Source organism: Mytilus trossulus, chromosome 7 (assembly GCF_036588685.1).
Source record: "Mytilus trossulus isolate FHL-02 chromosome 7, PNRI_Mtr1.1.1.hap1, whole genome shotgun sequence".
Lineage (NCBI taxonomy): Eukaryota > Metazoa > Mollusca > Bivalvia > Mytilida > Mytilidae > Mytilus > Mytilus trossulus.
This window is the reverse complement of record NC_086379.1, coordinates 37,147,875-37,283,759: the sequence shown is the minus strand read 5'-3', so window position 1 is coordinate 37,283,759 and position 135,885 is coordinate 37,147,875. Positions and strand designations below refer to the sequence as shown.

At 31.6% G+C, this 135,885-nt stretch overlaps 2 protein-coding genes across 4 annotated transcripts; both read left to right on the top strand.

The window, feature by feature from the left end:
• The first annotated feature begins 2,607 nt into the window (after positions 1-2,607).
• Positions 2,608-5,923, top strand: LOC134727001 (uncharacterized). Its single transcript, XM_063591389.1, has 2 exons — positions 2,608-2,719; positions 3,656-5,923. Exons 1-2 carry the CDS (start codon positions 2,717-2,719, stop codon positions 5,360-5,362), a joined length of 1,710 nt encoding a protein of 569 aa, XP_063447459.1. The 5' UTR covers positions 2,608-2,716; the 3' UTR covers positions 5,363-5,923.
• A 16,253-nt stretch (positions 5,924-22,176) lies between these two features.
• LOC134725022 (serine/threonine-protein kinase SBK1-like) lies at positions 22,177-89,934 on the top strand. 3 transcript variants are annotated; one of them, XM_063588505.1, is made up of 3 exons: positions 22,177-22,568; positions 73,498-73,623; positions 88,771-89,934. In XM_063588505.1, the coding sequence occupies exon 3, from the start codon at positions 88,799-88,801 to the stop codon at positions 89,840-89,842; it is 1,044 nt and encodes a 347-aa protein (XP_063444575.1). In that variant the 5' UTR covers positions 22,177-22,568; positions 73,498-73,623; positions 88,771-88,798; the 3' UTR covers positions 89,843-89,934. The 3 variants fall into 3 exon arrangements, with proteins under 3 accessions (XP_063444575.1, XP_063444574.1, XP_063444576.1); XM_063588504.1 differs by lacking the exons at positions 22,177-22,568; positions 73,498-73,623 and adding an exon at positions 85,813-85,970; XM_063588506.1 differs by lacking the exons at positions 22,177-22,568; positions 73,498-73,623 and adding an exon at positions 87,029-87,141.
• Positions 89,935-135,885: the final 45,951 nt, after the last annotated feature.

Genomic DNA, 135,885 nt, shown 5'->3' with positions numbered 1-135,885 from the left:
TGAATGATAGGCGTCAATAGCCAAGAACTGCTTCCTCATGTCAAATATTTTGTTTTAAAATTGAAAAAAAACAAATACGGAATAAAACTATAAGTTTAACATAAGAGAAACGGAATAAATTTACTTAAGTTGTAGTTCTGACAAACTAGCTTCTAAAAATCCATACAGTCATGATGTTTATACCTATATGATAATGAAATGCATAATGAAAATTTTATTAATGCCCAATTATTTCAGATTTTTCTATAATTACGGTTTCTGTTGTCACAACGACTATCCTACCGAAACTATTTTTCCCTTCTATAAAATGGCTTCCGAATACAATCATAACGTAGTACATACGCTGAGAATTACATTGGAAGGGAAAAGGGTTTGGGGAGACAATAATGATCAATGTACCCGCTATTAATCATTTTCTTTTCCCGTTAATAATGTGGAAAAATTCGCTTCACAATAGTTTTAGTTATATTACAATTTATTTATAGAGACAAATATTTCATGGCTTAAATGATAGCCTCGTGCACAGCATCATTCGCTAAGTCTACTTAAGCTTCTTGTCTCCTTGGGTTTTGAGTTGAATCTTAAGTGTAATGTTTCAAGTCGAATGAAAATCAAGGTATGCAGTTGGCATACAAGGAAATATCTACAACTGTTATCTGCGGTATATTTATCTAAGATATGGTTATGCGTAGGCACATATTGATGTATGTTTTAAAATGGAATAAGATCCAAGATAAAGGGTAATATTGACAAATCACAAACAATAAGGTTTTCTTAACACTATAAATAGCTGAAGGTATTCATGTTTATCATAAACGCTCGCACCATTGGATTTCGAACGTATCTGATATGTAGTCAGCACTTCGATGTTGACATGAATATCAATTATATGGTCATTTTTATAAATTTTCTGTTTACAAAACTTTGAATTTTTCGAAAAACTAAGGATTTTCTTACCCCAGGAGTAGATTACCTTAGCCGTATTTGGCACAACGTTTTGGAATGTTGGATCCTCAATGCTCTTCAACTTTGTATTTATTTGGCTTTTTAACTATTTTGATCTGAGCGTCACTGATGAGTCTTATGTAGACGAAACGCGCGTCTGGCGTATAAAATTATAATCCTGGTACTTTTAATAACTATATGGTATTAAACCTGAGGTTGAAAATCCCTCTGGGCAAAATTGACGTTAGACGGAGTATGTTGTTATTATTTAGACTACTAGTAGAATATAATAGGTGATCACCAACATAATATTGAATTTTATGCACGTGAATAAATATACTTACATTTGTCAATGTATATCATCTGGAACGAACTTGAAGATTATATAATTATCGTAAACATATTAGTTACATAGCCGAATTTAATCGTTTTTAACGAATTATTTGTTGTAACAAATAATTGTGAAAATAAGAAATGTCTCAAATTGTCTTTCCACACTTCAAGCATATCAGTTGACTGTATGCACTACAAAAGAATATCATATTGGACTAAACTCCTTGCGTTCAAGGTATAGCTGCTCTCGAAAGACATAAAAAATACACAGTAATATCAAACGTAAAAGTCAAAACCGACTATTGAAAAAATAAATAGAAAATAATAAAAACTGTAATTAAAGAAAACACGAAGCATCACACATTAAGCATGTTAAGTATAACAATTTGAGGCGATATATCAATTCGAAATTACTAGATTGCACAGATATTATCGTAAAAATTCCTTATAGCCTAAGACCACAATTAATTCCTCTATCAGTCATTTATTTTATTTCGTCGAATTAAAAAAAAAATACTTATGTGTGTGTCTGTCCAAAGTCACATAAACATGTAAGTCCTTAGTTATCTTTGGTTTTTATTAGAAATTTCTTGAAATCTTTTGGCTTGCAATAAATAAGGCCGTTAGTTCTGCTTTTCAAATATTTCACTTTTTGTTATGTCGGGAATTTTAAAGCTGACTTTACTGTATTGGTTTTTGAACACATTGAAGGTCATACGGTGACCTATAATTTCCAAAATCCGCGTTATTTAGATTCTGTAGGATAGTTTTTTCATTTACAATCTACATGATTATATTTATTTTAATTAGTCAGCATAAATATGTTCTTGATGAACGCTTTTTTGCTTCATATATATCTTTATACCCAAACTGAATAATCCATCAGAACTGTTAGAATCCTTACAAATGCAACGATGACTAAAATAAACTATGAATTTTGCTATCAGGAAAAGATGTACTTTTAAGAAATAAAAAAAACTTTGTTGCTATAACAATGACAAATTAAAGAATTTGAAAATCGTTCTTCTATTTTTAACTTTCTGTGTTCTATTAAAGATTGAAACAAATCTGATGCAAGGTAGGTGTCGGTTATAAATGCAGAAAAATTGATTTCAAATTTATAAAAGTATACCAACTATAATTATTAACTTTTTTAAACATTGTGTTGCATAAAATGAAATTAATCGGTTGAAAACACTTTTAAATATTATGTAAGTCTATTATAATAAATTAATTGTTCAGTAACTAGTTATTTACAACAAAGATATTCATTCAATACGGTAAAATGTGTTTTTAAAAACTTTGGTAACATTCCAAATATATAATTACGGAAGTTAGACGTTCTAAAACATGAAAATTTAAATGCAAAGTGTATGGGTAAAATGTAAATAGTGGACAGTAACTATACATTCAACGTTTGGAAAATAGACCATTTCAAATGGTAAAGTATACACTTTTTCGTTTATTATTTATTCAGACAATACTTGTATTATGAAAAAATGTTATAATTTTTTTGTACACACTTGCTTCTTGCGACACATAATGTTTTATTCTTCGTCTCGACCACACGTTAGCGGTTGGGTTATAGAACTGTAGAAAACTCCCGTCTGACAATACATTTTGTTCTCAAGACTAACGTCCTTTTTAGCAGTTTATCAAGTATAAATAGACATAATAACCCGATGTTTAGTTTTCTTCTTCTTTGTTTTTACAAAAATCGTCTTGTTTTGTTTCCATAACCAAACGAAACGGGGAAATAGAAATACGGATCGTTGTCTAAAATTTTCTTTGATTTATTTTACTATTTTTGTGTACAATAGCAATACGAGTATTTTGGTCGTCAATAAATCGGGGTCAATCTCAATTATTTTTCAAAGTTATGCCCTTTTGAAGTGTAAATCACGCCTACCGTTTTCATCATCGGCGTCAGATTAAGCCAATAACTTACATCTGCAGTGTTTCAAATGAGTTTGAAATTCAGCTTGGTTCAAATATTTTTTAGAGTGATGTTACCTGGAAATGAAAAATTCGAAAAAATCAACGTAAGCACTTTTCTCGTTAGACTAGAGCTGATGGAAATGTTGACTTCAGAAATATATCAGAAAATTTAAAAATCAGTGATGATTCATTATTTATAAGATAGTTATGCCCCTTTTGAAATATAAATAATTTTGATATGTGAAATTGGATACTTTGTTGAAATCGCATTCCTTGAACTGTATGTTTATAAATCATATTTATTGACAAAACATGTCGTATTAGATTTCAAAAAATTAGTATAAGAAATGTAATTAAGTTGCATATTTTAATAAAATTTCTCGACATAAAATAAAGATCTACAGATTTTGTTAAGGTGCATTTTCTCATTACTTTACAGATTAGAACAATCTTAACTAAAGGTTCAACTATGTCATCTACCAATATCACCTGCGGACACTGTGAAGATGGAACGCGCTCCCTTGTCGTCAAATGGTGTCCAGAATGCGAACATGCATTTTGTGTCATGTGTGAGAAGAAACACGGTCAGTCAGAGACAAGCAAGAACCACACAACCATTGCAATAGAAAATTTTATGAAGTTACCACAATATTTACAGCAATTAAAAGTGACATGTTCAGATCATCATGAAAGACAAACATGTTTCTGTGTCAACCACGAAATCCTCCTGTGTAATACGTGCATACAAGACACACACATAACATGTGACAATATTAAGCCAATCCCGGAAGTAATTAAGAATTCAAAACATTCCGTAGCAATTGAGACTGTTAATCAATGTTTAAATGACTTTATAACAAATTTGCATAATATAAAACGTGTTAGAGAAAACAATATTAAAAAGTTCAGCCAACAGAAGAAAGACATTTTAACAGAGTTTGCGACATTGCGTGAAGAAGTTATTCAAAAATTAAATGATGCGGAAAACAAACTAATCGGAGATATAGATTACCAAGTTGGAGAACAAACAAAAGAAATCAAAACTTTTCTAGCGAAAATAGACGAACAAATCTTAGACATGGAACAAAAGCTTCGCGATATTCATTTGATGACATCGTTTGGGTCCGATTTTCAAACATTTGTGGGAATTAAAGAGGTTGAAAAATATGTTCACAAGGAGGAGTTGGAGTTACAATCTTTATTTGATAATAATCAACTTGATGAGATCTGTATGAAGTTTAAAGTCAATAAACAGTTGCAATCTTACTTGACAGACATTACACAAGTCAGTGAAATTTTCTTGCAGACTATTCCCACAAAAGTGAGAATTTTTAGAAAAGACAAAAGACAAATGCAAACACCTATTAGTAGCAAAGAGTCACATCTGGGGTTGGCTCAAAAATTTGACATTGAAGAGGGATCCTGCAATCGTAGTATTAGAGGTTGCACGTTTATGCCGAATGGAAAAATTGTTTTCACTGACCGTAACAGCCAAGCGGTAATCGTACATAATAGCGATGGTTCCTTCCAATGTAGCATTGATGGTCATGGACGCGTATTTGATGTCGCTGCAATCGATAACACATATGTTGCTGTAACCTCAGGCTCTGAAGCTGTTATTTATTTATATAACATTGAAAGCCAGGAAGTGGTGAAAACAACGAAAACAAATGGTCCGTGTTATGGTATCACCTACAAAAGTGGTGCACTCTTCTATTGTGTCGAGGGAAAAGGAATAGAAACGATGGCGCTTTCCGATAATACAATTTCAGAATTTTACAAAGAAGCCCTGCCATGGGGAACGTACATTACAACAGTGGATGACAAAATTTGCTTTGTCAATCACGAAATCGATATAATTAAGCTACTGGACTCTTCTTCAAACGTCTGCCGGACATTTAATTACAAACACTTTCTGCGCAATCCACGAGGTGTGACGTCAGATAACCTTGGTGTAATTTACCTAATTGGTCACACTACAAACAATGTCGTGTCAATTTCCACCATTGATAATATGGAATGCAAGCAAGTTCTATCTATGGAAGATGGTCTTCTTAATCCAACAGCCATCGATTTTGATTGGAGGAGAAATAGTCTCATGGTTGTCAGTTGGGATGGAAGTGTCCTTGTTTATAACTGTAACTAAAAAGTCATGATTTTTACCGGCTGCTTCTGATCTGTCATATCAATGCCAAATTCAATTATCAATTTCATACATTTTATGAATGTATACTAACAAAAATTCATATATCACTAGTCAAGAAGCAATTATCAAACAAAAGTAAATGCTAAAATAAATCACAATGAGACCATATACTACGTTAACTGCTATTCTTATGAAATATCTTCAGTGCAGTATAAAAACAAGAGGATCTAATATAATAAACAATGCAATATTTACCAATGTTCAAATAGATTGGATGTAGGATATTATAGACAACTGCATGGCCATCAACAACGAGAAAACCGAATATAGTATTATCGGATCTCTCATAAGGAATAAAAATCCTTAACTGTAGATCATAATGAACACAAATGGTTAAAGGGAAATGAGCAGTTTTGCCATCTTGCATACGAATTTTCATAAAGAAATTCTTCTCTTATGTGTGAGTTTGCATAAATTTCAAACAATAGTATGCAAAAAAATATTACATCTTTAAACAACATATTTATTTTTTACTTTAACAGAACCTGAACAATGTCTTGTTATATATTGGTCAATAAACGTTTCAAACTAACTTAAAGAATCAATAGGCATAAACAGAATTCATTTCATTCTGTTAAGTTTGTAACCCGGATTTGTTTTTTTCTCAATTGATTTATGAATTTTTAACAGCGGTATACTACTGTTGCCTTTATTTGTTTATCTAAAGGTTCATTTGTGATTGAAAACCAGCGTTCAACATCTCGCCTGTAGTCATCAGTTTTGTTTTTATTTTCACATCCATATTTTAATTTACCAAACTCCCTGCAACTACCTTTGTCGCATGTCTTGAAACCTCTAATGAGCAACTTATAATAGATGACAGCCTCGATCATTTACTGAATGTCACTACCTACGCCCGTCTGGACTTCTCATTTCTTCGAAATAGAACTACACACTTAACCTATATGTCAAAATAGCATTATTGATGGTTCAATAATTAAACACACTAAATTAGAAAATATTTCTAAGAAACATTGAACGATGTTCCGTCGAGTAAGTTATTTACGACCGATGTTATTGCAAGCTTTTTTTGATGTGCAGCTTTGATTGAAATGGCAGTAAGCTGTTTATCGCCAATCTACCATTTATTTTCAGACACCAAATATAATAGTATCACAAATGACGTCACATTTAATTCTGTCATTAAGTTACATAACACGTAAGCTGACAGGCAATATACAATGACATTTTTAACTTGACATTATTATTTCTATTTGTTTAGTTTATTAAATGTAAAGTCTTCATCTGACCGTCTACGTGGGTTGCTATCTTAAATAGTTGTATGGATGTTATATGTATCCCCTAATCAATAGACGGGAATAAAGAGAAGACTCTCGGCATAAAAAGTCTTATCGAAATCAACATTCATTTAAATGCCGTATGTTTGTTATTTCGTGCAGAAATGTATCGATTCTTTTTTGGGATTTAGTTAATCTAACACATGTACATGTATAACCCAATATCTTACGTTTTCAAATATCCAAATGTTGTAAACCATAAAATCGATTGTTAACTCTATCCTAAGTCTAATGTCTACCATATACATAAATATTTGCCCCTAAACAAAACTTAAATTGCATGTAATTAGAATTTTATGTTTCAATACATTTTAGCCATGATATTAAATGATATATGCATTTACACAACGTAAAAAAACAACAACTAGTTGAATGTTGCAACACTTGAAGCCGCGGCCAATTAAATCTACCTTACGAACGATAGTCAAAATTATGGTCGGTCAAAAATTGGCATTCAGTTAAGAAATACGAATGATAAACTGTTGTTTAACAGTTTCTAAATTACACTATGTTAATCTAAATCTTTATCGAGATGTTATGTTTTTTTTGTATGTATCCTTCTTTAACACCATCTAAAGTGTGTAAGTCTTCGTTTTTGAAAGGCAGCCTTTAATAGTATTCAGAATCATATATTTGTAGTTTTATATCAAATTTATCCTAAATTCCTATTGCGTAGACGTATATATTTTCTGTCAATAATGGCCATACTTATGTCTTCAATGTCACGATTGTTTTCTTCGATTGGTGATAGTTGACGTCTCGAAATAAACAATTTCGACCATTTCTCTCAAGGTAAAATTCCCGAGAGAACTACAATTATCATCTTAACGTTGACTAATACAAATAATAAATAATCTCGACCAAATTGATGCATTGAAACTTTACAAGACATGATTCGGAGTCAATTAATCCATCTTAAACTATTAGAAAGATTGATTGGCTTAAAAGTATGGAAAACCCGAAAAAGCAGATATAAACAAACCTATAAATACAATCAAAATGATAAACTAACTGGCCGAAAAGAAATAATGATTTTTTTGTTTGTTTGATCTTTTACAAAAATGAAACATAATAAAGATGAAAAGAATACAAATCTAGAAGCGTGCTGTAAACAGAACCATTACTTTTATCATCCGATTGTCAACAAAACTGATTGTATTCGATTTCCCGAGAATGATGTTGGTTGACTTTAGCTATGCAAGCTTGTCATCTGCCAAACTGCGTTTAAGTTTGGAAGCGTTCGTACACATCTGCATCAGTAGGTCTAGCAGTTCCTGAAACACGGGCTTAACAAAGTTAAGGTAAGGCTGATGTAATGAGTTAAACAATAGTCCAACATAACTTTCCCAAAAAGATCACGGATTGATCGCTGGAAAAAAACAATGATAAAAGTCAGTCCAGTGTAATAAAATTAACGGTACCAATTTTCTTGCACCAGATGCGCATTTCGACAAAACATGTCTCTTCAGTGGTGCTCGTGGCCAAAATAGTTGATATCCAAAGCTTATTTAAAAGATGAAGAGCTAAAATCCAAAATGTTCTAAAAGTATAGCCAAATCCCTGAAAGGAACCAGAGCTTTGCATGAGGGAGATACATTCCTTAATTTATAATAATTTTTAATATTTTGTAACAGCAAATTTTAATAACACAAAAAATCCGTATTTTCATGCCAGTACCGAAGTACTGGCTACTGGGCTGGTGATACCTGCGGGGACTAATAGTCCACCAGCAGAGGCATCGACCCAGTGGTAGTAATAAGATTAACGGTACCAATTTTCTTGCACCAGATGCGCATTTCGACAAAACATGTCTCTTCAGTGGTGCTCGTGGCCAAAATAGTTGAAATCCAAAGCTTATTTAAAAGATGAAGAGCTAAAATCCAAAATGTTCTATAAGTATATCCAAATCCCTGAAAGGAATCAGAGCTTTGCATGAGGGAGATACATTCCTTAATTTATAATAATTTTTAATATTTTGTAACATAGATACTAGGATTAAAATTTTGTATTTGCGCCAGGCGCGTGTTACTTCTACAAAAGACTCACCAGTCACACCCGAAAAAACAAAAAGGTAAAAAAGGTCAAACAAAGAACCGAGCTGCCAAACATTCCCAAAAGTTTGCCAAAATACAGCTATAATAATCTTTTCCTGGGGTAGAACAGCTTTAGTTTTTTCAAACAATCTAAGTTTTGTAAACAGTTAATGTAAATTTATGATCATATCAATGATAATTAATTTCAACACATAAGGGCTGGTAATACAACAAGCGATAACAGTACATATCCACAACTATTCAACATACATGCATATTCCAATAACGTTGATCATTGCTTACTTATGAAAAGAACACACATATAGATTAGTTGCGTCAAAAGTGTTATTCTGGATGTACCTTTAGAGTCGCTCGAAGCCAAAATTTGAACCCAATGATGTAAAGGAACTGAGTCTCTTTAAAATTTTGCTCGACACTTTAAAATTTTGCTCAAAGTACTCATTTGTCTTTCATATTAAAAATGCCTTTTCACACATTTATATTGTCCACTGTATAATAAAAGTAAATTTGATACAGAGGCAAGATATTGGAGAAAAACAAATATTTCACTCATTAAAAATCGATTTTTGTTTAAAACTTAAAATTAGAAATGAAACATATAATTACGTGTAATTGTGTATTGATTTCAGTATCGAGGAATGCATGCATTTTATCGGGATTAAATGACAACACTTTGATGTATACTTAATCACTTTTCGAAGTAATAGTTACGTTGCATCCGCTACGCAAAAGTATTGGTTTCATCAATTCAAAATAAATGTATTGACATGCACTTTACAGCAGACGACAGTTTAAGATTTATTTTTAGACTATTGAATTTTAAAATGATGGTATCTACTCGGAGTATTGCCTTTCACTTGAGCAGACATGACACCAATGACGTTGACCAGATATCTTATCTTATTTTTTATTAAATATAAGCTACATTACATTAGATCTAAAAGTTAACAAATTAAGATATTCTCATTGGAGTACATGTATAAAGATATTTTATACACGATTGAAATGTCTTACCTCAGTCATTTTTTATAGTACAGATAAAGAAATGTTGGAGAATTTTTTTCTTATTATATTTCAATACCAGTATGTTATTAAGCTACAGGATTAACAAATGTGTCCCCAATTTGTTAAGCTAGCAGCAATCAATCAAACTAATTCATGCAAAGAAAATGGTTCATATTCGGGAAACTTTTCGAAGGTAAAATATGTGCACTTTTGTATAAAAAAAGAGTTGGTTTTCATATTGTCGTTTCACACTCCTTTATAGTAATTGTCTGACTAAATGCGCTACTAATGATTTTTTTTTTTATTTGTGTACAAAAAAAAATCAAAATTATAATATGATTATATGTTTTAAATTTATGCCTTTTTTTTTTTATTATAGCAGTGACCAATAATTACAGAAAAAAAATCTGAATGACATTTTTTGCACTATAAGGTCTTTAATCAAGTTAGAATATAAAAAAAACCATCAAAAATTGCAATTGCTTAGAGAATATTTTTTCTTACTGTTATTTTTTCTCGATAATATTGGCGGAAATGACGTAATGTCTGCATCTTCAAGTAATAAATTGGTGTTTTATTTGATTTATATCACAGTTACTGTCAGGTGAGGATTCTAACTGTAAAGAAATACAGAAATAACCATATCATTGATTTTATTTTCAGCGGTCTGATCCAAAATGAAATTGTCAAGTAGTACAATGAACTGGTAAAGTACTAGAAATAGCACATTTATACGCTTTTATCTCTATTTTGTTTACATAAAGTGACATTTAATGCACTGAAATGACAAAACACAGCAGCACTTTATACTTTTAAGGTTTATTTGTAAAAGTCAATCAATTTTGAAACCAGACAGGCTAGGTTCTGTTTTATACGCCATTTTCATAATATCCTATTTAGATATGAAATCTTATGAATGACTTATTTGATTGGTTACTTGAATGATACTCGTTGTATATTTTCATTCGATCGTTGTGTCATGAACCATTCTGTAAAAAAAACCACGTCCACAATATCAAAAGACCCAATGAAACACATGCGCATTTCATCGTTCTCGGCTGATATCATTCGTGTCTGTTTTTAGTACATTTTCAAATATGAAAATAAGGAGATGTGGTATTAAAGATTGCCATTGAGACAACGTTCCACCAGAGACGACCAAACGATATAAAATTCAAATTTAACAACGATGGGGACAGTACGGTCTTCAACAGCTAGATATTATGTAATGCACCAGTAGTATTAAATAGTCGCGGACAGTGCATTGAAAGAAACCACTTTAATGACTGTCAAGTATGTTTATGTGTGTGTCATTTAAAAAAAAACCACACACTCGGTCTGTTTGAGGAGTCAAAATGCATTGACTGTTAAATTAATGTCGTATAAAGTCACTGGCCCTATAATGCATTTTACTACGCCTTCGACTTTAAAGTTCGTAATGCACACTTTCACGATGCGGTGACATATATAAAATATACCTGATCTTCATATTTCTCCTTAATACTAAATATTGAACAAAATTTTATTTAGAAGGTCTCCTCCCCTTTTCCCTGCCTCTGATTGACGGAAACACATGGTTATTAGTTATTTAATGTTTAAAGAAGTTTAAAAATTATCAAAATACAAAAAAAGAAGATGTGGTATGATTGCCAATGAGACAACTATCCACAAAAGACCAAAATGACACAAACATTAACAACTATAGGTCACCGTACGGCCTTCAACAATGAGCAAAGCCCATACCGCATAGTCAGCTTTAAAAGGCCCCGATAAGACAATGTAAAACAATGTAAAACAATTCAAACGAGAAAACTAACGGCCTTATTTATGTAAAAAAAATAACGAAAAACAAATATGTAACACCTAAACAAACGACAACCACTGAATTACAGGCTCCTGACTTGGGACAGGCACATACATCAATAATGTGGCGGGGTTAAACATGTTAGTGGGATCCCAACCCTCCCCTAACTTGGGACAGTGGTATAACAGTACAACATAAGAAACGAACTATAAAAATCAGTTGAAAAAGGCTTAACTCATCAGATAGACAAAAACTAAAAGTGGACGTGGCCGGGTACTTATACATCCCGACACAAAAAGACACCATGAACAGATCTGAGAGAACTTGCAGTTATCTGACAGAAAAAAAGCAAAAACAAAATAATTACACAAAGGTTACTTTATTTATTGTATACAAGGTTGCAGTTTAAATATATCAATAGTTTCATGATTGACTTGACATAGTAACGCACGATACTAATAGGTTTTTAGCACGAAATTATAGAAAACAATGCTTGGTAAAGCCCCGGATTTTTCCTCGTTTCAAAGCTTTAACAGTAAAATAATTTGTACGTAAACTCCATGCAAATTTTTTTTCTAAATATTCAGAGAAGGTTGTCTATTCTTAAGTGTTGAAAGATTTGATGCATTTATTATCTTAACAGGTTAGATAGAGCATGATGGTAATACTCCATCAAAGTCACCAAATGATATAAAGGATGATTACAATTGTTAGTGTGGCTTGGTTTTGTAGATTTATTTCACTGAAGCCTGAAACCCCTCTCCTTACACACACACTGATTGCATGGTTATGATACATGCATCGGGTGATCGCATTGTATAAAAAGTAGGATTTAAGTTATCTCCCTTTGCATGAATGCTTACAGAATTTAATTCAACTTATTCTAAGACTGCTCCTAAAACATATACTAAGTATGCTTGATATTATAAAACATTGATCAATTTTTTATGATTGTTAAGGACAACCTCGCATTGCATAAAGTAAGACAACGTCAAGCAAAACGCGCGAAAATTAAACGTGCAAGTGCATTTGATTAGGTTATTTTAGTTGCAAAGATGCTGTCTCATTGACGTACGTATATCTCACATTTTCTCTCAGATGAACACACATATACTTCCAAATATAGTAACGTTTTATTACATGTTCGAAAAAGTTGAAAATAAAATATCAAGTGAAGTATATATTTTTGGAGATATTGTGGGACTATATGGTCTGATGACACAGTTATCTGCCTTCATTGTTCGGTGTAAATAATCGAGTTCTCTTTGTTCTTTGGGGGAATTTTTCGCTATCTATTTATATTTAGATGAAAAATAAGGCTTCAAATATATTGACATTAAATTTGATTTTTTTTTAAATTTTCAGTAGGAAACAGTGATTTTTTCAGGTAATTAAAGGTCTGGAGTAATTTCCTCTTCTCGGAAGCTGTATGACATTATTGCTAGTTAAGTGGGAGTAACCGGAGAGAATAGCAACCTTTGACATGAACACTGGCAACCAAGCTTTTTCGTCGAAGAGCGTTACTAGCAATACGAAATCACACTACATTGATAAATTGATACATGCAACTACTACAGTTGGTGTCATGATGTATTAGATGATTACACTGTTATTACAAAAAACACTGATCATACATTAAACATAAACAATGTGAAGTTGAAGAAGCACATATACAAATGTGCTTTTGTTCCCATGTCTGTCATATTAATAAACCAAAACATGCATCACGATGTATTACAAGAGAGCAGGAGGATGTGCACGATTTACTAGATACAAAACATTTCATATATCATACATTCCAGTGTGTACGATCTTATACAGAAGGTCTACTTTTCTGTCAGTATTAATTTACGCTAGTAATTGAAAACAAATAACGTTAGAAGAATAGCTTACAAGTCCTTCCTGTTAATTTACTGGTAAAAGTTTCTTGCATGTTACATACATGATGTGAAGTTGAAGAAGCACAGTCATATAAAAAGTGCCTTTGTTCATACAACTGTCTTATAAATTAACCAACTACATGTATCATTGTGTATTACAAGAATGCGGGAGGATGTGCACGATTAAATAGATGCAAAACATGCATTAAAAAGTTTAATCTCTCTGCAAATATTTGCACCTGTCCTAAGTCAGGAATCTGATGTACAGTAGTTGTCATTTGTTTGACGTGTAATTTATCCGTGTTTCTCGTTTTTTATATAGATTATACCGTTGGTTTTTCCGTTTGAATGGTTTTACACTAGTTATTTTGGGGCCCTTTTAAGCTTGTTGTTCGGTGTGAACCAAGGCTCCGTGTTGAAGGCCGTATATTGACCTATAATGGTTTACTTTTTTAAATTGTTATTTGGATGGAGAGTTGTCTCATTGGCACTCACACCACATCTTCCTATATCAATTGATCATACATTCTAACATGACCTACTAGTATATGGTCAAAGAAGGTCTACATTTTTGTCAATATAAATTTGTACTATACTAATGGAGAAAAATAATTGTATTTTCTGTTGCTATAATGTTAAAAGTTTCTTCCGTGTTACATGTACATGTATGATGTGAAGTAAAGTTGAAGAAGCACCGTTGCTCGTAGTTGAAGAATAACATATAAAAAAGTGGTTTGGTCCTACATCTGTCATATTAACTAACCAATTATACATGTATCACGGTATATTGCAAGACTGAGGGAGGATATGCACTGTTTGCTAGATGCAAAATAATGAAGAATATGTTGTCCTTTCTGTTGGTATAATGTCAAAAGTTTCTTTCATGTTATATGTATGATGTATAGTTGAAGAAGTACATAGTACATAAAAAGTGGTTTTGTTTTTACATCTGCAATTATAATTAGCAACAACATGTATCACGATGTATTACAAGAATGAAGGAGGATGTGCACAATTTACTGGATACACAACATTTGATATATCATAATTCTATAATGTAAGATCTGATATAGGAAGGTTTTCATGTCTGTCAGTACATTTTACACGAAATAGCGAAAAAAATATTGTACAAAGACTTTCCTTTTCTGTTGCTAAATTGTTATTGTTACCTTCCATCACGTTTGATCTCAAGATCTATTCAATTCCTTGTCTTTTAAAAAGATGATGAGAGTTTCTTGGAAAGTAAAAATATATTATCAGAAGAATAATATTTCTCGCCACTTCTTTGGCAACAGAAAGTATGCGGTAAGTGCCCTCATGAAACAAGATAACGGCTGACCACTCTGATTAACACTTACTTACGACACAAACACAGTAATAGAGAAGAACAACACCAAGATGTACTTACTTCTCGTATTGAAAGTATTTTTGCCAAGAATGTTCAACTATCTCCTTATATTCATTTTTTTTCCTTTTTACATCAGAGGCCCCTGAGGGGCCTCGGGTGTATTGCCATCGCCTACTTTTCAAAGATTTTCAAAGATCAAAGAAATGCATATATAATTCGTGTTGGGAAATTAACCGTATGAACCCGCGGACATTATAGTGCAGAACAAAATTCCTTGTCGCTTCTTTAAAATTCATGTTTTCAATGGATACTAAGATTTTTTTGATTTTTTTAAATGCAAATTAATAATATGAAAATGTTTTGTCGTTAGAAATATTCGTATATTAATCAAACGATCTTCAATATCAATGATATACCGAAAAATTGTTGTTGCGGATGAATACCACGAATGCATATTCATCAAGTGAGCAAGAGCGAGCGAGAGAAAATCAATTCACGCAATTACACACAGAAAGGTAATAAAATTTCAATTATTTGATTTAGAGTAACATCTTTAAACCGTTTGTAGCATATTTGTCTATAATATTAACGTAGCAAAATCAGGAATATTTAATCCGACACAATATTAAAATCATTTTCAGGCCGCGTCCCCCGCAGCCATTTTAAAAATACCAGCAGATTGGGTAGGAGTAACAAGAACCTGCAAGGCCTTTAAAGATAAGGTTACTTTCTCTGTATTCTTAAATGCAACAATTTGTGTTTTTTTTTAAAGATCTCAACAATTTTTTAAGTTAAATTTCTTTTCTTCGTAAATAACAAGTAGATTGATCACTTGGACACACTTGGAACTATTTTCTGTTTTTTAAGGTACTGTTTCGGATTTTCGCTCCTTCTCCGACTTGCTTACTTGCATTAGTATATTTGAAAAATTACGTCCCTTGACTAGAAAAAAAGCAGATTTTGTTAATGAATTTGTAAGTAATTCTTATATATAATTATTGGTTGAAATAATTGTATTTTACATGTATGTAGTATTCAGAGTATTCTTCCAATAGAGATGGACTATTTTTGGAATCCGGGTCCGTACGCCCTAATTCACGTTCGCCCTAGTACCTGTTCGCCCTGATACCTGTTCGCCCAGGGTCCATTCGCCCTGATTTTTATTTATTACTAATGGTTGTCTAGTGGCATAATTTTAAGTATTTGAATAAAATATGTTGAAGTTTGTTGAAAATTTCACCGAATATTGATATTGCCGCAATCAATTTCATCATTTTCCCGTTGATTGCAGTAGAATACTGGAATACAATTTATTTATCTTTGTTGATATTTGTTAACAAAATAATTGTATTCAGTCATTCACTAATGTTTGCAGTATACTAATAGCTTAGACTAGTCTCAGAGTATTTTAATGAATGAACTTGTAAATCCGTTTTACAGTTCGTACATTTTTTTTAAATAATTTCAAGCTGAATATATTATCAAAACAAATTTGTTTTTTATATTATAAATCCATCAAAAGACAGGTTTCACAATAAGCAGTACTAGTGATCCGAATTATTTTGTCATAAAACAATAAATTAATGATCCTTAACAAGCCATAAACTTTTAGATATTTCCATGTTTCCGTAAATTTCAAGAACATATACCATAGAAATATATCTGATTAAGTTTATTCAACTTCAATGCCCTGAATATTAATATTTTTTTAGTAGGGCGAACGGACTCTAAGGGCGAACGAACTCAGGGCAAACGGACCCAGGGCGAACATGTTACTAGGGCGAACGGTCCCGATACCCTATTTTTGAGTGTGAATTTTGACTCTTGCTCGTTAAAGCAAGAGTCTTATTTTACACTGAAAGTCAGAATTTGGGTAAATCACATTTACTGAATTACAATAAGTGGCGTTGTCCGTACCATTTACTAGCCTCTAGATATATTTGAAGAATCCTTACAATTTTAGAGGTATAAATATAGATTAACTGTTGTAGTATTGTATAATTTTGGACCATGCCATACATGTCACATGTACATGTATTGCCAAAATTATTAAGTTGTGTAATCCATGTAAAATTTTAGGTATTTGAATTAGACATATGTTCACGCATACATGAGTACTTGAGCAAATACAATCAGTTTCCAATCACTACGAGCACCCATGAGATCTTAAATTGAGCAAATATGATCACTTACATTTATGGGTAAAATTTGAGCTAGATCTACTCAATTGAGTTAGATATATCAATTTTGAGACTAATTCAAATGGTTATTTGAGCAAAGGGTTAGTGTATTATTTTATTTTATCAAAATGTTAAAATTGAGAATGGAAATGGGGAATGTGTCAGAGAGACAACAACCTGACCAAAGAAAAAAAAACAACAGCAGAAGGTCACCAACAGGTCTTCAAAGTAGCGAGAAATTCACGCAACCGGAGGCGTCCTTCAGTTAGCCCCTAATCAAATATATAATAGTTCAGTGATAATGATCGCCATACTAATTTCCAAATTGTACACAAGAAACCAAAATTAAAATAATACAAGACTAACAAAGGCCAGAGGCTCCTGACTTGGGACAGGCGCAAAAATCCGGCGGGGTTATGTTAGTGAGATCTCAACCCTCTCCCTATACCTCTAGCCAATTTTGAAAAGTAAACGCATAACAATACGCACATTAAAATTCAGTTCAAGAGAAGTCTGAGTCTGATGTCAGAAGATGTAACCATAGAAAATAAACAAAATGACAATAATACATAAAAAAACAAAAGACTACTAGCAGTTAACTGACATGCCAGCTCCAGACTTCAATAAAACTGACTGAAAGATTAAGATTTCATCATATGAATATCAAGCACAATCCTTCCTGTTAGGGGTTTAGTATCATACCATCATAACATATATATGAGAAGAACATAACCAGTGTCATGCCAACAACTGTTTTTTTAATAAATGTGTTAAGTTCCAATGCAAAGACCCTATAAGTGAATCGATATTAACGCCAAAATATGCAATCTTTAATGACCTGATAACAGTATCGTTACTATATCCCTTGTTAAAAAGTCTATTCAAAGGTTTGTTAGTTTCTGAGGTGAATACTGACACCTGTGTGCTTTATAAAGAATATTTCCATAATAAATTGGATGTGAAATACCTGAATGTTTAAGAAGTCTGCATGTTGAGCTATATTGGATAAATAATGTCCTTATACTGCTGATAAAATTGAGTAAATGTAATGACTAGGTTGTGATATGGAAAACCCTGGTGTAATATTTTTTCAGTAATACATAAATTTCTCTCGTTAAAATCTAAAACATTGTTACATTGTGTACATACACGAGAGAATCATACAAGTTGAGATATATAAACACTGTGTAAGTAGGTGACAAGGGAACTTCACGATCTAATAATGGATTGTTATCTCTTTTATCATAAATTTTAGTATGTTAAATGTTTTATCATAAATTTTAGTATGTTAATTGTTTAATGTTTTTTATTATTCTGTGGAAATTTAAATCTCGAGAATCTTTCTGTGAGTTTGCATGAATAATTCCATGTTCTAATTTGTACCAGAGGCCAGAGTCATGCATAAGTTAACATGGATTTAAAATGTCCACGATTAAAACCACATGTACATATAAAAAAGAAGATGTGGTATGATTGCCAATGAGACAACTATCCACAAAAGACCAAAATGATATGTATATTCTAGATAATTCAAACAAAATGTTCAGCAACATTTAACATGTTTAAAGCAACCTTTCTATTTTATTCCCAAACATAATTTTTATTACCTAAACAACCTTGTTTCAAAGCAGTTTAGATTTCTATCAAATTGGATGAGAATCCAGGAGTTTTAAAGGGGGAGGGGTCTAGCAAGTCAACACTTTGGGTAAAACTATATAAAAAAAGGACTATGCATTTACCATACATGGAGCTCCTCGAAAAAGCATGCCTTTAGCTCCTTCCTCCCCCCCAAAAGTCTGCCTTAGCAATTTTAAACACTCTTACATGTACGCTGTACATTGGAGCCTATGAGATTACAATCTGAGTAGCCATCTGAATCACTGAAAATCAACCTATAAACATGATAAATATTTTCATGTATAAATTGATAATTAAATTTTAACCAATTTATACATTTTTTTAAATTTATTATTGATAATTTTTTGTTCATTTAAAAATATAGGGACAACAGAGTTGGTGTATGTGGGTTCGATTCCCACCCTAGGCATTCATTTATATTGGCTGGTGCAAAGCGGGCAGTTAAGCTTAGTGGCCCCACACTGACTCTGTTGTTCATATGTCACTTTAAAGAATCAGGCGGCCTTCTTCAGGTCTTGCCATCTCTATTTTTCTATTTGTAAATCATACACAACAAAACTATTGAATAATTGTGAAAATTATACCACAGATAACTATGGTAAAACTTTAATTCTTGTTGGCATAATTAAACTTGGCAGCTATGGCTGCCATCCAAGACCCAAAAAGTTTTATATTGATGAATTATATATTTCAGATTTGGATTCTTTTGGTCACAAAACATTTTGGATGGTAGGTTGCTCAGTCTTTAGTTTTCTATGTTGTTTTTAGAAAAGTGTACTTTTTTTTTGTCTGCATGTCTTTTTTAGTTTTAGTCATGGAATTGTAAGTTTATTTTCGGTTTATGAGTTTGCTGTTCATCTGGTATCTTTAGCTCCAATATTACAATTTGTCTGTTTTAATATGATTGTCTTAAACCTCTTTATCATAGTTCAGTGAGCATTGGTGAGTGACTATATAGCTACTCGAAGAATTGGTTGCTATGTTGATTCTCTATTATAAGTTATATTTTTGTATGTGTGCAACTATATAGTCATAATGCCAATCTAACAGTTCTCATTTGACCACATAATCATTGATAATTCACAAAGTTAAGTATCCTAGTACAAGTCAGTATCTCAGATATGATATATATTTATAGCATAGCAAATAATGTTATATGTACTATATTGTAAGGTGAACATATCTGTCCAGCAAGTATAATATAAACACCTGTCATTTATCAATAATTCAACACAACTTGAGGTCCTCTGATGTTCAGTACTTCAGTACTTTGATTATTGTTTTATAATATCTAAAATAGCAGTATATAAATAATTTTCTTACTGACGCAGCGTAAAGCAATCACCAATCCATCACTGTTCATATCCTAAATATTATCGTGCATCTTAGAGGCTTACCCTTCCGGAATACATGAGATAATCACTGGTTTTGGTGGACTTCGTACTGTTTAAACTTTAGTTTACTATGAAGTTTTTGAAGACAAGTCTTTTCTTTGTTTTTTTTTTTTTACAATATTTCTATCTGTTTCTCTTTGACTTATGGTTTTGGATTGTTCAGGTGGTATTTCCCGCCTTATTTTATGTTACTTATATCATTAAAAATCTAATAAAAATAATTGTCTTTTGCTTTATTAAAAAAAAACAATCTTAAAGCTTCATTCCATGAAGTGTAGATGTTTCAATAATTGATACATAACAACTTGTACTGTTTAATCAATAACATAGGAAGTACACCAATACACTCAGTTCTGTTATTTTACTTGCTTTGTTTAATTAGTGATGTAGCTATTCTAGTGTTATTGCGCAACAAAAAAGTTACCATACTTTTTTAATTGATTGTCTATTTTAACGTCTTTCATCATCTGTTTAATATATATATTGTATAATCATTGTATCTAGCAGGTTTTTTTAAAACGCAAACAGACGTTTTATTCCAAGATAGTACTTGTCTACCAATTTGCTTTACAAGTCGTCAAGGGAACAGGCTCAGGATAACTGTTTAGAAGAACAAAATAATCTATCCTGGGTTACCAGTTACTCAACCTTCTAGATATTTCAGATGTCAACTCCTGTCTTGGTTTAAGTTTGCTAAGTCCATAACTGACGACGGAAGTTGGTCTCAAACCCACATACTGTAGGACTCCGAATGCAATGCATGAAATGATAAAGTTCGATAAGCCCGAAGGTTTTCCCAGTTGTTGACAGCCAATAAAATTAAAACAAAGGGACATCTATAGAACTTACCGGACTTCATTACGTCACGCACTGTATTACGAATCATATAGTGCTTGTAAACTAGTATCTGTAATCATAGATAGTCGGCATCCACAAAATGAAAAAAAAAAAACATGAATGATCGAGTGATATGTTTGCATTTATCATGAAAATACAAAAGAAAGGCGGTCAAACCTTCAATTGCCATTTGCGTAGATGATGACATATTGGTCAAAAGGTTGCTGTGTAGATATTCAGTTAAATTGGCGGACAATTCGTCCTATTTTTCTTATTATGGCATTGTTCTAGCTCCTTGACTTGTGGTGTTTTACATTTTCATTTATTTATATATTTAAAAATTAATATCTTAATGCGTAACTTCTTGATAGAAATATATGAAACCGACTTATTGATACCTCTAAATTTTTAAGTCTCTTAAAATTAAATAGAATATAAATTATTTTTGTTTGTCCCTGCAAACAAGTTGTCGCTGCCATATAGTTTTACCTTTGTCTGTCACCCGTCAATCCGTCATTCCGCAACAAACCATTATACGGACTTTTACTTAACGCCTTCAGATATTGGGCTGATTTCGGTATGTGAGTTAATCATAATGAGTTACAGATCAAGTTTAAGTTTCGTTCCGCTCCGCTAAATTTTGCCTAAGTTGCGGGCTATGAACTTTGATAAATTATTGTTGAAAATTACGTTTTTTTTTCTAAACGCCATCAGATATTGGGGTGATTTTTGGTTTGTGTCCACATGTGTTGTTGAAATTGCAGATTTTTCAACTTTTTGAGACGGGGCCATTCGTGTCATTTCGACACATCCAGTTGTAATATATGTTCATGTATGGAGTGGCACTGCTTTATTTCAAAATCTACTGCGTTATAGTGACAAGAATAGATTTACACTTCTTCCTCTAATTTTAGCTCTCGTGTATTTACAGTAACAGATACTAATAATGGAGAAACTAACCGTTTCTGTGGTGAAGCAATCTGTTTCAATTTCCTTAATTGGCAATTTTTATTTTCAGCGTAAGAAAAGTGATAAGAATTAAAACGAATGACATTTACCCCATACAGAGAATTTCTTGATAGCAAAGTTAATTTTAAATCGATAGAGACTTCCTATTCTCATAAAGAGGTAATTTACTGGCTATTTTTGTCTCTTTTCTTATTCTCTAGAATATTCAACAATAACATAATCATATGTCCTGTCGATATTTTCGTACTTCTTGCTTGTTATATAACACTCCATGATTCTGCATCCTGTGTTGTCAGCAATTAATTTTAAGATCTAAAAACGGCTCCGGTTATCCGGAAACTACACCTTTTTGAACGAAGATTTTCGATACAAAAACAACAGCGATCTAAATGTAGAAACTGATAGAAGAAGATTGTAGTCTAAATTAGTTGATGCTAAGAATTCCTCAATAAAATATAATTTAAGTTAAGAAAGATATCGATTTTTGCAACCTCTTGTTGCACAGACGGAAAATTACGATAACATTTATCCAGCAAGAGGAAAATCTGAAGATCTGAAGATCTGAAATGGAATTCTTGTTCTAAGCTGCTTTGCTCGAGGGTATGTGTACATATCTTACGTATCGAAAAGCTACAATGCAGAAATAAATAAAAACAATCAGTGTACATCAGTAAGAAGTTGAAATTGTGTTGCTGTTATCTCTTCGTACCTTCACGTGGATACATCATAACGACCATAGGTAAGTCTATTTTAATACTTGTGTAATAATTAGCATTGTAGAAAAGATTTGATTGATTTTTATCCCTGATGAATGAATGTATCAAATTAATTGATGATATTAGTATTGCTAGAAATATATCTATATGTATAGATATACATATTTCTAATCATTGGAAATCCAATGAAAGATGTATTATAATTTGCAGTTGTCACTACGTGACATAGGTTAATAGATTAGTATATAAAATGAATAGGGCACACTAAACAGGCATATATTTTTCGGAAGCAGCGACCAACCGATCGAAATGTATTGAATATTGTATTTGATTGGAATTCTAATGACATTTACATGTGCTAAGCGGCAAGACGATATGCTTTCCAATTTTTCAAACCAGCTCAACCATAATCATAAAGAATCGTTCTAAATCTTAAATGAAGATTGCAGATCCAGCCATTTTCAAAGGGAAATTCCCAACCCAGGATAAGGTTTCAACTATATGTTCCCCTTTAAATGCATTGATCGTCAAAAAATGGCGGGGGGGGGGGGGGTCCAACCCCATAGACCCCCTATCCACCTGGATCCGCGACTGAATTAAACATACAACAGTTCTATCGTGAAATAAATCAGAAAACATTTAAAATGCAAGGTATAAAACACAAGTTCAAATAAAATAATTACATTTCAATCAAACATTACGATTTTTGAAATGGTTTGTAGATATACACATTGTATCAGATAATAGCTTGCAATTTCTTGAGTTAAAAAATGACACAGGTACATTTATATCAACATTTAAAATTCAGAATAAAGAGGAAATAAAGCTTTGAATTGTTCAGTGAAATGTTTCATGTAAGAAGAAATACGCCCGTCTCAGTATATGCACCATAGTTACCTCACAATTCTAGATGTCCAATTCATGTAAATCATTTGGTGTTTACTACGCACATCAAATTCTTGTCTCCGTTTTTATAAAGGCATGGAACTTTTAGTGAGCGAACGAATAAAGTATTATAAAGTGTTGAGAATGGTTTTTATTTATAAATGTCAATAAAACCATATATAGGCAGAACGTTGCAGTTCCTCTCATTTTGAAAAAGGGGGATTCCAACCCGCGAAACACCATAAAACGTCAACATTATAATTCTTTTAAAAGTATAAAAAAAGGGTAACCAGAAGGGAATGTAACTCGATCAAATACCCAAAACAAGAAGAATTACTGAAATTGTTGACGTGTTTGTCTCCCTACCGCCCAATTCCCTAACTTTATATGCCATTTCGAAACCGTTAATCAAATTTTAATTTAAAAGGTACTTTGTGTTAATAGCACTGAACATCGTCGAATTTTAGAAACTACATCTTAAGATTTTTTGGCAAAACAGAAAACAATTAATAAATCAATCAATCAAAAGATCAATCAAGGAGCTAAAAGGAAGAAAATCTTATCACTTCATTTAAAATCTCCGGAGTACTGACAACGCGTACTTACATAAGATTCTCAAAAGATTAAATTCTTCATAGAAAGATATCAAGTAATGAGATCTACAATTGAAGGTTAAGGACAAATTTATGTCTATACTTATTCTCCATTAAATCGATTCTGAAATGTGTATTTTGTTAGAGTTTACAATTATCCGAAAATAAATCTGAGTTTTGCAGATAATTAAATAATTTCTCAATGTCTTCTTGTCCGTCTTCATATCTTTAATCAATCTAATTTTTACCATCAAGTCATTAGTTTTTTCACTTTGAATTTTATTTATTTTCTACAAATTCGTTGCGATTCCCTAATCTACAGGTTATTTTATAATATTTGAAACTGAAAATTATAGATGGAAATTTTATATGTTAATTTAAGATCCACTTTAAAATATAATAAAAATATTATATTAAATAATAATAAATGTAAAAACTCTTGAAATGTTGTTGTTTTTAATTTTTCAAATATTTTGGATTAAAACATAAATAAATGAAAATATTTTTTTGGTCGAAATATGCATCTGATGTTTGTAAGTGTAATTACATACAATGACTGTCTTGGCAGGAAGACGTTGAATGTTTTATTTCCCATGTTGCAAGAGTGATATTCCCTCAGCAAATTCAACTCATTGGTAGGTCATTAGGACATTTTCAAAGAAAAATACTTTTTACCAGGCTGACTGAAAGTCAACTTTTCCATAACACTTCCCATTGGCGGATCCAGATGAGACGGGGGTTCGGGGGTTGGAACCCCCTTTTTTTGGCCGATCAATGCATTTGAATGGGGACATATACTTGGAAACCCACCCCCTTTGTCCTGGGTTGGGACCCCCTTTTTATTAATGGATGGAAACGCCCCTGCTTCCCATTTATTTGCAGAATCTTATTATTATATATATATATATATATATATCATTTCATTTGTTCATGTCCTGTATATAGATATAGGAAGATATGGGACAACTCTCAATCCAAATAACAATTTATAAAAGTAAACAGTTATAGGTCAATGTAAGCCCTTTAACACGGAGCCTTGGCTCACACCAAACAAAAAAACTATAAAGGGCCCAAAATTACTAGTGTAAAACTATTCAAACGGGAAAATCAACGGTCTTATCTATATAAAAAACGAGAAACGAGAAATACGTATAAATTACATAAACAAACGACAACTACTGTACATCAGATTCCTGCATGAAATATTTGCCGCTGGATAAACGGTCGAAAACATACCAAGCAATCATATATAAGCGTACGTGATGATATTTATTCGTTTGCATGGAAACAGCTCTTATTTTAAATGCGATTGATATATAGATATTTCATCTAAATTGAAAAATTCTGTTTAACATAATAATTAGTGTTTACTTAATATTATGTATTATGTAATTTTTCATTGATTTTAAACTATCTTTTTTTACACTAGAAGCAAATCCGATGACATAAGAGCTATATACTTCAACGCTGCATGCATTGGGTATAATAAATCAGAATGCAACATCGAAATTAAACATAAACATATTGACAATAATGGAAAAACGCAACATGTTCTTACAATAAAGCTTCTTGTACTGATAGTTTTTACTGTTATTAGATTAAAAGGTCATAATATACTAAAGACTTGGCAAAGAATACGACAAAAAAAATGAAGTTTTGTTTACGTTCACAGAAACTCAGGTAGCAATCCTAGTAAATGATGTACTGTTCCGCCTCTGTAATTATTTTAGAATCTCTTCGTCTGTCTTAATCAGGTGTTGCTGCCTTAATGATACTGCATAACTTTATAATGAGTCACTTATTTCACCTGTATCTGCAAATGTCAGACAACACATCGGTTTTAATTGTTTTGGCGGGAAACGTAAAGCAATTTTCGGTAGTATCTTTACTATTGTAACTCAACCACACCTTTTGAACGCATCCCTGCTGGGATTTTTTTGGTCGAAAGATTTCGAACTCAGTATAACTGTTCATCATCATGTGTATTTTTTATTTAACATTTTTTGCTGGAGTTATCGGATTAACCCGCACATAGTGAAACACACTCCAATCTATTGTCTGTATTCCACAGTACATACAGGAGAGGAATATTCGCTATAGAATACCAATCTGGTATAATTTTTGGAAAAGCCTCAGCTTGTGATGCAAAATATGTGAATATTTATATTGTATTTTTTTATTCTTAAAATGCATTAAAATAACTGCGCTGAATTATTCAATTGAGATGCTTTTGTGATAATGATTAATCAAACACACAGGGTTTTTTCTATTCTGCATGGACAATTTTCCTTTTAAAAATGGCTATTGTTTATTTGAAGTATTCACTTCTTGTGTCCTTTTTCCAGTTCCTTAATAAGCGATAGTATATTAATGAAGATGGTGATACACATTGATAAATCTTTGACATGAATTTCATATGACAGGTGATAACTTTATCAATTTTTTTTCGTGGACTGTGTTATTTTGAAAGTGGGTATCTTGCTCAATATGTCCGTCCGTCTGTAACAAATAGTGTCCGCTCTTTATCTAGAAAACCGTAAGACTTCAAAGTTAATACTTGACATGTATTTCAACCAACACCATAGTACGGGACGCCGAATGGGACTCTTGTGGTTTTGTACAAAATTCAATTTTGTCATAACAAAATCATTTTTGTCTTACAAAACTATGTGCTACAGACTTGTTTTGTGAGAACTTCAATTTTGTGATTACAAAATTCATTTGTGTAGACAAAATTCATTTTTGTCATGACAAAATTCATTTTTGTAGACAAAATTCATATTTGTCATGACAAAAGTCAATTTTGTCTTAAAGGTATGCAAATATAAACATATTTGCATACAAAATTGACTTTTGTTACCTGATATGGAAATTAAATCACAAAAGTCAATTGTGTACGGTAAGATTCAATTTTGTGAGACAAAATTGACTTTTGTGAGACAAAATTGACTTTTGTGAGACAAAATTGACTTTTGTGAGACAAAATTAACTTTTGTGAGACAAAATTGACTTTTGTGAGACAAAATTGACTTTTGTGAGACAAAATTGACTTTTGTGAGACAAAATTGACTTTTGTGAGACAAAATTCAATTTTGTCATTTTTGTTGAGACAAAATTCAATTTTGTCATTTTTGTTGAGACAAAATTTAATTTTGTCATTTTGGTTGAGACAAAAGTCAATTTTGTTAATTTTGTTGAGACAAAAGTCAATTTTGTAAATTTTGTTGAGACAAAAGTCAATTTTGTTAATTTTGTTGAGACAAAAGTCAATTTTGTCAATTTTGTTGAGACAAAAGTCAATTTTGTGACGACAAAATTCATTTTTGTGATGACAAAATTCAATTTTGTAACAACAAAATTGACTTTTATGAGACAAAATTGACTTTCGTGAGACAAAATTGACTTTCGTGAGACAAAAATCAATTTTGTTGAGACAAAATTCAATTTTGTTAATTTTGTTGAGACAAAATTCAATTTTGTTAATTTTGTTGAGACAAAATCCAATTTTGTCAATTTTGTTGAGACAAAATTCAATTTTGTCAATTTTGTTAAGACAAAATTCAATTTTGTTAATTTTGTTGAGATAAAATTCAATTTTGTCAATTTTGTTGAGACAAAATTCAATTTTGTCAATTTTGTTGAGACAAAATTCAATTTTGTCAATTTTGTTGAGACAAAAGTCAATTTTGTCTCACAAAAGTCAATTTTGTGTAACAAAAGTCAATTTTGTGTAACAAAAGTAATTTTTGTGTAACAAAAGTCAATGTTGTGTAACAAAAGTCGATTGTGTATGCAAATTAGTTCACAGAAACCAAACTAAACTAATTTAAATACAAAATTGACTTTTGTCGCTCAATTTTCAAATTAGGTAACAAAAGTCAAGTCTGTGTAACAAAAATGAATTTTGTCATGACAAAAGTGACTTTTGTCCGCTGATAGATAATTTTGTATGACAAAATTTCAAATTTGTAGTATGATACAAATTTTGTTAAACTGAACTCATTTTTGTTGAACAAAAGTCACTTTTGTCCGTACAAAATTGAATTTTGAGTACAAAACCACAAGAGTCCCATTCGGCGCCCCGTACATAGAGTGTGTCATATAAATGTATGTGCAACTACAAATGTACCTAGGACAAGGTCAAGGTACAACACTTAAGTTTCAGTTGACAACCCGATGGCCTATGGTAAAGATCCTGTCCGCTCTTTATCTTTAGAACTGTTTTGATTTCAAAGTTTATACTTGACATGTATATAAACAAACATCAGAGAGCGTGTCATAATTTATGAACAACTTCCTTGGTCAAAGGTCAAGTTCAGAAACTTTGGCTTAAGTTGACCACCCCATGTCCAATGAAAAAGATAGCAATTATTGACAACACGTTATTTACAACGGGGCCCACGGAGATGGCTGCCATCTCAATGATGTCTAATTGTTTCAACTATCCACTGCCTTTTGTATATCGGGTAAGGACAAAATATACCCTGTAGCTTCAGCATCAGCCTACAACGAACTTGATAAAAACTAAATTGAATGATACTGTAGGGTTTTTCTTGGTGCCTGGGGGGATGGCACATCCCTGATAATGATCAATGTATCATGTCACTTCCAGATCGTTTCATAAATTTATTATAATGTATTCTAGTCAAACCAAAACTGCAGTTGAGGTACACAAAAAAACAGGATCTTGTTTAAATTTTTTAAGTAGAAAGTAGTTATAAAAACGCAATTGAACGATCAAAAATAAAGCCAATTATTCAAATTAGATTATCGATGACAGAATTGTATTTCAAGTGCCACTTAGAATAAAAAATAACAAAAGCAAATCCATCGTTTTTCTAAACTGGCATTATTTGGCCTGCCCACTCCCTTATGTTTTGATGTATTATGTCATATAATGAGCTTAACAACTTCTCATTTTCTACTAATTCATTATTTCTATTTTTACGTCATTCAATGAAGAACATGATGCGAGAACTAATCTGAAGATTATACCAAATTAGACCTGCAACTGTTCATAAATCCATCAGTGAACTGATTGTGTTTTGTACAGTGATGTTTTATTAGCACCGGTGATGCGTTATTGATTACGAAATCCAGACATCACTTGGTAACATAATGCGAAAATTCATTCGTCTAAAACTTCTTGGAGATGTATTTTCTGTACCCGATTATTTATCTTCTTATATTCACATTGAGATTAATTCTATATATCAGCAACGTGTGCCAAATGTTTTATCTGTATTATTCGAAACACATGATTAAAATTAGTAGTGATTCTTACATACAAACAAATGTGTGAATTTGACTTCAATTGCGATGTAGGTGACAAAAATCCCCTTCCTACAAATATACGAGAGCACATAGGGAGAATGCCATATACCGTTTACATTCTGTATATGAAAATAATAAGATGTGGTATTTTTGCAATTGAGACAACTCTCCAAAAGGGACCAAAATGACACAGAAGTTTAAAACAACTAGTTTGTGTTTTTTACACACTTTATGAGTGAAGACATCTACAAAATGATTATTAATAATGTTTAAGTAGATTGAATACATAATGAGTCCTTGCATCTTTCCTCGGCCGCTGACGAGGACTTGGATACACGAGAGAACTCTAACGTATACATGTACTCATTGCAAGACAATTTTTAAATAATGAACTGTTCTTTGCAAAGCGTTGAATAATTGGCAGTCATGCATCTCAATTTATTGTTGCACAGATTTGACCAAAATATTTTAGTTATTAGGTCCGATACCACAATTATTTCGAAGTGCATTTCTTTTAGACAATAAATGCAAATTAAAAAAATCCCACCTGCGCTTTCTCAATAAATGTTTTACAGTGTGTTGTACTACTTTTGGGACAAACTTTATACAAATTATGAAAACTTCATCGGCTCTTACTCAAAATTTGGACAATTTTATGTTTAAGGGGTCTTGAAATCTTTTGACAGCTTCCGAAGTGCTGATTTTAACATTTTTCAACTTGACCAAATCACTGCTTTTCTTTAAAATTCATTACCCATTAATTTTTGACGGTGACATTTCATCCCTTGATTTAGTATTTGAGGCATAAAACATGGAGGAATACATTTTGAAGGGGTATAACAAAAATTAGCAAGTAACACATTATCACCACTCGGGACTACATTCGTGGTACGACAATTGTGGTCTCGGACCAAATCCCCCCTTTTTTTATGAAAGACGACTCTTGTTTTGTTAGTCATTATCATAATATTAAGTTATATAACTTGAATAAAAGTCTCTAATTGATGTGGATGATGTTTTTTTTTAAGTATTCGCCATTTATTATTTATATTTTATGTTTGGCGTCATATATTTGTTTAGGGGCCAGCTGAAGGACGCCTTCGGGTGCGGGGATTTCTCGCTACATTGACGACCTGTTGGTGACCTTCTGTTGTTGTTTTTTCTATGGTCGGGTTGTTGTCTCTTTGACACATTCCCCATTTCCATAGTACTCAATTTTATTTTACAAGTGTTCTATTTTCATCTCATTTATAGTTTCTAATGGGTGTTTCAATGACAAGAGTACGAACATCCTTCCATATAATCATAATTTATGTCAAGTCAGCGGATAAACACGAGTACTGCACGAACAGACAAGGATACCATAGAAATGCACTGTCTATTAAATCACTCATACTCTATCAAATGATTTAGTTATTTTCAAGTCGTCGTTTCGCAATTATTGTGAATCACAGTAACATGTCTGAAAATATTAGGTTTTGCTGTAAATTGTTTTCTTATCTAAAGTCTGAGTTTCTAATTATGTGTCACTTTTTATTTCCTTTGACTAATAATAGAAGAAATTGAATAATTTCGAAATGAATTACGTTCAATCGAACTCATAAATCAGCAATCTATTTAATTTTTGTTGCAGTAGTGACTGATACTCAAAGCCTCCCTCGGTTGAACTATGCATACACAACTAGAACCCTTTATGAAGGTTATAGCTCTTGAGGAATGAAAACAATATCTCACTTAGTAAACACAATTTGAAACACTTGAACTGTTTCCTTTGCATGCATCATTATAAATTTTCTTATCACGCCATTATAACGTCAACTATGTTGATGATTATGATTTTGCAAACAAATATTTTGAATATTTGAACTAAAATGTTTAGTATGTTAGACTCGAGCTTGTCAAGTTCTCTTCCGTCTTGCTGGTGAAACAAAGAATACCTTAGTTATATCATGAATTAAACCCAACTGTAATAGAATAAATTATCATGCTGATACTGTTATTATTATATAAGACGTTTCACAATAACAGTAAACACATCATAACAGGCCTAATATTTGGATCGCCAAAAAGACTCCCAGTGACACCATAAACTAAACAATTGAAAGTTTGAACAAAGTACAAAGCCCATATATGAGAGCACTGAGGACAAACATTTCCAAAGACGTATACAAAATATTATAATGGTAAATTTAGAATTTGTAACAGGACGTTTTGTTATTGGGCAACACATGTATGATGTTAAGGAATTTAAGTAGCATTTACGATATTTAAAGTACACGAAAAGTTGTAGATATAAAAAAGAAGATGTAGCATGATTGCCAATGAGACAACTGTCCACAAATGACCAATATGACACAGACACTAACAACTATAGGTCACCGTACGGCCTTCAACAATGAGCAAAGCCCATACCGTATATTCAGCTATAAAAGGCCCCGATATGGTTTACTAAGAAAAAGCTGTTTAACACAATAATGTGCGTGATATTTCGAGACAAACATGTATTGAAGGTTTCCCTATAAATATAAATTTGGCGTATATTAACCCTGTTTGACGACACAATTTCTTGCCTGTTCTTAATATATATATATGTATATCAGTTTTAATATAAAAAGTGAAATGAGAATTATTTTACGCATTAGCCTTCAACCATTACTTAGTTGTACAAAAATGTATCAGATGATCGATAATAGATGGCCACTGTCATGTCTACAATGGCAACCATCTAAAGAGATCTAATAAACTCAGACTGAATGCAATTAACACCTACCAGAAGAAAGTAGTCTGTAAAATCTGTAAAACACATACCAAGTATGCATTTGAGGCGGTTTACAAGAATTCTACTGATACTTAAAGATATATTGCTGTCGTCTGCATGGATTATTGTTTCTGGAACAGGACAGATATATCATTTAATAGATAAATCATTATATAATAGTCTAGGTCATGAAGATAAGAAAACGGTCATTGAGGTTGCCTAGGGAATTACCATGTTAATCGATGAAGTAAAGTATTACATTTGTAGTTCGGCATATAACTTGATCAAACTTCGTTAAGCTAATTTAAAATAAGAAATCATATATATTAAAAAGAGAGGCAAACATATGGTGATAACTATTTTTTTTATAACATTCTTTGTCAAAATGTCATATTTTGTGGCTTTTTAAAGGATGTGAGCGGAATTAGTTGAGAAAAAAAAACATAATTCAAACAGCACAACTGAACAATCACATCTGCTTACTGTGTAACAACTACATTACAAGAAACGAAAAGCTCAACAAAATTGTTTTTCCGTTTTTGTAAAGTACGATAAATATAAATACTGAGATTCAAAATCTATATCCTTATTTTGATATATGTTATGCATTTTCGACATCTAAATTTTGTCAGATCTATGTATTTCATTCAGATTGCGGCTGTTTAAGGCTATATAATAAAAATATACACAAAATGTAACTTTCAAGTAAGAAGAAAGTGAAAGGTTAAATGATACTAATAAAAGTGTTGATTAAAAAAAAATAGGAACCAATATAGCTTATACATGTCTACTCCATTTGACAAACGGATGTAAAAGAAAAAGGTAAATTTCCCGATACTTTTTATTAATAGCTACGCGGTTCTAAATTAGACACCAGTATTAGACAAATCTGACACTTAACAGACAATTTACGTCATTAAGAATTTGATAAATCTGCTGAACTATTCCATTAATGCACTTGAATATAGATGCTGATTGAAGTATAGAAACGACACATTCGTGTTGTAAAAGGAAGTACTTCCCTTTGTAAGCTCATACGAAGGACACGAAAGATTATTACTTATAATTGGAATAATGGACTCTTAAGTTTTGATGATTTCCTAAGCTCCATATTCAGAACAGGTTCAAAACATGCATTTTAATTTATCTGGAGAGGTATAATATCATCAGCATTTATAATAAACTAAGGAATCGTTGATTTGTTTAGGTAAATGACCATGACTTAGGTATTTCTTTTTTGTATGCTCTATTTTGACTTAAAGGGCATTTTTGCAGTCGTGACTATGAACACAGGCAACATGTAGCAAAAGTCAACAGAGTTCATTTCAGTGCTGTCAATTTCAGTTGATATACTGCTGTAGATATTTGCTCTGATTATTAAAATAAATCATTGGGGAAAGTAAGTCTACTTAGACACATAATTCCATGTAAAATTTCGATGAATGGAAGGATGCATTATCAGCAGAATCATACATTTATATACTAGTAACTACTAATATAAACGATGTACCCAGTCATTTTATGGTTGTTAAAGCGTTAGTACCTGATAATCTTTGCGATACATTATTATAATTGAACAATTACACCTAAATAGCAATTTCCGTCCTTGAACAACGGGTGCAATGAACACCAGTACACTCAGAGATTATTCAACTCTGCATTGACGGCATAGGTATATTGTTTAAGCGATAACCGCGTTTTAAAGGTTGTGATGTCGGCTTAAAGACAGCAGTCTAGATGTCGTATGTTTTTTTACGACTTCCCTAGAAACGACTATCACTTCTATACTTTATTTGATGAAGGACGAATGAAAGTTTATTATACATTCGTCCATTTAAGCAATACAACTTATGTTGTTGATTGAACTGACATCACACAATGTGCCTGTAGGGGATGAAAAAAAGTCTCAAGAAAAGTTTGCTTGCACTGCAAAAGAAAAAAGTGTTTTGTGAAGTACATGTAAATGCGTTAGTATCATTTGAATAACCATCGGAAAATTCAAAATCATATGAATTTTGACAGGTTACTTATCTCTGACGCTTTATTTAGCCTGAATATGACACACATTTTGTAATGAATACAAACATGTACAGAGAATGCAGTAACGCCTACGGAATGAGTTGACATTAAGATTTTTTTTTAAAGATTTCAAGACAAAAACTAGTGCTTCCTCTTTATATTATTAGGTACAATACAATACATACATGAATAACTTAATTTTAAACATTTAGATTTTAATGCCCGGTAAGCATGATAAGCTAATCGTATTATTCTATTTTTGATTATTGTAGATATAACATTCTTTAATAAGGCCGTTAGTTTTCTCGTTTGAATTGTTTTACATTGTCTTATCGGGACCTTGTATAGCTGACTCTGCGGTATGGGCTTTGCTCATTGTTGAAGGCCGTACGGTGACCTTTTGTTGTTAATGTTTGGGTCATTTTAGTCTTTTGTTGATAGTTGTGTCATTGACAATCATACCACATCTTCTTTTTTGTATTTAAACCTTGTTTGCACCACGCATCAACAATTATGAAATAAGAGCCGACATCATCAATTAACCTTGCCTGTTGTAAAAATCTTTGTATATCTATATATTTATATTTAGTCATTATCGTCATATGTTACAACTTTTCTATAATCTCTTAGTTTGGAATCGTTGTTCAATTGCAATAATACGAAATTCAATGCACTTCAATATCATGATCAGTTCGTACAGTATTTGGCCTTCTTAACTCTTTTGGATTCGAGCGTCACTGATGAGTCTTTTGTAGACGAAACGCGCGTCTGGCGTATATACAAAATTTAGTCCTGGTATCTATGATGAGTTTATATTCAATATCATGATTAGCCGTTTCCAGTCGACTAACAACCATGAGCAATACATGAGCATACAAGGATAACATATCAATGTCATGTCTATTAAAGTACTTATATTCTGATAGATAATTAAATAATTGCTGTACCGTCGTTTTGATTTATTGGGAATCTCTTTAAAACGTCTAAAAAAATAAGATTTTGTTGTTAATCGCTCCTTATCTAAAGTCTGATTTTCTACTTATATGTTACAATTTATTTCCTTTGTTATGTATACTGACATGATAAAAAGAAATTGAAATTTTTTTTTTTTTTAATTATTCACGTTTTACCTCTTGTATCGAAATCAGACGTCATTAATTCGATCGATTTCAGTTGTAGTATCGCCACCTACAATTGTATTTGAACCATGTGATTTGGGTTGATTTTCAAAATGGGAGAGAATCATATCTATTTAAGAAGACACAGTTTTTGACATCGGAACTATAAATGTCAAACAACTATTGCTCTTCCATTGAGTCGTCATATTTCGTCTTTAGTGACGGCAATATTTAACTGGAACTTCTGTTAAGTCAGGTTAAGGCTGACGAATTTCAATCAGGTGTATGTGGGTACGGACATCATGCTTAACTATCAATATTCCTAGATTGTTAGCCATGCAGAGCTTCGGGTTGTATGTCAAAATTTCTGTTATAACGTTTGTGATTTCGTTTTATCAGTCTCGGCTGACAAACATTTTCAAGTTTTACCCAACATCCATAAGTTTCACTCCAACTTACCAAGTCTTTCCACGGTTTTCTTGAATAAAAAACCCCCAGAAAACACTTGTTTTTATCATGAAGAACACACACATACAATTTGACAAATCGGTTCATATTTTAACTATATCAATACTGAAAAATATTAGATATTAAACCATTTTGTTCAAAACTTTCCTGTTAGTTTTCACTACACATATTTATTTGCGAATATTATAACCCTGTTGATAATATTTTTTCTTAACTTTACTTGGCAAACTAAATCTGTCTTTATGTGATTGGCAGTTGTCTGTTCTTTGTACTGGTTGTTGTCTCTTTGACAACTTCTGCATGTGTACTTCATTTTACAAATGAAAATAAGAAATTAAGAAACTTCCGAATACTACGGGGTTCTAAATTAGACAACCAGTATCAGACAAATATGGCACTTGACAAACAATTAACGTCATTGAAAGTTTATAAATCTGCTGAAATATTCCTTAAATGCACTGGAATATACATGTTAAAAATAGAAACGACAAATACCAGTTGAAAATCCAAAAATGCGAGCTTTGTGGGAGTAAAAGTTATACTCAAACTCGGGACAGATTATTATTTGTTATCTGTTCTGAAATTTAATAATGGACTAACAAACATTTAGATGATTTCATTAGCTCAGTATTGATGTCATTTTTGCAGTTTGTTTGGAGATTCTAATACCGCTTACCATTCATTTACAGATTTTGCAAAATCAAAAATACAATAAATAAAAACATTGATAGTTCTTTACGTACGTGATCGTGACTTAGTTTTTGTTAGGTCTTGCCATCATCAAAGTTATATTTGACTAAACAAGCAATTTCGCTATCACGACTTTGATGAAAAGAAAGAAGGCGGCATGTCGCATTGTCAAAAGGTTCACTTTAGTGCTGTCGATTTCAGTTGATTAATAAGTGTAAAAAATTAGCTATCTGGTTATTGAAATAAATCATAGTGCAAAGTAGTTCTATTTAGAGATATAAATCTGTATAATTTTTTCGTTGAATGAGAGTATGCATGATCAGCAATTTTACACAATTGATATATCTGATAATAAAAATGATGCACAAAGTCAATTGTTTGGTTATTAAAGCTTTAGCACCTAATGATCTAAGCGATAACTTGTTTTTCTGAGAAATAATCAGCTAATCAGCAAGTGCCCATTTTTTTTTATAAAGTGCAATATTCCCTTGTACAACACGAGAGGTAAGTGCTTAATACCTTTAACGGGTATGGATGTCAACTAGATATCTATACTTTCAAACGAGAAAACCTCATTTTGTGTGTCGCTTCTCTTCCTTCCACAATAAATGAACCATCCCGCCTCTGGTCCAATAGATACCACGCATAATCGCATTAGTCATTCATTCTTATGACTATTCAGTTTGGGTTATTTTTGGGTTATTTTGGAAGAAAATAAAAAATAAGGTGTCCGGATATTATTCCGTTATCAGACTGACTTTTAAGTCAGACATGAATACCGGTTTAAACATTTAGATCCAATCGTATGATAGATTACAAAAATGAAAAATAAAAAAAGCCAATCAGAGTGTTGTCTATATCGTGGCTTTTAGATCGTAATAACCACTGGTATTTTACCTCGGTTTCAACTTGCACAAAGTATTCATAAGTACTCGGACGGATACATGACAATAGTTTTCCTGTTAATCTAACTATGATATATATACTACTAAACAATATAGAGACTCTCTATATAACAGCAGTGATCGACATTGAGAAGAAACTTAGAATCAATATATACTTAATAGAAAACTAAATCACTTAAATATTTATAATATAGATACATGTGTGCATGTTCATAGTATACAGAAACGCGAAAATGATAAAATATAACAGAAAACAAAATAATAACGGACTCGAAAAAAAGGAAGAGTGCTTAAAAATATTTTCCTGTCTCAATGTACCTATATGATATTTGATATCATTTCTTTAATTTAACCAAGCTAAGAATGCCAGCGATTTCGCTTTTAAGTAAAACAAGACTTCCGGTTTAAAACTTTATATAAATTTCATAAGAGTACTCGGGGACAGGACACTAATTATTGCATTGATAGAGACTCTCTATAGAAACAAAAGCAGTGATCGCCTAGGAGAAGAAATTTGAAATTGATAACTTATAGCAAATACACTGTATTTGTAGTATACGTATGTTCATAGTAAACAGAAACGCGAAAATAATGGAATTTAACAGAAAAAAATCAATAACAGACTTTGGAAACAAGGGCGCGGGGTTAAACTTTTTCCAAGGTACCTATGCATTTTGATACTTTTTCTGAAATTTCCCAGACATGAAAACTTTTACTGAAATTCTTCAGAAACAAAGTCTACACAAAAATTCTCCCTACAACAGTTAACATATTTTCAACCGAGCTCTAAATGCCCGCGACTTCGCGGGTGTGTTCTAGTTATTTATTATTTTAGATGATGTTTCAAAAATCAAAATTACTTCTATAGTATTATTTGCAATCAAGAAAAGTGAAAGCTTAGCATATTCTCGTCCATTTAAGCAATACAAGTAATGAATGTAATGCACTTCCATTGTCTGTTTGGGATTTAAAGGTCGCAATTCCTGTAACAGTTTAATGGTGCAGAAAAAGTAAAACAGATATTTGCGACAATTTACGTGAGGTAAGTGTGAATGCGTTGAAATCATTATACCTTCTATGAAATTGTCATCGGGATATGAAGAAAGAAGTTACTTTTGTTGCTATAATGGAAAACTATTTTAGATCATCCCTCGATGATTGCTATTTAAATCTCAATATAATGTAATAAATCAATACAATAAATACTAACATCCATAGATTTGGGTTTAGCGGAAATTTAGATTTAATTTTATTTTCAAATCCAATGAGATGATACCAATGGTCAATCAAATATTTCCTTTCATAGCTAGTGAACGAACCACTGGTATAATACACAATCCTATATGCAAACATTTGTCATCTCAAAATGTGTAGGCAAACCAACGGAAACCGGTCAGTCTCAAGGTGCAGTTTTATAACGAATTGGTAATCTCGTTTACAAAACAAGCACCAGCAAATTTAATAAATATCGGATCGTCTTTCCACGCGTGCTTAGATTGCTTTTCCCAAAGGTTAAAGTGAAAAATTATAGATCAAATTTATCATAGAAACGGACTATAATCTAACTGTATGATTGAGTGATCACTTATAAAACTCAGAGAAATCTTTGTTTCATAACATATTGAAAAGGGTCTGACACTGGCTGCCCCCAATCATTTATTGTGCAGAAATACCTGTTAACAGGATTTCATTTCTTTTTATGCGCATTTCTTTTTATAATTTTTTATCATTATGTTTTTCTCAAATTTACAGATTTAACTTTGTTGTGCTGATATTAAGATTAATTAATAATATAAAATCTTCACTAGTGATCTTTCGTAGATCTTTCACTTGTTTCGACGTTTTTGGTCTAATTCCGGACTTTATGACGCTTACTTATTATTCATTTGAATCTTGTTAGTTTTACTAAGTAATAAGATGTTCCTAAGTTGCATTGAAATTATTTAAAAAATGAAATGAGATACTATTGAGACGAAAGTTAGTTCTTGAATAAACAAGTAGACTTAAGACTTATATATTATCAAATAATTCTTTGTTTTTTTGTTTTGTTTGTTTTGAATATTGTAAACGATCTTTTTTTTTTCATTGTTTATGAAGTTGCTATATCAAATCTAATAATGTATTCAGTAACCGACATTAAAAGTGAAGAACAGCATAATGAGTATATATTTATCATTTTTTAGCTAACTTTCAGAAAATGAACAATCAATTTGTTAATACGATAAAATTTGTTATTTTGTAATTGTAATCTCATTTATACCATCATTTAAGATTCAAACGCTTTTTTTGCACCGATTATATTGTATATTCTTTATGTGCATATATCTGTTATATATTTTTCTTGATTGAGTTGATTGAGTTTTAATGACAGTGTTTATTGCTGCTGTTGAATTCATTTGTTATTTAATAGACCCTATGCGATTAAAAGTTTTAATGCCGCAGTTACACTAGACCACGATCGCACCACGCTCACCGCGATCTAAAATAAATTCAGATCGTGGTGAGGTCGCTGTCTGAGCGGCATGAAAATGTAGATTGTTGTTGTTTTCACAATGCTACTACGTATCCTTACCTGCTACAACGATTCGGCTACGCTTATACCACGTTTCCATCACGCTTATTTTGCGAACTTACAACGATTATCACGATCTTACTACGCTCATCAAGTTCTAACTAAAACCATATCACGACACAGGCATACCAGTTTATCTACAAGAATTCGTGTGCGTGCACGTGATGGAAAGGGTAGAGGGAGAGTTAGAGTTGCCTCTGATACGAATCCTTATCCAGATGAGATGTTGGGTCAACCAATCTAACCTGATTAACAACGTATTGCTGGTCCATCAAGATCAGATGATGAACAAAAGAACAGATGTGTCAAGCATGGTTGAGCTGTTTGAAATCAGAGACATAATGTCCAAATTACATACATTCAAACACAATATGGAGAGTTTAATATATTTAACGTGACAATGACAATGATCACGATCATGGCTTGAACTCAAAATGGTTAAAGTATGAACGTAGTCAGGTCGTAAGATGAGCGTAATGAGGAAGGCATGAGCATGCTACACATGTATAATCAAACCGTGGTCTTTAACAGCGTAGTATAAACTAGGTATATAGTCGTAGTAAAATCGTTATTTGGTCACGATGAGAACGTGCGGGTCGTAGTGAGGTCGTAATAACGTCGATGTGAGATCGTAGCGCAGTATCCCCGATCAGAATTGCGTTTTCGATACGCTCTCGCTACTATGTAATAGCGACCTTTGTATCCTACCACGACCTTACTGCGCTCTCGCTACGTTTCTACTGCGATCTGAATCCGTCACGACCGCACCACGACTGTTTTGGCTATGTTCAAAGTTGGCCACGCTCATCACGATTATAAAGACCTCATCACGACCGTATAACGACCACACTGCGGGCTACATGATCAAACTACGATCGACAAAATTTGTTTTTTTTCCAGAGATCGTAGTGCGATCATGGCCTAGTGTGACTGTGGTATAAATGGTGAATAGACTACTGTAATTGGTAAAGATTCTATGCTGACTCAAAGATATTGTTTGGAATTTTATATTCTTTGGGTTATTGTCTTAGTCATGTTAGCTACATGAACCGTATCTCTATTTTTCAAATGATATGAAATGATATGCAGACTTTTGAAACACAAATTTGTAGCTATTCAATATGCAGACTTTATGTGAACAAGTGCTAATTGTAAATAACTTGTTCAAATGCGGATATTGCAATAAATATGAAATTGAAGCTATACGTGATGGAGATACGCTTCTTAATTCCAAATTGTTTCCGATGTTTTATTACAGCAAATTAAATGCTGTCATTGAACAGTTAATTCACGCTTAAATGGATTTTATCTCCGGTTTGGTTTTTTTCTTGGTCTTTTTTAGTTATATCAGTGCTACACCTTTTGAATTTTGAAATACTTTAACGTCAAACAGCAAAAGGCAGAAATAATTTGTCGAAAAACGTATCTGGTCCCCTAACATTGGCGTTGTCTTATTTTGTCGAATTATTTGACAAACTATACAATTTGGTGAACATAGATTATCAGATTAGAGTTGATAAAAGTTTAATTCCATCGCTGTTTAAAATATTTTCATTAGTTCTTTACTTTTTTGCATTTTAAAGTTGTCTGCTTAGTTTATTCACAATAAGTACAAAACAATGATTAAAGGACGTACCTGAATGAAGGGATGCATACTTATAGCAAGTGACTTAAGGGTGGCCTCTATTATTTGACAAACTTGTCTTTTTGGTGTACGTTTGTTTTTGCTGACTCTATAGTTATTTACGTCTTGACATCGTCAATTTTACAATTTGTCATATCTTCAGTTTTATATTATCAACTGACCTACAACATCTTTTATTAAAAGGGGAAATATATAAATTCATATTTACGTTGTGATGATTCTGACACTAAATGCGTCAATCAATAAGTAATCAACCATTTTAACTTAAATATTAAAGACTTCATCTTTTTTACTGGCATTTCATTCGATTATGCAATCGCCTTATTGTTTTTAAAGTTATTGGTGGTTTGATTGAAATGATAATTAGTTTGAAATATGAAATATGAAATCAGATCCGTCCTTGTGTTTATAATTTTCCTTTTGCGAATAACTGTGATTGCTGTTTTGATACTATACAAGAAGCCATGTCCAGTAGACTGACAACCCCGAACACTGCATTGAAAGACAATGATTCAACAAATATGAACTGTCTTTCAAATTACTCAATCCTTATTGAATAATTTAAATTATTAAACGATATTAAATACGTCAAAGCCATCAAACTCTACTAAATAATTGAGTGAATTTGCATATACAATGGGACTGTTATCAACTGTAATGCACAAATGAGGTTTGGCTACAATGTAGCTATAAAACCAGGTTTAACCATTCATTTGTTTTCAAGTCAGGAACATGATTTTCACTTTTTGTTCTTTCTGGTAATTGCTTATGTTTGACTTGGGCATTTTTTTTTTTTAATTTCCCCTTTTGAGTTCGGTAATTTATATTTTTTTTTATTAATTATAACCACTGTTACATGATTGAAAAATATAAAATATTACAAATAATGTGGCGTTCTTCACGGTGTAGAATGCAAAACCGAAGGTAAATGCTGCCTGTGTTAAATCTCATATTCAAATTGGAGACAGATAATGGTTTTTCATTTAATTTACAATGAGCTCTGCTCATTTCGATTATTTCATTAGCTCAGTATTAAGGACCTGTTTGTAACATGGAATTTCTTGAGAGTAATCATATCACTTACCATACATAAATAAACACAACAAAACCAAAACCAATAAAAAAATTGTTATTAACGGACATGATCGTGACTTAGCTTTTGTAAGGTCTTGCAATCCTTTTTTTTTTTATTATTAAAAAGAGCAATTTTGCTATCACGACTTCATTGAAAAGAATGAAGGCGGCATGTCGCATTGTCAAAAGGTTCACTTTAGTGCTGTCAATTTCAGATGATTAACTGCTGCAGAAATTAGCTCTGCTTATTGAAATAAATCAAAGTGAAAAGTGAGTCTATTTATAGATATAAATTCAGATAGTTTTGTCGCTGAAAAATAGTATGCATGATCAGCAACATTACACAATTGGTATATATAGCTGATGATAAAAATAATGCACCAGTCAATTGTATGGTTGTTCAAGATTAAGTACCTAATAATCTAAGCGATAAATTGTAGTCCTGGGAAAATTGTCAGCTAATGAGCAAGTTTTTTATAAATCTAAAATAAAGTGCAATGTACACAAGTAAAAACCGAGAGGAAAACGCGCACTACTTTTAAAGTGTAGGGATGTCAACGATATATATAACTTAATGTTTTGCATGATTTTTCGAAAATCCAAATTACTTCTATACTATTTTCAGTCATGAATAGTGAAAGCTTTGAATATCATATACAAAGGAAATGACAAGTTATATTTAGTAAAACTGTATAATCAAATGATTCTTCAGTTTTTCTTTATTGTTTGTTTTGAATATCGCACACGGTCTTTTTATTGTTTATGTTAAAGGACTTGCCTAAATGAAGGGATAAAATTGAGAATAGAATGCTTACTAATAGGTTGTGACTAAAGGGTGGCCTCTATTATATGACAAACTTGTCTTTTTCGTGTACGTTTGTTTTAGCTGACTGTATAGCTATTTACGTCTTGACATCGTCAATTTTACAATAATTTTAAATTTGCCATATCTTCAGTTTTAAATAAACAACGGACGTTAGGCATCTTTTATTAAAAAGGAGAAATATGTAAATTTATTATTAGAGTGTGTCGATCGTGATACCAAATGCGTCAGAAACATAGATTATTTAAGAATTTATCTAGTTGACTGGCATTTCAATCAAGTTATACGAAGAATTAAAAATTGATTTCAATTTATTTACTGTTTGAAAATTTTTTGGTGGTTTGATTTAAATTAGATATGGTTTGAAACACAAAATATCTGATAATATTAATGTTTGGAAGCGAAAACAGTGACAAACAATAATATTTATATATAAAATCAGATCCGGTCCTAATCTTCACAATTTTCATTTCCTTGCGTATTGTTGGATTGCTGTTCTGTAAATTGTTTTCGTTTTTTTGTATTATGTCGTCATACTTAAAAAGTATTTAAAATTTTAAAATTTCTGTCACACTTGCACAAATACCATTACATTTTTATTCTAAAAAGACGTAATTTCAAGTAGTCTTAAGCTTACAACCATGAGCACTGCAATCACAGACAAGGATATCATAAATATACTCTGCCTTTCAAGTTATTCAACTTCTATTCGAAATTGTAAATTCTTAAACGCTATTAATTAAGTTAAAGCAATCAAACTCTACCAAATAGTTGAACAAATGTGTCAATGTAACTGAAATTTCAATTACCGTCATACAAGTTTGGGGTTTATCCAGATTTTAAACCAGGTTTAAACATTAATTTTTACTTTTCAATTAGGCATTTGACTGTTGTTTTTCGTTCCTTCGGTTGATTGCTTGTGTTTAAATTGGGCAGTTTTATCGACTTTCCTTTTTTAAAATAATGTACGTGCAAGCTCTATAGTCTTAATTTGTTCATTAATCTTAAACAAATCAGTTGTAATATTGACACCCACTTTCTCTCTCATACACCCCAACCATGACCCGGTGATTAGGTTCTGAATATAAAGAAATAAGAATCATATCTGTATCAATAAACTTAATTGTACCACTTGAACTATCTACGTCACACAATCATCCGTTTTCTTTTGAGACGTCAGACAGTTTTTTTATGTTTACATAAAAAAATTTACCAGAACGTCCGTGAAATCAATGCATCCAAACATCAATATTTTAGAATTACACATAAACATCGATATTCTTCAGTTTATCGCAAATACAGTTGTGATAATTCAAAGGCGGCGACGTCACAATGTTTGAACCGCAGCTGATAAGAGATTGACTTAAACTTTGCAAATTATCTTCTGGTTTGCTTGTGAAACAAACAAAAGAACTTGCTTCTATCATAAAGCACAACGAAATACAGTCTGACTATCATATGTTCATCTTTTCAGATATTTCACAGATTTAATTTATGAAAAAACGTAAAATCTTACTTATTAGAAATCTTTTAGATTTGTCGTAAGTATGCAAATAACAACTTTGTGTAGGTTTTTTTTCGAAGAAGTAAAAAAAAATAACAACGCACTACAAATATATGCTAACCATGCTAAATTAGGGTTAAATGGTAGAGCGAGCTATTGTTTCATATGTTTCACATACTTTGGCTTTAAGGAGTTTTAAGAAACTAAATTATAAGAGAGTGTACTTTCATAATTCCACTAAATAAATAAGTGTTGCTTATATTACACGAACTAATAAATACTCTTTCTATGGTTTTATCATCTATAAGAATTATTTTATACATTCGCTTTCAGTCATTTGTATAAATTACAGAATCTACATAATTGCACAATCTAATCATTATAGATGCCGCTGTCTTTTCTGCACAAGCAATCACTCTTTGAGATAAAAAAAGTGAAATTGAATGCAATTTACACTACCAAAAGAAAGTAGTCTGTAAATTGCGTTCCTGACACTTTCGCCCGGTTTACAAATATCAAGCTGGTTCTTAGCTAGAAATGTATTGTCTTCGGCTGAATGGATAATTGTTTTCTGGTATAAGACAGAAAGATTATTACGAAAAATCATGATATACAGTAGGTGTTTAAAAAAGATAGATGTCATACATGTAGTGATAATCTAGCTAAGTACCAGATTGATCAATGAATTGATGAAAAACTTTGTATGTTTAATCTATTTGACCTTTTTGTATTCGAGATTCACCATTGAGTCTTTTGTAGACAAATACGAGCGTCAATACATGTAACTAATGTTATTGCCTTGAAAGTATGGTGAGATTGTACATTAATCGTCAAAACTTTAATTTTAGCCTTACATCAAATTGAAATTAATGTTAAATATTGAGTAAAATATATGGTAAGTATGCTGCCTTTTTAATCGACCATATATGACAATCTTTATTTAAACTAACTGTGTTGCATTTATAGGGTATAATAGCCGAATTAACTGAGAAATTTGTACAAATTAAAGATGCATATAATAATGCAACACCACGTTAAGGAAACCTTAAAGAACTCTATATGTCCATTTTTGAAAAAAATGATACTTAGATTCATGTCATGTTCATTGCTTCGATAATTGTCTAGTTATTTATAATTCAATGAATGGTTTAGATGATTGTGTGTTACCTATCAAAAGAACCAGAATAGAAGTTAAATGTAATAAAATATCTGATGCATTTTTAGACATCTTAGTTTTTTTTTAAATACAATTATATAATTTCAAAATTGTTTCGTCATTATTGTAACTGTCGAACTGTATAATTGATAAATGATTGTTTTCTACCCTATCACCCATTCGATAGTTAACTCTGCGTATACTCTGAAAAAGGATACATATTTTTTTTCAATAAAATAAACAAATACAAATAACTGTTTGTGTATATAAATATCTAATAACAGATGTGTTTGTTTTATTGTATTTATGTTTTAAGCTTTATATGAAGGTAAAATTACAGTAAATCGGTAAATTACAGATTTCCTTCAAAGGAGTTGGTTCAGTAAGACCCCTTTTTGGCCCCAAAATATAGCAGTTTTACAAAATTGTGAAATTGTAATCTTTTAGCTATTTATTTGAAGGTAGAATGCTTCTGCTACATAAATACAGGCTGTTTTTGACAATACAATATACATATATCGGGTACAAGCATCATTAAGTCATGCTAAATTACTGAAATCTTCACAATTTTAGCATTTTAGTTAAATTTTAGACGGTTTCCGTCTGAAATACGTGTTCATTCATTATATTGAACCGTAAGTTGTACTTGATGAAAATACATAACATATATAAAGATTGAGGATGAACACAGATGCGACCACTTTCATTTTTGACAAAAACAACTGAAAAAAGACGTTTTTATGGCATATTTGAGATATTTTTCATATTTAAGCTTGAATCGGAGCGTTTTTAATGACTAAATCAGTTGAAATCTCTCACAAAAACTTATCAAATCAATTGAAATAGACACTTAAGTATTTAAAAAGTGTCCGAAATCTTTCGTTAGATAAACATAAAATTTGTGGCCAAAAACGGACCTTACCGGAGAAACTCCTTTGTCATACAACTTTGAATCGATGATCTTTGACTCAGTCCAATTACTGTTACTTGACCTCAAAATAAAACAAAACATTATGCTTTAGACTTGGTCTCCTACTGAAGCCGATAAGGGCCATTCAAAAAAAATAATTATGTCGTAATTACGACATAGCATGTCGTAGTTTCGACATAACATGTCATTACAACGACATCGCTATGTCGTAATTTCGACATAGCATGTTGTTACAACGACATCGCTATGTCGTAATCTCGACATATCATGTCGTAATAACGACATTGCTATATATCAAAGAATATGTATTCTGATTGCCAAGAGACTAAATGACATAGAAATTAACAACTATAGGTCATCATAATGTCCCCAATAATTAGAAAAGCCCCCGCGTAGTCAGCTATAAAAGAGGGAGGAAAGATACCAGAGGAAGAGTCCCCGAAATGCTGTTTGGCATACAGTGTTATTAATTAATTGTTAGCTCCCTTGGTAAAATTCCAAATTTCAAATTTAATGTATTTCATTGTTAAATAATTTACATGAAGCTTAATAACTATATATTTGTTAATTGCATAACTTTGCTATTTGAATTCATTGGTTTAAGATTTTTATTTGTATTGTAAAGTTTAATATTTGCATCGTCGCAAAATCTTTGGTTACCTTCTTAGGATACCTGCAGTGAGAAACTTATATATTTTATAGATCCCATCTACGTTAAATAAGTCATCGGTCATGGTAAAGCTGGAATTGCATCGTTGCAAAATCTGGGATTACCTTCTTTGGATACCTTCAGTAGTGAGAATCTTATATATTTTATAGATCCCTTCTAAGTATAATAAGATATTGTTCGTAGAAGAACTGTGCAGCCAGAGAAGGTCTTAAAGGAATAAAATGTTTTCCACACGTTACAAAACGGTAGCCAATTTGTCCACACGTTTGAAAACGTCTAAAATCCTAAAGACGCTAATTTCCGACGTTACATGTGCAAAAATTTCAATTAAATGTTCATGATATTTAAAACAAATCGTGTTATGAAATTTGGAAAAAGAGGTTGATGTTTGTTGACGAAAAAAATGAATAGTGCATGTTGCTATAATATCCGCCCGGGAACATAGGTTCAACACAGGTTAAATTTTGCAATTTTTATTAATCGTTTATAACTTTTAACGATTTATTTAAAAGACAAATTGGAGACACCAAGACAGTTTTCTAAATGTAAAATTGAAATTTATGTTACGGAAGTACTCCGAAATAGATCATTTAAGTCGTCACTTCAGTAAGGTGCCATCACCAATGTTAAAAGACTTAATACCAGTTCACGGAATGTTTTACTTCGCGATTTGTACTTCTATTCATGTTATAACTGTCGCAATGAAAGAAATTCCTGTTCTAGCAAAGCCGGAACTTTTCGTCAATATAAACTTGTGCATGAAATGGAGGTAATTGAAAGACGAATCCCAAACAGCGACGAAAACCGTTTCATCGAATTAATAAAAACCCAGGATTATATTTGCCGTTTTCGCGGACGATCCAGGAGTAGATTACTATATTTTAAAGTGTATATCAGAAGTTAAACACTATATATGACTTTGGAAATAATTCACAAACCAAGGTTTAAGTAATTAAAGGGGTGTATTTCGACAACTTATGTGCCAGGGAAAATACAATTATATTCAAATTTAACCAAGGGTAAAAATTTTCGATTTACTTGCAGAGTGGCAGATATATTTGTATTGGAATGGCGTTGAATTAAGATATAGAAATTTTACAATGACAGATGATATGCACCTTGAAAGTTAAACATCCTAGTATGATAAAAAAAATATATGGAAAACCTTATACATGTACTTCCGTCCCATCTTTCCTTTCTACAGTACTTGCGACAGTACTGCATTTTAAGTTGAAATAACTTAAAAGGTAAACATTATTAAATCGATTTCCACAACTCCACGTAATTTTTTGATAAAATGACTGTTCAGGACATCACAAAACGAACAGAACCAGAATCAACTAACAATATAAAAAACCGAATAAAACTTGCAAAACTTAATCGAAGTCAACAACCCTCTTCGACGCTGCATTTTAAGTGTAGCGTCGTGTTGTAGGAACGTTTGAAAGTAGAAATAGAGCAATCAATATTTCAATTCACCCTTATTACAAGAAGCTTTGCAGTTTCCGCTTATATATAGGGAGATGGACAGCTTGGCTTGCCTTAGGAGAATTGATTGTCAATCCTCATATTATTCACATATTATTCTTCCAACAAATAGAAGTTTATTTCGACCTAGTCTGCCTGCACAGTTTTTTTTTTCTTTAAGCACAGTTTTTCCACGGAAGTTAATTTTTTCGACTGGGAAGGGATCTAAAAAATATATAAGTTTCTCACTGAAGGTATTCAAAGAAGGTAACCAAAGATTTTGCGACGATGCAAATATTAAAATTTAGAATATAAATAAATGTCTTTAACCAATGAATTCAAAAAGCAAAAGCTATGCAATTAACAAATATATACTTATTAAGCTTCTACATGTAAATTACTTAACAATGAAATACAATAAATATGAAATTTGGAGTTTTACCAAGGGAGCTAATAATTAATTAATAACACTGTCTGCCACACAGCATTTCGGAGACTCTCCCTCTGGTGTCTTTCTCCCTCTTTTATAGCTGACTATGCGGGGGCTTTTCTAATTATTGGGGGCATTATGATGACCTATAGTTGTTTATGTCTGTGTCATTTAGTCTCTTGCCAATCAGAATACATATTCTTTTGTATATAGCGATGTCGTTATTACGACATAGGTATGTCGTTATAACCACACAGTGATGTCGTTATTACGATATGATATGTCGAAATTACGACATAGTGATGTCGTTATAACGACATGATATGTCGAAATTACGACATAGTGATCATGGTGATGTCGTAAGAACGACATGCTATGTTAAAATTACGACATGCTATGTCGTAATTACGACATAATTTTTTTTTAATGGCCCTTATCGGCTTCCGTAGTCTCCTTATGATTTATAGTCAGATGGTCCAGATCAGAAGATACATCATCATAAGTTATCAATTTCCTTTTCATCAATAAAATAAGCCAAGGGTTTCTTCCAATCAAATGCAAAAAAGTAATGTAACATTTAAAAACGTCAGGCAATTAAAACTATAACCAGAACTCTTCTCTGTGGCTACTGCGTTTAACGAATGGAAGAAAGAAATAAGTAAATTTCCGGATATTTTTTTTATTAATAACTACTCGATTCTAAATTAGACACCACCATTAGACAATCTATCACTTGATTGACAATCTACGTCATTAGCTAGTTTATAAATCTGCAGAAATATTCCATTTATGTACTTTAATTAACATTCTTTTAATAGTTTAGAAACATCACATAACAATTATAAACCCGAAGGTAAGTGCTTCCTTTATGGTAAAGCTCATACTCAAACTTGGGAGAGATTATTTTTTGTAATTGTTCTGATTTTTTTTTATAATGGACTAAAAACATTTCGATGATTTCATTAGCTTAGTATTGATGAAATGTTTGAAACATGCATGTTATCTTGGAGATTTGTTATACCATTTACCATATGAATACATAATTAAAAAAAAAATGATTGTTATTTACGAACTTGATCGTGACAAAGCTATTTGTGTTTTTGTTCGGACTTATAAGCATTTCTGTGTTACACAAAGAGCAATTTCGCTATCACGACTACGATGTAAAGAGAAAAGCGGCATGTCGCATTGTCAAAAAGTTTACTTTAGTGCTGTTAATTTCAGTTCATTAACTTCTGTAGAAATTAGCTCTCGTTGTTAAAAGAAATCGTAGTGAAATGTATGTCTATTTAGACGATTTAGATATTTAAAGTATTCATGATCAGCAATATTACACAATTCATATATATGATAGTACAAATGATGCACAAAGTCAATTGTTTGGTTGTTAACGCTTTAGTACCTAATAATCTCAGCGATAAATGATTCCTGTGAAAATTATCAGCCAATCAGCAATTTTTTTTCTATATCTAAAATAAAGTGCAATGTACACCAATAAAACTTAAATGGAAAGCGGTCACTCCATTTTAAGGGTATGAATGTTAACTACGAATAACTTCTTTTTTTTAATCACAAATATTGTTATTGAATTATGTCCTGATATATGAATATCTAAGTAGCCCAAGTCACATACTTATATGGACCTCTGTATTTTAACAGCCATACTTGACCAGGGAAAATATCAAATGTGTTTAAACACGTTTAACTTCCCATAGATTTTTAGGAATAACTTATTATTTTATATGATTTTTCGAAAAAAAATCGCCATTACTTTTTAACTTCTTTTATTACTCATGAATAGCGAAAGTTTTGCATATCCTCGTCCACTTAAGCAATAAAAGTAGTGGATTTGATGAATTTCCATTGTCTGTTTGAGACTTAAAGGTCGCATTTACTGTAACAGTTTATGGTTCAGCAAAAGCAAAGCAGATATTTTACACCATTTTCTTGAAGTACGTGTGAATACGTTGTAATAATTAACTTTTGTACAACTATATCAGTATTAAGAAAGAAGTTATTTTGTTGCTATAATGGAAACTATTTTAGATCGTCCCTCGATGCATTCTATTTTAATCTGAATATTATATATTACAATAAATACTAGCATCCATAGATTACGGTTGAGTGGAAATTTAGATTTAATTTTCTTTTGAAATCCAATGATAATAAATCAATAGCTAATAAAATATTTCTTTTCATAGTTAGTGAACGAATCACTTGTATAATACAAAATCCTATATGCAAACATTTGTTATCTTGAAATGTGTAGGCATACCTACAGAAGCCGGTAAGTGTCAGGGTGTAATTTTTTTAACGACTTTGCAAGATCATGATTGCAAAACAAGCAACCAGCAAATTTAATAAATATCGGATCGTCTGTGTATGCGTATTAAATTTGCTTTTCCCACTGGATAGTGTAAAATATTATAAAACAAAATAAACTCATCACCAAAAGGGACCTCTACCTGTATGATTAAAGGAGCCCATTTAAAACACAGAGAACCCGTTGTTTCATATCATTTAGAAAAGGGCTGACACGGATTGCCTCGATCAATTCTTGTGCAAAAATATATGTTAAAAGTAGGATTTAATTTTTTTATGCGTTAATTTTTTTTCTTTAAATTTGTAATATGTTTTTGTCGCAAATTTGCAGAATTAACATTTTTGTGTTAATATTCAGAGTAAGTATGCATATAATTTATATTTCAGCCGTGTGTCCGCTTCACTTGGGATCTTTGGTATAGTTCCAACTTGTTAATACGTTTAGACTTTCTTGTTTTTGGTTGTATTCCTGGCTTTATGACGAATACTAATTATTCATATGAGTCTCTTGGTTTTAATTAGGAATTTGATGTCATATGAAACGAGTGAGTGGTGAAAAATAGTGTTTGTCCAATTCTTGAACCAATGCATGTAGACATCATAAACTGTGCACGATTTTATCATTATGTTCGCAAATATATCATATAATCGTCTTTTTTTCTCTCTGTTTGTTATGATTTAAAAAATATGGCAGCTCATTAAATACCGTGTTTTGAAGCCGAGTTTTACCGATTGTCACCTTATAGTAAACCAATCACAAAAAGCATGGGTATTGAGCACGTGTTTAACATGAATAATCAGATATTTGTTTATTTCAATGACAGATCCATGCGTATTGTGGTCTACGGATGTTTACGAGGAGGGTTACGCTCGGGTCACTATGCATACGGAAAATATGTCGGCGAATTGCTTGCTGGAAGCAAGCAAATACAAATAAGTTAACTTCTTTTAAATGTGGACAAATTAAAGAATTTTCCTCAGAAAAAGTATATTTACATAAGTTGTATAATGAAAACTATCCATTTAGTTATAAAAGACATATGCATATTTTTTTTTTAATTTGAGGTTTCTTATGACTTTAAGGTCCATTGGAATTATAAAAAAAAAATTACAAGATAGTTTTGAGATGAAAGTCAGTTCGTGAATTAACGGTTTTACTAAAGTCTTTCTAATAATCAAATGATTCTTTAGTTTTTTTTTGTATTGTTGTTTTGAGTATTGCACACCGTATTCTTTGTTATTTATGAATTACTATCTTAAATCTAACATAACGTTTATTAACCGACATCAAGTGTTGTACGGCCTACTTAATTGTAAAAATGGTATAACATTTGAGTTTGCTTTTTGAATTTACGCGATCATGCTTCAATGCGGTAAAAGTTATTACATTATTGTTCACCCAATTTTACCATTATTCTAGATCTAAACGCTTTCTTGCAATGATTTTTTGTGTGTTCCATGATTTTTGAAACTTTTTTTATAGGTGTATAGACATCCGTATTTATTGAAGATTCTAATGATTTTGTGTTCATTGGGTTGCTGTTTCAGTTACGTAAATCCCTCATCTACGTTTTACATATGAAACGAAAATTAAAAAGCCGACGTCAGAAATATCGTTTTTAACTATTCCATATTGACAGTCTTTATGTGAACAAGTGCTTATTGTAAATTCTGGTTCAAATCCGGATACAGCAATGAATAAAAATTAAATGAATGCGTAATGGAGATACACTCCTTAATTTCACATTGTTTCCTAGGTTTCATAACTGTAAACTAAACGCTGTAATTTAAAGGTTAATTCACGCTTTAATTGATTCTATCTCCATCTTTTGCTCTATTTTTTGTCTTTTTGAGTTAATGCAGTTCTTCAATTTAAGAATTTGTAAAGAGTTTTACGTTCAACAGCAATGAGCAGACATAATTTGTCGAAAATCGTATATTGTGCCCTAACCTTGGTATTGTTTAATTTATTTCGAAAAAATGATTTGACAAAATATAGAATTTGGTGAACAGAATATAAGATGAGAATTAATTGAAGTTTATATTCATCGCAATCTCAAATATTTATATTGGTTCTCTACTAATTATGCATTTTGAAGTTGTCTGCTTAATTCATTCACACTTAGTCTTATACAATGGTCAAAGGAATCCCCTGCATGCAGGAATGAATGCTAATAGCAATTGAATATGATAAACACTATTATATGACAAGCATGGCTTTTTTGGTGTCGTTTGTTTTTACTAACTTTGTACATATTTACATCGTAGATTTGACAATTATAATCAAATTTGTCAAATCTTCGGTTTTATATTTACAAATCGAATTCCCTTTTTTGAAGTAATGTACGTGCAAACTCTATCATTTCAATGATACAAGTGTGCATTATTTTATCAATTTCAGTTGTAATACTAACAACATAATTTCTCTCTCACACGCTTCAACAAGGACCGGTGATAAAGGTTTTAAATTATAAAGAAATATGAATCATATCTGTAATAATTAACTCTATTGCACCACTTGAACTATTTACGTCACACAATAATCCGTTTTCTTATGAGACGTCAGACTTTTGTTCTGTTTACGTAAAACATTTACTAGAACTTCTGTGAAATCAAGTTATTTCAATATCAATATTTTAGAATTACACGTAAACATCGATATTATTCAGTTTTAACACATGTATAGTTGTGATAATTCAAACGCGGCGACGTCACAATGTTTGAACCACATTTAATAAGAGATTGAACCGAACTTTGCAAATTATCTACTGGTTTGCTTGTGAAACGAACAAAAGAACTTGTTTCTATCATAAAGCACAAAGAAATACAGTCTGACTATCATATGTTCATCTTTTCAGATATTTGACAGATTTAATTTATGAAAAAACGTAAAATCATATTTATTGAAAATCTTTAAGATTTTTCGTAAGTACGTGAATAAAAACATTTTTTTAGAATTTATTTCAAAAGAATAGCAAACAAAACGACTCACTACACATTTATGCTAAATAAGGGTGAAATGGTAATGCGAGTTATTGTTTCAGATGTTTTATATACTTTTGCTTAAGGGAGTTTTAAGAAACTAAATTATAAAAGAATGTTCTGTTTTTTTCATTTTACTATATAAGTAAGTGTTGCTTATATAACACGAACTAAATGATATTCTTTGTATGGTTTTATCATCTATAAGAATTATTTCATACATTCGCTCCCAGCCATATGAATAAGTATAAAGTCTACATAGTTGCACAATCTAATTAGTATAGATGCCACTAACGTTTCTAGAAAAAGTAATCACCCTTTGAGATCGTTATAAGTTGAGCTGAATTCAATTTACATTACCAAAAGAAAGACGTCTGTAAAGTGCGTTCCTTGCACTTACCAAAATATGCATTTCGCCTGACATAATTACCATGGACAAGTAACTTTTAAGCCTTGTTACTATAATGAGATTAGTCATAAGTCGCTCAAACAGTTTTAGCCTAATATGAAATGGACAATCATATTAAAAACTGCATCCAATATATGGTGATAATGCTGTGTTTTTAATCGACCATATATGACAACTTTTATTCAAACTAAAAAGTAAAACCACAAAGGTACTGAACTTAGAGGAAAATCTAATCGGAAAGACCATAATCACATGGCAAAATCAAATACCAAAACACATAAAAAACGAATGGACAAGAACTGTCATATGCCTGACTTGGTACCGGCATTTTCAAATGTAGAAAATGGTGGAATAAACCTGGTTTTATAGCGCTAACCCTTTCACCTTGATGACAGTCTCGTCATATTCCGTTATATTAACAATGATGCGTGAACTAAACAGACTTAATGAATAAAAAGTCAAAATATCGGTCCAGCAGTCATCGACGTGTAACATTTTTTAAAGGACCAATTTAACAGAACACAAAAACAACTATCAACAAACACATTCATTAACTGTGTGACATTTAATAGGGTAAAATAGCCGAATTACCTGAGAAATTTGTAAAAATTAAAATTGCATGTAAAACGCAACACAACGTTAAGGAATACCTTAAGGAACTCGATATGTCCTTTGTTGAAAAACATGATACTTAGATTCACGTCATGTTTGCCTAAAGAATCGATACGACTATTTTTATTCTGGTATTTATAATTCAGTTAATGGTTTAGATAAGTGTATGTCACCTATCAATGGAATCCGAATGGAAGCTACATGTGATAAGATATCTAATGCATTTTAGACGTCTTATGTTTTGTCATATACAATCATATAATTTTCAAAGTTGATTCCTCATTGTTGTAACTGTCGAAATGGATAATTGATAATGATAGTGTTCTACCCTGTCATGCATAAGATAGTTAATACATATTGTTTTCAATATAATAAAAAAATAGAAAAAACTGTTTGTGTATATAAATATCTAATAATATATGTATTTATGGTATTGTATATATGTTTTCAGTCTTAAATTTTGGTAAAGTTTGTGTCCAATTGCCAAAAATATAGTTACATTTCTATATCATAAGAATTCATGTCCAGTAAAAGATATTTTACTGTATCAGTTTATACATACCTTATACTAGTAACCGTACACAATACGCGAATAGTAACGTTGTTAATGAAGATTTGAAAGTAGCAGCAAAAAAACCCGACATACTTAAAGTAAATGCAAAATAAAGGTTATTGATAGTGCGAGCCAATGTGCCCTTTTTTTCAAATATTTTCTTCGTCAGGTTTTCAAAATTAAATTATAAAAGAATGTTCCTGTCTGATTCCATTACATACATTTATTTTGCGTATATTGACCGAATTTGATGATAGATTTCTAAAGTTTTTCTTCTATAAATATCGTAAAAATTATTTTATACATTCGCTTTCAACCATTAGTATAATTACATAAGTCTACATAAGTGCACAAGATAATCAATAATAAATTCCGCTGTCTTTTCTGCAATAGTAACTACTCAGTTCAGACAAAATGCAATTGATATATCTACCAGAAGAAAGTAGTCTGTGAAATGTGTTCAGGGCACTTATAAAAATATGCGTTTCAGTCAGGTTTATCAGCTTTCTACTGGTTCATAGAGATAAATTGTCTTTAGCTGCATGGATAAATGTTTTCTGAAATGAGACAGGTATATTATTTAGAAAAATTATCATCTAATTGTCTAGGTCATGAAAATAGAAAAAGGGCCATTTAAGAGGTAATACTTATTTACTCTTCACCTTGAAATGCATATTTCGTTTATTTTTTGGATCCGAGGGTCACTGAAAAGTATTTTATACAGAAGACGCGCGTCAAAAACCAAACGTTTAATTATGATTAGTTTATTCTCATTTTGAGCTCAATAGAAAATGAGAAATAAAAAAAAAACATATCAAAGAAAGAGCCAAATACATTGATTCAATGCTATCGTTTTAATTGATCACACATAAAAATTTTGTTCCATTGATGATTTGTGGCATTTTGAAGTGTAAAAAAGGCGAATTATTTGATTTTTTTAATTGAAAACGCACAAATGAACATGCATATCTGTGTTCTTAACAATACCATTAGGACAAACCCAATATAACACGATTTATACGTTGATGAAAATACCGAAAATATGAAGTCATCGTTTTTGAAAAAGGTCACTTAAAAAATGCGAAAAAGAAAATGAGATATTTTAAAAGCGTTTGATATTTACAAATGGAGCCAAATACTAATGACATGCCTAATTCGGATACAGATGGATATAAGAAATAAGTAAATTTTCCGATATTGTTTCTATTAATAATAATAACGTGGTTCTAAATTAGACACCAGTATTAAACAAATCTGATACTTGAGTGACAATTTACGTCATAAATAAGTTTATAAATCTGCTGAAATATTCCATTAATGCACTTTACTTTATGAATACTAATTGAAGTATAATAACGACACATTCTAATTGTTAAGGTAAGTCCTTCTTTTGGTAAAGCCCCTACTCAACTTAACACATCTTAGATATCTGAAGAAAGAAAAATTCTGAATCATAGTAAGTCATGAATAATTTAGTGTACTAACAATCACTGTAAATTGTAAGTTATTTTGTGAAACCAACTGTAGGATACATAAAGTGTAGGCCAGACGTCAATTTCGTCTAGAAACGACTCATTAAAGATACTCATTTCGAGAATCTTTGTCAAATCAAGCTTATGTTATCTATTCCTCGTGATGTAAATCCCTAGTATTTCGAAAAAAAAACGAAGTTTTGTTAACAGTTTAAACGCAGTAAGAATATTATTTGTAATGCTTTTTTTTTTATTGACTTTGTAGTCTCGAGTTTTCATCAGCCCAGTATTTAGGACAGGTTTTTAAAAAAGCAAAAACAGAAATCAAGGAAAGATCGTTTTGTACGTACTTAGTTTCCGATGATCGTGAACTTTAAAAGTTAAAATTTTAAATTAAAAGGGCAACATTGCATGACTTTGGTATAATAAACGAAGGCGGCATGTCGCAAAGTCAAAAGGTTTTCTTTAGTGATGTTAATTTCAGTTGATTGACTGCTGCAGAAAATAACTGTGATTATTGAAATAAATCCCAGAGAAAAGCAAATCTATTTTCAGATATAAATCCAAGTATTTTTGCCGTTGAATAGTATTATGCACCATCAGCAATACCATACAATTATACGTCTGATAATACAAATGAAGCTCTCATTCAATAATATGGTTATAAAATCTTTAGTACTTAATAAACCAAGCGATAAATTGTTTTCTTGGTACAATTAACATCCAAAGAGCAAGTTGTTTCTATGGAATAAAGTGCAATGAACATCAGTAAGCTCTCGGATATGAGCGAAATCGTTGAAATATATTGACAATCAAACCATACAATGATGACGACGAAAAAAAAGCGGGACCGCATTTTGAGGGTTTTGATGTGTATCTGAAAACAAAAGTTTTTCTTAAAATCACATTCTCTTGACGTATATATACTTCTATTTTTAGTCATGAATATTAAAAGTTTTGAATATCCTTGCCCATTTCAGCAAGAAATGTAGTTGATTACCTGTCATTGCATGTTGGGGACTAAATAGTCTAATACATACCGCAACATATTCGCAACCAATTGTTAATGAGTACTTGTGAATGCGTGGCAGCTATTATTACCACTATAAAATTACTTTCTGATTATGCAGAATAAAATGACTTATTTCGCTATAATGACATAACATAATCCACCGATGCTGTTTAAACGCAATACAGTATAATATGATTAATACTCACATTTATTAAGTTTGCAATTTATATTTGGATTGAATTGAAATAAAGATGTAATTTGTTTTCCTATTCTAATGATACGACTCTCTGGTTTTTTGTTTGGTTCTTGACGTTATGACACATACCGATTATTTCTATTAGTACGTACGTTTTACAAAGGAATTCGATTTCATAATTTAAATTATTCAAAAACGAAATAACAAAATAGTATTGAAAGGAAGAAGACAATTCCTTAATTAATGGTAAGATTAAAATCTTGCAAGCGACTAAATGTTTGTTTAGTTTTTCTGTATTTAATGTTTTGAATAGTACATACGATTACGTCTCCCTTTATTGTTTATGAAGTTGCTATTTTAAACCTTACATCAATTTCAGTAACCGCAATTGAGTGTTGGACGACATGATAATTGATCAAAAGGGTATATAACCCTTGACCTTGCTTTCAGAATCTCTGCAAGCATTCTGTGTAAGGTATTATTTTGTAATTCGATTTTCAAATTGTTTGGTATTTTTATTTCAGCGCTTTATAGCCCCGATTCTATTATATGTTCAATGTATTGTCTTGTTAATTATGATTTTGTCATGCATATGTACCTGTCTGTAATCAGTCCCCTTGCCAGAAATTGACGTATACAAGTATCATATTTAAAAAAGATAAATTTATTCAGCCGATTGCAATCTTATGGCAGCACTTTGATTGTAATCGTTAAATTCTTTCATAAGGTATATAAACTATATGCGCTTTACCACTGCACATACTGCAACTTTAGTAACCTTTCTGTTGTTTAAGATACTATGCTGATCTTAAGATAGTTTAAAGGTTTTTTAGTCGAAGTGTTGATGTCTCATTAAAATGATTTCTACATTTTTCATATAGAATCTTAAACAATGCTTATTTAAATTACTGTTTTAATTCCGGATATTGCACGTAAATCAGAATAAGAAAAGTGATACACTCCTTTAGTTTCAAATAATTTCCGGAGTTTTTATCACTGCAAATTACATACTGTCTTTTAACAATTAAATCATGCATTATTTCATTCCTAATGCGGCATTAGCACTCCCTTTAGTTTTTATTCCGGATATACAAGTTCTTCGGCGTTTGAATTAGATTTTGATTTACTTCGACAATCCTTGGGGGAAAAGCGTATGATTGCAGTAAAATTGGCACGTTTTGATGTCAGTAACTGTCGAAAATTTGATATGAGAATATTTCATGAACATGACGCTGCATTAAATTTAAGAAATATTTGAATCTCGTCTTCAACCTTAATTGTCAGCGATTTTTTGTCAAGATATTTAAAAATACTTGATCTGAAAAAAAGTTTAATCTGAAATGAAAACAGAGGATACATAAATGAATGAATGAATAAAAATATAAACCAAGGGCATCCATCATATACATGATCAAAATAATTTAAAATAGCATGCATTTTTAAGGTTAAGGATTGACCAATTATTTCTTGGAAAACAGATTAGAAACGCTTAATAACCCTTTTTTCATATTAGCTTGTTTTTTCTTTAGAAAAACATATTTTTATTGAAAATGTTTGAAACATGCATAGAAGGTGTCTTTTTTTCTCATTTATACTGTATTCTTTCGCGACTTGTCAACTCCAAGGGTTTAAGGACTTTACACAAGGATGTATATTAATTGTTAGTTATGGTATTACCTCTTTGGTATGGACAATATGTCTATGTTTGGTGTACGTTTGTTTTTGTTGACTTTAATATCCTTTCTACAAACGTCAATCATTTCCACGTCAATACGTCGTCGATTTGATAATTAAAATCAAATTTGTCATATTTTTTGGTTTATTCACGAAAATAACACAAACGGCATTTTTAAAAGGAGAAAACAATTATTTTGGAAAGCGTTGGTCCTATCTATAAAAGCGTCAATAAACACTCATTCAACCATTTAAAACTGTTATATATAAGACTTAATCTATTTGACAGGCATTTCATCCGATTATCTAACAATTGAAAATTGATTTGAATTTCTTTATTGTCTAATAACATTGTTGGTGATTTGATTAAGCATAAAAATAAATTTAAACACGAAATATCAAGTATTTTTGATGTTTTGAAGCGAAAACAGCAATAACATACATATTAGAAAAAAAGATCTAGTACTTGTGTTCTTAATTTTCATTTTCCGTGTCAATTTTCGCGAAAAAGATGCATTTTTATATTAGTTTCTTGTGTACAATTTGGAAATTAGTATGGCGTTCATTATCACTAAACTAGTATATATTTGTTTAGGGGCCAGCTGAAGGACGCCTCCGGGTGCGGGAATTTCTCGCTACATTGAAGACCTGTTGGTGACCTTCTGCTGTTGTTTTTTATTTGGTCGGGTTGTTGTCTCTTTGACACATTCCCCATTTCCATTCTCAATTTTATAAAGATTGCAATCTTATGAAGACATACGTAACTGACGACGTTTATTCTTCTTTAAACAAAATTTAGGACATCATTTGCATGATAGAAAATCTGTGACAGCGATGATTGTTTTGAGCGCAATATACTATGTGCTTTCTTCTTCGTTGAAGACCTACCAAAAGCGCGAATGTCACCATGTTTTGACTTGTCATGCGGAACATAACGTTTCAGACGTAGCTATTTGCGGACTGTTGTAGGTTATGTTTTCTTTGACTACTTGTTGTATATCTTTCTCCCAATATGGATATATGCTATGCGCTGTCATTACATTCCCTTTTTAATTTACGTAACAAATTATCCATGTTGTATAACTTAGGCCATTTTGCATACTTATCTCACCTTTATGTAGGCGTCAGTTATCAGTAAATTTATTCGATTTGTCTTCGTTGACCAGTAATACGTAATTATTCCCTATATATTGTATCAATAATTTATCACGCAGACACCCATCCTTTATCTATTTTGATCAATTTCCGCTTGATTTTTTTCACTCGTTCATTGTTTAAATCTAAAAGTTGTCAAATTTTATTGGATTCAAAATAATTCAGAATCTAAATATATGCTTTGAATATTTCCCCACAATTTATATATCTCCATATATGTCTTGTTCGTTGCAACTTCATTTGCCGATAAAGGCAATTGGATTTAAAATTGCATGCTAACAGTTTTTTGTCAAATTATCCATGAAGAACTAACTAAATGAATTGATTGATAAGGAATATTGGCCATACCACCTTCTTTAATGTAAGTGTATTCCATATTCTAACTTATACACTATTTGAATAAACATAGTGTTTTAACTGAGATTAACAGTTTGTCAGTTTGTTTTAGATTTATGAGTTTGACTGTCCCTTTGGTATCTTTCGTCCCTCTTTTACAACTAAGTAAATATTCGCAAGTAGTTTTATTACACAAGTACGTTTTTCGTCATTTGAGCAGACAATGTTTAAGGCAAAATTCTTATATTTGGACTAAAGGCAAATACGAACTTGACGAATACGTATATAGGATATTTTCATTAGACCCTTATTTGATTGTCGTTCTTGTTCAAAATATTGTCATGAAGCAAATATTAGATAAACAATTGGCAATCTATTTTGTAATGTCTGCGTATAGACTTACAGAGTCATTTCAGTACCTTCATTCAATTTTTACAACTTGCATTAGAGTTATACCCTTTATACATCTTTTCTGAATTGGAACATGTTATACACAGATAGGATGATACTTTACATTATATCATAATTTTCACGATAATTTTTTATTCACATTACCGTTCGAAGAAAAACAATTTTACATTATTTATGCATTTCAACAGAATCTGCTGTTGTAAGTATGGGATTTAACACGTTTTTCCTAGAGATAATTGATGTATTTACTCGGTCAACTATAGCACAAACTGAATAAAAAGAAAGTTAATATAAGTAAGTAGGAATGAAGGAAAAATGTCTTACGAACCAATCTTATCCAAGTATTTATGGCTATGGAAATAACTTAAGAATGTAAACAATTTTTTGAGATTATTGATATTTTATATGGCAGACTATGTTAATTGAAATATATAGAGCCAGCCAACCTTAGTCGGTCAACAAATGAAGAAAACTCTCTCGAGAATTCAAGAATATAGCCTTAAAGGTCCTTTTAATATGACATAAACGCATAAATAATCCTTTTACATCAACCATTGATTACAAATATATTTATAGTGCAAGCGTTCTGGCCATAAAAATTCATTTTTCCATTGTATTACATTAAAATGATTTGGTTTTATGGAAATGTTATATGTCACAAACAGTTTAGGAACACCGGTGCATTTTCTCTATATTATTAAGGGCAATAGAAAAACAGAAATCTGCGCTTACGCGTATTTCTTTCTTCTGTTTTTTAATTAAGCATACTACTATCTTTTTGTTGTATTTTATGATATGTCAAGGTCATAAAAGTAAGTAAAAAATAGATATCACAAAAAAATCATCAAAGAAGAAATCGAACTTAAAGGTAACAATAAGGCGTGCAATACAGCTTAGGCAGTGAATCGTCTACAAACTGTGTCAGTTTGCATCTGTTAACAACTGGCATCCAACCACAACTTTGTCAGCAGTGATAAAAACAATAAGTTTATCAGGAGAGTAGCATTTAGTATGAATTAGTTAAAGAACAATTTGAATCAAATGATAAAAATCCACGATTGATTTAAGGAGATTTTTTACAAAGCTAGTTTGTCGAATTCTACAGCAAAACAATTGCACAGAAAGTAGATAAACGATAACTGATTAACAAAAAACTAAACTTTATCTTAATGAATTAAGTCATATTAGATTGAGACAAATAAATATGTAAGCCAGAAGAAAACGTTTTACACAAACTGAAAAATAATGTTGTTTTGATCTATAATCACGATAATAAAAGGGAAAGAATAATTAAGATTTGCGATACTCTGGGCAATTCCGAAAAAAAACCACGTTTTAAACGAAAATATTATTTTCATCCAGTCTATCATACAAGTAAGATGTGCAATACACCGGACAATTAATAGCCATTGGAAAGCGTCTACTAACATAGTTTTGTGTTGTTTACCAATACTTATGCCTAATTTTAGCAAAAAGTACAACATGAGCACTGAAGCGAATAACATAACCTCATGGGACATTTCAAACCAATCAGCTAGAAATATTTTTACCATACAATATCGCAGTGTTTTGCATTATTGCCATTTGTAAGAAGATGTGTAGTGCATATTGGACTAAACATCTTAATTCAGAATCTGTCGAAAATTATTTTTACGAGTCATTTATTGAACATGTATTCGGCGGGTGAAACTGGTATTTATTTTGAAATTTCTACCAATTTCACATTTGCATAACAGAACGAAGGCGGTTGATTTATATGAAAGAATATGAATTCACATTTCTCAGATTCTTTGTATTTAATCTTCATTTGTGTATTCTAGAAAATTGATGATATTTTGACATTTTTAATATACTGTTGCATCTCATTCTCAAGACCAGTCAGAGTTTCTTTCAGAATCTATACTGGTATTGGCTGATTAGAATTTTATCTCTGAAGACTATCTCATATAATAATTGTATCAACCAAAAAGTTATTACTCTGTTTGGAAATTGATTACACATGGATCAGGTTGTCAACAAGTATACTTTAAATATATTTACTTTAAGTTAAAGACACTACTGAGCTTTTAAAAACTCTTTCAGTTGTTGTCAGTTTACATTAATACTGCATTTATGTTATTATTTATAACAACATGGTTGAGTGCCTTTACTGTACACATTTTTATTATGTTTTATGATATGTTATAGTGCCTAACAAGATTTTGTGAGGTAGACGAAATTGACTTTAAAACGATCGTTTTGACTTTTGATGTGCAGAAAAAGGCAGATCGGTCATGTTTTGACTTTATTTACTTACTTCTTAAGTTTGGGATTAATTGTTATCAACATATTTCAATGAGACTGTAAAATGCTTTTTTTTATTATGATAAATAATAATTTTACCTGCCGTAGTCGTGCGTAAAATATATTTTGGCATTTCTCTTACGAAAATGACTTGTTTAATGGAACAAAACGTATCTTTTGTAAACTTTCTCTTTAATCTTCACAATAGGCTTTTAAAAAATAACCTTTCAATTGTATATTCCGAAATTTTTTGTGAAAATAGAATAAGTGGCAATTCTTACCTTTCACACCTTAACTTTCATTGATAAAACATAATATTGACTCGTCCAGTGTCCAGTTTGAATGTCATTTTTGTTACCGTACACATTCATGCACGTTCTAATTAATCAATAGTCATGTATGAAAAGCATAAACAAGTTTGAAGGTAAACTAATAACAACTTAATCCAATCAAATTGCCTACGATTCAATAACAATGACCAGTCCACATCATAAAAATGTATAGGGGTAAACTGGGTAGGGAGAAAATGTCTATATTTAAGTTCATTATTTTGTCATAACGAATAAAAATTTGTTAACCAATAGATTTGTTATAATTTCATAAACATGTCGTTATGTATTGGTATAGTTTTTGGATCTTGCATTAGCGTTTTTAAGGCCGTAGAAAGTTTGGCCTTCAAAAGTCAACATAAACATTGACTTTATACAGAAAATTCGCCTTTTTAAAACATTGAATGTTTCTAAAATAATACGCGACAATAAAGAAAAATCATTTCTTAAAACACTGCAAAACAAATAATTCTGATTGATGCAGTGGTATTGTCATAAATTGCACTGGACTGAACAGTGGTACAGCAAACGTCGAAATCCCTCACACAATGTTATCACACACTATAGCTATATCATTCCACCAATAGAGAAGAAAAACGGAGTGTAATAGAATTATACAAAGTATATAGTGTAACCTTGCCTCAGGTTTCAATTTAGAAGTTAATGATAATGGCAGATCATTGTGGTTTTAATTGATTTAAAGTTTGAACCCGGGGAAACGTTGAGGTGTAAGATTTATATATATATTTCGCGTTGACTTTTATATTAATTGTGGGTTGTTCATGTAACGGGGGATGTCGCATTATCGTGTACATTTTATTTCCTCTCTCTCTCTCTCTCTCTCTCTCTCTCTCTCTCTCTCTCTGAATTAATAACTTGCGTTTTACACACACATGTCGATTTGGACGTGACTAACGCTTTTTATTACAAATTGTATGACCCCCTTACTTGCGTACTGGTACAGTATTCACTGGTGTAGTTGTTGTTTCAGAATAGAAACTCTCTCTTTCTCTCCCTAAACTATATACATGATGTGCATTTGTTAGTATGAGATTCAGCACAATTTTATTTATTGAAGTGTTAACCTAACCAAGTATTTCACACACTGAATAAAAACAGCGTGTTCTATAAAGTGTAAATAAGGGATAAAATTCTAACAGACCAATCATATTCAAGTATTTGTGAATATCGAAATAACATAACAAATATTTTTATATATATTGCTATTTTATATGTCAAAGTCTGTTGTATATTAAATTTCAGTCAAAAGTCAGACAAACTTATTCGGTCAACAAATGAAGAAAATTCCCTAGTGACTTTGTGAATATAGCCTAAAATGTCTATTGATATGATACGCATTAATATTCGTTTTATATTAACCACTTTGTTAACGGAAAATAACAAATATATTTCTTGTCGAAGCGTACAGGTCACATTGATTAGTTTCTCAATTCTTTAAAATTAAGATAATTCGATTATCTATAACGGTAGATGTTACAGTTTTAGGAACACCGCTTAAGGTTTTCATTTTTTACCAAGCACCACAGAGAACACCAATTTACGTTTTAGAAACTTCTTCCAACTTATGTCTTCATTTTATTTAAAAATTACGTCTGCCTGAAATCATCTGTGATACGGTTGTTCTATATCGATCAACCAACTCGGGTTGGCGTCCGTAAAATTTACGAAGGGATAATTTCAATTGCATCATTTGAAACTCTTGGTTTAATAGCTTCATGGCGCGCTGTTATAAATACTGTACAAAAATTATAGTAAAAACGAAAAGCATATTTTAGTTCAGATCTTCAGTCATCAAATAATGCGTTTTTAATGAAACATTTTCGGGAAATTGTATAGGGTAAGAAGAAAGCTATGTTGTGTTTTATGATTTTATAAGTCCTGAAAATTGAGCAAAAACACATTTATCAATAAATTTTATAAAAAATAACGATTACAAATAAAGTGCAGCAATCCGACGTACACTATACCTACGGAAGTCAGTCTTCTATAGACTTAGTCAATCTGCATCTGACTAGAACTGACACCAGAATATTATTTCGTCAGAAGTGATGAAAGCAATAAGAAGATCAAAATATAACATTCAGTATGAAGTAGTTAAAGAACGATTAGGATCAAAAGACTGAAATTTACGATTAAGTAGGAGGACATTACTGCAGTGTTAGTTTTACGAAACTATATAGCGTTATAATTGCTGCAAATAAACTAGGAATACCACAACTGATGAAGAACAAAAATACGGATATTGGAAACTACTCTTAAAATTGAGAGGTGTATCAATTAGGACAAATACAAAACACAACTGTTCAAACGTTTTTACGAATATGTTTTTTTTCCCAAGTCAATAACAAGGAAAAAGAGAAAAAATAAGATTAAAATACTAAGGACAACAGACAGCTGTTATGAAACGTCCCACTGACATATATTTTTGTTGTTTACTAATCTATTATGGTTAAATATAGCAAAAAGTACAACATTAGCATTGAAGCGAATAACAGAGACTCACGAGACATTTCAAGCCAATTAACTAGAAATGTTTTCCCCATACAATATCATAGTTTGTTGCTTATTGACATTTGTAAGGAGATTGTTTCTTTATATTGGGCCAAACATCTAATGTCAGAATATGTCAAAAATTAATTTAACGAGTCATTTACTGAACATGTTTTCGGCAGACAGAACTTGTATTTCTATTGATATTTATACCAATTTGACATTTTCATCTCAGAACGAGGGCGGATGATTTATAAGAAATGGTATAAAATGACATATCTGGGATTTTCTATATTTAATCTTGACTTGTATAATCTAAACGGATTTACGAGATTTGTACGAGATTTGTACATTGGTAATCTACTGTTACAACTCATTCATTAGATAACTTAATTGCAGAAGTTATATATAGTTGTCCGTCTATAGCTACATGTAACGTTATGTAAAGATTATCTTTTTTACTAGTTGGGTTCAACTTTTCTCTCAATTGATTTGTGACTTATAACACTGGTATGCTGCTGTTACCTTTATTTTACAAAACATTTCTTAATTTGTTTATTAATAGATATTAACAAATGAAACAGGAGTTCACAGTTTTCAACAAGTTTTTGTTAGAATTTACAATTTACATCACTGGCGCTTGGGTGCTGGATTGTTTTTTTTCTATTGTTTTGCACTGAATATTAAATTTTCTGTTTTTATACCACATACTGCACATCATTAGTATTGTTCAGTAGGTGGTATAAAACCAGATATTTCATTATTCAGTTCAAAACTATAAAAGAATAAAGTAATCAAATCCTGTACTTGAGCGTCTGTGCATGTTAACAGATAGGTATTAATATCTGTTTGATAAAGTCGTGGTTTTTATCATTTGACAAAAGTACGACGATACAAACTTTGATGTATGCTGTTCACACAATTAATGTCGAATTGTCATTTTAACAGTGTCAGTAAACTCTTTTGCAAGCTTAAGGGAACGAAGACGGAAAACATCACTTTACAATTCGAACGGTGGCTACAATACCCATCAATATGTATTCAATGTCCACTTCTATTCCTGGTTGGTACAGGGGGCTTTGTGGCCGAATAGCGTGATAATAATGGAGTACAATATCTCCTGTAGCACAAATTGGTTTATTTTTACAACTAATGTTGTTATGTCGAAACCTGACAGGTGTTTTCTGCTCCAAACTTAAACGACTAGAATTGTTTGGTTTTCCTAGCTGTCGAAGGTCGATAATTCCTACGGCTACAAAGGCTTCCTCCTTAAACAAAATAGAACCCTGACCACCACAATACAGCAAATAGTGCTGAAAAAGGCGTTAATCAATAATCAATTATCAATTAACCTGATCGGTGAAAGAGTTTATGAGGCGGATCTGGTGCATCTTTTTTGTCAGCTGTCTAAAAGATACACACACAACTTTGCTTTGATTTTATGAGTACTCTTAAATTCAAAAGTCTTAAATTATTGTTAAAGTTTTAAATGTTTTGTTTAATTAACCAAGTAGCGTTGTAAATGATTAATATATACTTGTAATTTAAGCTTAATATTTTAAAATAGATCTAATGCTGTTGGTGCATGAAGGCAATTGCTGTCGGTATTTCCATATGATTTAAAAAAAAGTAGAATTCGGTTAATTCGATTGATTAAAAACGAATGCAGATTTATTTAATAACATTTGTTCTTAATCAACTAAACATAATATAATCTTCTAAGAGGATATTGTTCCAATTTATTTCATATCTTTTTATACGTTAAACATATCAGTGTTGCCTAAAATCTCTCTATATATATGTAACAATGACGATATTTTTTCCCCATTTATTTGGGGCTCTGTGGCAGATTAGTTTCATTAGCATGTAGTATTAAATCACTTCTAACACAAGATGTCTATAGTCATCCCAAATGTAGTGATTTCCAACCCCGCACAGACTTTCTACTATACAAACTTAATCGGCTGTAGGATTGTTAGTTTTCCTGTCGAAGGTTTGTGATTCTCTACGGTAACACTAGCTTCCTCTACCACCACAAGAAATAAACTCAATGATTTAGCCAAGAGTGCTAAAAGTGACGAAAATCACCAACAATCATGCTTCAAAATAGATTTTGTGGTATACTAAATCAATTGCTGTCAGTGTTTTCATAAGATTTGCACGACGTAGAATTCGGTTAATTTGATTGATTAAAAACGAATACAAGTTTATTTAGTAACATATGTTCTTGATCAACTGAACATGATATAATCCTCTAAGAAGGTATTGTTCCAATTTACTTCATATATTTTTATAATAAGTTGAATTGAAATCAGCGTTGACTAAAAGCTATATAGATTTGCATAAATTTGCGTTTCGTACATTTCACACGTGATAATTGTTGTCTTGTTAGATGGCTGTATTACATACAGCTGTCCAATCTCATTCCGTGTTTTAAAAGTTTCATAAAAGTTTATGGTCACAATTTCTATTATTTTTTTTATTTCTAAACATGACTTGCACAAACTGGTCTATAATCAACGCTAATGTAATAACTTCGAATCCTGAACGTGCCAGGTGCGTTCTATTCCATATTAATCGACTATAGGAGTGTTAGTTTTCCTGTTGAAGGTCGACGATTACCTACGGCCACCATGGCTTCCTCTACAAAAACAAATCTGACCGCCAGGATAAAGCCAATAGTGTTGAGAGAGATGGTAATCATCAACAATCAATCAAGAAACCCAGATCGGTAAAAGAATTATTGAGGCGCTTCCGGTACTGCTTCAAAATAAGCTATTTCAAATGTTCAAAAGTTTGTTTTGATTTTTTTAGCATTCTTTTTAAGTCTTTAACTTTTTTAAAAGATTGGAATGTTTTAGTTCACTAAACATTTAGCGTGCGTATGATTTATCTACACTTGTACTCTAAGCTTATATGCTGCAAAAATGATATTTTGATGAACGATAGCAATTGCTGTCAGTATTTTAATATAATTTGTACGAAGTAGAACTATGTTAATTTGATAGATTAAAAACGTAAACAAGTTTATTGAATAACACATGGTCTTGATCATCTAAACATGATAAAATCCCCTAATAAGTTAAAAAAAATCAGCATTGCCTAAAATCTATATAGATTTGCAAAAATAAATGCATAGTGTACATGTCATACGTGTTATTTGTAATTCAGGCCACCGTCTCATCGGTTTATGTCATAAAGACGATAAATGTTTTTCCTCCATTAATTTGACCCAGTTAAATCTCAATCGTATAGAATTTACGTAACACGTTGTGTTTCTTATACATGTCCTCTCTTTTGGAACTTAACTGTATTTATTTCATATCGGTTAAGAATATCTTCTTTTATTGGATAAAAAGGGGCCACATGACATTCATTATTCTTTAGTAATAAATTCAATCGGCCATTAACAGAACAAAACGGACCAGAAAACCGGTCATTAACAAACTTTTACATGATAATGACCGGTGGGGCGTGGTTTCCGTCTGATAATGACAGCTGGGGCGTGGTTTCCGTCTGATAATGACCACTGGGGCGTGGTTTCCGTCTGATAATGATCGTTGGAGCGTGATTTCTCTGTTAATGACCGGTAAGGCATGGTTTTTTTTTTTAGAAGAGAGATATCTCTTTAATAAAACATTTTCCTTTTTTTAATATTATATTTAAGTTTTTGAATTATTTATTATATTTTTCGTTAATTATAAAATTTAGAAAACTTGATGAAGTATTTATAAACTAAAAATTGCACTAAAATAAATGGCAGTTTTACTACGACTGGTCTTCACTCTTTGTCATAAAAATAATTACAACTAAGCGAGTTTGCTTTAGGCATTTTGAAATTATGCGAATTTTCCAAAACATGGTTTCTCAATGAAATAAACATGATATTAGTTCTTGAAAAACTTGTCATTATCGTGATACATGGACTGCCCGTAGGAAAGTGGTATTGACTGCGACAGCAATAATGACCTCGCCTTCGGCTCAGTCATTATTACTATCTTAGTCAATACCACTGTCCTGTGGGCAGTCAATATATCACGATAATGACCAGTTTTTCAAGAACTATTATATAAACAGTGTGACTATGTCTTGTTAGCCGGCTGGCAAAATACAGACATCTTTCAAATATCATTTTAGTTAAAGAAGTTTGGTGAAAGTTTAGACGACAAATTTTCTATAAAATATCTTATATTCGAAGTTCAACACATTCTAGAGATAGGACAAATACCATCATGGCATAAAAAAAAACCGGAAAAGAGAATAACAGAAATAGAGAAAACAAGATAAAACAAATTGATACCCTCTAAAACCCGTGGGCGAAGCATAAAAATAATTTCATGTAAATTTAATGCCTCGAGTTATTTTCCGCTTTAATAAATCAATTCAAAATACCGTAATGATTTATTCCAACGCTCAATTTCTACTCTTCAAAATAGAACCGACAAAACAATGTTCGTGATTATTTTATGTATTTTTTGAATAGATAATGACGGAAAATACGTAGGCATCTAATAATTTCAAATTAGCAGCATTATGAATGAATTATATCACTCATTATTCTAAAGTAGCAACGCTCAAGAGACATGTTTTATGAATGTGTTGTAATAGTATAGCAACTCCATTACATAATGAGGTTTTGAGTGGAATACGTTTTATAAAAAGTATGTTAATTAATATCTTAAAGGAAGAATATATTTTAAAAACTCTTATTGTCAGAGTTTTCCAAATGAAGCTGCTACATGTAATAATTGATGACTCTTTTTCATTTGAACTTCGATCTATGAGTTATATTGTTATTCCTCTGATATTTTTGTGTTGGTCTTTATGTCTTCAAATGCAATATGTTATTTATTGGTACTACTATCAGAGCAGGAACTGTTCACTCTAAGGATTTGGTTGCGTTTGAATTTCCTAATCGACAGTTTTCTATGTAGATTTGACTGTCGTCCTTTTGCCATGGTGTTATCAGTCATAATTAAACTTATTATTTTGATAACTCTCAAAGTTTGATATCTTCTTAATTCGAATGTGTTGAATTTTTATGAAGAAAGGCGAAAGGATACCAAAGGGAAATTCAAATTCATAAGTCGAAATTTTACTAATATCGCCACGGCTCTAAAATAAAAAACCGACAAATTAACAACAGTACTGTACACAAAAAACATCATAGAAAACATAAGACAGAGCAAAACGAATCCCGCCAAAAAGTTGGGATGACCCTTCGGAAGGGTAAACGGACATAATACACTATTACTTTATGCCCACAAAAAACCATTAAAATGTTATGGGGTTTCTTCTGTCTCTGTCTTACTTTCTCGCTGTTTGTCGATGAAATAAAACAGTGTTTAACAGATGATAAAACACAATATATGGCAAATTCTTTGAAGAAAAATATGGATCTTGTTCAAGAGAAATAGGCTGTTATATGAAATAATAGGCATAATTCAGGAGCCTGTTATTCAGTGTTTGTCGTTTGTTTATGTGTTACATTTGTCATATAGGGCCTTTTATAGCTGATTATGCGGTATGGGCTTTGCTCATTGTTGAAGGCCGTACGGTGACCTATTCTTGTTAATGTCTGTGTCATTTTGGTCTCTTGTGGACAGTTATCTCATTGGCAATCATACCACATCTTCTTTTTTATATAAACATGTGATCATGGTGAACATCCGAATAATACTGTTCTTAAAGACTCGTATAATTTTTTCTTCAGATGTACGTATTTTCTGTGAGAATTTGATCGAATAATGCTGTTTTTAAAGAAAGAGACTACAAAAGAACGTTAAACCATTCGAAAGACTATATACAGCCATAGTATAACCTCAAGTAGTAATATATGGTAAGTAATTTACTTCCAACTTAAAGTACAAAAAATGTACCATTAAATAACGTACGCTTGATATTAAATGTTCAGGGGAATGCAATCAAATACCTTCCCTTCATGAAATAGACAATACAGGTTGACAGCTTTATGTCATCTGGTTGCAATTGTTCGTGTTGTCGGTTTGCTGTCTAGTTGGAGTATCTTTAAATTTTATTCTCATTTTTTTTTATCATCAATTATTATTTTCTGCTTTATTCCTACTGATAAACAAGTAATAAATCAAAAATAGATGATTAATATCATAAATAATTACATGTGTTACAATTACAATTAGCTGGAGCTTTAATGATTCACATAAATGCTGTTTTCATTTAGACGTATTTCAAAACTATACAATAAAGAACATGAGAACAGATATATTGGAAAATGAATGCACAAGCATGAATTATATTGATATTGAAATTAGATGTGCTATATTTGCCGAAGAAAATTAAAAAAGAGAGAGTTAAAAAGACTACGCGTACGGAGCGATATAGTGCAAAAAATGCGTAAAAACTTGAAACGATTCAATTCTACACATACAAATCACCAAAAATAAAAACTGGTTAGGTATTTTGGAAGGGTCCAGCACGCGTCAATTGCAAATTACCGTCGTCATATAATTCAGTTTTGTAAACATCTACTATTTTGTTACAATAACAAAAATGACAAAAATATAAAAGTGCTGATTGTTGACTATAAACGGAAAGAGACTTCACGTCTGCATGCTGGTTACCTCGAACTTCCCACCAGTATTATTGATATGACGTAAATCTAATTATCTTTGTGGTTAAAATCGTGATAGGCACCTGATTATGTCGATAGTTGATTGGAACTTATATATTTTTGAATTATCTGCACCTGATTGGTATAATATTTGTTTTGATTTGACATATTTTTGGATACTCATACTCACAAATAGGCAAACAGGATTATCAAGATGTCCACTACATAAACAACTTGGGGGAAAGGGGAGGGAGTCGAGCACTTTTCAAAGCTTGGATACCTTTAATTCTTTATCTATTGCTGTTTCCATCAAGCATAGTTACAAATTGTTCATGCTCACAATAGAGAATAAATGACTACATAAAAAGATGAACAGGAATTATTACTAAAATTTGACAGTATAAAGGTAACATTTACCACCAACATATACATGTTGTGTAAAGCAAAGACGAGTCTGTATCAACAACATGAAGGTATATTGGGTAGGGACAGGTATATGTAGAAGGATTTACACCTTTTGTTTTATGAATTTGTTTCAATCTTGGTTACATTTTCGGAAAATTAACGAAATCTGGCGGAATCTTTTTAAGTCTAAACTAGATGGGAAAAGAAACGTGCGGCTTTAAACAAAGCTTTAAATGTGGCTTGGGTGTCTTCCTGCATCTTGGATTTTGAAGAAACAGATATTTTTGGTCTAGATATTTGATTAAAGGTGCAAAATTTGAGAGTTTTATGTAATATATGTAGGAGACTGTTGATATTAATATAGAAAATTGTGTGTTTTATCACCTTAGTCGTATTTGACACATTTTTTTTAAATTGGGGGTCCTCAATGCTCTTCAACTTGCATTTGTTTGGCTTTTTAACTGTTTTGATCTGAGCGTCGCTGATGAGTCTTATGTAGACGAAACGCGCGTCTCACGTATTAAATCATAATCCTGGTACCTTTGATAACTATTTACACCACTGGGTCGATGCCACTGCTGGCGGACGTTTCTACCCCGAGGGTATCGCCAGCCCAGTAGTCAGCATTTCGGTTTTGACATAAATATCAATTATATGGTCATTTTTATAAATTTCGAGTTTTTAAAAACTTGGATTTTTTCGAAAAACAAAGGACTCTTTACACCCAGGAGTAGATTACCTTAGCCGTATTTGGCACAACTTTTTTGGGTCCTCAATGCTCTTCAACTTAGTATGTGTTTGTCTTTAACTGTTTTGATATGAGAGTCACTGATGAGTCTTTTGTAGACGAAACGCGCGTCTGGCGTATTAAATCGTAATCTTGTTTGCGTTTGAAAAGATTTTTTTCAACTTTACCAAATAAGGGGAGATAACTCAAATAAAGTGACTTTTATAATATAAAGTGTTATGAATTTGCCCATTTTAATATGTTGCAAGAAAACAAGTTCGGTGACACATTTTTGTCTTTTTCCTTATCTGAAAGCATGTTATAAGAGAAAGCTTCTCACATTTTATCTTAAAATTCTGATAAAACGTTTTCCTTTTATCACACAAAATTTGATTATCCATCCATGCAAAATCTATACAAAATCTGACAATTTAACACAATCTGTAGCGTGAAATAAAATCCGGTGACCAATATTTTTTAATATATTTTTGAAAAAAGGATGATACAAAAATCATTTTGACAATTTATCAAAAAATTCTATGAGTTTTAATAAAGACTCCCTAGCCACCTTAACAAAACTACCCGTAATATCAAAATATTTAAAGTCTTAGCACATTTATGCTCTTAAATAAATATTGGTGTTTCAATGTAAATCACATGTTTCTCGAATATTTTATTATGCAAATAATATATAATTTTGTTTTTGGTCCTTTTACTGTATTTGGCCACTATTCTCTATTGGGAATTTTGGATCATCAATGCTCTTTAACTTTGTACTTGTTTGGCTTTATAAATATTTTGATATGAGCGTCACTGATGAGTATTATGAAGACGAAACGCGCGTCTTGCGTACTAAATTATAATCCTGGTACCTCGGTAACTACTTTAAACCCAACCCAACCCCTTGTGTTTGTCTGATGTTTGTGTCTATTGTTTTCGATTATAATTGTTTAAAGAATTATTTTAGAAATTAACATAACATTTGATAACATAACAATGAACATTGGTTTTCGATGTTCGCTATGTTATTATAATGAGATTATACGGAGTTTGTGTTTTTTTTTACATGTAATGCTTGTTTTTAGTTATCTCTCTGTCTGTTTTTGTTTCTGCTTGTTGTTAGACTGTTAGATATGCTTAAAGGCTTCAACTTATTGTTATCTTAAAAAATCTGTTTTTCCTGTGATCACAACAAAACTTAATTTTTAAGAAATACGACCTGTTACTAATGTATTTCGTAAAACCTTGTAACGGTTAATACGATTATGTTGATTTTTCTTGTATTTATTTATTAGCTGTGTAAACCACACACAGTACAATACACATTCGCAGAAATCCGTCCTTCACCTCAAATAAAAAAAAAAAGAAAATTTGCAATTGATTTCAATTAGATATAAATGCAACTTTTAGAATCTATCAATACACATCATGATCAGAAAACGATAAATAGAGTCTCGAGATAAAGTTAATATAATTCCGTTGGTGCCATGCAACGTGTCTGGAATACTATAATTTTCAAAACTATAGTTATATATCTATGTTATCAAAGCCACTATTAAGATTTGTTCGTCGATTTATTACATTTGTCTACATATATTCCACTGAGTTATAGTATAAGGTATAAAAATACAAGCATTAAGCTAGAATACTATTATTAAAAACAGCATTTTTTGGTAACATCATCCGAAGTTGCAAATGTCAACCACTGAGAACATGCTTAATTGATTTGGCTGATTTTTATTATTTTCCAATGGTTAGTGGCAAATATTTCATGATACACATTCTGGAATCTAGTTCACTAAATATGATTCTACAAAGTACATTAACTCTTAATTTTGTTTTCTTTTGCCCAAAAATCGATCTTACTGTTTACATACGAATAGTGATATTTTGAGAAATGTCAGATTAATATATCAAGGCAGGTGTCCGATACATTTAGTCTAAATGAGTCAGATTGTATTAATCACATCAGCCAAAGTGTGTCTGTGTAAGAGGTCTATGAAATGTTCCATTATTTAACATTGGCATTTCCTCTTTATGTTGGTTATATTGTTAATTGCACTTTTGGTCTTCTTAAGATTTATAGACGTACATTTATGCATAGTTGAATTGTTAAAATTCGAAACAAATTATACACAAAAATGTAGACCAATACTTGTTTAAGGAGGCTCGTGGGTACAAAAATTTCAGCAAAAAATTAAACCTTTATTTTTTTATTTAAAATTTATTTATTACACTACTAGTTATTACTTTATGATAAAGTACAAAAATCAACCAAAGAGATCGATTGAGTTTGGCCCCAGATAACTTTTAAAATGTTTATATCATTGAAAAAGCTCCAAATTATCTCCCTTTGGTGCAAAAATGCCATTTTTTGGCATTAAATTTTAAATATCTTTTTTAACTAATCGGTGACCTATATTGTTTATTATTGTTTTCAAATAAGCTATACATAAACTAAATAATAGTAAAATTTAAGCGATTTCTGTGATTAGGTTATTTTTTTATTTCGATATTACCTCAATTTCGCCTATCAGTTCAACAGAAAAAAGGGACATTAACAAAAATGTATGCTTCCCCCGGATGGTATTTTAGTGTTTTCGTGTTATTTTTTTTATAAATTTTACGGGGTAAACGCGTTTAAAGAATTATTTAGAAAAAAAAACCCAATTATACCAAATTATGACCGACAACACTATGGCAAAACAAAGAGACAATACATACTTCACTTTTTTTATTATAACTAAACACAAAATATCGCAATTCCTAACAAAAAGCGGCAAACCCTTGCACGGGAAAGATAACCAGTTCCTGGTCCATGCAGTAAGAGATTAATAAAAAATATTACCATGTGTATATGTGTCAATAATCGGTGTGTCGAAACAAAATTTAAATGCATACAAACTATAAAAATGTAATCAAAAACAAATATGCACAATAATTTCAAGACAATATTCTTGGCCATATTTAAACAAGAAATATTATTAAAGGAAATGCAAACTTGCGCCTACATCAATAAATCATTCTTCAAATTGGTTCACCAAATGCGGAGGTGTCTATCTGAAATCTTATTGAAACCAAATTTCCTTACAGAGAAATTGTGTCAAGGGTGAATTTACTTCTTTGAAAAGGGCAAGATCTGAATAAAATCAATCTTTGAACAACACTAACCCATAACATAGAAAGATTGGATAATTAATTCTGTCTGTCGTACAATGATGGTCGTAATGTCACTCAGACTACAAGATAAATAACCCACTGAACATTTGATTCTCTCTAGATTTTTCATATATTTCCCTTTTTACTCAAAAACACAATCTGAAATATTATTGAAACCAAATTTTTGTCTTGAAAAAGAATAAGTATTTTAAAAGAATTTTATCGGGCAAATATTCAAAAACAGAAGCAAACATCAGTAAGTTGAGAAATCAGAGATCTAACGTATATCTTTTGTATGCAAACATGGCGATGAAAAAATTTAGACTAGTCATGTCGGTTCTATTGCTGACAAGTATAAGTTACTATGGAGATATACATCTTGATAAAGGTCCTTTGTGTTGGCATGAAATATTATTATTTTGTTTATTTTCTTTAAATTCACTATCTATAAATTGTTGAATTATTCGAAACGCTATGTTTTTTCTACCCGCTGGGAATATATTGTCAGTGTTAATCGTTTTTTGTACAACTTTTCGGAATTTTCGGTTCTTAATGCTCTTCAACTTTATATTTGATCAACTGTTTAGATTCTATCGCCTCTAAAGAGTGTTGAAAAAAAAACCTCGTCTGGCATACAAAATTATAAGACTGGTATAATTAATGCGTTTTTTAAGTGATTAGATAGCCTGAAATTCAGTGGTTGTCGTTTGTTGCTGTATAGCGTATTGGTTTTTCGTTTATTGAGTTGTATCTAAATTATACATTTATTTTTCTCGTTTGAATTGTTTATATTTGTCATTTCGGGGCTTTTATAGCCTACTATGCGGAATGCTTTTTTTTCAATGACATACGGTGAAATATAGAAGAACATGTAACTTCTACAACATTTGGTTTTAAAACGATCAACATTTCGTTTAATCTTAACAAATAGGCACATAAGTTATATTTTCAAAATCAGCTTCTTCCGTTTAAAATGAATAATATAACAACATTATATCATTTTTCACTTTAGACTTCTTGTATTTAGAATTTGGTTGAAGATAAGAAACAAAAATATCCGAAGCATCAATAATGCTGATCTTTATTTCAACACTTTTTCTTAGAAATCGTAAGATATGTCAAACCTGTTGAAAAGTGTTGGCAACATATTAAATTAGCTATCAAAGGAAAGAAAATATCTTCTTTTAAATATTTCAATTTAATGCATGGTTTCATCGTACGGTGTGGTTGCAGTTAGAATTTGTCCACGTGCCTGTAGTGTCTGCCTTATATTATTATGATTTAGTTCATTGTTGAAGGCCGTTCGGAAACCTATAGTTGTTAGCTTCTATGTCATTTGATCTCTTGTGATTGGTTGTTTTATTGGCATCATGCCACATCAGTTCTTTTTTTATCTATGAGTTTGAATATATCTGTGGTATCTTTCGTCCCCCTCTTTTCTTAAATTTAAATTGTACCATTTAAACCCGCCTTTTCTTGATAACTTTGATATACTGCTATATACATTTTGTACCACCTACACTCAGTGTAAAAATTGGATTAACAAGCTTACAAATTTATAGTCGAGCCCCCGCAAGTCTTAAACCTATGTAACAAGATCTCTACATTAAATGATTTAAACTGTCTGAAAACACAATAACAAAATAACATGTTAGACTTCCAGCGTCGAGATTAATGATACCAAACACAGTAGATTGGCCTTACATTTTCATAAGCTAGAGCGCTGGACTCTAAACAGTCGGTATTGCATATAGAAATTAAGCCACACTTGGAGACACTTTGAAGACGGACTAGGACCTACTGATGGTTTGACTAACAGCTATCAGTTAAAATCAATGTTGCTACATATTTCAATTAGTTAAAAGACATTGATACAGATGATTAAGCGTTTACCCTAAATAAATTGTAGAACACTAAAGTTAAACAAGTTTTAAATAAATTAAATTCAATGACTTTTTTACATTCTTAAATATTTACAGTTAAAAAATTACTAAGACAGCGGTTAGAATATCCTTGCTAAGATAGTCCTCAGAAAGCCTCTACATGTAAGCTAAGATATTATACTTTAAGTCTGTCCTAACATTAATTAATTCTTATTTGTTTAGAGAGGTCTTTCAAATACCAGGACAGTCTCGATAAACAGGCCCCAGATGTTCGGTTATCAAGTGGTGAGGGGATTACGTTTTGAGAATTAACACTTGCAGTATCTATATTTCCTTGTTAGGACATCATTAAATTTAAGACAACGCCATCCTTTAATTTCCCCAATCCCTTTTGAATTCAGTAGAAAATAATGACTGCAACCATGCATGGAAGTAAAATGAAATATATTTGTCCATGCTGCAACGATAGAATACTTTTCAAAATATCTCGTATTAGGCAAAAATTAAAGGGTGGTTGGTCAACTAAAACGTAAACAGCCAGTAATATATATATATCTAACGCCAAACGATAGAACGACAGCAGTATAAACAATTAGAGAATGAACTGTCTGGAACTAATAATGGTTCACTTGCATAACACATTTTATTTATATGTCTGATCACGAAAGAAAGAACTATTTTCATCATGGTATTAATATAAACAATTATGGACTATTTCATTGCAGTTGCTTATTTGTTCGACTTTGAATCGGAGCTTTATATTTCTCTTGGTAGCTGGAGACTTTCCTTATATATTTAATAGCTTCCTTCATTTTTAATATCGTTTGAACAAAAGAGGCCAATTAAATTGTTTTTTTTTGTTGCTATTGAAATTTATTTACGACACTTATCTAGCATGACTATTGTATCAAAGAACTCTTGTAGTAGGAGTTTAAGTTATAAATAGGTTTTCAATGGGAAAAGATTTTAAATGTCAGATTTCGAACAATAATGTTAAAATATCAAATTGTAAATTAATTGGAGTGATGTTATTGGATAGACAAAATTCAAAACTATGTTTGTGTCAATACAATTATATATATGGATTGAAAATAACTCTGTTAAAGAAGTATGTCAAGGTGAATTGTCTTATATTCTATAGTATTATTATGTAAATAAGTCATTTGAAGAAATATGTCAAGGCGATCATAATTATGATGATTTCAGTATTTACTGTAAACATTTGTTTTTGCTACAGAGCACTAAGTCTTCCTACCATTTTCTATAATTAATAGAACGACAGTATCATCCCATCAAAATGCCTTATTGCGATAAATCCCAAGTTTTCATGTTGCTGCAAGATTGTATTCAATTGAATTTCATTCTTTAGATCTTCATCTTATAACACTGGTTTAGTTTACCGCATCAAATATTTTTAAAGACCATACTGTTAACCAACTAATTTTAGCGAAATTCACGAAAAAAAAATATAAGGCGAATATGTAAGACATCGATCTTTCCTTACTTAACTACATGAAAAATCGCGAAATTAAATCGCAGCGAAAAGAGATAGCTTTAGTGAGGGGGAGGACAGGGGGTAACCTTCTCGCTTCTCCCACCCATCTTCTCCTTTCTCCTACCCCTCTTCTCCCTTTTTTTTTTTAATTTACCGGAAAAAAGAGAGATATTTTATTTTTTCATATTTTATTTTTTTCTCCAACTTTTTCTCCTTTCTCCCAGCCTTCCTCTCCTTTCTCCTACCCCCTGTCTCCTTTCTCCCACCCCCTTTCTCCTTTCTCCTAACCCCTTTCTCCCTGTCTTCCTTACCCCTGTCCTCCCCCTCTTTAGTAACTGCGAAATAAAGTATCCGCGAATAAAAATGGGCTTACAGTATTTTACTTGGTGGCAATCTCACAAAGATCATCTGCTATCGTTCTTAATATTGATTTGGTGAATCTTCAATTTCTAACATAAAATACAACAACTTTAAAGTCCTCTTTATTATACCAAATAAAAGGACGGATTTGTGAATGGTGTTGGTTTATCAGATGTATTCCTAAATTGTCTGAGAAATCCCTTTCTTTCGAGGTGCAAGCAAAATTTGCTGTTGTTAATTAATATTGTGTCAGGCTTTGACTTCTCAGTATAACTTACACTAATATTATTAAGTTGTGGCTTTTTCTGAACAGATCCGTACCTGTACGAAAGTTGTACGTTTCGATATTTCATATGTACATGTACAAATATATAAAAAATATCGGAACAATCTTTGATGCCTACCTTTTAATATTATTGCACCTTAAGCAATTTTGTGTTTCTTGCATTGGTCTCTTTTAAAGCTTATTATGTTTTACTTGGGGATAATTTTGACCTTGACATGATACATAAAGACACTTTTCATCATTTGAAATACATTTGTAAGCATCTATTAAATTACTATTGATATTATAGTTTTTAATTAAAATATAAATAAAGTCTAAGCAGGGATTTTCATTTTGAGACGTTTATTATGCGTAACAAATAATTTAATAATGATTAACTTTAACATTCTTATGACTTTATCAGATATCTAATTGATTTATCTTTCATCTTAGTATAAAGACCTTTCTTTGACCTATAATGGTTTACTTTTACAAATTATGACTTGGATGGAGAGTTGTCTCATTGGCTCTCATACCACATCTTCTTATACCTAAGTACATGCTAATTAATAAATGTCCTTGCTTTTACCATAACTCACAGCGTTGCTCCCAATGAAAGGATGCTTATACTTAGCAAATATACCTATACACTTAGAAAAGTTTAATCCTTCCGAAGTCATGTGTTAAGAAATGTGTTTTACATAAGTAGGATCAAGTATGGATTAAAGAACTGCGTGTTTTAACCATTTGTGGTAGATGAAATGACAAAATATGTAAATGAACTACTGCAAGATATTTTAAAGCATGAAATAAAACAGAAGATTAATTAACTGTTTACAGATCATAAGTGAAATCCTAAAGCTTCAATAAGTTAAGAAAGATTTAAAACGTATACACCAGTAACAATCAATACTTGAATTAAATTCATTGCAAAAATCAAGATGTTATAAACAATAATGAAAAGAGACTGAGTGCAAAAAACAATTTGTATCAGGGAAAAAAATCTTTTCTTTTTCATGCATATTCATTATAAATGTACAGTAGTTGTCGTCTGTTTATGTAATTTATACGTGTTTCTCGTTTCTCGTTTTTTATATAGATTAGACCGTTGGTTTTCCCGTTTGAATGGTTTTACACTAGTAATTTTGGGGCCCTTTATAGCTTGTTGTTCAGTGTGATCCAACTGAAGGCTCCGTGTTGAAGGCCTTACATTGACCTATAATGGTTTACCTTTTTTTTTTTTTAATTGTTATTTGGATGGAGAGTTGCCTCATTGGCACTCACACTACATCTTCCTATATCTATGTACACGTTATGCGTCAATTGTGAAATTTACAATGTAGCAAATTCAAAATCATCTGTTCAATCAATGTTCATATTACGAATCTTGATGTAAATTATATGAAGCATGATAAATTTTATTTAAAACTTTTTTTAAAGATTTTTTTAAGAAATGAAATGATAACCTTAAATAGAAAACTGGAAATTTTGAAACATTATAAAGAACTTGTGTCAGATATGATGATTGTTCCTCAAATAAAAAGTGCAAGCATCTGAACAGAATAATTAGGAATTCAATATAATGAGGGAAATGATTTCATATTGTATTTCATGAAAACTCTTGAGGATACATGTATCTCATCTTGAAGTTCTTATCATGAACTGAAGTCGTGTAAAACATATGTTACTCCTTGCATACATAATGTGTTATATTATGTTAAGTAGAAATTTATGTTTTGCTACTCAATAGTAAGAAAGAAACAACTAAAAACATCAAGTCGAAGAAAAAGTCGGACAAACTCATTGTAAAAATACATGCAATAAAGTTGGAGAAGAATATTCAGCCCCTTATTATACAACATATATATAACTTTTAAGATCTAGGAACGAATTCTACCGCCATCGCTACCCCCTCCCCAAATCCAAACACCCCCAAACCGGAAACGACCGTGGCCATAAATCATCCGAAAGGTCAGTAAGTTTTATTTTATGTTATCACTCAGTTTAAAAAGGGTAAAATCCAAAATTTCCTTATTTCTTAAAATGGAAAGTAAATCAGCTCTATAGTGTCCGTCTTAGCGTAGATTATAGTATTGAGTTGGACCGAGTTGAAGGAAAATATCACTCCGGTTCACATATTCTTCATAGTTTTAAGAGCCAATGGTCAAAAAAGGAAAGTCAAATAACCATCTTTAAATGTGCAAACTTTTTCAAGATTAACCAGGTTGCGATGCTTCAAAAGACTTAACTAACTAGCCTTAATTAAAGCTCCAAATCTTTAAATGATAGTTAGATGATTGACAATTATTTTTTTAATTCAAATCCACATTTTTGCCGAGTTGCATAATATATTGTTCATGTCCTGAGTGCAGCTTAAAGTACTTTTAACAAGTCACATTAAACAAATAGGCAACCTCGAAATTATTCAAGTAGCCATAATTCAGTATGTTTTGATGCATAAGCCACTTATTAAAAACGTTTACGACATTTTCCTAATCATTGGGGTAAATGTGATCTCCGTAACTGCAGTTACGTAATCCAAAGATGGTGGACGATGATTCTGGTCAATTTTTCTTTTGTCAATTTTGTAATTATAACTTCTGTATTTCATGTCATTTTGAACGTATAACTTGATTTGAAACTGAAATACTAATGGTTTTTGTAATCTTTCAACCCTATACGGAGAAAACATGCAGCCATCTAAAATATCGTGATGATATGGGTAACTGCAGTATATAAATTTTCAATGATAAACCGTGCCTACTGATTCAACCAGAATCCTGTATATGCATATCAAATATAACTTTGTAAAAGTTCAACGTGCGTGAAAAAATATAAAGTAAAAACCGATAATTCAGTTGTATTCTTCAACCTTGAAAAAAATGCATTGAACACAAATCTAAGATTCAGTTTCTTCTGTCTAATACAAAAATAATGATTTTCTCAAGTTAAATAACATGGTAATTATTACACATTATGTCAATCTAAACAAGATTGGCTGTTTGACATTTTAAAAAAATCTTTCATCCCTTTTCCAATAGATTTTCTACATACTAATACAAGCTGTCGTAGTGTAACATCAGGCTCAGAGATAAACTATTTTTCTAATAAAACTATTAGCCTGTACAGAGATTAACAATAAGAAATCGACTTTCTATTCCATCAATATGATAAAGTTGTTTTCGGTATTGCAGTTCGTGTGAAGTCCTGGGAAGTTATGGCGTAGGTTTTATTTCTGCTGGATAATTATTCATCATCATTAGATGTAATACGGTGTATTTACAAGTCAAATCACTTTTCCAGGTAAGGACTTTTGTTTGATTTATATCCATCTTTCCTGTTGACGGGAAACATCTCTAAGGTATTGCTAACACTCCTTGGTCGGAATATAGTTCTGGAAAGTATTCGGAACACTTCAATATTTGGAATATCAGTTAATTGTCAATAATTCTCATAACGTAAGTCATTATTTTCCATTTTTGACAAATTGATTTTAGAATATTTTTTTTTATTGTAGCGTCATCTTATTTTTTTCTTTCGGTGTATCTTTATTTTTATTCCATCGGCTAAATGTTAATGTTACTTTTATAAGAAAAGGACCGTCAAAGTTCTCATATTTTAAAATAAAAGTATTAAGTGAAAACAGTAAGAAAATTTCTAAACTATCAACAACTCTTAATCTGAAGGTCAACTTATTGGTAAAATATTGCCAATGATAAAAGGTATGCTAGTTTGCTAGTATGCTAGTACATATTTTTGTTAAGGGACCAGCTGAGGTCTTCCTCTGGTGCGAGATTTTCATTAAGTCTCCGGCATTGGTTTCCTTCTGTTGATGTTCATTCTTGGTCTTGATCAGGTTGTTGTCTCTTTGACACATTCCCCATATTCATTCTCAATTTTATGGAAAGCATCAACAAGTTTCCGCTACGTGAACTTTTGCGAGCAACATTTCTTTGACCATGACTCCAAATAAATATCTTATTAGATTATTTCCGCTTGTGGTGCTGTAACTTTGTTATGAATAATATCAATAGTTGTATTTAAGTGGACATAATCAATACACAACAATAATAGTTTTAAAAGTAGATACTTCGTTTATCCATAATTATTTATATTTATTGAAGTTATTTACAAAAGTAACGTAAATCAAAAACTATGTTTTTTTTTTCTAAATATGGATCATCAAAACTCGAATCGATTTTATCACTTCGGAAGCCATATGCCCTTCGTCACGTCACGTAGTTGTGAAAATGATGACGTTTCGTTAAGACTATGTCATCGAGGATAAGTAGGTTGCCTAAGCATATATAGTCAGCGAAGGGATAGTAACTGTCATATCAAATCTGGCATCAAATCAGTAAGGTAGTTACGGAATATAGGAAGTAAATCATTATCATTGGGAACTAAGCGTAATCATTAATAATACTTCAGTATTGGAATATTATATATTATTGAAAAATTATTATACCATAAGGTAAGCAAATATTTATAAATTATGAAATGCATTTATGCAACATGTACTTAAAAAAACACTATTTTTAAGCGTCAACAACTGTAAATATTGATACTTGCTACTGAGTGTTAATATTATATACATGCACTGCATATAAAAAAAATGTTAATATTAAATGCTTTTCAATTTAAAAAAAAAAATACATTGTAATTTGAATTCTAAATAAAGCATGGTAATTGTTTTCATAACCTCGTAACCTGATAACAGTTACATAACATTTCATTGAAGTTAGGCAAAGATGTAAACAGATTTTTAAGAGAAGAACTGTACAGGACTGACGCAACCAAGTGTTTTTTTGTAAAATTTAGATAAAAATTCAAATACCTTCGATCTTGTTTTATCATATTTTTTTTCTATTTTAAAACAAAGCTTTTATGTTAATTACAAATTTACTTCCAAAAAAATCTAAAACAGAAACATATTTGTAGATAGTAAAAAAAACTGCAGTTTATAAGTATTAAAAAATTACTTAACGTAAAATAAACAAACTTATGAGAATCAAAGAAGCTGAAAATGTGTTCTAATATTCTAATTTAAGTTACTTTGGACATTTTGCATTATAGAATTGAGAAATATATACCAAGGTCATTAAAACAAGTATAAAAATAAGTGTAAGTACAAACATTACCTACACAACAGATGGTTAAACGTTTTATTTCGTTGCATAACTAATTGCTAGTTTCTAGATTTGTAATTGGTGGTAATGTAAAAATACACAAAGCACACGGTGATGTTTATCATTTTGATATATTCGTATTGTTTAATCTTTGATTTGCTATTGGGTGTTTATGTTTTTTTAATTTTGTTCCTTGGCAGAATATTGGAATTTGCCTTTACATGGGAATGAGGAATAATGCAAATTAGGCAATGATTTTTTTTTACTCTTAATTATTATAGCCTAGACAAAAGAAGGGTCGATGCGAAACCATAGATTATACTGTACTATAATGGTGAATATAGAAAGATTTTTAACCATAAATTTCGAATAAATTGATTCAAGAATCTCTATAAAAACAAGTCCAGGGATGAAGAAAGATTTTCATATTTTGAAATAATGCAATGTCCTATATCAAATTTTTATATTCAAATGAATAGAATATATATAGTGCTCTTAACCTTTAAAAACAGACTGATACATTTATTGAATCGAACATGCACTTCACCACAATAATCTTGATAGATTAATCACTGATCATAGTTTACAAAGCATTCATCTCTAGAAATAATTACCTGAATCTAATTGATACCTGACGTCACAGCAGTTTACCGTCTTTAGATTAAAGCTACTAGAAAAGTATTTATAGACATTTTTATTGTTTTCTTATCTTTTCCTTTTATCTGATATTCGATTTGCTCCGAGAAAACAACTGACAGTGTAACATAATATATTTTCAATTCTTTCACTATGACGTGAAAATGTTTCATCAATAGGTTGTAATCATTGATTTTGATTGTAATACATTGCATTTGGGATTGATAGCTACAGCTGCTGCACATATATACATATGTAGATATACACCAACGCAAACATGAACATGTCAAATAAAAAGTGAATAAAAAGTTATAACATGTTTTTTTATTTTATTTCAGATGTGAAGCTTAGAAAAAGATTATAACGATGAGTAACAACACTTCGAACATTCCAAGATCGCCGAGATTAAGTACACCAGATAATCTCCTTCAATTATGTTTACGAGATCATTACGATATTTTGCGAGAACTTGGAAGAGGAACATACGGTAAAGTTGTTTTGGCTAAATGTAGAGAAACTGGAACTAATATTGCCCTGAAAATCCTTCCAAAGACGCACGTTAAACTGAAGGAATTTCAAAGGGAATTTAACCTTAGCTACTTTCTATCGCCTCATACTAATATTGTTGACACTTACAATGTTGCATTTGAAACCAGAGTTTCGTATGTGTTCGTACAGGAATTTGCGCCTTTCGGTGACCTTTTTGATCTCATTTCGCCACAGGAAGGAATGTCAGAAAAAGACTCGAAAACCGTAATGAAACAAATTTCGTCTGCGCTCGACTTCATGCACAGTAAGCAACTGGTACATCGAGACATCAAACCAGAAAACATTCTTGTGTTTGAAAAAGACTTCAGTAAAGTAAAGCTTATGGATTTCGGCATGTCGAGAAAAGAAGGTACAATAGTGCGAAAAGTTAATGGATCCATTCCATACACACCGCCAGAAGTTTGTGATGCCGTCCGAAACGAAAGCATCAGTGTTTCTTCTTCCGGTGATATGTTTGCATACGGGGTATTGCTCTTCTGTATGTTGACGGGGAATTTTCCGTGGGAAAATGCAGACATTAGTGACATTTACTATAACGAATTTATTCAATGGCAACGACGAAAAACGACCAAAATTCCATCCCAATGGCGTAAATTCACCCCTCGTTTAATGAGGTTCTTTAGGAAGGCACTTGACTGTAAACCGGAAAGACGTTGTGAGGTGAAGGACATAAGTAAATACATTAACGACAATTGGTTACGCCAAACCAAAACATCAAATGACAGTGATTTTGAAGATGACGTCACGGATAGTGATCACATGGACAAATTAACAAACATTCTACAAGACCACGGAATTGAAACGAAAGTAGATAAACGACTGCGGGAGCGGAGAATTTCCGAATGGTTGCTACAATCATAATATAACAATACATCCCTCACCAAAGAGCTTTCATTAAAGTATATATTCATAAAATTTATTTCAAAATAAACAGATATTTGTCATATTTTAAATGGCTTTTTTTCATTTTGATAAAAAGAAATAGAGGTATAAGTCTAATGAACAGCAACCCAACAGCATCAAAAACTCAAACGAATTCATGAATTTCACGAGTAAACACAAAGTTTTATGACCGCACACTAATCTTTTCAGTTAAGACTGTTAGCATATTCAGAGCATACATTTCTATTTATTGGAAATGGTTGAAGTTTCTAAAAGAGGCAACCCCGGCATTTGTTAACTAATTTTTGAAATTAAGTTTTGTCTACTTTGCTATGATTTAGATCGCAGTCATCTTGAACTGTACATGCATGCATGGATTGAACTCAACATTTTACAATCTACACGTATTGCTGTGTGTTTGTTTCTACTACACAGGCTAGAGGTAGATGGGTAAGGGTTGAAATTTCACAAAATATGTTGAACACCGCATTATGGTTGCATCTGTCTTGAGCCAGGAGCCTATGAGCTTTGTTAGTTTTGTATGTACTTCATAATTTTAGATCATTTATATGTTTTGGAGTTTAAAGGTGTGACTTCAATTTTTACTTATTTAGAACACATTTTTGTACAAGGGCCAGAAGAAGCCCGCCTACGGTGCGTGATTTTCTAGCTGTGTAGAATACCTATTGGTAGTCTAGGGCTGCACTTTTGTCGGGGTGTTGTCTCTTTGACACATTCCCTAAATCAATTCTCAAATTCATTTGTGAAATATGGGTTAGTTAATATATGAAAGCATAGCTACATGTATGAATGTAAATTTTGGATACTACAATATAAGGCAGCAATACTAAATCAACGACACAGAAACAAACATTTAGGTGTCAAGTTCAATGTGTGAAGTCACCTATGGCTATAGCAAAGCAGAATATTACTTTTAATGGTCATCGTTGTCTCTTGCTTGCCTTTTTATATTGTTTGTTCGTTGTCTTATACGTACATATGACCGTTGTTTTCTTGAATTGTTTCACATATAACCATGCCGATGCTTTTTATAGCTTAGTATACGGTATAAGTTGCTAATTGTTGAAGGTCATTCTGTGCCATTTTCATGTTTGTAGTTGTTAACATCTTTGTTCTTTGGTTTTATGTGAAAAGTTGTATCATAGCCACATTATATAAAAAACATAGTGTACTTACAATACGTCAAGCACTAACTCGATAATGGTCCAGCGGAACCCAGTGTCTCTCCTGCAACTGATGTCATAATACAGAGAAAAAAAACTAAAAATAAAAATTTTCATCAGTGTTCTTTTATCTTAATGAGTAAAAGGTTCAGATTCGGTACAGGCTTCGTAAAATTCGATGAAGTTTATACATTGTTTTGATGTCGTCAAATTTGTGAATAAATTAACCAACGAAAATATATATTTTTTATAATAACTTCCTGTTTATTGAAAGAATTATTTTTATTCTGTTTGAGTTAAGGTTACATTTTTAGAAAACCCCTCCGGAGCAACGATGACGATCACTTAATAATCAAATTAAAAGTTATCAATACACCTAGACATGTTATAGGACATAAAACATACATGATATTTATCTGCGAGTTTGTTTTTGTACTAAGTTGTTTTAATTTCAGTTGCAATACAAATCTAATCTTAGCTGATCTCAAATCTAGACATTGCATTATAAACTACGTCTTTAATGGCCATATTAAGTTTCCCTATGTATTAGTTGCTGATGTTAGTCTGAGGTTTAAAGTGCTTTTATGGACGCTTGAGAGTGTGGCAACTGTGGAATTGTTTTTCCTCACGCAATTGAAAAACTTTGTAATAACCAGATGAGCATTTAATAACCTCAGAATAAGGTTATAAGACTTAAAAACACGCTATACGCTAAACTTTCTTCAATTTCATTTCTAAACTATACCACATCCCTTATTATTTCTATAGGACCTTTGATTGCCATATTATCTTTTAAGTTTCTATACTAATGCTAAATAATAAATACATTAATCAAATTTAATCGGATGCAAAAATTGATTTTTCATATGTATTTCATTTTACATTTAACAAAGCGGTCATGCATGTAGGTATTATGATTTACTTATAGGAAGTACACCACTAATTCATGGTCCCATTGCTTTCTATGTTAAATTCCTCCGTTTCAAGCGCAGATGGCAGTTAGGTCCGCTGCTGTATGCCCTGAGGTAATCGGTGCCCTCAGGTAATCGTGGCAATAGTGCCCATATGCGTAGTAATAACATGATCTAAAAATAGAATAAACTATAAATACATCATTGTACTTTCTATTTCGACTGACAGTATATGTGCGAGAAATAGGAGAAAACAAGAACACATACAATATTTTACAATAAGTAACGACAAATAATTCACGAAAAAATCCAAATATTTGGTTTATTTGTGATCATTGCAACGTGAACAGATATTCATTTAGTGAAACGTAAATGACTTAAAATAATTAAAAAGAAAACACTTTTATAATAATAGTTGTCAAAAACTGGTTTCATAGAGATTAATGTAAATAAATCTTCATACAATTTGATTTTCGAGGGGAAGGAGGGGGGTGTGGGTGGCTATGGATTTTGTTCCTTCGGCGAAAGAATATATTTTTTGGAGACAGGTCGAAAACATTTTTTTCTTTCATTTCAATTTTAGCATTACATATAGTGGCAGAACAATTAGAAACAAACTAAAAAAACCAAACATAGCCCCCCCCCTCTGAAAATGAAATGATTGCTGCCTAAGTTTCGTGAATGTCCTGTTGAAACTTTGACTATTATTGTGTTTGGTAATATATGACACTTTCATACGGACAGATTACGCATATATTGATTTTGGTTACTTCTTTTAAAGTAACATAAGTAGAAAATGATAACATTTAATAGATGGGTTATTAAAATCAGCCCATCTTGTTCGACTGCATGAGGGGCAGTGGCGGATCCATTCATTAAAAAAAAAGGGGGGAGTCCCCAATCCAGAACACAAGGAGGGGGTTCCAACTATATGTTCCCATTCAAATGCATTGATCTCCAAAAAAAAAGGGTTCCTATCACCAGAACACCCCTGGATCCGCCACTGAGCTGTTACAAAAAAATATCGCTATAAACTGTCACGGCATTATTTGAATTTAAGTGTACTGCATGCATCTTGCACAGTAAGATTAGCATTTTAACACTAATGCAAAATTGTTAAATAATTACCACTTTCGTTGGTTTTTTCTTATCTTTGTTTGACATGTATTTTATTTAAAGCTTCTTTGTGTACCATTCTTTGTTTATTCGAAAGGGGTAGTAGATATATACAATTAAAATAGAAGAACATAGATAACGATATGTATGCGTTCAATAATAATACATATAAAAAAGAAGCTGTGGTATAAATCCCAATGAGACAACTGTCCCAAAAAGGATACAGAAATTAACAACTATAGGTCACCGTACGGCCTTCAACAATGAGCAAAGTCCATATCGCATTGCCATCTATAAAAGGTTCAGAAATAACAATGAAATCCAATTCAAACGAGAAAACTACCGGCCTTAATTATATAAAACAAATGAAAAAAAACAAATATGTAGCACATACTAGTAAACAAACGACAACCACTGAATTACAGGCTCCTGACTTGGGGCAGGCACAAACGTTTGTTTTTTTCTCTCATAAAAGTTGTACAAACAATCGATATGTGAAAAGTATTCCATCAATTATATCAAAGTAGAAATAATCATAAATCTTAATCATTTAAGCAAAGCATACACTAATTATAGATCCGTATTTTACTCGATTGGCTTTAAAATAGTTAATAATATATGACACTAACATATGGACAGATTACGCATATATTGATTTTGGTTACTTCTTTTAAAGTAACATAAGTAGAAAAGGATAACATTTAATAGATAGGTTATTGAAAATCAGTCCATCTTGTCCGACTGCATGAGGGGCAGTGGCGGATCCATCCATTTAAAAAAGGGGGGTTCCCAATCCAGGACACAAGGAGGGGGTTCCAACTATATGTTTCCATTCAAATGCATTGATCTCCAAAAAAAAAGGGTTTCCTATACCCAGAACACCCCTGGACCCGCCACTGTCCATTGTTCAACTACTAAATTGTCTGTTTTACTTACTAGTACACTTGGTACAATAAAAAACCTGATAATAAATTGTTCAAATAAGGCCTTTGAAAATAGTGGAATTAATTACTTTTGAAGTGTCAAAAACTCGTTGGAAGTACTTGATAAATTGCATGCATATATTGGTGATTTTAAATATGTTCAAAGTTTTGATTTTTCTACCCTACATACCACTTTGCCTCATATTCTTATTAAGAAAAAAATCACATCCCTAATTTAAAAAGTCTGAATGCGAGTACATATGTTCAAACTCTTTGCGATCATTTTTTAGTTGCAATAAACAAAAGAACTATGTCAATTCGACATGATTTGATACTATTTATGCGGTTGAATTTTTATTTGATAACATTTTTGTTCGCTTTAGAGATTCCGTATATCGTCAAGTTATTGGAATTCAAATGGGGACTAACTGCGATCCAATTATTGCGGACCTGTGGTTGTATTGTTATAAGTTACAATTTATGACTTAAATTAGCAAAGACCCATCAAAACAATATTTGATACAAAAATTTAACAATACTTTTAGATATTTGGATGATATATTGGCTCTCAATAATAACGACTTCCGTATGTATACTAAAGAAATATATCCTGTAGAACTTACTTTAATTAAAGCTAATTATAACAATGACCACTGCCCTTTCCTCGATCTTGATATCTATATCATAAACGGGAAGATTAATACAAAAATTGTTGATAAGAGAGATGTTTTTTTCATTTCCTATTGTTAATTATCCATTTGTAGATGGTTACGTTCCCTTGTCATCATCTTATGGTGTTTATATATCTCAACTTCTTTTCGTGTATGTAACAACGTATTAGATTTTAGCGAGAGAAATTTATGTATTACTAATAAATTATTACACCAGGGTTTTCGATATCACAAAACATTTACTAAATTTTATCATCGGTATAAGGAAATAATTCGTAAATATAACTCAACATGCAGACATCTTATACGTTCAGGTATTTCACATCCATTTTTTTATGGAAATATTCTATATAAATTAAAAAAAATGTCAGTATTTTCCTCAGAAACAAAACCTTTAAATAGACTTATTAAAAAGGGATATAGTTACGATACTGTTGTCAGGTCATTAAAGATTGCATATTTTGGCTTTAATATTGATTCACTGATAGAGTCTTTGAATCGGAACTAAACACATCTATTTCTAAAAAAAAACAGTTGTTGGCATGACACGGGTTATGTTCTTCTCATATAATTTATGATAGTATGATACTATTGTGCCTGATATTCATATGATGAACACATAATCTTTCAATCAGTTTAATTGAGGTCTGGAGCTGACATGTAAGTTAACTGCTAGTAGTCTGTTGTTATTTATGTACTATTGTCATTTTATTTATCTTCTTTTGTAACATCTTTTGACATCGGACTCGGACTTCTCTTGAACTGAATTATAATGTGCGTATTGTTATGCTTTTACTTTTCTACACTGGCTAGATGTATAGGGGGAGGGTTGAGATCTCATAAACATGTTTAACCCCGCCCCAATTTTGCGCATGTCCCAGGTCAGGAGCCTCTGGCCTTTGTTAGGCTTGTATGATTTTAAATTTTAGTTTCTTGTATATAATTCGGAGTTTAGTATGACTTCTATTATCACTGAACTATTATACATATTTTTAGGGGCCAGCTGAAGGACACCTACAGCTGCGGGAATTCTCGCTACATTGGAGACCCATTGGTTGCCTTCGGCTGTTGTCTGCTCTATGGTCGGATGGTTGTCGTTTTGACATATTCACCATTTCCTTTCTCAATTTTAATAACTATGTTTCTGATCTAATTTTGTATTCTATAAACGGCATCTATATATTTACACTTCAAATCTACAACTCTCAGTCTATGGCTACACGTGGTGATCTTATCTATATCCATGCATAATATTCATTAGCTGTGTATGAGTATCAACACCGTATCATACGCGATGATGACCAGCCAGTACACACTGTAAGGATTTTATTCACCAGTATTAAAAAAGAAACATTGCAGTACGAACAGTAATCTATTTTTTTTCATTTGACATTACTTTAAAAGTAACGTAGTTACAAGCACAGGTTATATAGTATATAACTGCTTTTTTAAAATGTTAATTGTCTTAATCAATCTTATTTGAGAGATGTTGGATATTTTCAAGGAAAAAGCTCACATCTCCAGTGGACTTTTGTACATGGTCAGATAACCTTAGGTCATCTCTAAATTACTGTGTATTTCCTGTATCTCAGATCATATCTATGATTGCTCACATGGTGAGGTTACCTCAGGTCACCTCTGTATGATTGAACATTGTGAGGTTACCTAATATTACCTCTGTATTGCTGTACATGGAGAGGTTACTCTGTATTACTGCACATACTCGTATTACGACACTTTGTATAAACTTTACAAAACACTTTTTTTTCAGTTTTCCTCAGGGCACTTCTGCATTTCTATACATGGCCAAGTGCACATGTTAACTAATGTCATTTCTTAACTACTGTATATAAATATGTAACCTCAGAATACCTCTGTATGTTAGAATATGGTGAAGTTACCTAAGGTCACAACTTCATGGTCATTGTAACAGCTGCATGTTACCACAGATAAACTTTGCAAAACACTAATTTTCTACAAACCTCAGGTTACCACAATTGAATGTTCATAACTCCCTTCGTCAGCTTAGTCAGTCCAGATTACACCTATGTTCTTTTTTTCACGGACTTGCTACCTCAGGTCATCTGTAAATTACTGTACATGACCAGGTTACCTCAGGTCATCTGTAAATTACTGTACATGACAAGGTTACCTCAGGTCATATGTAAATTACTATACATGACCAGGTTACCTCAGGGAACCACTGTACTACTGTGCATGGTAAGGTTACACCAAGGAACCATGGTACTACTGTGCATGATCGGGTTACTTCAAGGAATCATTGTTCTACTGTGCATGGTCTGGTTACCTCAGGGATCCATTGAACTTCTGTGCATGGTCATGTTACCAAGGGAACCATTGCACTACTGTGCATGGTCAGGTTACCTCAGGGAACCAGTGTACTACTGTGTATGGTCAGGTTACCTCAGGGAACCATTGTACTACTGTGTATGGTCATTTATCCTCAGGAAACCTTTGTATTACTGTGTATGGTCATTTATCCTCAGGAAACCTTTGTATTACTGTGCATGGACAGGTTTCCCCAGGGAACCATTGTAATATTGACATGGTCAGGTTTTTTCAGGGAACCATTGTTCTACTGTGCATGGTCAGGTTACCTCAGGGAACCATTGTACTACTGTGCATGGTCAGGTTACCTCAGGGAACCATTGTACTACTGTGCATGGTCAGGTTTCCTCAGGGAATCATTTTACTACTGTACATGGTCAGAATACCTCAGGAAACCATTGTACTAATTTACATGTCCAGGTTACTCAGGGAACCATTGTACAACTGTGCTTGGTCAGGTTACCTCAGGGAACCATTGTACTACTGAGCATGTTCAGGTTACCTAAGGGAACCATTGAACTTCTGGGTATGGCTATGTTACCTAAGGGGATCATTGTACATGACAAGGTTACCTCAGGTCATATGTAAATTACTATACATGACAAGGTTACCTCAGGGAACCACTGTATTACTGTGCAAGTAGGTTACCTCAGAGAACCATGGTACTACTGTGCATGATCGGGTTACCTCAGGGAACCATTGTACTACTGTGCATGGTCAGGTTTCCTCAGGGAATCATTTTACTACTGTACATGGTCAGAATACCTCAGGAAACCATTGTACTAATTTGCATGTCCAGGTTACTCAGGGAACCATTGTACAACTGTGCTTGGTCAGGTTACCTCAGGGAACCATTGTACTACTGTGCATGTTCAGGTTACCTAAGGGAACCATTGTACTTCTGAGTATGGCTATGTTACCTGAGGGGATCATTGTACATGACAAGGTTACCTCAGGTCATATGTAAATTACTATACATGACAAGGTTACCTCAGGGAACCACTGTATTACTGTGCATGGTAAGGTTACCTCAGGGAACCATGGTACTACTGTGCATGATCGGGTTACCTCAGGGAACCATTGTACTACTGTGCATGGTCAGGTTACTCAGGGAACCACTGTTCTACTGTGCATGGTTAGGTTACTTCAGGAAACCATTGTAATACTATGCATGGTCAGGTTACTCAAGGAACCACTGTTCAACTATGCATTGTCAGGTTACTCATGGAACCACTGTTCAACTATGCATGGTTAGGTAACCTCAGGAAAGCATTGTACGACTGTGCATTGCCAGGTTACATCAGGGAACCATTGTACTACTGTGAATGGTGAGTTTATCTCAGGGAACCATTGTATTACTGAGCATGGCCAGGTTACCTCAGGGAACCATTGTACCACTGTGCATGTTCAGGTTACCTCAGGGAACCATTGTACTTCTGTGTATGGCTATGTTACCTTAGGGAATCATTGTTCTTCTGTACATGACAAAGTTACCTCAGGTCATATGTAAATTACTATACATGACCAGGTTACCTCAGGGAACCACTGTACTACTGTGCATGGTAGGGTTACTTCAGGGAACCATGGTACTACTGTGCATGATCGGGTTACTTGAAGGAACTATTGTACTACTGTGCATGGTTAGGTTAACTCAGGAAACCATTGTAATACTATGCATTGTCAGGTTACCTAGGGAACCACTGTTCAACTATGCATTGTCAGGTTACTCAGGGAACCACTGTTCAACTATGCATGGTCAGGTTATCTCAGGAAAGCATTGTACTACTGTGCATTGCCAGGTTACCTAAGGGAACCATTGATCTACTGTGCATGTGGTTTATCTCAGGGAACCATTGTATTTCTGTGTATGGTCATGTTACTTCAAGGAACCACTGTACTAGTGTGAATGATCATGTTAACTCAGGGAACCACTGTACAACTGGGCATGGTCAGATAACCTCAGGAAAGCATTGTACTACTGTGCAGGGAACCTTTGTACTATTGTGCATGGTCAAGTCTCCTCAGGGAATCATTGTTCAACTGTGCATGGTCATGGTCCCTCATGGAATCATTGTACTGTTGTGTATTTTAGGTTACCTCAGGGAACCATTTTACTACTGTGCATGGTCAGGTTACCTCAAGGAACCATTATTCTACTGTGCATGGTCAGGTTACCTCAGGGAACCATTGTACTACTGTGCATGGTCAGGTTACCTCAGGGAACCACTGTGCAACTGGGCATGGTCAGGTAACCCAGGGAACCATTATACTAATCTGCAGGGAACCATTGTACAGTGTATGGTCAGGTTACTTAAGTGAACCATTGTACTACTGTGCATGGTAGGTAACCTCAGGAAATCATTGTACTACTGTGCATGGTCATGTTACACCAGGTAACCACTATACAACTGGGCATTGTCAGGTAACCTCAGGGAACCATTGTACTACTGTGCAGGGAACCATTATACTATTGTGCATGTTCAAGTCTCCTCAGGAAAACGTTCTTCTACTGTGCATGGTCATGGTACCTCAGGGAACCATTGTACTGTTGTGTATTGTGAGTTTACCTCAAGGAAACATTGTATTACTGTGCATGGTCAGGTAACCTCAGAGAACCATTGCACTACTGTGCATGGTCAGGTTTCTTCAGGGAACTATGTATTACTGTGCATGGTAGGTAACCTCAGGGAATCATTGTACTACTCTGCATGGTCATGTTATCTCAAGGAACCATTGTTCTACTGTGCATGGTCAGGTTTCACCAGGGAACCATTGTGTTTCTGTGCATGGGCAAGTTTCCTCAGGGAACCATTGAACTACTGTGCATGGTCAGGTTACCTCAGGGAACAATTGCACTACTGTGCCTGGTTAGATTACTTCAGGATTCATTGTACTAATGTGCATGGTAGGTTTCCTCCGGGAACCATATGACTAATGTGCATGGTCAGGTTACCTCAGGGAACCACCGTACAACTGTGCATGGTCAGGTTACCTCAGGGAACCACTGTACTACTGTGCATGGCCAGGTTACCTCAGGGAACCATGTAATACTGTGCATGGTCAGGTTACCTCAGGGAACCATTGTACTACTGTGCATGGTCAGGTTTCCTCAGGGAATCATTTTACTACTGTACATGGTCAGAATACCTCAGGAAACCATTGTACTAATTTACATGTCCAGGTTACTCAGGGAACCATTGTACAACTGTGCTTGGTCAGGTTACCTCAGGGAACCATTGTACTACTGAGCATGTTCAGGTTACCTAAGGGAACCATTGAACTTCTGGGTATGGACAAGTTTCCTCAGGGAACCATTGCACTACTGTGCATGGACAAGTTTCCTCAGGGAACCATTGCACTACTGTGCATGGTCAGGTAACCTCAGGGAACAATTGCACTACTGTGCCTGGTCAGATTACTTCAGGATTCATTGTTCTACTGTGCATGGTAGGTTTCCTCAGGGAACATTGTACTACTGTGCATTGTCAGGTTTCCTCAGGGAACCATTGCACTACTGTACATGATCATGTTACCTCAGGGAACCACTGTACAACTGTGCATGGCCAGGTTACCTCAGGGAACCATTGAAATACTGTGCATTGTCAAGTTATCTCAAGGAATCATTGTTCTACTGTGCATGGTCAGGTTTCCCCAGGGAACCATTGTGTTTCTGTGCATGGACAAGTTTCCTCAGGGAACCATTGAACTACTGTGCATGGTCAGGTTACCTCATGGAACAATTGCACTACTGTGCCTGGTCAGATCACTTAGGATTCATTGTACTACTGTGCATGGTAGGTTTCCTCAGGGAACATTGTACTACTGTGCATGGTAGGTTTCCTCAGGGAACCATTGTACTAATGTGCATGGTCAGGTTACCTCAGGGAACCACCGTACAACTGTGCATGGTCAGGTTACCTCAGGGAACCATTAATATTGTACTCTTGTTCATGGTCAGGTTACCTCAGTGAACAACTGTACAACTGTGCATGGTCAGGTTATTCATAAAGATAGACAGGAATGAGATTTACAGATAATTTAGTAGACTGAATTTTTTTCTGAACTCATTTTTTTCATTTTGTTTATAGGTTTATGGTGAATGAAAACATAAATATAGACTTTTTAAAAAATCTTGCATCTTTTGGGGATATCATTTCAGGAAAGTGGAAGGATGTCATGTTTAATTGAAGTGGTGAGGTCTAGTAAAAATAGCAAACAGAAAGTAGAAAAAAATTAGTTGACTTCAGGATTGCATAACGTTTTATTCTTCGTTAAGACCCCCTTTTTTCAATTAAATCACAATTTCACTTTGGTACATACATGATATGAACATGAATTTTTGTTCTAAGATCAGCTGTTTTGCATGTAAGCCTATGGAGTAGTCAATAACAAGACTGCAACCTTATGTTAATTTGATTTGAATCGATTATACTTGTTGTTATTTTTTGGGTTACCTGAGGTAATCCTGTTATGAAAGAATACTTCGTAGATACTTTGCTGGTATATGCATTTATTCTGTAATTACACAATTTCTTAATTTAAAATGTAAGACTTCATAGATTTGTATTGTTTATGCGATTATATGAAAATGTTACATGAGTTCACTTGAGTTAAATGGATTGTATTTGGTGTTATAATTGGGGTTACCTGAGGTAACCCTGTCATGAATGAATACATCGTAGATACTTTTCTAGTCTTTACATTAATTGTAATAAACCAACTTATTCATTTTGAATGTAGGACTTCATTGAAGTTATAACGTTTATGGGATATATATGTAAAGGTGATCTGAATTATGTTGAGTTAAATAGGTTGTTTTTGTTGTTTTTGTATTGGTTACCTTAGGTAACCCTGCTATGAAAGAATTCTTAGTAGATACTTCGCTAGTGTATACATTTATATTGTAATTCGACAATTTTTTAATTTGAAATGTAGGACTTCATAGATTTGCATTGTTTATGTGATGTATATATATAAAGGTGACCTCAGTTTACTTGAGTAAGATGGGTAATCTTTGTTATTATTGTTATGGTTACCTCAGGTAACCCTGTAATGAATGAATCCTTCGTTGACACTTTGCTAGTGTTAACATTAATTGTAATAAACAAACTTCTTTTTTTTAAATGTAGGACTTCATGAAAGTTGTATTGTTTATGTGATGCACATGTAAAGGTGACCTCAGTTAACTTCAGTTAAGTGGGTTATATTTGTAATTATGTCTGGGGTTACCTCAGGTACCCATGTAATGAAGAATGCTTTTGAGATAGTTTGCTAGTGTAAACATTTATGTTGTAATCGGACAATTTCTTTATTTTAAATGTAGGACTTCATAGATGTGTATTGTTTATGTGATATTTCTGAAAGGCGATTTAAGTTAACTTGATATGAATGGATAATACTTGTTTCTATTTCATGGGTTACCTGAGGTAACCCTGTCATGACAGAATATTTAGTAGATACTTTGCTAGTATATCCATTTATGGTGTAATAAACAAACTTCTTTTTTTTAAATGTAGGAATTCATTAAAGTTATATTGTTTATGTGATGCATATGTAAAGGTGATTTGAATTAACTTGAGTTAAATAGGTTGTTTTGTTGTTATTGTATTAGTTACCTCAGATAAACCTGCTATGAAGGAATTCTTAGTAAATACTTTGCTAATTTTTACCTTTGTATTGTAACTCCACAATTTTTTAATTTGAAATGTAGGACTTCATAGATTTGTATGGTTTATGTGATGCATATATATTTAAAGGTGATACCTGAGTTTACTTGAGTTATATGGGTTGTATATGTTGTTATTATTGGGTTACCTGAGGTAACCCAGTATTGAATGAATTCTTTGTAGATACTTTGTAACTTTGTGTTATTAAAATTTGCTGTAACAAAATATTAGAAATTGTTTTAAATTAAGGAATGTATCTCCCTCATGCAAAGCTCTGATTCCTTTTACGGATTTGGCTATACTTTTTGGACCTTTTGGATTATAGCTCTACATCTTTTATATAAGCTTTGGATTTCAAATATTTTGGCCACGAGCATCACTAAAGAGACATGTATTGTCGAAATGCGCATCTGGTGCAAGAAAATTGGTACCGTTAATTTTATTGCTATTGTTTACATTAATTGTAATAAACAAACTTCTTTATTTCAAATGTAGGACTTCATGAAAGTTGTATTGTTTATGTGATGTATATATATAAAGGTGACCTCAGTTAACTTGAGTTAGATGGGTTATCTTTGTTATTATTGTTATGGCTACCTGAGGTAACCCTGTAATGAATGAATCCGTAGTAGAAACTTTGCTAGTGTTTACATTAGTTGTAATAAACAAACTTATATATTTTAAATGTAGGACTTCATGAAAGTTGTATTGTTTATGTGATGCACATACAAAGGTGACCTCAGTTTACTTCAGTTAGGTGGGTTATATTTGTAATTATGTCTGGGGTTACCTCAGGTACCCATGTTTAATATGAAGAATGCTTTTGAGATAGTTTGCTAGTGTAAACATTTATGTTGTAATCGGACAATTTCTTTATTTTAAATGTAGGACTCCATAGATGTGTATTGTTTATGTGATATTTCTGAAAGGCGATTTAAGTTAACTTGATATGAATGGATAATACTTGTTTCTATTTCATGGGTTACCTGAGGTAACCCTGTCATGACAGAAAATTTGGTAGATACTTTGCTAGTTTATCCATTTAGGGTGTAATAAATCAACTTCTTCATTTTTAATGTAGGAATTCATTAAAGTTATATTGTTTATGTGATGTATATGTAAAGGTGATCTGAATTAGCTTGAGTAAAATAGGTTGTTTTTTGTTTTTGTATTGGTTACCTCAGGTAACCCTGCTATGAAAGAATTCTTAGTATATACTTTGTAAGTGTATACATTTATATTGTAACTCTACAATTTTTAATTTGAAAAGTAGGACTTCATAGATTTGTATTGTTTATGTAATGCATATATATTTAAAGGTGATACCTGAGTTTACTTGAGTTATATGGGTTGTATATGTTGTTATAATTGGGTTACCTGAGGTAACCCTGTATTGAATGAATTCTTTGTAGATACTTTGCTATTGTTTACATTAATTGTAATAAACAAACTTCTTTATTTCAAATGTAGGACTTCATGAAAGTTGTATTGTTTATGTGATGTATATATATAAAGGTGACCTCAGTTAACTTGAGTTAGATGGGTTATCTTTGTTATTATTGTTATGGTTACCTGAGGTAACCCTGTAATGAATGAATCTGTCGAAGAAACTTTGCTAGTGTTTACATTAGTTGTAATAAACAAACTTATATATTTTAAATGTAGGACTTCATGAAAGTTGTATTGTGTATGTGATGCACATACAAAGGTGACCTCAGTTTACTTTAGTTAGGTGGGTTATATTTGTAATTATGTCTGGGGTTACCTCAGGTACCCATGTTTAATATGAAGAATGCTTTTGAGATAGTTTGCTAGTGTAAACATTTATGTTGTAATCGGACAATTTCTTTATTTTTAATGTAGGACTTCATAGATGTGTATTGTTTATGTGATATTTCTGAAAGGCGATTTAAGTTAACTTGATATGAATGGATAATACTTGTTTCTATTTCATGGGTTACCTGAGGTAACCTGTCATGACAGAAAATTTAGTAGATACTTTGCTAGTTTATCCATTTTGTGTGTAATAAATCATTTTCTTCATTTTTAATGTAGGAATTCATTAAAGTTATATTGTTTATGTGATGTATATGTAAAGGTGATCGGAATTAGCTTGAGTTAAAAAGGTTGTTTTTTTTTGTTTTTGTATTGGTTACCTCAGGTAACCCTGCTATGAAAGAATTCTTAGTATATTCTTTGTAAGTGTATACATTTATATTTTAATTACGCAATTTCTTAATTTAAAAATGTAGGACTTCATAGATTTGTATGGTTTATGTGATGCATATATATTTAAAGGTGATACCTGAGTTTACTTGAGTTATATGGGTTGTATATGTTGTTATTATTGGGTTACCTGAGGTAATCCTGTAATGAATGAATTCTTTGTAGATACTTTGCTATTGTTTACATTAATTGTAATAAACAATGTTCTTTATTTCAAATGTAGGACTTCATGAAAGTTGTATTGTTTATGTGATGCACATGTACAGGTGACCTCAGTTTACTTCAGTTAAGTGGGTTATATTTGTAATTATGTCTGGGGTTACCTCAGGTACCCATGTTAAGAAGAATGCTTTTTAGATAGTTTGCTAGTGTTAACATTTATGTTGTAATCAAACAATTTCTTTATTTTAAATGTAGGACTTCATAGATGGGTATGGTTTATGTGATATATTGGAGAGGCGACTTAAGTTAACTTGATATGAATGGATAATACTTGTTTCTTTTTTATGAGTTACCTGAGGTAACCGTGCATGACAGAATATTTAGTAGATACTTTGCTAGTATATGTATGGTGTAATAAACCAACCTCTTAATTTTATATGTAGGAATTCTTTGAAGTGATATTTTTTTATGTGATGTATATGTAAAGGTGATCTGAATTAACTTGAGTTAAATAGGTTGTATTTGCTGTTTTTGTTTTGGTTACCTCAGGTAACCCTGCTATGATAGAATTCTTAGTTGATACTTTGCAAGTGTATACATTCATATTGTTATTCCACAACTTTTCAATTTGAAATGTAGGACTTCATAGATTTGTAGTGTTTATGTGATGTATATATATTTAAAGGTAACCTGAGTGAACTTGAGTTAGATGGGTTATCTTTGTTGTGATTGTTTTGGTTATCTGAGGTAACCCTGTCACGTAAGAATGCGTCGTAGATAGTTTTCCAGAGTATACATTTAACTTCTAATAAACCATTTACTTTTTCATTTTGGACTTCATAGATAAGTATTGTTTATATGATATTCAGGAAAGGCAACTTTAGTTCACTTAATTTGAATTGATTATATTTGTTGTTATTTTTTAGATAACATGAGGTATCTCTGTTATGAAAGAATACTTCGTAGATAATTTGTTGGTATATGCATTTATGCTGTAATGACACAATTTCTTAATCTAAAATGTAGGACTTCATAGATTTGTATTGTGTATGCGAGGTATATATAAATTTAACCTGAGTTAACTTGAGTTGAATGGGTTGTATTTATTGTAATTATTGGGGTTACCTCATGTAACCCTGTCATGAATAAATACTTCGTAGATACTTTGGTAGTGTTTACATTTATTGTAATAAACAAACTTCCTTATTTTAAATGTAGGACTTCATGAAAGTTGTAATGTTTAGTTGATGTACATGTAAAGGTGATCTCAATTTACTTCAGTTAAGTTAAGTGGGTTATATTTGTAATTATGTCAGGGGTTACCTCAGGTACCCATGTTATAAAGAATGCTTATAAGATGGTTTGCTAGTGAAAACATTTATGTTGTAATCAAACAATTTCTTTATTTTACATGTAGGCCTCATAGATGTGTATTGTTTATGTGATATATCGGAAAAGCGACTTTAGTTAACTTGATATCAATGGATAATACTTGTTGCTATTTCATGGGTTACCTGAGGTAACCATGTCATAACAAAATACTTAGTAGATACTTCGCTAGTATATGCAGTTATGCTGTAATTAACCACTTTCTTCTTTTGTTACGTAGGAATTCATTGAAATTAAATTGTTTATGTGATGTATATGTAAAGGTGATCTGAATTAACTTGAGTTAAATAGGTTGTATTTGCTGTTATTGTTTGGGTTACCGCAGATTACCCTGTTATGAAAGATTTTTTAGTACATACTTTGCTAGTGTTTACATTTATATTTTGATTACACAATTTCTTAATTTAGAATGTAGGACTTCATAAATTTGTATTGTTTATGTGATGTATATATAAAGTTACCTCAGTTGACTTGAGTTTAATGGTTGTATTTGTTGTTATAATTGGGGTTACCTCAGGTAACCCTGTCGTGAATGAATACTTCAGATCATTAATTGAACTTTTATAAAAAAAAAAAAAAAAAGTTTATAATTTTACCAGTCATCCCCACCCTACACTTACATACGAAATGAATGATCGGTGAATACAAATAATAAAATCATTTGGGAAGTTTGTTGACATCTTTGGTATTTGGTCACATTAAAATTTGGTATTAAGATCTATTTAAATAAGAACTATATTTTCGTGCGTATTTAATCAATGACGCATTACCATGACTACCTCAGGGCACCAATTACCTCAGGGCACCGATTACCTCAGGGCATACAGCAGCGGACCTAACTGCCACCTGCGTTTCAAGCAGGCACACCTCTTTTATTTTAAGTTCAAATAAAGTGGCAATCATTGCATTTCAAAGCAACACTTTATGGTGTCTTGTACTGAAAAAATCAACATACCTTGCATGGCATATAAGAAAGAACTGGTTCCCGGAACTTCAGATGTACCAAAACAGGTACTTCAGATCTGACAAACAGACAAAATGTACCCTCCTTTTAAAATTTGATGCCGTTTTTTTAATATTCAAAACTTAAAGTCCAAAAGTGTTCTACAAGGATCACCAGTCCTTCAGCTTTTTTTTGATACCAAAAATACCTAAATATTCTACATATTTTGAAAGTTACACTCATGCGTAGGAACTATTTTGTGTTAAATATGTACTACTTTCTGGTATGTGCTTTCTGGCCGGGCCTGAATTAGTGGTGTTACACCTATAGGATCTTTGCATCGGAAATAAATACATTTTTTCTAAAACCAGTTGTTGGCCAGACACCAGACATGGGTTATGTTCTTCTCATATGTTTTATCATGAGATGATACCAAACCCCTAAAAGGAGTCCTTTAATAATGTATTTATGATTTATCATTGTTATTTTACTTAGTTTCTTATGTTACCCATTCTAACATTGAAGTTGGACTTCTTTTAAACTTAGTTTTATTGTGTATTTTGCTATGTGTTTGTTTTTTATACATTGGCTAGATGTATAGGAGGTTAAGATCTCTCAAAACTTTTTTTAACACGCCACATTTTAGTGCCTGTCTCAAGTCTGGAGCTTGTGGACTTTGTTAACCTTGAATGATTTATAATTTTAGTTTAAATATTCATGAGTTTAGTATAACTTTCATTATCACTGAACTAGTAGACTTTTTTGTTTATGGGCCAGCTGAAGCACGCCGCCGGAGGCGGGCTTTTCCCGTTGTGTTAAAGACCCATTGGTGTTCTTCGGCTGTTTTCTGCTCTCTGGTCGGGCTGTTGTCTCTTTGACACATTCCCCATTTCCATTCTCAATTTTATATGACACAAATTGTGTTGCTAATTTTTTGGATAAGAAGGATAAACCCTGACCAAAAGAAACAACACGAACGCAACAGAATACTAGGGTGATCTGATATGCTCCGAAATCAAAGGATGACATTACAATATCTATTTTGCAAAAAAAGGTAAATAGAAACAGACATTGCAATAACAATTTAATTTATTTAGTTAACAAGAGCTTTTGCTGTTTCATGTTGCAAATGTTAAAACGAAATGAAAGAAGAGAAAGCAGTGTCTTAAATGAACCAAAATCAGCTCGTCATCTTGTCAGCAATCCAAAAGTTCTTTCAATCTTCCCCAGATACAATGAACGAATTTTTCACGAATTGAAGTCAACAGCAACAGAATAGAGATTTTCCAACATACATTTTTAATTTGAGTATGAATTAAACATGTTAAAGATTTCAAGGATTAAACGTCAATGACACAGCAACCTAATTACAATAGGCAAGTGTCTATACAACGTGTCAGGTCCTATATTGCACATGGGCCTTACAAAATGTGAACAATCCTAGACCGGCCATTAATTCCAAATTCTTCAAATGATAAATTATACAAAATCAAATCTTAAGTATAACATTAATAACCAATAACTTGAAATCTCAATCCTCATACCTTTTATAAAAGATATACCTGTGACTACCAATACATATATATTATGATAATATATTCATTAAGAATTAAATTGACATTTATTTTGTTAAATGAATGAGTTGATAAAAGCAAACTTACAAATTTATTTGTTTCGAACAGATACTCGTTCTCTTGCTTCAGAACATAATTTATAAATTTACACTTATTCTTTAGTTTTCTATGTTGTGTCATGTGAACTATTGTTTGTCTGTTTGTCTTTTTCATTTTTAGCCATAGCGTTGTCAGTTGTTTTTCGATTTATGAGTTTGACTGTCACTCGAGTATCTTTCGTTCCTCTGTTACAGAACAATCTAATGTGTTCTTTGGTTATTTCGTTTACTCATTTGTGATTATCTACTTATTTCTTTATCTAAATTCTTGCTATAATAAAAATCTGTACTGATAAATTTCAGTATAAGAGGGCGATTTTATAGAATATTTATTTATCTCAATTCTAGCACTGTCATATAAAAATGAAAAAAGCTTCTAAAAGGTTATGTATATTAAAGGACATTAACCACAAATGATCAAATATCGTGCTATATCGAAGATACCAAAGGGATATAGTTATATATCAGTCATTTTCCTTTTAAAAAATATACTTGTGTATAACCTATGCGTATAGTTATAAGAATATGTTTATAAAATATTTAATACACATTAATTTTGTTTAAAAAAATAGTTGATCAATGCGAACTTACAAATTGATTTGTTTTGAACAGGTTATCGTTTTCTTGCTTCATTCTCAGAACAATCTATTGTGTTCATTAATGATTTCATTAACTCTGTTGTGATTATCTTTTTTTGATGTACCCACATACTTGCTTCAATACTAATCTTAACTGATTATTTTTCAGTCTGTGAAGGTTATTGTATTGCACATTTAGTTATCTTAAATCTACAGTTATTATATGAGAAATGATAAAATCTTGCAAAAAGTTATGTATATCGAAGGAAAATTAAGTATCGTGTTGACACCCCCCTAAAACAACTGTTCCTGTTTGATTAACATTTATGACAGATATGAAAACCATGATTGGATGCTTTGGAAAGGATATTTCCATCAAAGATATCGAAAAGACTTCAGCCAAGCCATTTTTTTTTACTACTTGATTTCATGTAAAAATGCAATCTTACATCACCAAAACTACATGTAAAAAAAACTATTTACAAAATGAAAGTAAATAAAATTAGATACAGAAACTTGATCAGGAAAACAAACCCAGTTAATGTCAAATATAGACGTTGGGGTAAAAACGGCGTCTCTAATAACCATATTAAGATTCATTATTTCAGAAACAATAATGTAAGTCTGAGATTTTTAATGTTTTATTGACATTTGAAGCTGTGGCTAATGTGAAATTGCTTTTTTATCATGCATTTGGAAAACATAATCGTAATAAGCAGATGAGCGTTTAACAACACTGACAACTCTGTTAGATTATAAGAGTTAAAGACACGCTATATATTTTTTTTATCAATTTTAGTTCAAAATTTAAGTCATACTATAGGGCATTTGTTATCATATTGTCTTCTTAGCATTTGTTTAGATGCAAAATATAAAATGAATTAATAAAATTGAATAAACCAAAGCTTCTGCTGTTTCAAGTTGTAATTAAACTCCTTAAAAGCAAAACAATCGTGCTTTGAAACAACTTTTGAAAGAAAAACTGAACGGATCTTTATTCCAGAGTAACAGTATTGAACAAAAAAACGTCAATTAGGAAAGATGGAAAAAAAATAATTTGCATTTTTCCAGAAAATTAATCATCAACGAGCAAATTTAATTATTAACATATTCTATCAAATTTTCGAAGTACAATGGATTGAACGTCCTCTGCTGCTGTTTTGAAGCACAAGAATCAATTCTTTGGGCCGTAAGCCAAGGCTTTTTTAATCGAAAATCGAATTAAGTTTGATAATTAAGAACTAAGGTTCATGAATCGGACATATATGCATGACTTTATCGAGTTCAATTGTAATGTTTCCCCATTTTGTGATACATTTAACATAGAATTTACTTGTTAACCAGTACAATCGATATGAACAAATAGTTTCTTCATTTTCTAACCATGGAAGGTGACGGTGTGGTTGGGAGTGTTTCTATTTGTAACCTGCGATTGAAAAGCTGAAGTTATTTTTTTAAACTGCAATTTAAAAGTTGAAGTAGGTCAACGGATGTCTGCACCGGGCAACTAAAAAGGAAAATTGGAGAAACATTTTTCATATCGTGTTCCTTGACCTTTTCAATTCGGTCCCGGGGGGTTTCTTATAGTTTGTTTCGAGCCCAAGGAGTATGAAATAAAATGTCAAAATGTTCATATGGTGCATAAAATCAGTTTCTATATTTTGTAATCAACCTGTTTTTAAGTTCTCGTTTTTGGTATTTCTATTGGTTTACCGTTATGGAATATTCGTTTCAATGATGATATCGGATATGTCGTCTGGTGCAGAAAAAAATTTGTACCGAACTATAATAGACTATTTACCAGTTTTGCAATAACATGAGCAACACGACGTGTGCTAAACGTGGAACAGAATCTGTTTACCCTTCCAGAGCAACTGAGATTGCTCCAGTTTTTGGTGGAGTTCGGGTTGCTTAGTCTTTAGTTTTCTATGTTGTTTCTTGTGTAGTTGTATTTGTCTGTTTGTGTTTTTTTCTTTTTTAGCAATAGCGTTCTCAGTTTATTTTCGATCTATGCATTTGAATATCCCTCTGTTATCTTTCGCCACTCGTTAACAATTGTAGCTCTTCTTAGAGTATGAACGCGTTGCATAGCCTCAATACGGGATTTTTGAAATTGTTTTATAGAATAGAATAGACAAATGGAAATAGTAATGCTGATAAGTTGTATATTTCTAAGTTTCTGGATATAATGCAATTTCTAATCAATTTGCTTTCTTCTGTATATTATGACAAAATGATTACTTATCTAAATATTCGATAATTCATCTTATACGTAATTAGTTTTTTTAAGGAGTTTTATATAAAAGAAAAAACTATATCTGACCACTAAGTGTACAAAAACGATAAAATTAATTTATACTTTCATATGTGTGTTAGTTTTATTGATGAAAACATAATATAAGGTACAGTTTAAAGGGACACTTTGTACAGGAATGTCAATGATGATATCAGCAAGATGTCACAAATGTTTCAAAATTGACATGCATCTATTCGACCAAAGATGTATTTACATAAGATTGAAACAATATATATCTCAAATCCAAAGGCAAATATCGTTTTAATTGATGCACTTAAATGGTGCGATTATCCAATTACAAACGGCTGAAAAAAAACTAGATAGTGAACTTATATCCATCTGATGAGTTAAGCCTTTTTAAACTTATTTTTATAGTTTGTGCTTATGTTATACTGTTACACCACTGTCCCAGGTTATGGTGTTTTTTTTTACCTTGCTAACATGTTTAACCCCGCTGAATGTATGTGCCTGTCCCAAGTCAGGAGCCAGTAATTCAATGGTTACCGTTTGTTAATGTGTTACATATTTATTTTAGGCTGTTACTTTTTCTCGTTTGAATTGTTTTATATTGTCCTTTCGGGGCCTTTTATAGCTGACTATGCGGTATGGGCTTTCCTCATTGTTTAAGGCCGCTGGCCTATAGCTGTTGTTTATTTCTGTGTCATTTGGTCTCTTGTGAAGAAATGTCTTCCTGGCAATCATACCACATCTTCTTTTTTATGATAGGATTTGTAGAGACAACTCAAACATTATCTTTCTAAAAATAAGGATACAATTCATTTTTACATTATGAACTAGCTAGTAAATAACCAACACAATTTAGCAGTTAATCTTCTGTGAATAATAGTAGATGATTGGCATTGCTGCAAATGAATCACTTGATTGGGCGTTAGTTGCTCTTTTATCTAAAATTTGCCGGATATGGGCATTTTAATGAATTTTAGGTTTGTTTTTTTTCATTATAGGAATTTTGAATACAAACATTAGGTTTTACGTTTGATGATGTGGGTTTTACTTCTTTATTTGACCTATATTGCTAGTTTTATTGACCAAAGTCTCAGGCTTTCTATGAATAATCCTATTTAACCTGCCAAGGATAACTGGCCGTCACGGTAGAACAAATTGTATCGAAAGTTGTTTGCACACAACAATAAATTTATCAATGATCAATAAATAAATAGACAATATTATACATATAAAGCTTTTTTTGTACATGGGAACTGCATCTCCTTATATACAATTTAATCTTTAACAACTAAGTTTATGAATAAAAAAAGAAGAAAAGAATTATGCTTCAAGAAATATCAGCAACATATAGCAAATTTTGATATACAATGCCCTATTTAGCGTTATATTATCGATTAAGGAGGCATCTGCATAAATATATTTACAGGATATAAAAATTCATATTCCCGTATCGAATGCATAACGGACACAAACCGGATATGCAACGTACGATAAGTAGAAACATACAGGACAGGACGGATTTCGAACGTACAGCCAACGGACGAGTACCGCATAAAACGGAAACCTAACGGAAGCGTACCGGACAAAATGTATGATCAAGATATACGTTAAAATTAAGTCGACAATAATAGTATAATTATGTAAATCGCATAAATATTCAAAAAGTTTCTGTGTAACTGGTTTTTGGTTTGTTCTTCATAATGGCCTGAATAAGAACTGCCATATAGTGAAGACGTGCCCTTACTTTAAGATCGAGTATGAACAATAAGAATTCATGACACTCAAGAAATCTGACATAACAATGATAGGTATTTCTGACGCAAATTTTTCAATTCGAATTTATTCGTTTCATATCCGTTAATCATTCGTTTTATCAGTTATACGTCTAGAAGAATTCAGTTGGTGAATATGTCTACCAGACCTCCAACGGATTTATAACGGACAATTAACGAATATAAAACGGAAACGAAATTGGACGAGTACCGTACAAAACGGACGCCTACCGCACGATCAAAGGACACTCATCCTTTGGACCTCCGTTCAAAGTCTTGAACATGCTCAAATTGTTCCAACGGACAGAACGGACGGCAACGGCTAAACGGACTTGAAACGAATTTGGACGGACGTCTAATGGGTAAGGACAAACGTCGAACAGACATGAACGGATTGAAAACAAGTTATCCGTTCAGAATCCGTTCGAGCTATCCGTCATGGTGTGACTGAGGTTTAAGCAACACTAAAACTACCAGAATCGTGTAATATCTGAATCTTTGGAAAGGTAAGCATACACTGCAACCCCGATGATAAGTCTATCAGAAGGTCAAAAAGAGGACGGAATAGTGTTTACGGCGATTTGAACATATTCGTCGTCATCCATGAAATGAATATTTTTTCTTATAATTTTAGCTCCTTTCTATTGTCTTTATTTCACTCGAAAAATTCAAGGCTTTAACAATCAACATGATTAAGTTGATTTTAAATTTAATGAAACAAAATAGGATAACTTTATTCATTTAAAGATAATATAAAATGTCAAACAATTGACATTTTGGACCGAAATGACTATTATCATTTTACTCAGCTTCATGTTTTTTGTTAAACATACGTAAAATTAATAACTACGTACATATCGTATTAGGTCACTAACACACTGAGAAACTTTTAGTTTCTGACTAAAACAGAAGTAATAAAATTATAACTTCATCAATTGAAAACGCAAAGGAGTCGATAGCGTAAGCACCAGGATATGTGTGTCACGTAAATAAAGGCAACAGTAGTATACCGCTGTTCAAAACATAAGTCCATGGACAAAAAACAACATCGGGGTAACAAACTAAAACTGAGGGAAACGTATTAAATATAAGAGGAGAACAACGACACAACGTTAAAATGTAACACACACAGAAACGGACAAAGCATTAGACAAAATCCTATGAGAATAACAAATATAACATCAAAACAAAATAAAAATACGTAAACGTTACTGTAGAGTACCGGAAAATGAAAAGCATGTGAAAATTCATATTTTAACTGGTATACACAAAGAACAAAGTTAAAAAGCAAGATATTTAACTTCTTTTCAGAAAATATCTATATCGATCATATATAAAAAGAAAGAAAGAAGGAAAGAAGATTTAAAAATGAGGCTTTGCTGGCTGATTTTACTGTTTGTGTTTATGCTATTAGTTTGAATTTCTTGATTTCATATTCAAATCTCAACTGAAATGGATAATAACAGATATATGGCATAATCATATTTTAAACATCTAAAGAGTGTTTCTATAATCTTGAAATACACCGTGTTCTTTTTATTTAAAGAGTTTAAAATTAAGGGACCAATCACCATAGATAAAGAACTTATCGCACAATTTCCCTAGTTTGATGAAATTACTTTTTCCTAAAAATACAAAATACATGTAAGTACTTTTCAATCATATAAGAATAATGCAATCGATCTATATGAAATACACGTATGACCAAATCATTTTAGACGTAATCAACAAAGAAACGTTATTTAGCAGGAGCTGAATAGGTTTTTAATCTACAAAGCACAATCCAATCTGAAAAAAATGAATAATACATGCTCGTTTCGATTCAATTATTATATAATTTAAAACTGGTTATTTGGGGAATTTTCTGATACCCATCGAGTTATTTGAGTCTTTTATGATATGAGGTCTTTTCTGATACTGATCCAGTACGTTATACCTTTACTTATGAATCTCTACTAATGTTTGTCATTTTGAGTGGTGTTATTTGGTTAGTAATCAGTTTTCGGCATGATGTTTGGTCAAAGAAATATTCTTTGAAAAAATACAAGATAAGTAGATATGTGGTAATATTGCCAATAAAACATCTATGCACTGGATACTATACGAACTAGCCGTGGGATTAACTAATGTTGTTTGTAGCATAATCCTATTTATAGTTCGAAATAAAAATTGTCATATAGATTAGGTTGAAAATTAGCATCGATGTATTTCACATTAAACAGGAATTAAATTAGACCAGAAAATATTCATGTATATTAATCACGATTCATCCGTGAGTAAACCATCAACCAAACGACACATGAATAACATGAAGACATCACGACGATTTCATCAGTAGACCGGGGTCTATAAAACATGTCAAGTATTAAATGGCCCATAGGTATAACATATCTATCAGAGATTATCAGAGGACTGCCACATATCAAATGAAATTATTCACATTATAAAGAAACCATAAATCGTTGGTAAATAACGACGATATGTGCGTAAAAAAGTAAATGCCACACGAATGATTAGAGTTATCAAATAAATTTGTTTACACTTTATTACAAAAATACAAATCATTAGTGATAACAACTACAAGATGTAACATCGAGATAGTGCACCCTTATATAAACAAAATCAACAATGATGTTACTGTAGATAAAATAAAATATGGTATATACCTTTATCACTAGAAAACTGATACACATTTGCATATCGGTTTTTAACCTATCAGGTGATGACCCATCTATCGAATAGTGAGCAGACTACACAACAATAAAATTGAGAATGGAAATGGGGAATGTGTCAAAGAGACAACGACCCGACCAAATAAAAAACAACAGCAGAAGGTCACCAACAGGTCTTCAATGTAGCGAGAAATTCCCGCACCCGGAGGCGTGCTACAGCTGGCCCCTAAACAAATATATGTATACATACATTCGAGATGATATGTTCAAAATACTTTTATAGTTTTAAATGAGAGGAGAAAGATACAAAAGGATCATTCATATTCATAAATCGTAAATATACGGATAACGCCATTGCAAAAAAAAGAAAAAAAGAAGACAAATAAAACGTACAAACAGCAGAATACAAAACACAACATGGAAAACTTAAGATTGAACTAGACTAAAACATAAGACTATATCTGTCGTCATCCGTTAAACGAATAATTTTCCTCATAATTTTAGATCCATTTTGTGTAATCTTTTCTATGGTCAATATTATAACAATACAAGGCCAGAAAAAATAAACCTAAGAAAGTTGATTTTGAACTTAATTGAACAAAAGTGAATACATTTATTCAGTTTAAGATTACATGAAATGTCAAACTTGACAGATTGACCTAAAATGGCTTGTATTATACTATACAACTTTGTTGTTAGAAAATGATGAGCAAGAAATGGTGCCCAGCAAGATAATTAACCTACAGTCTTTTGTTAAAAACCCCTTATTAGAAACTATCTCTTGAGTTCAACGGTGATATAAAAACCAAAGAAGAGAAGATCCAAGAGGAGCTCGTTTTGCCTAGTTTTGCTGCAATTATCTACACGCAAAAAGTTTAATATTCTTGAGCTTAAGTAAAACACAATGAAGATATGTTATAAAATAAATTTGGCAGCATGATATTTTGAACATCTGAAGAACAAAAATGACAAAATAATAATACTACATAATGCCAAGATAGTTCATTAAAACTGAAAAAAAACCGAAAGAAAGTTTGTATTGCTCAGAAATAGTTGCTTTTCTATTATAAGGGATCAAAATGCAAGTCCTAGTCTAGGGTTTACAGAAAATAAATGATATAATGTAAAACCTTATTTAACTTGCGATGACAGTAATTAAAAAAAAAGACCAATCTTTGTAAGAATGATAAATTATAATCCTATACAAATAATTCAATTGAATGTTATGTTGGTTGAGCGTTATCCAAATAGAAACGTGCTTTTTTCTAACAGCCAAAAAGATCTTATCTATTATGAAAGTCTGGACGGTTAACAACAACAAGAACAATACGTGATTATTTTATTTTATTAAGTTGAAACAAAAATAATAAGTTGACGGTTTTTTGAAGTCTTTTTTCTGATATGCATTCAGGTTATGTACTTCAAGTGGCGTTATTTGCAATTGAAAATTAATCAGGTTTCAGTATTCCATATATCCAAATTATTCATAATATGAAAATACGGATATACATGTATGTGGTAAATTACAAATGTACCAATGAGACAAGTATGAACTTGAGGCCGACAAGAAGGGGGCGAAAGATACCAGAGATACAGTCAATCTCATAGATCAAAAAGGAAATTACAACGCCAATGCTAAAAAAATTTACAAACAAACAAATAATAGTACACAAGACACAAAATAGAAAACTAAAGACTAAGCAATACGAACACCATCAAAAACTAGGGGTGATTTCATGTGCTCCAGCAGGGAAAGCGAATTCTTCTTTACGTGTAGCACCCTTCGTGTCGCTCGTGTTATAACAAAACTATAAATGGTTTATAGTACAAATATTTATATGTGTAGATTTTTCAGAGATTATCAGAGGTCAGGCAATTTTTAGTTTAAAAAAAAAAGTTTTTACAAAAACACAACACAAGGTAAAGCAGTACACTAGATTTTTGGGATCTCAACTAACATTTTTATTGTTTGATTGACTTCGGAGGTAAAAGAGAACCAATGACCTTCAGCAGAAAACTGGACTGAAGTCGAAAACACCTATCATATGCGGGGTTTGAATTCACAATCGTAATGTTGACATTCTTGTGGTACTAGATGAACCACTATGTCTCGGTCTAAAGAGTTACAAAGGGTATATAAAAAGTAAAAACGGAAAGAAAACTCAAAACGGATAGTTCCTTTAACGAATGGCAAGATAAAAAAAAAAGCTCAAACACATCGAACGATTGGAAAACAACTGTCATAACCCTGATTTGGAAGGGATATTTCCGTATGTAAAATAGTGAGGGTTAAAAGTATGACAATGGACCTAAAACTAGAATATACAAATTTTTAATATTCAATCTCGAACTATAACAGAGGGGCGTAAGATACATCTTTAACCAGAGTATACTACTACAAAAGACATAACATAGATAAGATAAATAATGTTGAACAATTAACATAAGCACGAGTGCAAACCAATGAACAACAAAAAATCATGCCATCTTATATAATTAACTCTAATTAATGTTTATAATCTGATATGCTAATAGTATACTTTTGTTTTACCTGTTTCTAGTACAAATATAATCTAAACTAATTGATGCTATTTTGTGTCACAGCAACTAATGATCTCATTGGTTTTTTTTTTATATCAAGCCATTGTCACTTCAATGACTAGGGCTAGAAGAATAAATTACTCAATGAATTGTGTTACAAAGAAGTTATAAATAATACATAATCTGTAGTCACACAGTATTTTAAAAGTTACATATCAAATGTAGTTGCAGCGTGATTCAGAACAGTTTTAGCAATTGTTAAGAAAATAAATACTTACAAAAAAAATATTATCAATAATATTGACATCAAACTACTGGACTCACTGCTTGATACTTAAACATGTTTAATTGTAGAAACCTACAACTTTTTTTATGTTAAGTAACATTTCTGCATGTAAAGACTCCTCTAATCTCTGCAAGGACCATTTAAGTAAACTATCCGATTCATTTTGAAGTAGATCTAATACTACAAGTTACAGGTCATATGATGTTGATGTATATATTTAAAGAACAAAGTTGTACATTTCTGACTGTAAGAAAGAAAGTACTGTTTCTTGACAAACTATTCTTTCATAATATATCAATACAGTACTCCTACATATAGATGCATCTGAATATACTGTTTGTTTAAACATATTTATTTATAGTGGATTGGGAAACTTATATTTATGCCTTTCAACTTTGCGGGTGCGAGTGCTGCCTTGTAGCGGCATTAGCCTACTCTTTTTCGAAATCAACAAGGGTGTCTTTAACGTGCAAGAGATATGACTCTCTCTTAACATGGGTCAGTCATTTATCGTCCCCTTCCGACGGACTATCATCGTTTCCTTAAGACCATACTCGCAAATGGTGTTTAAAGATGTTGATGTAGAGTGGCAGATTATGTCCCTTTACTAACCTTTAAATATATATAGAATATATATTTGTATAGCCTAGTAAATAAACAATTCTATAGAAAAAATTGCCCACTGAATTCTTAGAATTATCAAGATAATTTTTAATACGCTTTGAACAAAACCACAAATGTTAAATGTATGAATGTAAGATATATACCTTATTATTATTTCCGAAAGATACATATCCAGAAAAATACCAACTGTTATAATCAAGTTCATGTTTACAGGGTAAATTGGGATAAGTAAAGTCCTTTTTTGATAATACTTATAAAAAAAGACATACTTCACAAATTTTCCAAAAATGTTTTTTAAATAAACATGAGAAATGACAAGCAAGATATTAGATAACCATATCTTTGTGAAAATTCTCTTTGTCACAAAACACCCTTATTATGTCATATCTATTAAAAACATCAGGACCTGTTTTGTCGAGTTGAACTGCCTTTCTTTATATGGTTTAGTTAGAAATATTTTTCCTTATATATGTGTTACATGTATGTGAAATCCTCTAAATATATTATTTGATATCCGACAGAGTAGCACCCGCATTGAAATAAATTAACATAAACAAATAAAAGAACATTACTCGTATTTGAATACTACGGGTAAGTCTATTAAATAGATTTATCAAGGAGTGACTGTAATATTTTTTCTGCCTATGAAGAAAAAACATAAAAAAAATTGGTGCACAAGCGGGTTATTTAACAGTGGGCACCACATTTTTTATGTTATTTCGAATAGACAGGAAAAAAAATACAGTCAATTCTTTTAATTTAAATCTAAATTCCATTGTAAATCGTAGAAAACAATGAAAAAAACGTTAATGACGTCACGGTCACATGACTAAACTATGTCTATGGGCTGATAACAAAATCACATCAGCCAATCAGAAGACGCGGTATATCCAAAATTAAATTATAATCAATTAAAAAAGAATAAATCGCAATAGCTTTAAACTACTTTTCTTTCTTTCTCAATTCTAAGGGACGAACCTTAACCTCATACACAATTCATGGTGTTGAAAAAATGAATGACAGATTTTTAAACTTATTTAATTTGTGCTAAATAAAAATAAATGTTTAATATTTTTAAAATTGTACTCGTTGGTCCTTTCCAATGATATAAGAGTAATGCAGTCGCACTTAACGTAGAAGACACTTATCAGTTTAGACGTAATCCATATAGAAATGTTATTAGTAATAAGCGAAATTTGTCTTTGATATATAAGGCAAAATCTAATTATTATGAATATATGTAGGTTTCAATTTCAATCTATGATCTTATTTGTAATTTCTTATATAATTTGAAACGCTATTTAGAAGTCTTCTCTGATATTTATCCAGGTTATTTGAGGTCTTTTCTAATATCTATCCAGGTTATTCGAGTCTGTTTTGATACACATTTACAGTATATTACGTTCTTTCATATGAATCTTTAATACTGTTTGAGCGACGTTATTCGATAAGTAATCAGTTTTCAGTATTACATATGATCGAAGAACTAATATTTCATACTACAAAAATAAGATGATATTTCATTTTATTGTCATTGAGACATATATGCACCAGAGAGTTATGCATTAAATTACATAATCAGAAAAACCAATGCACTGTGGAATAAGTAAGTATAGCAATGATTCATTCTAAAGGCGGATTCAAATCAGACCGAGAAGTCCTCGTCAGAATTCTACATTTCATTATAGTCAGTAGAGAATATTGACAGTTTTAAAATACACCAGTTTCTGTACAATATGATCAGTAATACCTGGTCCATAGTAATAAACAATTTATAATTATACCAAGATAAATTAAAAAGAACACTTTAAAACATGATTAAAATATTAAACAATGTCAGTTCATAGAATCTATGTTTCAAAACCATCTTGTATTATTTGTGAAGTTGATACAGAGAATTAATGAACAAGGTCTTAAAGTCTTTCGATAAATTTTGTGTATAAAAAAGGAAGAGATATTCTCTGGCATAATCCTGATTCATCAAACGTCTGCTATGAGACTTGTCCATTCGTTTTTTATGTGTTTTGTCATTTGATTTTGCCATGTGATTAGGGACTTTCCGATTTGATTTTCCTCTGAGTTTAGTATTTTTGTGATTTTACGTTTTGTGACGTTTCATAAAGTATAAGTAACAGTCAGAAGCTTTTGAATACCTAATGAGTTATGGAGGTAAAGTTGATTTGTTGCTGCTAATGAGAAGTTGGTACCAAGACCATGTTGCTACGTATTCCGTATAAATTTCACAAATAATACTTGAAGAATATATTTTAGGAACTGACGTTGTAAATCATGTTAAGTATGTGTTATAGTGTTGTTTTATTTGTGTTTGTTTATACATGACCTTTACTATTTAGTCCATTTTTATTAATAACAATTTCGGCGCGGCTGGGTATTCATACATTTCGCCTTTTTGTTATTTTGCAATGGTCATTTTTGTATTCCTGTTTTCATTTTTGATCATGCGCTTTGTTTATGCGTAATTTAATTTTTCTTTGTTGGCAAAGTAGTTTTATTTTTAAAATGTTTAAAGTTGTTCGTTATGACTGTATGGTTTGTTTACACACCATTGCAACTGCAAAAGAAGTGAGATGTTTAGCTAACTATAAAACCAAATTTGATTCACCATTTTCTACAAAATGAAATGCCTGTACCAAGTTAGGAATACGACAATATCTTTCCATCCTCCTAATTTGTTTGAGCTTTTGATTTCACCATAAGTTTAAGGCACTTTTTTTCCTTTACTTTTCAAAATCCAATATTGCGATATATTCCTAATTTACTTTTAAAGATAAAGGACTTCAATATATGTTCATTAAATTTCAGTTTAGAACCTTTTCTGCAACAATAAAAAAACAACTTGGTTTTTGTGGGTTTTTTTGACAACCAAAGACGAGTCGCACCTAATTTATACAATTACCAACCGTAGTAGTATATATACTTCAAAGGAATATAAAATTCATTTTTATATTTCCTCTGATTCACTTATTTATTCATTTAATCAATAAATATATTTTACAAATATTATGAACTAATAATTCGAAGACAATGTCTTCAGAATTATCAGGAAATGCCTACTCAAATATCTACTCAAACACCTCAATTTTTTTAAACTGCATTTTCTCTTCGGATATATACTATATTACATTTCTTCATTCTATCTGTTTGTGTATTGGAATCATCCGAAGTTTATCATATATGTTTTCTTCCACTGAAAACCGTACACGTATCATGATGTGTTCCTTTCGAGATAATTTCATGTTTGTGTTGATTGGTCAATATAACAGTATTTGTAATATTTCTTGGTCTATAAAGTTTATTTTGTCTTGATATACACGTATATACACATTTATTTCATGCTTTATGGTAAAGGCATAATATCATTCACTTCTAGGAGATACATCAGGTTTGTTAAGAAGCTCCTTGTATTTGAGATTATGAACAGAAACATAAAACCATGTTCCGAAGCTTGTTTTATGCAATACTTTGTACGATTATATTCTCTATTGCTATTATTGTGAAAACAGAGTTACACTCGTTTTAGTCAGTCTTGCTTTATCATTAAAGTATATTTTTCATTTCGATTGTATTTTTATAACCCTTAAAGTACTGTTAATTAAGAAATTAGTTCGTGTATTAATAATTGCGATTTTGTCATTTTAGAATAATTTTTTAAAAAATTAAAAAGCGAATTTAACTTTTTGTGATAATGAGAAAAATCCTTTTCAATTCATATAAAAATTTCAAAATGTGAGTTTAAACTGTTGATTATAACCAAGTCGCATTTTTTGAAACAAAAAAACCCTCACAATAATTTCTGAATTTACAGTATCGGGTCTATCTTTTCCAATTTCTAATAACTTAGATTTATTTTTTACTATTTTCTTTCTATAAGATAGTGTTATGTTTTTTGTTGTATCAGTGAGTTATTATATTAAGATTATAGTTCTTGTATATCAAAATCATTTGATATTCAGCTTAACCAAGTTTACTTATTACTTTTATCCATACTCATATTTCAAGATGACACATATTGTGTTATTTTTAGAGAGGAGATTATTTTTCTTAATTTGTTGTATAAACAAAATACAATCACGACGACGGTCTTATGTCAATAAACAAAGAATACTTCACCTAACAAGTAATATAAAGTAAATGAAATAGAAATATCCCAGACATTGTAGGTCAGTGTTATTTTTTTTGTGACCTAAATCTTTACGAATGCGTACAAGTAGTATGGTGTCAGCTACGTCCGTCGTAAACTCTTTGCAAAAAGATGTTTACTAAATTTATGCATGGATAAAAAGTAGTATGATTTTTTTTTTTTGGTAGATTTTTATTATGGTTTCAAATTCAGTCTGCCAAAATGCATGTTGGCCTTGGACTCATTTTATAGTACATTGATTAACGTTAGGAATGATATAAGTTGTACATTTATTACAATGTATAAGTTTTTTGGGCATCTACATTTGCTGTAAATATAATTTATCATGAAAATAAGAAAGTGTAACATAATTGTATATAATAACTTAAAGAGAACTATCAATGCTGTGTACAAAATAGGTTAGGTTTCCAGTATAAGATAGTTTTTTCTTCGGATAAATAGAGATTAATCAGATGTTCAAATAATATAATTTACATTTGTCATACCAGGCGCTTTTATAGCAGACTATGCGGGACAAGAGGTTCAAAGACGTACAGAGACCTATAATTATTATGTGCTGTATCTCTTGGTCTCTTATAGAGGGTTGTCCCTTATTTTTGATTACATTATTAATGTCATTTTGACTTCATTAAATGCCATGTACGTGTTTGTTGCATTATATTGATCTCCGTACTTTGATAGTATAAATAAACTCATTTTATATTTTAGAATGAAAATTGTACACCATTTTTGAAAATTGGAAAAGACACATCAGTAACGCTTAGGTAAAATATTCAAAAAGGCCAAATAAATAAAAAGTTGAAGAGAAGGCAAGAACAAAAATCACAAAACGTGGTTGTCAAATCAGCTAAGGCTATCTACTTCTGTTTCAGAAAATCAAATTTCAATTAGCTAATTTATAATTTTGACCACATCAAGGATAATTCATGTCAACAAAGAGTGCTGACTTTAACCGTGTCAAAATTATGTTTTAACTATTATGGACTGTACATGTACTTTCAAAATTATTCAGAGGATAAAGCACTTAAATCAGCTGGTGTTTGGTGTTGGGTTTCTTGTTTTCTGATTGACGATTGCCAATGAGACAACTATCCACAAAGGACCAAAATGACACAAACATTAACAACTATAGGTCACCGTACGGCCTTCAGCAATGAGCAAAGCCCATACCGTATAGTCAGCAGCTATAAAAGGCCCCGATAAGACAATGTAAAACAATTCAAACGAGAAAACTAACGGCCTTATTTATGTAAAAAAAATGAACGAAAAACGAATATGTATTAAATAAACAAACGACAACCACTGAGTTACAGGCTTCTAACTTGGGACAGGCACATACATAAGTAATGTGGCGGGGTTAAACATGTTAGCGGAATCCCAACCCTCCCCTAACTTGGGACAGTGGTATAACAGTACAACATAAGAACGAACTTTAAAAATCAGTTGAAAAAGGCTTAACTCATCAGATAGACAAAAATACAAGTGGACGTGGCCGGGTACTTATACATCCCGACACAAAAAGACACATTGAAAAGTAAAAACACAAAAATACCGAACTCCGAAGAAAGTTCAAAAAGGAAAATCAAAAAACAAAAGGCAAAATCAAAAGTCCAAACACATCAAACGAATGGATAATACCTGTCATATTCCTGACTTGGTACAGGCATTTTCTAATGTAGAAAATGGTGGATTGAACCTGGTTTTATAGCTAGCTAAACCTCTCACTTGTATGACAGTCGCATCAAATTCCATTACATTGTCAACGATGTATGAACAAAACAAACATACTCAAAGAGTAAAAATGTCAAAAATAGGGGTACAGCAGTCAATATTGTGTTATCATCTTAATATCACCATAAAAACAACAAATGTAGCGAAAAATCACAAAAAGGCATACATCAAATTAAACATACTCATTTTGCTTTTCTTGTACCAATTAATTTATGTATGTAAAAAGTCTACCCGTAAAGGAAAGAAGGTTTTCAGAATGAACAGATCTGAGAGTACTCACAGTTATCTGACAGCACATCTTACTCTTATGCGGCATATGTCCTATATAATTAATATAGAAACGTTATTTTGCAGAGGATGAATAGGATTTTGATCAATCAGTCACAATCAAATCTATTAATTAAATCAGATTTCTATCATTTACGAATTGATGCTTGATTTTTATTAAGTCTTTTATAAGTTAAAACGGTTAATTGATGTATTTTCTAAAATGCATTCGATATGTCGTACATCTTCTCATTTTGAGTGACGTCATTCGATAAGTCAACAGTTTTCAGTATAATATATGCGTAAAGAACTAATAATTCATAAAATAATACTACAGATAAATAGTATGAATGCAAATGAGATAAACAGTTTCCGAAGACCTATATATGTGGATGTAACTAAGTAATTTATAACGTAATTTGAAAAAGAGTTCGAAATAGAAGTAGCCATATAGATTACGATGAACGTGACCATATATTTGATTCAAGCTAAAAGAAACCTTAAATCTGATCAGAAAGTCTCGTGTGATCCGGGAATAAAAAGGAGGTTTTACCTCATCGACGTAGAATTAAGCAAAAAACATTAAGCTGGCTTCATCAGTATAGTATGCAAAGCAATACACGCTCAATAGTTAAAATACAATTGTGAATTCATTTCTCAGATAGTGTTAACCCTTTGTATCTTTTTAAAACTAAATGTTCATATCCAAACGTATCTATATTTTACGCTTTAGCAGTTAAATGATTGATTGATTTGTTCTCTATTGGTATCATAATCCACTTACAGCAGTCACGGCTATAAAGAGGCTAGATTCTGTAAATGAAAGAAGCCTCATTGCGACTCTTGTTAGTAAAACTGGTAATCCTAAGCAATTAAGACTGTAGTCGAACGCACCTTGCACGTGCAAGGTTATAACTTGCAATGCTACTGCTGACCGGCAAGTAGTACTGTAGTTGTATTTATAAGACCACGCAACTACCAATGCCCCTTCTCTTTCCGTCCTCTTTAAAAAGACAAAACAGCATACAACACATATTACTGGATCAAAACATGAAAAGAATATATTAGTTCAAGACTATGATAACAGTGCAATAGATAATAAAATCTTGAGTGAAAACCAATCAATAGTAAAGTAAATATTATTAAAGAAAGCTCAGGGTTTATAAACAAAGAATCAAAGAATTCGTCTTGATGATTATAAATCATGTCTTCTACACTATAATAAGTGTAGTCATGTAGTATAATGTTGACGTACTTGTGTATCAATGTTAAAAGAAGTTCTAATTTAGTACAGATGGAAGTCAACAGATGAGTTCAACTATTATGAAAAGAAATAACAACTACTTTATTTTGGATTATCAACAAACTGAAATCACTAGAACCACTCTGCTTCCCTCAACTGTCAACTTATTTAAGTAAATATAAATTCTAGCTTTCTTTTTTTACTTATTTTAGCTCTTTCTCATCTTACTGGGAATTCTTTTCCTTTTCTTTAAACACCAATTACCGTAGATTTCATTTCGGTATCATTGTAGTGTACTCCACATCTCTTCTACAACATGGCAACATCCGTGTTTTTATACTTTAGTTTCAATTCTTTAAAAATTATCTTTGAAATATAATTAAAGCATGTTTGCTAATGTTATTACTTGGTACTCATCGAGTGGTTAACCAATGTTATTTCAACTTGTCGGGAGGAGCATACGCTTTAATTTCCATAATGACAGTTTATTTGAAGATGTGATAAGGATGATTGCTGTTATTATTCTCATTGATTTCTAATCACCTATCAGTGTCATCAAACGAATTTACAATAACCATAACTGGACACTCCATTGATGAGTTTATCCACAAACACCTTTCAGTAGATGGACTGGTCAATGATGAGCGAACCGTTTTAACTCCGCCCAGTCAACCAAACACTTTATGTGGTTAAGTTAATGAAAAAATTTCACCTTCAAGTTGGTGATACAAAACACGATTATTTATGGTGTGAAACACAAAAACAAAACGCCCAGAAAAAAAGTTGGCCTAAATTTGATATGACTTTTGGTGTGACAGTTCTTATTTTTGTCACAGTGCAGTGTGTAATTTTTTAAACATAGATTTCATTACATAACAAATAAAATGTAAAGTGCTACGAATTCACTCCTTACTTCTGAATTTATCCTCATTTATTTAAGAAGAAGAAAACACAAAGTGCTTAGCCAGAAAGTTTTAGGTATAAATCCTAAGCGATCCTTATAGATAGGAATGAATACACACAAGACCTAACATTTCACCCTTAATTATATTGAATCAATTTGAGAGTCAAAAATAACGTACTACATGTCTATCTGACTGATTTATAAAACCCAAATTATAAATGTAAAATTACAAGCAAAATATTAACTCCATCCCATTCATTGGTGATAAGGTTTCCTAACATATAGTTTGGCCAGTATCGTTTTGGATTTGCAAATTACACACTTTTTGCAGCTAGGAAACATATTTGATCTTATTCTTATGACGACTTGCATTTTCAGGGAGAAAGCATAGCCGCATTTTTTTCTAAACAAACTTTTGTAAACGTTGTGTCGCGTTTGTTGATGTTTTCTAAACGGTACAAAAGTAGAAACAATTACATCGTTTAATAAGTCTTTACTGACCCTGTTTAAACTTTCAACAATGCATGCACATGTTGTTGGTAAACAGACTTTTTACCAAATTTCGAGCGCGTTTTTGTCTTACACAAACTACGCAAACGGCAAAGCGCGCACATGTTTTGATCATTTGCTTCGAACATACGTTTGCAAAGTTTACATAAAATGAAAATTTACAACAACTGGGGCGATGCAACTGCTGGTGGAGATTTATTTTCCCGAGTGTATCACAAGCCCAGTAGTCAGCACCTTTTAGTGCTGACATGGATTATCATCAATATGGTTATATTTACGAATAAGCTGTTTACAAAATTTTGATTTCTTTTTAATTACTAAGGCTTTTCTACCTCAGGCATGGATTACCTTGGCTGTATTTGGCAAAACTTTTAGGAATTTTGGTCCTCAATGCTCTTCAACTTCGTATTTTATTTGACTTTTTAAACTATTTGGATTCGCGCGTCACTGATGAGTATTTCGTAGACGAAACGCGCGTCTTGCATTTTCAAAATTTAGTCCTGGTATCTATGATTGTTTATTGATGTTAACTTCACAAACATACGTTTGAAAGAAATGCACTGTAAGTCTCTTTACTGTGCAATTCACCGATATTGTGCAATTTTACTAGACCAAGTTGCTGTACGGGAATTTTTTTTATCTTCATATAGATGCATACGAAATTTCAATAAATTATTGGTGTTTATAAGAATAATTATCATATCCGATTAATTTTTTTTTTAAAGTGTCTGATAAAAGCTACCGTTTTATGAAACCTAATATATATATTATTGGGGTCGCATTTGTCCTATGGATCCATTTGCAAAGGACAAAAAGCCAAAGTAGCGAAACAACTGGGACCAAACCCCCCCCCCCCCCCGCCCATGGGTTGATGACATATGATCTTTCATTTTTTTTGCAATAATCCTGGACGGTAAACAAAGTTCTATTGTAAATTTTGTTGATTTTTTTTTCGGAATTTAATTTTTTAGAACATACATAAAAAAAAACGTTGTGGCGAATTTGCAATTATCAACGTAATGAAAAATACTAGTTAATCAGAGAAAGTGATCAATGTTGATTTATAAATAAAGAATTATAATGATAACCTTCGGTGGGGAGGGGCACTTACTATATATCACTTACTATATATTTGTACACTGTTACAAAGCACACCACATCAAACCCAAGCAATTTCGGAAAAGAAACATTTTCATCCTCCGAAATGTATGAAAAAATAAACGTTTTTAAAAAATAAATTATTTGAAAAGGGTGGGATAAAAGAACCCCAACGGCACAATTGTTTGTTTAAAAAATGTCTTCACATATATCTGACGTTAATTTTCATTTTATATGCTAAGAACAAGCAGTAATTAGCTTGTTGCAAGTCAAAGTCAGTGTTTCACATAAAAGTTATTTCCCTTCGATTACTATGCGTAAAGTCGCGTGAACTTTGATGACCTTAATATATTTTCCAAAACAAAACATCCGGAAAAATAAAGGCGACCATTGCAATGTTAATTTCCCAAAGAGAAGTTTCAAATGCTTCGTGCACTCATCTAGACAGTTTCGGAATGGTCGGAGGTACATGAATCGTGTTGTAATTTGATTCTCTTCAACACCATAGCTTTTTGGAAAAACCTTTCCACAAATAAAAAAATAATCGCGATATTTTGGTGGACAGCAAAGCTTGAGTGAGACTATAAATATCTTAAACATTATGTTTTTGAAAATAAGTTAACAATTCCTTATTAAGAATAATCATTTAACTAGCTCAAAATCTTGCATAGAAAAAGTGATATTTTTCAATCAATGTGTTCTAGGTTTGCCTTGCATCAGCGAATAAGTATTATATAGTATATTACCGTAAATTGTCATGTATATATAAATAGTGTTTATGGTTATTCCATTATTACTTATTCATTTTATCCAGACACATATTTCAAGATGTCAAATATTATGTTATTTTGAGAGAAAATTGTTTATCTTAATTTACTGCAAAACAAGATACCATCACGACGTCGCCGTTATAACAATAATTAAAGCATAATATACCTATATACATAAGTAAAATAAGAATATTCCAGACAATGATATGGATTTTATTTGACTTGAGGTAATCGGATAGAGGGTATCAAACGTACATGTATGTGTATAATCTTTTATTCAAGCGATGTTCAGAGCTAAATAATCCACATATAACTTTACATAAGTATTAAGTATTGTCAAAATTTCCGGCTGGAAAAACGTCAGTTATCCTTGACCTTATACTTGCAGTATATTGATTGCATTTAAATGATGAGGTCTCTTAAGAGATGCAATTAGTTATCGGTTAAATAGTTTTGACGTAGACATCGATGTCTGATAGGATTCTTCTAACCGAAATAAAACTCTGTCTTTAGATGAATCTTAAAAGTTCAATACAGTATTTATACATGTAGAATTCTTTTCAGAGTAACCACTAAATCTAAACTTGTTGTCATCTATGATAAACATAGTTTATAAAATTATCGATACTTGTATTTCCTAAACAATTGAAAAGGAAAGTAAATGCAACCTGGAATGTTTTTGACCAACGAAAATAATTGTGGGATTTTCTAAATATTATATCAACCGATCTGTGGCCATAGCTATAATATACACTTTCATAAATTGAAAGTTACAACTTGTTGAAATGTTTTAAAAGAACACAACATATGTGGTGTTTTATGAATGAAAATCTAAACACTTTTGTCACAAGGAAATTGATATTCATTTGTAGACCGGTCTTTTGCCTATCAAAGGAGGACTCATCTGTTGATTAATGAGCAGAATAAAACATAGTATATGAATATAATCAATATATGTATATAGTCATGCTAATAGTAGTAGTACATGTCTAAGAAAGTGACATGACCCGTTTTTCCAGCTACAAAATTAAAGCTAACAGAAGGTTTTACCAGAAAAAATAAAATAGATTGATAAGATAATTGGAAATGTCCTACTTAACATATTAGACTGTATTTAGCTGTTTGATTTAATTAAGCCTTTTGGTTAAAACAAAAGGAGAAATATCATTGCCGATAAAGATACCTAACTTGCATCATTTTTGTGAAAATATTTTTCTGTCATATCAATTGAATATAATTCTGAAGAGCATATTTCACCTACTTTTACTGCTATTCCTTATTACAGAATAAAATCTTGATGAAATTTCTAAAAAAAAAAAATTGTAAAAATATACTAACAGAGCTCTAATGAAAATAATACAATTTGTGTTTTTAATAATTTTTAAAAGGTATTATATTCAGTCTAATTTTTCATTTTTTGGGGATTTGATAAATAAATGAGATTGTGTACGACCGTATTTATCTTGTGATGGAAACAATTTTAAAATTCATTGTTTTGTAATAAGTACGTCCAAATCATTCAAGAATATGGTATCTATAGTATGCATTTATAATTTTAGACTCAATTCACATCCAAACAGTAATTGTAATTGGTCTCTGATATTTTAAGTACCATCCTAACTAATATCAGGACGCTAAGCAACAATATATAATTTCTTTCAAATTTTTTTTTTCATATGAGTTTAAACTGTTATTGATGTCTTTGCTGATACGTATTTGCTTTAGTTTGACCACTAAACACATACCATAAACATACTTTTTAATTCTCAACTATAATAATGGAAATTTAAAAGTAGATATATAGCAAAAGCAATAGTTCAAACAAAATATGTACTCTGACATTTAACCAAGTAATTGTGCAGTTAATAAACAAAGAATCAAAGTACTTATCTTGCTGTTAGAAATAATGCCATCTTAACTCTTACAAATGTATATGCTAATGATATACTTTTGTTTTACTGTTGATAGTTCAAATATTAGCAAAGATATCGATGTCATTTGATTTTACAATAAGTAATGCATATATTATGTGTCGTCTGTGCCCATGGTCACGTCAATGACGAAGATTAGGTGACAAGCAGACCAATTGCATCTTATCCACATAGAAGTCATTAATACTCAAACTAGTTATTTAGCAGAGGTTTGTGCAGAGTATATCAAGACTCGATCCATACAATAATCAACTATTGCAAGAAAAACAACTTTACTGCCAACAATACTGATATAAATAACTATAAATCCATTTTTAATTTTACTATCAAAACCTACAACTTTTGTTGATAAATACCTCTATATAAAGAAGCTTTATCGATTCTGTACAGGGAAAAATATCATTAAATATCACTTGTTTACATAAATTAAATATTTGGAAAATAAATACCCCAATTACTTACATGTGTGGTGTATTTTCTCTTGACACAACTGGTCTACGAATAACCATGCTATAAAACAACTGGTGTTCTCAAGCGTTATGCATCATGCAGGTAGGTGTGAGCTTATTGCTGGGTATCGAAGACGTCAGCATTAAACGTGCGGTGAGAAACTAAAAAAATAACTGTTAACTGACACTTAAAGGGACTATGATTCATAATAATTTACCTCATATCTCCCCCTCCCCCTCATAGATTATTAAATAGCAGTTTATATTTATTTAAAAAAGTTTAAGGATATGAACGTATATTTTCAATTGTATCGTAATCATCTGTTATTAACAAGTTTACTTGATTTTGATTAAATACGTTCTCATATCATTTCATATTCATTATTTTCAGTAAATATTATAAGGATTTTTTGTTTGTATAAAAAAGCGTAAAGGATTTAACTAGTTCCAATGTTTTTAATCCTTTGACAACATGTTATAAGGGACTTTTGCTGCATGAATGATTTATTGTATAATTGACTATTAATATTATTTTTCTTGTATAAATATAGTGTTGTATAGTTTTACCATGGTAACATTTTCATTTTATCCAGACATATTTTTCATGATAACATTTTCATTATGTTATTTTTAGAGAAAAGATAAGTTCGTTATTTAATACAAACGTAATACCATAACGACGAAAACGCTATAACAATAAACTAAACTAAACTATTTTATATATATATAGATATTATGTAAAAGGGAAATATTCCAGACAAATAAATTTTTGTCGGCAAAATGTCTGTGTCGAATATCCCATTTCCATGGCATTTTGATCAACTTTGAGTGATATGGTCAATTTTGAGTGATGAGGTCAGTTTTAAATGCTGTAGACGACAGTTTTACAGATACTATAAGTGATTGGTCATCTTCAGCATAGAATTTAAAAAGGTGTACATGGCTGTTTGACAAGATTCTCCTGATGAAAAATAAACAGTGATTTTTGATGAATCTGCATGTTTAACTATATCTTTTTACGTTTCAACGCAGTACAAACTGAAGAACAAAATGTAGAAGCATCTGATAATCTGGTTTTTTTGTAGAGTTCCTGTTGACCTATGATGACCCTCTACCTGTCCCTCTCTATTAAATATATAGAATCGATATATATATATATATAAGCTAATCATATAAATAATTCAACATATTCAATAGAGAAAAAATAATGCAAAAAGAATTATTAGGGATTAATAACACGTTTTTATCGATTATGATAATACAATATTCCCTTTATGTTTGCACGTAAGACTGAACTATGACAGAAAGAGAACCATTATTAACGGGACTAAAGATAAAACATATTACCTTTATCATAAGAAAATTGATTCACATATGTTTTTGTCTCGTTGACCTTCCATTCGATGAGCCATCTGTCGAAAATAGTATACAAATCAACAATGCATGCATGTAATCAATGTGTATATACTACTCTTTTAGGGTTTAAATGGTAACATGAATATGTTTCCTTTATAATTTCATCTCAATGTTGTCATTTTACACAGGGTTTAAAAAGAAAAAGTTTGAAAATAACTCCAATATTATGTAGTCTATTAAAAAATAACAGGCCACAATGGGATATAGTAAGTCTCCTTTGTATTACCAACAGTTACCAGACGTAGTAGTTAACAACCCTTATGGAAAATATCCATTTCTAACACATACTTTTTTTACTAAAACAACTCTCCAAATTTTTCAGTTCTTGTATAATCTTTTAAATTTTCGGCTCTGATCATGGTAATTCGGACGCATGCAATTTATAATTATATATTATTTTCATTTCTTAGGACACATGATATTATCTTAGTCATGCCATGCTTGACCTATTTTACCTTGATAAATTTTGTTTTCTTGCTTTTGATTTGATAAGAAAAAGCAACGTTGCCAAAAAGGTGTTTAAGTAACTTGATCTCTGTGAGTATCGCCTTTTGAGAAAATATATGATTGTACCATGTCTAGTTACAAATAAAACGATCTGAAAATGAGACTATTGTTTATACTGCTTTCCTTACATTGCTAGACGTATGATGTAATATCTAAGACACACTTAGAATCTAATTGAAGATATCTGGAACAAAAGCATCTTGTATATCTTCTGAATGTTTGAATAGTTAATTTTTAGAGACCCAATACCAGCCTCACAATGAATGAAGATTTGTCGAACCATATCTAACTTGTGAATAAAATAAATCAATAATGTTAAACTAAGAACTATTCCATTATATAGTCTTAAAGTAATCGCGCTATATGTAGTATAAACCTATTATTTTAGACGCAATGCTTAAACGCTGACTTGGTCTGTGATTTCCAATGCACAAAACAATCTATTTTGAAATATAAGAACGCTAAATGACAGCATATGACTGTTTTTCAAGTTATTTTGTAATTACAAACGGGATTTTTGATGCCTTTTTAGATACGCATCCGGGTTTTTTTTGTCTTTTGATATTCATCAGGTTTATTCGATGTTCACTTTCTTATGAGTTTCTATTAATGTTTGTAATTTGTAGTGGCGTTATTTGATAAAAATTTAGTTAGTTTTCAGTATATACATAATAGAACTTATGTTTCATAATACAAAAAAATAGAAGATATGTGGTTGTATTGTCAATGAAACAAATATGCAATGGAGACCAAAAAGGCGTCGATGTAAGCATAGAACTATGTTACATAATGCGGAAAACTATTTCGTAGTAGTATTGGTTAGTTAGTTTCAGATCAAATTAATTACAAACAGTGTATATGTGTCTAGTAGATAATCAAAAACCTACCACTTACCAAGTAAAAGTATTCGAATAAAAAGAAATTATGCTGTGACAAAAATAAACGGAAATAAAATGAAGAATGGAAATGGGGAATGTGTCAAAGAGACAAAAACCCGACCAAAGAGCTTATTACTGCCGAAGACAACCAATCTGGCTTCAATGCAGCGAGGAAATCTCGCACCCAGAGGCATGCTTCAGTTGGCCC

Excerpts from the sequence above, each read along its gene's own strand:
- LOC134725022 (XM_063588505.1), top strand. The coding sequence starts at position 88,799 with ATGAGTAACAACACTTCGAACATTCCAAGATCGCCGAGATTAAGTACA.